At 41.9% G+C, this 144,179-nt stretch overlaps 2 protein-coding genes and 2 pseudogenes across 11 annotated transcripts; 3 read left to right on the top strand and 1 right to left on the bottom strand.

Moving 5' to 3' along the window:
• The first annotated feature begins 16,938 nt into the window (after positions 1–16,938).
• LOC129136034 (small integral membrane protein 10-like protein 2A) lies at positions 16,939–17,211 on the top strand (annotated as a pseudogene).
• LOC129136033 (putative protein FAM220BP) lies at positions 16,960–19,642 on the top strand. The gene is given in 1 exon segment (XM_063788549.1): positions 16,960–19,642. A coding segment is annotated over 1 exon segment (834 nt). The 5' UTR covers positions 16,960–17,271; the 3' UTR covers positions 18,106–19,642.
• Positions 19,643–58,943: 39,301 nt separating this feature from the next.
• Positions 58,944–110,671, bottom strand: ANKRD18A (ankyrin repeat domain 18A). Of its 10 annotated transcripts, none has more exons than XM_054658829.1 (22): positions 110,154–110,671; positions 106,004–106,118; positions 105,668–105,841; positions 101,265–101,371; positions 100,326–100,463; positions 97,483–97,550; positions 94,923–94,976; positions 94,214–94,348; positions 93,211–93,264; positions 91,184–91,257; positions 85,534–86,451; positions 83,805–83,954; positions 78,593–78,705; positions 76,229–76,358; positions 67,935–68,216; positions 67,121–67,332; positions 65,544–65,766; positions 63,149–63,194; positions 62,071–62,124; positions 61,181–61,260; positions 59,460–59,500; positions 59,190–59,306 (listed from the first exon to the last, which is right to left on the bottom strand). In XM_054658829.1, exons 1-21 carry the CDS (start codon positions 110,357–110,359, stop codon positions 59,474–59,476), a joined length of 3,360 nt encoding a protein of 1,119 aa, XP_054514804.1. In that variant the 5' UTR covers positions 110,360–110,671; the 3' UTR covers positions 59,190–59,306; positions 59,460–59,473. The 10 variants fall into 10 exon arrangements, with proteins under 10 accessions (XP_054514813.1, XP_054514804.1, XP_054514805.1 ...); XM_054658830.1 differs by having other exon boundaries at positions 91,184–91,254; XM_054658832.2 differs by lacking the exon at positions 94,923–94,976 and having other exon boundaries at positions 110,154–110,619.
• Positions 110,672–128,601: 17,930 nt separating this feature from the next.
• On the top strand, positions 128,602–136,630 carry LOC104007858 (14-3-3 protein beta/alpha-like; annotated as a pseudogene).
• The last annotated feature ends 7,549 nt before the right edge of the window (positions 136,631–144,179 follow it).

Genomic DNA, 144,179 nt, shown 5'->3' with positions numbered 1-144,179 from the left:
TAAAAATCAGAAAGCTCTTTATGTAGTTATCTGGAATTATGCAAGAGACGGTTAGAAGAAAATATGTGAGAATTACTTGTTAACTAGTGTCAAGGGTAATGTTTCCAGGATAAAAAGTTCATATAAAATAAGAAAGGGGTTGTTAAAAATTGACCTAAAGAACTTTTGCATGATGAAAATAACGTAAGTCAAAATGCATATAATAAATCTGAAAAATATTAGTAACCTGTTCATAGATAATTGGTTAACATCAGGTGTGTGTGTGTGTGTGTGTGTGTGTGTGTGTCTATATGCTTTTAAAAACAGTGAAGAAAATCTTACCAAAAAATAAAAACTAAGCAAAAGACATGAGTGGACATGAATTGCTGGGACATGATCAGATGGAGCAAAGAGAAAATGAATAGTAAGATGATAGATTTAAACTAAACTATATTAGTAATTATACTATATGTAAATAAACTAAATAAATAAAATACAGACATTATAAATATAAATCAAGACCTACATATGTACTAAAACATATACAATTCGAATAGATAGACACAGATATGCACAACACTAAACGTAGTAAAGCTTGTGTGACTATATTCATTTCAAATAAAATACACTTGAAGAAACCAGAAATGCCAGAGAAAGAGACTTCCTAATGATAAAACTGTCAATTCATCAAAAAGTCACAGCAGTTCTAAATGTGCATTTATCTGTAGCAGCTTCAAAATGCGGTGAGCAATATCTGTCAGAACTAAATAAAAAACTGTATCAACACACATCATAGTTGGATGTTTCAATGCCATTATCTCAGTAATTAATGAAATACTAAAAAAACTGTAAGAATGTAAAAGATCTGAGCAAGTCAAATTGACTGAACTGACATTTATAGAGTATTACACCACAAAATGGCAGAGTAAAAATGGCAGAGTTCTGGGAAATAAAAATAAATTTCAATATACTTTAAAATATTAAAGCCATACAAAAACAAATAAGAATAAAGGAGGTGGGAGGAAATTTGGGAGGTGATGGATATATTTATGTCTTTGAGGGTGATGATGGTTTCTGGATGTATATTTATCCAAACTCATCAGGATGTATACATTAAATATGTATTGCTTTTTATATGTCAATGATGCCTCAATAAAGTGGCTTAATTTTTTTAATTACAAAAACCCATATGAAATATCTTATGTGAGCACAATAGTATTATAATAAATTAGAAATCAGGGCCAGGTGCTGTGGCTCACACCTGTAATCACAGTACTTTGGGAGGCCAAGACAGGTGCATCACTGAGGTCAGGTGTTGAGACCAGCCTGGCCATCATGGCGAAATCCCATCTCTACTAAAAATACAAAAATTAGCTGGGTGTGGTGGCAGGCGCCTGTAATCCCAGCTACTCAGGAGGTTAAGGCAGGAGAATTGCTTGAACCCAGGAGGTGGAGGTTGCAGTGAGCCGAGGTCGTGCCACTGCACTCCAGCCTGGATGACAGAGCAAGACTCTGTTTCAAAAATAAATAGACAGATAAATAAATAAATAAATAAATAAGTAAGTTAGAAATCAGGTACTGAGAAAAATCAGCAAACATTACAATTAAATTACACACTTCTAAATAATCCATGGTTACTAGAAGAAATTACAATGGACATCAGGAAACTTATTGAACTAAACAATTATGAAAACAAATGCCAAAAAATAGGAGATCTATCTAAGGAAGTACTGAATGAAAAATGCTTAAACAATAAATTATTAAACTTAATGATTCACTTAAGATGCTAGAAAAAGAAGAAATAAACTAAAAATAAATAGAAGTAATGCACTAGTAAAGAAAGGAAAAGAAGTCAGTAAAACAGGAAAAAACTCAATAGAGAAAATTAAAACCAAAATTTGAACATTTAAAAAGAAATTAAAGTGAATAAATCCCTAAAAATAAAGCACAAATTATTAATACCTGGAATAAAATGGGGCATAAGTGCAATTCCCAGAGATATTAAAAATTATAAGATATTATGAGTAACTTTATGCCAATATATTAAATAACTGATAAAATAAATTTCTTGAAAGCCACAATTCATTAACCTGACATAGAAGAGAAAGCTAAGTAGCTCTATATATGTTAAAGAGAGTTCACAATGAAAAACCTTTCCAAAAAGAAAACTTCAAGACAATAGTGAATTCACTAGTGAATTCTTGAAGCATTTAAGAAAGAAATATCAATTTTGTAAAAGTATTTTTAGAAATAAAGAATGAATACTTTCTAACTTAAGTGACCAGTGTAACTTTGGTACCAATACATTACACAAAGTAAATATAGAGACCAATATTCTTCAAGAACAAGAGATGCAAAAATTTTTAATAAAATATATGGAAATAAATATACCAATATCATATATAATAAAATATATGAAAATATAGAGATCATATATAATAAAATATATGAAAATAAATATAGAGATATATAAAATGTTTAAAATAAATATAGAAGGGCCGGGCGCCAGTGGCTCATGCCTGTAATCCCAGCACTTTGGGAGGCTGAGGCAGGCAGATCAGGTCAAGAGATCGAGACCATCTTGGCCAACATTGTGAAACTCCGTCTCTACTAAAAGTACAAAAATTAGCTGGGCATGGTGGTACGTGCCTGTAGTCCCAGCTACTTGGGAGGCTGAGGCAGGAGAATGGCTTGAACCCGGGAGGCGGAGGTTGCAGTGAGCTGAGATCGCACCACTGCACTCCAGCCTGGACGACAGTGCGAGACTCTGTCTCAAAAAATAATAATAATAATAAAATAAATAGATATGTAAAAGTTATAATCTCAAAATATAGAGATATATAAAAGGTATAAGTATAGAGAAAATAAATATAGAGATATATAAAAGGTATAATATAATGATTTCTAATTTATTATAATACTGTTGTGCTCACATAAGATATTTCATGTGGGCTTTTTTTAATTAAAAAAATTTGGCTGGGCATGGTGGCTCATGCCTGTAATCCCAGCACTTTGGGAGGCCAACGTGGGTAGATCACGAGGTCAAGGAATCAAGACCATCCTGGCCAACATGGTGAAACCCCATCTCTACTAAAAATACAAAAATTAGCTGAGTGTGGTGGTGCGTGCCTGTTGTCCCAGCTACTCGGGAGGCTGAGGCAGGAGAATCGCTCGAACCTGGGAGGCAGAGGTTGCAGTACACTGAGATCGTGCCATTGCACTCCAGCCTGGCAACAGAGCGGTACTCCATCTCAAAAAAAAAGAAAAAATATTTAAGCCACTTTATTGAGGCAAAATTGACATATAAAAAGCAGTATATATTTAACATATACATCCTGATGAGTTTGGGTAAGTATACATCCAGAAACCATCATCACCATCAAAGACATAAACATATGCAAAAGGTAAAAGATATATAAAGGTATATCATGACCAAGGGGGATTTATCCCAGGAATGCAATGTTGCTTTAGTATTTAAAAATAAATCCAAAGAATTAATCACATTTATAGAATAAAGGAGAAAAAGTACATGATCAACTGAACTGTTGTACAAAGAAACATTTGATGAGATTCAATACCCATTAATGATAATAAACTTTCAAGCAAATACATTTCCCCAATATGATTTTTAAAAGTCTGCAAAGAAACCCAGTGCAGCTAATATTATAATTAATAATGAATTATTGTATATGTCCTTCCTAAAATTGGCAACAGGAGGAGGATTTCTATTCCCAATGCTTCTATTCCACATTGTATTGGAGCTCCTAGCCAGTGCAATGAGGAAAAAAGATGAAATAAAATACTAAGATAGTTTAGAAAGTAAGAAGACCATCTGCATTTGCAGATAGCTTGACTGTGTATATGAAAAACAAAGAAATCTACAAAAATCTACATGAACTAGTGAATGAATTAAACAAGTTTGGAGTATAAAAGTTCTGCATATAAAATCAATTGTGTTTTATTAAAGAGCAACACCCAGCCAGGTGTGGTGACTCACGCCTGTAATCCCAGCACTTTGGGAGGCCGACGCGGGCGGATCACAAGGTCAGGAGAGCGAGACCGTCCTGGCTAACACGCTGAAACCCCGTCTCTACTAAAAATACAAAAAATTAGCCGGGTGTGCTGGCGGGCGCCTGTAGTCCCAGCTGCTTGGGAGGCTGAGGCAGGAGAATGGCGGGAACCCGGGAGGCGGAGCTTGCAGTGAGCCGAGATTGCGCCACTGCACTCCAGCCTGGGCGACAGAGCAGGACTCCGTCTCAAAAAAAAAAAAAAAAAAAAAAAGAGCAACACCCATTTGCAAAATGAAATAAATAGCATTGAAAGTATAAAACACTTAGGAATAAATTTAACAAATAACATGCAAAACACATATACTGAAAACTACAAACATTTCTCAGATAAAGACCACAAAATGGTGGGTGCGGTGGCTCACGCCTGTAATCCCAGCAATTTGGGAGGCCGAGGCAGGTGGATCACTTGAGGTCAGGAGTTAGAGACCAGTCTGGCCAACATGGTGAAACCCCGTCTCTACTAAAAATACAAAAATTAGGCGGGCATGGTGGCGGGCGCCTGTAATCTCAGCTACTCAGGAGGCTGAGGCAGGAGAATCACGTGAACCCGGGAGGCAGAGGTTGCAGTGAGCCAACATCACGTCATTGCACTGCAGTCTGGGGGACAAGAGTGAAACTCTGTCTCAAAAAATAACAACAACAACAACAACAAATCAATGGAAGGATACACTATTTACAAAGATCAGGTACTGGATATCGTTAAAATTTCAATTTGCACAAGGTCGATCTATAGATTCAATGTAATTTCTCATCAAAATCCCAACACGCATTTTTGTACAAATTAAAACATCGGTCCTAACATTTATATAAAGATTCAAAAACTTAGGATAGCTTCAGTAATCCCAACAGTGTCATAGTTGTCTGCTCATGCAAAGCCGACAAATGGAAAAATGGGACAGAAGAAAGAATCCACAGACTCACACATACATAGTTGGCTGTTTTTTGTTAAAAGTAGTAAGGCAATTGAATGGGGGAAATAAGATTCTTATCAATAATTTTTCTGGGGAAACTGAATAAACTTACAGAAAGAAATGGACCTGAACTACTGCTTCATACCATACTTAAAATTAGAGATTGATTAGAGACCTAAGCATAAAACATACATCTTTTAAGTTTTGTTGGAAGAAAAACTTCAGACAAATTAATTTGAACAGAATTTAACTGTGCAAAGAACGATTTGCAAATCAGGCAGCCCCTGAACCGACTCCCTTGCTGCTGCATGGTGGGAGAGGATTTATGGACAGAATAAAGAAAGTGATCTACAGAAAACAAAAGAGAGATACAGAAATGGACTGGTTACAGTTTGGCATGTGCCTTATTTGAACGTGGTTTGAACAGCTGGCAGCCTTTGGCACAAGAGTAGGTTACAACCTGTTCCAGTTCACTATGTATGGAGAGACCTTTTGATTCAAATTTAAAATACAAAAAGAGGTAGCTTTAGGCCCAACATAATTTAAGCACTTCTAAAAGGTAGAAGGGAAATAGCTTTATAACATTAAAAGAGCACTAACTGCTCAAAAATTATAAATAGGACTTGATGAAAATTTAAAAATCTTCTGTTCATCTAAAGGCAAAAGCACCATGAAGAAAATAAAAATGGGCCAGGTGTGGTGGCTCACATCTGTAATCTCAGCACTTTGGGAGGCCAAAGTGGGAGGATTACTTGACCCCAGGAGTTCAAGACCAGCTTGGCAACATAGAAAGACCTCATCTCTAAAAGCATAAAATAAAATAAATTTTAAAAGAAGAAAATAAAAATGCAAGTAACAGAGATAAAGAATACACTGTAGCTGCAATACTGATAGATATATATACACACACATATATATATAGTTTTTTGTTTGTTTGTTTGTTTTTTAGACGGAGTTTTGCTCTTGTTGCCCAAGCTGGAGTGCAATGGCATGATCTCGGCTCACCACAACCTCTGCCTCCTGGGTTCAAGCGATTCTCCTGCCTCAGCCTCCCGAGTAGCTGGGATTATGGACTTGTGCCACCATGCCTGGCTAATTTTTTTTGTATTTTTAGTAGAGACGGGGTTTCTCCATATTGGTCAGGCTAGTCTCGAACTCCCATCCTCAGGTGATCCGCCCACCTCGGCCTTCCAAAGTGCTGGGATTACAGGCATGAGCCACTGTGCCCGGCCTGATATTTGTTAAATAATTTGTATCAAGAATCAAAAAATAAATTATCACTTAAAAAAGTCAGGTAACATTTGAGACTAATCATTCAGTGTTTAAAGACAAAAATGGAATATTTTAAATGTATGTACTATGAGCTCTTCAAAAGCGAAAAATTGTTCCAGTTTTTCTAACTTGAAATGAAAGTCACTGAAGTCTCTTACAGGGTAAATTATCATAGTGCTTTGGCTGGAGAAGCTCACACAGAAGCAGAAACAGTAAAAACTCTTCTTAAAATTTATTTTTCACAGCATGATTGAGTTACAATTGATACACAAGGAACTGCACATATTTAATGTGCACAGTTTCTCTTGAGTAGCTGACACTGCTGAATGCCGACTGGGTGAAACATCAGGCAAAATCAGGGCAGTGCCACTTCCGATGTTACTCTGACTCATCAAGTTAAAGACTCAACTGCAAACATATGGTTTGAGCTGGTATCTTGTGTATAGAATTTGACTTTCACCGAACAAATGAGCAAATCTACAGATCTGGCTGGACTTGTATCAGCACCCACTACTCTTCAAAGGATTTTTTTTAATGTGAATGCTCAGCAACAAATGTAAGTGGTGATAAATATTCAGAGTTAAATAACTTTATTGAATCTCATGGTTCTTCTGGAACAACTTTGTTTATATTTGCACTGTGGGTGCAAAAGCCATGACAGAAAATGGCTGGCACTAGGGCACAGATCAAGGCAGGGGAACCAGCACCAAATTAGTAGTGGTAGCATTCTTCCCTGCCACACACTGGGGGTTAAAAGAAAAAAAGGCAATTTCCCTTAAGAATGTCCTGGACGGCCGGGCACGGTGGCTCACGCCTGTAATCTTAGCACTTTGGGAGGCTGAGGCGGGTGGATCACAAGGTCAGGAGTTCAAGACCAGCCTGGACAAGATGGTGAAACCCCATCTCTACTAAAAATACAAAAATTAGCCGCGCGTGGTGGCGGACACCTGTAATCCCAGCTGCTAGGGTGGCTGAGGCAGAGAATTGCTTGAACCCGGGAGGCGGAGGTTGCAGTGAGCCAAGATCGCGCCACTGCACTCCAGCCTGGGTGACAGAGCGAGATTCCATCTCAAAAAAAAAAGAATGTCCTGAAAACAAGGCACTAAATATAGTTAACTTTATTAATCTTCTTCATCCTGCCCCTATAAAAAAATGCCTCTTTAGTATTCTGAGTGATGAAATGCATGGAGTCCACAAAGCATTGCTGCTCCGTGTTGTAGCATGATGGTTGTCTCAAGGCACAGTGCTCGGGAGGCCGCGCAGGACCAGCTGCATGGAACAGCATTTGGCTTGAAAGAATGATGGGTGGACAAACTGATTTTTCAGACTAGAATAGTTAGCAGAAGCTGTCTTGAAAATGAAGGATGCAAGTCCATTACTGTTGCCAGTAACAGAATTCATGTTTTCAGGCAAAAATTAGAACTTTGGAAAACTTTGGAATCATTAAGTATTCAGAAGGTGAGCTTCAAAAGTTCTGATTACTTAATGTTTCTAAGGAGATCGGTGGTGAAATGAATGAATGTGATTTATGGGTAGTGTATGAAATGTCAATATTTGAAAATTCTGCATAGTTCAGTAATAAAATATTTTCAAATTTGTCAAGGAAAATAGAGCCAAAGTGCAAGATAATCAATGGATATTAATGTACAAGTATACAAAAAGTTCACTGACAAGATTTCAGATTCCACATTGCAACTGACTTTCAAAAACTATCACTTGTTGAGTTTGGTCTGGCATCCGAGAGGAAAATCCTCAGGCAAGTCTGTTAAACTCCATTTTCCCACTAAAGGTCTATGTGAAGTGAGATTTTCTTCATATACCTCAATCAAAACCACATGTCAAAACATAATAGGCCAGGCGCAGTGGCTTATGCCTGTAATCCCAGCACTTTGGGAGGCTGAAGTGGGTAGATCACTTTGAGGCCAGGAGTTCGAGACCAGCCTGGCCAACGCAGTGAAACCCCATCTCTACTAAAATATAAAAACTTAGCTGGGCATAGTGGCCCACACCTGTAATCCCAGCTACTCGGGAGGCTGAGGCACGAGAATCACTTGAACCCGGGAGGCAGGTGTTGCAGTGAACCGAGGAGGCACCACTGCACTCCAGCCTGGGTGAAGGGTGATACTCTGTCTCAAATATTAATAATAATAATAATGAATGCAGAAGTAGATATGAGAAGTCAGCTATTTTCCATTGAAACACATTTAGGAGATGTGTAAGAATGTAAAATAACACAACTTGTCAATGCAATTTCTGTTTTGGGAAATATAGTTTTCTTCATTAAAAAAGGTAATTTTTGTAAATGTGATTTATTGTTATTTTGACTGAATTAACAAATATTTTTAAATTTAAAAAAGACAGGAAACCCAAATAAATGGGAAAATGGCTTGAACAGACCCTCACACAGGAATGGAAGTGTATGGAAAAGTGCCCAATGGTACCAATCATCAGGGAAACATATTAAACCACAGTGAGTGCCATGGTCACCCCGAAAAAGCAGGAGGGACCTCCACTCAAAATTTGGCCCAGATGTTGAGACTGACGATGCCACACACACCAGGAGATACAAAAATGTTCACTGCCGACATAACTGAATTCTCTGGGGAGCCCAGGGCAGGCCTCTCCAGCAGATCCAAAATGACTTGAAGGAGCAAGAAAAAGAGACTGCCCCGGGATTTTACTGTGGTTAGGGGTGGTCTGGGTTGAGAAGCCTCACATGAGGGCAAGGACTTGCATGGGCTGAATCTCCTTTCTGTGGGCACCAAAGGAAAGGAGTAGCAGCATTTCTTGTCTGCCCACATGTGGGGCACAGGGGGAAGAGGGAAGGGTGAGGCTGAAAAGCTGTCAGGAGTCAAACAGCAAAAAATGCAGTCAAAGTCCCCAGTGCAATGAGAAAGCACCACACACCCACTAGAAAGGCTGAGATGAAGGCCTGAGAACCCAGCACGCTGGAGATGACGTGGAACAACTGGAACTCTAAAGTCCTGCCTGGAGGAGGGTCACACAGCCACTTAGAAAACTTTTTACAGTTTCTTTAACACACACTTAATTCATAATAGAGCAATTCCACTTAGGTAATTCCTTTAGGTAATTCCTCACAGCAAAGTGAAAAAAAATCATAAAAATTCTTGTACTAGAATATTTATAGTTGCTCTTAGTAATAAGCAAAACTGGAAATAAACCATAAATTCATCAAGGGATAATGAATAAAGTGACTGTGGCATATTCCTACAATGGAATCCTACTCACCAATAAAAGAATACATTTACTTTACATGCAGGTGACCAAAAAAAAAAAAAAAAACACATTGTCATACATGCAATAGCATGACTGACTACCAGAAATACTATGCCGAATAAAATAAGCCAGACATACTCAAGTACATACCGTGTATGACTTCATTTATATATAAAGTTCAAGAACAGTCAAATACACGGTCATAGAAATCACAACAGCAGTATGATTTTTTGCATGGTGACTGACAGGGACACAAAGGAAATTTCTGTAGTAATGGAACTTTTCTATATTTTGAATGGATGTAAATATTTATCAAAACACACTGGAATGTACATTACGAACTTACTTTTCACAGAATGCAGATTTTACTATAATTATCTTTTATAAAAGGAATCCAGAAACAGAGAGAAGATATGCGTAATACATATATTCGATGATACTAATATCCAAAATATATAAAGAACTCCTAGAAATCAATTTAAAAAGACAAGACACCCAAATAAAAATAGACAAAATACTTGAAAATCTATTTCACAAAAGAGGATATCTGCGTGCATACTAATCATATAAAAAAGTCCTCAACATCATTAGTCACCTGATAAATGTAAATAAAACAATAATGCCACTATACACCTACCATAATGTCTCAAATTTAAAAGGCCTAAAATACTGAGTTTGGCAAGAATTTGGATCAACTGGAACTTTCTTACATTGTTGGTAAAAGGATAAATTGTTTGAGTCACTTAGAAAATATTTTGGCAGTTCCTACTAAAGATAAACCCACACAAAAATATACACACATACGTGCACATCTTATGACCTAGCAAATCACTCTTAAGCATACACTGAAAGGAAGTGGGTACTTATGTCCAAGAGTCATGAACAATAATGTTCACAGTGGAGTTATTCACAATAGCCCAAACCCCAGAATTATCAAATGCCTATCAAATCTAGAACAGGTATATGCATATTGGGGTATTCATACAACAGAATACTACACAGCAATAAAAATGAAGTACCGTGACATGCATCAAATGTCACCAAGGGCTTCCAGTTCCAATTAGAATACAAGAGATTCCTTGACCAAAACAAAGCCTGGTCGCGCCACCCTTCTCCTTCCTCTGTTCTGCTCCTGCACTCTAGCGACACTGTGCTTCCTACCCTTTCTTGAACAAAAGAAGGCGTGCTGCTCAGAGACTAGTTTCTGAAAGGTCCTTTCCTGGACTTCTGACATGTCTGATTTTTCTCTCCTGAAACTCATCTTTGACTCAAGTACCCAATAATCCACCTCCCTAGTCACTCTCTGTATCCTTACTCTAATTTCCCACATCAATTGTTATGCACTGGATTATCTTGTTAATCTATTTATTGATTTGTTTACTTATTAACTCCTTCCCTCAACTAGAATGTAAGCTATTTGAAGAAAGGAGTCTTTTCTTTTCTTTCTTTTTTTTTTTTTTTTTTGAGATAGAGTTTCCCTCCATTGCCCAGGCTGGAGTGCAGTGGCTCACTGCAACCTCCTCTTCCTGGGTTCAAGCGATTCTCCTGCCTCAGCCTCCACAGTAGCTGGGATTATAAGTGCTCGCCACCACACCCAGCTAATTTTTTTGTCTTTTTAGTAGAGACGGGGTTTCACCATGTTGGCTAGGCTGGTCTCAAACTCCTGACCTCAAGTGATCCGCCTGCCTCAGCCTCCCAAAGTGCTGGGATTACAGTCATGAGCCACTGCACCCAGCAAAGAAAGGAGTCTTATATGTCTCTTTAATTACCCAAAATAGTCCCAGCTAGATTTAAAGCGTATTAAATATTTGCTGAATAAATCTGTGGTTCAAGGGCTTACTCGTTATATCAGTAAAATATTAGTTATAATAGAATATTATATATCCATCAAGAGTGATTTTAAATATTTAGTTAATATGAATAAATGTTCTTCTGAGAAAAGAAAGTTAAAATGAAAATTTAAAATTGTATACTTAGCATTAGAAAAACTGTGCTGAACAAGGTAATGTGTACAGAGCAGTTACTGTAGTGCAGATATTGTACAAATTTCTTGAAATATATGCATATTTGTCCAGCATTGTGTTAGGTCCTGAATAATTAGTTTAAAAAATCCCTATCTCTACGTAGTTAATATTTTATTGGGGGGGAGTGAAAAGATAGACTAGTAACAAGTAAGGAAACATAGAATAAACTTGTGATAAATACGAAAATATTATATGAAGCAATGGAAAGGACTAGAAGAATCAACTTTAGACAAGGGCCTGGGGAAAACCTCTCTGAGTGGGTGATATTTGAGCTGACTCCTGAAAACCGAGGACAACTCCACGATGTGTGCGTGAATTTCTGGGCAGAAATCTGAGCAGTCTGTGCCTGAAAGGGACCAGAAACAACACAGCAGAATGTGTGAGAATTTAGCACTGGTCTGAACTCACACAGGTGTGAGATGAGGCTCTGGGAAGCAGGCAAGTGGGGAAAGCATGAGCATCACCGCAAAGCATTTAAAGATCAAGGGAGAGCTGAATCACAGCCCAAAAAGTGCACTGAGCTGTATTATGAACCTAAGCACTCTCTGTTGTTGTCTGAGGACTCTCTGTTGAAATAGCAGGTGTGAAGAGTATCCAGTCTCATGATGTGTAATAATACTCAGCACATTCAGGATACAGTCCAAAGCTATTCATTATACCAAGGACTATAAAACAATAAACTTGCACAAGAAAATACAATCTTTAGGCACCAACATTGAGATGAGACAGATGTTGGTATTACGTGATGAGGATTTTAAAGGTAGCTATCACAACAGTGCTCCAACAAGCAATTACAGGCATACTTGGAACAAGGGGAAAATACGAATTCATGGCAAAGAAATGAAAGATACCAGGAAGAACTAAATGAAAATTTTAGAAGTGAAAAAATAATAGAAATAAATTGCACTGGACAGACTCAAGAGAATGGAGATGACAGAGGAAAGATCAGGGGTCTTGAAGACAAGTTTAATAGAAATTGTCCTGTTAGAATAGAGGAGACAAAACGCAATGGAGAAAAGTGAATGTAGCCTCAGAGACCTGTGGGAAAATAACAAAAGGTCTAACTTTCAAATGGTTGGCTCCCAGATGGAGAAAAGAAAGGAGTACCTGCCGGGCGCAGTGGCTCATGCCTGTAATCCCAGTACTTTGGAAGGCCGAGGCAGGTGGATCGCTTGACGTCAGGAGTTTGAGACCAGCCTGGCCAACATGGTGAAACCCCGTCTCTACTAAAATACAAAAATTAGCCGGGCATGGTGGCAGGTGACTGTAATCCCAGCTACTTGGGAGGCTGACGCAGGAGAATCACTTGATACTGGGAGGCAGAGGTTGCAGTGAGCTGAGATCATGCCACTGCACTCCAACCTGGGCGACAGAGGAAAACTCCGTCTCAAAAAAAAAAAAAAAAAAAAGGGACAGGACTGACTGAAAACATTTTTGAACAAATAATGGCAAAAAACATCACAAACACGGTGAAATACATAAATTCAAGGAGATAAGATAACCACTAAGGGGTCGTGTCCAAATGAATCCATGTCCAGATACACCATGACCAGATTTCCGAAAACTCGAAAAAACCAGAGAGAAATGCTCTATTCCCTATATGAGGACAATTCCCGTGACATCAGAAACCATGGATGCCAGAAAGAAACTTCCATAAGGTGTTTATTTAAAACTACTCAAATTCACTAGGATTATAACCAGGCTCTGTTACTTACCCACTGTGGACTTCAAGCAATATTCTGAATCAGAATTTCATTTTCTTTATCTTTAAGAGGGGGACTATAATTACAGCTACTGTAATAGATGTGTGAGAATTGATACAGTACTATATACATAAAATGCCAAAGAGCGTGTCTGGCTAAGACGTGTTAGCTAATATACCATCATGATCCTCAACAACCACAAAATAACAGTAACTTAATACACTGTTATAACTCACTGGAGCACGTCCCTGTTTTGTGCATTCCTCACGCACAGAGACTTGGAAAGGGGAGGCTTTTACCAAAGGGAACTCTGCTGTTCTGCAGCCGCCTCCTCACACACACGGAGCCTTTGAGAGCAGGGGCCTGGAGGGGAATAACAGAGAAGGTCCCCAGATATAGGGAAGGATCCTGGAACAGACCTCCCCACACCAGCTGTCATTATCATCGCAACTGCAGTCTCAGTGACACTGTCTGCAAAGGGGTGTCTGACAAGGTCCCAACAATTAAGGCCCTGTCAATGAAGTGAAGTTTTCCCACTGACCCACCTGGAGTAACCTGAAAGGCACAGTGTCGGCATCTGCTCAGCACAGGATCAGCCTCTGCTCAGCATGCCTCCTGGGACCAGGCCCTTCACCACTGGGCTCTATGGGCTCTAAATGGAACCTAAAAGATGATCTGTTCCCAGCATTAACATTTACGAATGAAAAAACTGAAATTTATGGATAACGAGGAAAGTTTCTGCAGCCATTTGTGGCAAATCTAGCAGTGAAGAGTCTTCCAGTTGCCACCCCTCATGTCCCTCTTGTTTTCAGCGCTCTCCACAGAGAAGAGAAACACACTAGGGGAAAGCCCCTCTGCTTCCCCATCATGCCCACTTTCATCCCAAACCTCCCCAAATTGGGGAGAATGTGTGTTTTCATTCTCCCCAATTCAGAGACCTTCACTGCAATTTAAAATGCTCCTTCAGGCGGGGTGTGGTGGCTCACGTCTGTAATCCTAGCACTTTGGGAGACCGAGGCGGGTGGATCACTTGACGCCAGGAGTTCGAGACCAGCCTGGCCAACATGGTTGAAACTCCGTCTCTACTAAAAATACAAAAATTAGCCAAGTGTGGTGGCGCACACCTGTAATCTCAGCTACTCAGGAGGCTAAGGCAGGAGAATTGCTTGAACCCGGAAGGTGGAGGCTGCAGTGAGCTGAGATTGAGCCACTGAACTCCAGCCTGGGCAATAGAGCAAGACTCCATCTCAAAAAAATAAAAAACAATAAAAAATAACATAAAAATAAATAAAATGCTCCTTCAAAGATCAAAGCACAACAGGCACTCCCGTAACTGAGGAACAAAGAAGTAGGGAAGCAGTGTTCATGCTAATGATTAGGGAATATTCAGAGGAAGGATTCTACCCAAATAGCAATGCAACTATGATGTTTTAGAAACAGAGAGAAATACATATAAATCAGATAAAAGAACCCATGAACTTAGGAAATGACATAAAGAAAACTTTAAAATCCTAGAAAAAATATGAGGGTGATGGGAAAAAAAATTAAGTATTCAAAAGCTGCTAAATGTTACAAATTCAATTTATTGATAGAATTGTAATCAAGGAACAAATATGTTATAAAAAAGATATTCTGAAATTCATTTAGAGTAATAAATAGGAAAGTATAATCAATAAGTTATGTTGGAAAAGTTCGTCATGAAAAGATGAAAAGTTCATTCATGAACTTTCGTATATGCAATGCATTTCATGTAGTAATAAAAAAGATAAATAATTAAGTTACGAGCATAGAAATAACCTGATAAATAAAAGAAATAGAACACAGAGAAAAGAAAATCATTATATTATAAATAAAAATAAAGTACCTGATAATTTGATGCTATAAATTTGGTGGAAAATTTAGAATAATTTACTGAATGGTGTTGTGGAAACTAGGTAATTATTTGGAGGTTATAAAGTTGTTTGACAATTTTTACACACAAACAAAATAAGTTCTAAACAGCTGGACAATTAATTATGTTATAATAGAAATTTCATGTTTTTTGAGAGGTCTTAGGATTTCTTAAGCAAATCAAAAAAGAAAAGAAAGAGGCCGCGCGTGGTGGCTCACGCCTATAATCCCAGCACTTTCGGAGGCTGAGTCAGGCGGATCACTTGAGGCCAGAAGTTCGAGACCAGCCTGATCAACATGGTGAAACCTGGTCTCCACTAAAAATACAAAAATTAACCAGGCGTGGTGGTGCACTTCTGTAATCCCAGCTACTCTTGAGGCTGAGGCAGAAGAATCGCTTGAACCTGGGAGGCAGAGGTTGCAGTGAGCTGAGATCGTGCCACTGCACTCCAGCCTGGGAAACAGAGTAAGACTCTCTCAAATTAAAAAAAAAAAAGAAAAATTAAAAGAATTAAATTAAAATAATTAGAAATTCTTCATGCATAGCACAGCATAATTTAAAAAAATAGACAAACTAGAAAAATATTTAAAAATACATGAGAAATACAAGGTTAAATTATTACATGGACCGTTTATAAATCAATGGCTAAAGACAGGATTCACAGAAATAAAAAATGAGGAATATATGAAATTACTTGCAATGTCATGTTGAAATGAGAACATTTTGTAACACTTTATGCCTATCAAATTGGCGAGGTAACATTTTAATTTACAAATCTGCTGTTGTAAAAATATAGCAATAAAATTATACTTTTTTCTTTTACTATTGGTGATTCACTTGTTGTGGAGTGCAACTTGGCTACAGGCTTCAATATTCTTAAAGTGTTTTATACCCGCTGATCCCCCAAATTCAAGTACTAAAATGTAATTGCCAATGTGATAGAATTAAGAAGTTGGGCCTTCAGGGAGTGATTAAGTCATGAGGGTGGAGCCCTCATGGATGGGTTTTGGGCCTTTATAAAAAGACTTGAAAGGGTGAGTTTGTCCGGTTCCATCCTTTCCACCATGTGAGGACACAGTGTTATGCTCCTCTGGAGGATGGAGCAAAAAGGCACCATCTTGGAAACAGAGAACAGCCCTCACCAGACATCAGTCCTGTTGGTACCTTGTTCTTGGACGTCCCAGCCTTTAGAACCATGAGAAATCAATTTCTATTGTTTATAAATTGCCCGGTCTGTGGTATTTCGTTTTGGCAGCAGAAATGGACTAAGACAATCCCCCAAATTGTTTTTTAATATTCCAAGAAATAATCAGAAGCACAAATAATGACTTAAATAACTTGATAATTCTATTTTGATGAAAATAATAGGCAACACACAAAATAGGGACATGGTGTAATGAGCTATAATAGTATATTATGTTGCTATTATTTTTTGTTATTGTTGATGATGACGATGATATATTAGCTTGCAAATTTTGTTCAGTGCTGGGAATTGTTTTCAGCATTTTATACATAATAGGATGTCAATTCTCATACACCCAATGAAGTAGATATAAACCCCTTTAAGCATCAAGGAAATGAAACTCAGGGTGCTTAAGACTATTCTTTAAAATCACATAGAATGTAAAATGATAGAGGCTGGATACAATCACAATCATTTTGACTGTTGTTTGTTGAATGCTTTTTGTATAAAATTTTTCAAAAACCAGAAATGCAGAAAAAATAAGAAGGTACGAACCAGGCGGCGGCTCGCGGAGGCGCTTCTCTGAGCATGACGCGCGGACTCCGCTCCCGCAGCCCGCCCGCCCGCCGGTCTAGCAGCCGCCTCCCTCGCTTCCTGGGCCCGCCAAGCGAAGGCCAGTGGCCGCAGCGACGCGGCGCGGAGAGGGCGGGCGGTGGGAGCGCGGTCCTCTATATGCCGGCGGATCTGTCGGGCCTGGCTGTCCGGCTCTAGGGCTCGGCCGCCGCCGCCCGCCCCCGTGGGGTCTTCTGCAAGGGGCTGACTCGCAAGCTGCTGTCTTCTTCGATCTGGCCTGGCGGCTGCGCATCAACTTCCCCTACCTCTACATGGTGGCTTCCATGATGCTCAACGTCCGCCTGCAGGTTCATATTGAAATCCCTTGAAGGCCCTCCCGGACTGACGAAGGCGTGACCTCAGGCCCACCGCATCCAAAAACACGAAGCATGAGGGACAGAAGAGGGCCCCTCGGCACCTGCCTGGCTCAAGTACAGTGGGCCGGAGGAGGTGACTCGGACAAACTATCATACAGCCTTAAGAAATGAATGCCGACGGAGGGCCCTTGGCCTGCAGATGCACCCTCCTGGATGAATAAGCCTGCGGTTGATGGAAATTCACAGAGTAAGGCATTATCACTGGAAATGAGAAAGGATCCGAGCGGGGCTGGCCTCTCGCTTCCCAGTGGCGGCCCAGCTCTTCCATATGTGAAAGAATCAGCAAGAAGAAATCCAGCCTCAGCAGCCACTCCGAGCGCAGCCGTGGGTTTGTTCCCTGCTCCAACAGAGTATTTTGCTCGGGTGTCCCGCAGTGGTGTTGAAGCTCTGGGGCGGGACTGGCTGGGAGGAGGGCCCAGGGCCACCCACGGCCACAGAGGACAGTGCCCCAAAGGAGAGCCTCGGGTGTCACGACTGCCACGCCATCAAAAACTGCCGGAAATGGGAAGTTTTCAGGATGACCCACCAAGTGCTTTTCCCAGTGGTCTGGGCTCTGAGTTGGAACCCTCTTGCCTGCACTCCATCCTGTCTGCAACACTGCACGCGTGCCCCGAAGTGCTCCTGAATGATGAGACGAAACGCATTTTCCTTGACCTTTTAAACCCCATGTTTTCAAAGCAAACAATAGAATTCAAGAAAATGTTTAAAAGCACCTCAGATGGTCTGCAGATAACACTGGGGTTACTGGCGCTGCAACATTTTGAATTAGCAAATTCATTATGCCATAGTTTAAAGTACAAGCAGAACAATGCAAGTAGATTAATTTTAAGAGTTGTCTTAGAATGATTTCTTTCGCATTAAGTCTGGATGCAAACTATGCAGCCCTTAGGTTCCTGGTGTGGTTTGTACGACCTGGCAGACTTAGTTGAGTTTGAATTCAAAGCCGGTTGATGCGGAAGGAAATTTTTTAGCATGTGTTAAATTGTGCTTTAAAAGACATATAAAAAATTGGGAAACATTTCAGGAGACGATCATAGCCTGTATAAATATCAGATTAGAACATACGGATTTACCATGAAGTTCTGTCTTCAACACCCAACACTGTCTAAAGGGCTACTGTCCCAAATCCTGTGTGTCCCTTCGGCTTGTCTGATCACCTAATGGAAGTGGATACTTGTGAAGTCTACACTGCTGTACTTGGCGTTAAATCTTGCTGAATTCATGGTAAGCTATTATCATTTCTACATTTTGTAGAATGATTTTGGTCTGCAGCAAAATTTTATTTCACTTCTCACACCTCTTTCCTTCCACTTGAAACGCAATTTAGACAGAGGCATTGTGGTGAAAGTTGCAATATTAAGCTTACCTTTAGAAGATCCCTTCTCAAACTCGGAACCCTAGCAGTGTTACCTTAAAAATGAGCTAGAGAAAAAAATAGCTCAGTTACAGAGAAGCAAATCAAGTTATTTCCCACATAAAAAGTTTCCCAGATTCTAGGAATTGCAGTATCTTGTACCCTAAAGTTTTTCCAGGTGACTCCTTTGGTTGTCTGTTGATAACTTTGATAAAGGTCATTTAAGGGCATAAGGTTTTAAAGACTCCCAAAGTGAGACTTAACCATTTTCGGGATTAGTGATTGCATATACCAGTTTATGTTGTGTGCTGAATTACTATGCCATGTGCTATTTTAGTGTTTGGGGAAAATGAAAAATAAAATTTGTTCTTTAGCGTAATAAATATGTCTTATTAAAAATACAATGAACTGAATGACAATGAAAATGCAACACATCAACATTTGTGGGCATGTATAAAGCAGGGCTGAGAGAGAAATTCATAGAACTAAATGCATAAATTAGATGATGAGATAATTATCAAGCCAATAATTTAAGCTCCCACTTGAAGTACATAGAAAATAAGAGAAAAAAACCCACTCAAAATTAGAAGGAAGGAAATAATGGCTACAATAGCAAAAATCAATAAAATTTAAAACAGAAAAACAATAAAGAAAACCAATGAAACAAAGAGCTGGTTCTTTAAAAAGATCTATAAAATTCACAAACATCTAGCAAGAGTGACAAAGCAAAAAGGAGAGAATTATAGATTATAAATATTAGGCATGAAACAGAAGGTATCACTAAAGACCTTGTAGATGTTGAAAGGATAATAAATGAATACTACAAACAACTCTAAACACATACATTTGTCAACTTAAATGAAATAGACCACTTTCTTGAAAAGCATAAACTGCCACAACTTATCAATATAAAACAAATAATGCAAAGAGCCCCACATAAGATCTCCAGGCTCAGATGGTTTCACTGGAAAATTCTGCCCAAAGCTTAAAGAATAATAAATACCAATTCTATATATCCTCTTCCAGAAAAAAGAAATACAAGGGGATATTTCTCAAGTTATTTTATTTATTTATTTATTTATTTTTACCACTATCAGAATAATCACATTTATTTACTTACTGTCTTATTCCACCATTTATATGTAAATTCTATGGGTAAGGGCCTGCTCTTACATCCCACACCTCTAGGTCTACAGAGCCTAGAGACATGAGGTGTAAGGAAAGCACTCCTTGACCCTCCCTGGCCAGGCCACATGAGTTCTGGATCTGAATTTAGAGCCACAGACTTTAAGCAGTAAAATAAACCTGAGGTTTTCTAGAGGCATTGAACTTTCTCCTTTTATAGACAAGATGTGCCTAAGAATGGAGAGTGGCTTCCTGTGGTAACCTGGCCACTCAATAGAGACTAAGCCCACAATGACCTGAGTCAAAAAGTCTGCAACCTTTTCCCCCCAAATCCCACCTTCTCTTTCTCTCAACTCATTTTTAAAAGCTAGTATTACCTTGATACCAAAAACAAAGACAGTTGAAAAACAAAACAAAACAGGAACTACAGACCAATATCCCTCATAAATATAGACACAGAATTAAGCAATATGTAAAAAGAATTATATACTATGAGCAAGTAGGGTTTATTCCTGGAAAGCAAGGCTTGTTCCATATGTGAAAATCAATGTAACCTACCATATTAACAAGATGAAGAAGAGAATCACATAATCGTATCAATTGATGCAGAAAAATCATTTGACAAAATGCATGATAAAAACTCTGAGAAATGCCAGGTGGGGTGGCTCACACCTGTAATCCGAGCACTTTGGGAGGTGAGGTAGGTGGATCACATGAGGCCAGGAGTTTGAGACCTGCCTGGCCAACATGGCGATACCCTGTCTCTACTAAAAATACGAAAAAATTAGCCAGGTGTGGTGATGCATGCCAGCTACTTGGGAGGCTGAGGCATGAGAATCACTTGCACTTGGGAGGTGGAGGTTGCATTGAGCTGAGATTGAGCCACTGCACTCCAGCCTGGGTGACAGAGTGAGACTGTCCAAAAAAAAAAAAAAAAAACTCTGAGAAAAATAAGAATAGAGAGAAACTTCCTTAATTTGATAAAGAACTTTTACGAAAACTCCAACACTTAACATTATACTTAATGGTCAAAGAAAGAATGTTTTTCTCCTAAGAAAGGGAATAAAGCAAAGATATCTGCTCTCACTACTCTAATTCAATATAGCACTGGAAGTTTTAGCCAGTTTAGTAAAGCATTTTTAAAAAGGCATATTGATTGGAAAGGAAGAAATAAAACTGCTCACTTTTGCCGATAGCATGATGGCTATGTGGAAAATCCAAAGACATCTATTTTAAACCACCAAAATCAACAACTCCTAGAACTAGTAAGTGAATTCAGCAAGGTTGCAGGATACAACATAAACATACAAAAAAATCAAGTGTACTTTGAGTGATGAACACTTGGATATAAAAATTAAAAATACAATAAGTACCATTTATAATTGCTCAAAAAAGGAAATACTCATTTCAAATTCTAACAAAACATTCATAAGACTTGAATGCTAGACATTAGAAATTCTGATGAAAGAAATCAAAGATCTAAACAAATATCGAGACAAATCATGTTCTTCAATTTGGAGACTCAAAATAGCAAAGATGTTAATTCTTCCCAAACTCATATATACAATTCCTATAAAAATTTCAGCAATATTTTTTTGTAGATGAATAGAAGATTATTTTAAAATTGTCATGGAGATGCAAAGGAACTAAAATAGCTAAAACATTTTTGAAAAAGAATTACCAAGTTGGAAGAATCAATCTATCCCATTACAAGACTTGTTGTGTAGCTATTGTAATCAACAGCACGTGGTATTGGTAGAGTGAAAGATACACAGACAAATTAAACAGAACAGAGAACTCATACCCACATAAATATAACTGACAGGTTATTGACAAAAGCATAAAAGTAATTCAGTGTGGGGAAAGGAATTTTTTCAACAAATATTGCTGGAGAATTTGCATATCCATAAGCAAAGTTGAATGGTGACATGAACCTAACACTCCATACATGAATTAATTCAAAATAGACCATGGACTTACATGTAAAACTACAAATCTTTTAGAAAAATACATTAAAACCCTTCAGGACCTAAGGCCAGGCAAAGAATATTTTAAACTTTACAACAAAAGCATCATCAATAAAAGTAAAAATTGATAAACCAGATGCTATCAAAATTAAAGAAAAAAATTTTGTTCTGTGAATGACCTTGCTAAGAGTATGAAAAAACAAATTACCGACTAGGACAAAATGTTTTGAAAGCATACAATAGACAAAGGATTAGTATCTAAATTACATAAAGAACTCTCAAAACTCAATAGTAAAATAAACAAACAGAAAATGGGCAAATGATATGAACACGCATTTCACCAAAAAGCACAGACAGATGTCAAATAAGCACAAGGAAGGACATTTAACATCATTTGCTATTATGAAAATAAAAATTAAAATTATGATGAGCTATTACTATACACATATGACAATGGTTAAATAAAAAATGGTGACAACTCCAAATGCTAGTGAGGATGAAGGGAAATTCTTCCCCTTATTTACTGTTAATGGGAATGTAAAATGGTACAGCCACTCTGGAAAAAAGTTTGGCAATTAAAAAAAATGAGACTGGCAGTGCCATACAACTCAGCAACTGCATCCTTGGGCGTTTGTCCCAGAGAAATGAAGACTTGGGTTTACACAAAAACCTGCACATAAATGTTTAGAGCAAGTTTATTCGTAGTGGCCCCAACTGGAAACAACCTACATGTCCTTCAGTTCGTGAATGATTAAATAGTCTGTGGTACATCCATAGCACAGAATACTATTCAGCAATAAAAAGGAATACACTATTGATATGCACAACATCCTGGATGAATCTTCAGAGAGAAAAAAGCCAATGCTGAAAGGCTACAGAATGCATAATTCTGTTGATATAACATTCTTGACATGACAAAACTATAGAAATGGAGAATAGATTCAGTGGTTGTCAGAGATGAAGGAGGGACTGGGGGCAGGAGGGAGGTGGGTGTAGCTAGAAAAGGAAAACTTGAGGGGGCTTTTACAGTGAAGGCAATGCGTCTTGACTGCATCAATGCTAATATCCTGGTTGTGATATTGCAATATAGCTTTGCAAGATATTATTGTTGGGAGAAACTGAGTAAATGGAATGCAGATCTGTGTAAATAATATCTTAAAATTATTTGTGAATCTACAAGTATCTCAAAATTAAAATTTAACAATACATATGTTCTACCTCTATCCACTGAATATTCCAGGAAACAAAAATCTAGAAGCAACAAGCACTCCTGTTGTCTACATTGTGGACTCTAAATGTCACTTCCATCTAAAAGGAACTAGGGATCCTTAGAGAAATGGCTTGTTCCCTACCTGGTGCAGGAAATGTACCAGATGAGCCTGGAGCATCTTGTTATAACAGATGCCAAGGAGCCATCAGGGACTACTGGGCACATGTGTAAAGGGTCCAGACGCCAACATGAAGAGGCTCTCATTGGCCAAATATGGGATAATTTGAGCTATAAAAATAATAACTGGAATGTTTTGAAACATATCAAATATTTGAAAAACTCAAGACTTTATAATAATATTAAGAATGCTCATTAAGCAGGATGTGGTGGCTCACACCTGTAATCCCAGCACTTTGGGAGGCCAAGGCTGGAGGATTGCTTGAGGCCAAGAGTTTGAGACCAGACTGGGCAACATGGTGAGACTTTGACTCTAGAAAAAATAAAAAAGTCAGCTGGGCATGGTGGCACATGCCTGTAATACCAGCTACTTGGCTGAGGTGGGAGGATAATTTGAGCCCAAAACTTCGAGGCTGCAGTAAGCAGTAATTGTGCCACTGCACTCCAGCCTGGGCGACAGAGCCAGACCCTGTCTGTCTAAAAAAAAAAAAAGCCCCATTTGTTTCCTTTGGTGGATGCTAGGGAACCAACTGATTGCTATGACAATTGGTAAATGAAGGAAAAGAATCAAGCAGTGATCCTACATTTCCCGCACAAACAATACTGAAGACTCCAGTGATGAGGGGAGGCTGCTGCACATAGAGTCACCTCTGCCCTGACCTCCACGCTTTGGCTGTTCAATCTATTCTCAGCGCTTCAGGAGATGTTCCTGTTAGACAAAAGTCAGATCGTGTGACTCCTCCACTCAAATCTGCCAATGGCATCCCAGTTCAGTCATGACATGGACCCAAGCTCTTACATGAGCAAAAGGGTCAACACCATCTGTCCCCACTGCCTCCTAATGCGGGCCCCTCCCTCACTCTCATTAGCCATCCTGGCCTATTGCTCTTTCTCACACTCAGCACATGCGGGCCCCAGGGCCTGTGCACTTGCAGAGCCTTTCCCAGATTCCCCTGTGGCTGTGCCTTCCTCACTTACCCAGCGCTTGGCTCAAGGGTATCCTTATTAGAGAGGATTCCTGTTTTGTGTATCCACTTGTGGTCCCAAACCTCACATGGTTCCATCTGATTCTACAGATCGCATGCTTCTCCACTAAGCTGGACTGTGTCAGGGACTAAGTGGAGGGCAAAAAGAAGAAAAAGACATAGTCCCTGCCCTCCACGATCTTCAATTTATAGCAGAAAGCCAGGAACACACACACACACACACACACACACACACACACACACACACACAGAGCCTGCTCAAAGTGAGTCTGCCCTGGAACATGTGGGAAGCTGGCCTAGCTCTGCACAAGAAGGGAACACTGTATAAACTGACTTAGCGGAGAAGGTCATCTGAGAGGAAATGAACCCTGTGCGCTGAGCTCTGAAGAGCAGGAGGGCTGGGGTGGTGCAGGGGTTGGTGGTGTTTGTGGGACTGAAAGTAAGATTATCTGGAATTATCTGGGTGGGTCCAATCTAATCCCAGAAGCCCTTAAAAGCAAAGAACTTAGCCCGGAAGGAGAAGACAGTTGCATGCATGTACTACAGTTTGGTTATTCACTTCCCAGTAGATGGACATTTGGGTTGCTTCTAGTTTGGGGCTGCTGTAAACACTTTTGTGCAAGGCTTTTTGTGGACATGTGTTTGCATTTCTGTAGATGCTGTGGTGAAAAGGAAGAGGTATGTATAAATGTTTTAAGAAACTTGCAAACAGTTTTCCAAAATGGTTGTATCATTTTACACCATACAGTAATGTATGAGAGGTGCTGTTGCATTAGCAATGATTAGCCTTTTTCATTTTAGCAATTCTGGTAGGTCTGTATTCGTGTCAGGGGGCAATTTTGATCTGCACTTCCTTGATGATTAATGACGCTGGGCATCTTTTAATGTGCTGATCTGCCATATATCTTATTTTGTAAATTGTCAGTTCAAAGCTTTTGTACATTTTAAAATTTGGATGTTAGTCTTTTTATTATTGAATTGTAGCAACTTTTAGAAAATATATTCTTAACATAAGTCCCTTGACAGATACATATGAATATTTTCTGTCAGTCTGAGATTTGCCTGTTTCTTAAGTATGTCTTTTGATGGTCAGAAGATTTAAATTTTAATGAACTCAAATTTTTCAAAACAATGTGGCCAGTGCTTTCTGTCAATTCCTTAACAAATTTATGTCCACCCCCAAAGTCATAAAGATATTCTCCTAGTTTTTCTTCTAAAAGCTTTCTAGTTTTACTTTATTTATGAGTAGGCCTGTGATCCCTTTTGGAATAATTTTTATATAGGGTGTGAAGTAAGGGTTGAGGTTTGTTTCCCCCTCATATGGATATCTACTTGTTTCCACATCATTTTTTGAAAAAAATTGTTTTCTTTTCGTATTGAATTGCTTTTGGGTTTTTGTTGAAAAAATCATTTGACCATATATACATGCGTTTATTCCTGGAATCTTTTTTATTGATTTATTGTGTTGTCTTCACCACTACATTATAATCTTGAAGATTGTGAGTTTATTCTAAATCTTGAAGTCAGGTAGTTTAAGTCCTCTAAATTTCTTCATTTTCAAAATTCTTTGGGCTATTCTAGGTTGCTTTTCCATATATATCTTATATATTCTAGATTGAATTTCCATATATATTTTTAAATCAGCTTGTTAGTTTCTATTTTTAACAACCAACTAGAATTTGGAATGGTATTCCATTGCATCTATAGATATATTTGGAAAGAAGTCATCTGTTAACAGTAGTTTTATTTTTCTCAGCAAAGTTTTAGTTTTCATTAGTTTTCTTACACACTTTTGTTAAATGTATCCCTATGATTTTGGATGCTATTATAAAAGGTATTTAAAATGTTTAATCTTCAAATCCTACATAATTATGCATGAATGTACTATGGGTAACTTTGGGTTTAACCAACATGGATTCACAGAACTTTTTGGATTTGTATATTTACATCTTTCCTCCAATTTGAGAAGTTTTTGGCCACTACGTCTTCAAATAATTTTTCTGCCCTTTTCTCTTTCTTTTGTCTGGGGACTTCTATAATGTATATGTGTTTGGTATATGGTGACCCATAGTCTCTTAGGCTCTGTTTACTTTTCCTCACTCTTTTCTTTTGCTCCTTAACTTGATAGTTTCAATGGACTTATCTTCAAGTTTGCTAATTCCTTCTTCTGCCTTTTCTAGTCTGCTTTTGTATCCTTCTAGTAAATTTTTCTATTAGGTTACTCTATTTTTCAGCTCCAGAGTTTCTATTTGGTTCTCTTTACAATTCCAATCTCTTTGTTGATATTCTTATTTGTTTATATATTGTTTTCCTGATTTCCTTTACTTCCTTGTCTGTGTTTTCCTTTAGCCCTTTAAGCATATTTAAAACAGCTGTTTTGAAATCTTGATCTAGTAAGTCTGAGACCTGTGTTTTTTCAAAGATGAGTCTGGATATTCATTTTCTTCCTTTGAATGGGCTATGCATGTTTTCATATTTCCTTACATGCCTTGTAAGTTTTTGTTGAAAACTGCAATTTGGATTAAATGGCCACCTCTCCCAATCTTTGAAGAATGGCTCTGCACAGAGGAAGACCTTTGTTAATCACTCTAGTGTAAAGACTTAAGGTCTTTTGGACATACACCTTCCATGGGCCTATGTGTGTGCTATTTTTCCAAATACCCCACATAGACAGCTGTTATTAATGTCTTAATTTCCCTAGGAGATTCACTCCTGCCTCTTCTAGAGGCCTCAGCATTCTATTGCATTCTTTAATCAAAAACCTCTTTCCACTGGCATCCCTGATTCTGTAGTTTGGTACATTTTTCACAAGCCATACTCACTGCTTCTTGCAGATTCCACTACCCTGAGATTTGAGCTAGTCACTTTTGCCATCTGAGTTCTGATTTAGGCCACACAAAGACCAACTCCTCAGTCACCTCCAACAGGTGAGAGTGTTACGTATCTGGTCTTCTCTGCATTTTATAAGTTGAGGTTTCATGGCTGCTAGGTATATTTCGTAACTTATTTTATTTTATTTTATTTTATTTATTTATTTACTCCACTATTTACTACTAAAACTTCCTAAGCCTACAGATATTTCCAAGGAAGGTCTTGTAGAAAATTAAGTAGAGGCAGTAAAAAGCTGACATAGAGATCCACATGGAGATTTGCAGGAAGTCATGGCATTATGACAGTAAAATAAAAGTTTCTTTGTCCTCATGCAATTCAATCATTCTTTTAACAGGCATTTACTGTGTGCTTACTCTGTAAAAGTCATTGGAGATAAAGCAGCGACAAAGTGGAAACAAATCCTGCCCTCATGAAAGTTACAATCTAGCAATGAAGGAGAGAAATACACAAATAAGGATGGTATTTGGCATGCCAAATGATAATGAGAGCTGCAAGAGAAATGGGGCAGGAAGTTGGTAGGGGGTGGTGGTTTGGGGGTGGGTGTCAACACTGTTCCTAATGGATGATCACTACAAGTGATCTGGGGAGACATCATTGACAAGGTGACATTTCAGCAGAGATTGGAACAGAAGAGAGACCATCATTTGGGTATCGGGTAGCAATTCAAAGCAGAGGGAAGAGCAAATGCCAAGCCCTGGGGCAGGTGCCTCTTCATGCATTCAAGGAGCAGCAAGGTGACCTTTTAGACTGCAGCAGAGTGAGTGAAGGCCCAGCTCTGGAGTTAGATCAGAGAGATAACCAGTGGCCAGCTCAGCCTGGACTTCATGGGTGATGGGCATGTTTTGGCTTCTACTCTGATGAGTGGAAATATATTGGGGTTTTGAGCTGAGGAGTGACCTGGGAGGCTATTCTGGTGCTGGCTGGAGCACAGACTGGGTGCAAGGGCAGGAGAAGGAATATTGTTAGTAGGCAGCCACAGTCAAGAAGTGATGGTGCCAAGAACAGATGAAGGCAAAGAAGTGGTAAGACACAGGCACATCCTGAAGGTAGGGATAGAGGCTTTGCTGATGGGATGGAGAAGAGACAACCAGGGAATAAGTCAAGAAATACCACAAAGCTGTATTCTGAACACCTGTCAGGATGATGTTGCTTTCACAGCAAAGGGGTACTGAGGGACAGTAAGTTTGGAGGAGAAGTCTAAGGTTTGGTTCTGACATGTCAATTGTCCAGATGAACAGTTAGTTTGAGAGGAGTTAATTTTCAGGGGCCTTTTAAATATCAAAGTAGAAATAACCAGTGCTTAGGAGGATATAAGGGTCTGAGGCTCAAAAGAAAGGTCATAGCTGCAGGTATAAATGTGATGGCTCATCGGGGAGTGAGCTGTCCAAGTTCTGTGCAGATTTCAAGGGGTAAATTCAATGAGCCTGTTTGTGGCCACAGCCTTCCTCAGGCTTCCCAGTATCCACATTACCACAAAAAGCCTCAGTGGTGATCTACTTGAGTCTGTCCCCACATGTTGGGGCTTGAGTTGTGCAGAATCCCCATCTTGCTCCCTTTCTCCAACATGACAAGAAGACCTCAGTTAGCCAAAATGTCCTGAAGAGGGCTGAGGAATTTGGTCTGAATCATCCCACAAATTCATGGTACAGGAAATAAGTGCTGCTCTTGTTGTTGGTTCTAGAAAGATGATATCGGCCGGGCACAGTGGCTGATGCCTGTAATCCCAGCACTTAGGGAGGCCGAGGCAGGCGGATCATGAGGTCAGGAGATCGAGACCATCCTGGCTAATACGGTGAAACCCCATCTCTACTAAAAATACAAAAAATTAGCCGGGCATGGTTGTGGGTGCCTGTAGTCCCAGCTACTCCGGAGGCTGAGGCAGGAGGAGAATGGTGTGAACCCAGGAGGCAGAGCTTGCAGTGAGCTGAGATGGCTCCATTGTACTCCAGCCTGGGTGACAGAGTGAGACTCTGTCTCAAAAAAAAAAAAGAAAAGAAAGAAAGAAAGAAAGATGATATCAACCAATGTTTTGCCATAAGACTTTGCTTTGGATTGGGATTTTAACTCTGGGGTCGGGCTCCAGGTCTCTTGCCTTCCTCTTTACGAGGTTAACTGGGGATGGTTAGCCATCCAACCAAGTCCTCATGTTTCTGAGAGTCATTCCCAGCCATATCATCCTATTAACCATTGAATCCACTGTCTACCACTGCCCAAGGCTGGGATGCAGTTTTTTGTTTTTTGTTTTTTTTGGTGAGCTTCATTGAGATATAATTGACAAAAATTATGTCTTTAAGGTGTACAATATATTTTGATATGTGTATACATTGTGAAATGATTACCACAACCAAGCTAATTAACATTCCCATCAACATACATAGCATTTTTTTTTTTTTTTTGAGACGGAGTCTCACTCTGTCACGTAGGCTGGGAGTGCAGTGGCACAATCTTGGCTGACTGCAACCTCTGCTTCCCAGGTTCATGCGATTCTCCTGCCTCAGCCTCCTGAGTTTTTGTGGTGAGAATATTTAAGATCTACTCTCTCAGCATATTTCAAATATACATTAACTAGAGTCTCTATGTTCTACATTAGGTTTCCAGAAAGTTACTCATTTTACATTTAAAAATTTGTACCCTTGAACCAACATCTGTCCATTTTCCTCACCCTCTGACTGCTGGTAACCACTCTTCTGCTTTTGGTTTCCGTGAGTTCGACTTTTTTGGATTCCATGTATAAATGAGATCATTTAATATTTATCTTTCTGTGTGGCTTATTTATTTCACTTAGCATGTCTTCCACGTTCATCCACATTGTCACAAATAGTAGGATTTCCTACTATTGCTTGAACCCGGAAGGTGGAGGTTGCAGTGAGCCAAGATCGCACCATTGCACTCCAGCCTGGGTGACAAAAGTGAGACTTCATCTCAAAAAAAAAAAAAAAATTTGAAAAGAAGTGAGGATTTGAGGCTTGGCACAGTGGCTCATGCCTGTAATCCCAGCACTTTGGGAGGCTGAGGTGGGTGGATCATTTGAGGTCAGGAGTTCAAGACTAGCCAGGCCAACATGGTAAAAGTCCATCTCTACTAACAGTACAAAAATTAGCTGGGCATACGTCTGTAGTCCCAGCTACTCAGGGGCTGAGGCAGGAGAATAGCTTGAACCCAGGAGGTGGAGGTTGCAGTGAGCTGAGATCACACCACTGCATTCCAGCCTGGGGAACAGAGTAAGACATTATCTCAAAATAAAATAATAAAAAGAAATGCAGATTTGGGACAATGGGGACACTTAGCTGATGCACAGCACAGGTGAGCAGTCCTTCTTTTGTGACCATGAAGACATAATTCCCAGGAGCCCACCTTGGGGTCTCCTAGAAAAAGCATGTGGGCTGCTCACCAGCTGCATGTCCACCTTTCCTTTCCTGCACTCTCAGGAAGACGAGAGTTCTGGATTCAGCTGAACTGAGTTCAAGTTCAGACTCTGTGACTCACTGGCTGTGTAATTCTGGGTAAGTTACTTGCTCTCCTTGAGTCCCGTATCCTCCATGGTAAAATGGAGAAGTGGAGTTATTGTAAGGATTTGAAGGCAAGGCAAGAGTTAAAGAAAGACACACACACACACATACAGACACACACACACACACACACACACACACACACACACAGAGAGAGAGAGATTGGCCGCTTCAACAGCAACACAGGTTTATTACTAGCAAAACCCTGCGGAGGGGGAAACCAGCTTAGTGTCAGCGCCCACTGCCACTTACAGGCTGGGGTAATCATGGGGCTGGGAGGGAGGGCTCTGGACAGTATAGCTTGCTGCTCAGTAGATGATGATAAGGATGTTCCTGAAGTCAGGCTGTTGGGCCTTTGCCCAGCAGGATGTGATAAGGATGTTTCTGCAGTCAGGTGGTTAGGACGTTTCTCACAGCCCGAGTTCCCATGGAATGTTTTACTCCAACCAGGATCTGCAAAACAGCAAGGGGTTTACCAAATAGTGCAGGTTAGACTAACAGCAACATCTCCCAGGTAGACAGTTCTTCAACAGTAAACTTCCCTTGAGCACCTACACTGTACCAGACATGGTGCTAGGACCCAGGCCACAGGAGGAACAGGACAGATGATGCCCCTGCCATCCTGGTGCTCTTGTCTGATGAAGGAAGCTAACAGGTCGTAAGACCAGGTCAGATGGTGGTGGTAATGAAAGACATTACCAGAGTGAGATAAGCTAGAAAGAAACTGAGGGAGCTGTTCCAAACACAGTGACAGGGAGAGACCCCTCCAAGAGGTGACCTTTGAGCAGCAACCTGAGAGATGTGGGGTGGGGGGAGGCATGGAAAAGGAGCTGCCCCTGAAGCCATCCCAGGAGTAAAGACCCAGCACGAGGTGGGCAACAGAATGGCCTGACCTGTGCGTCCTTCATGCTTCCTTCCTCAGTGGTGCCCAAACAGAAACATGGGGCAATTCCACGCAGGGTCCATGGAGGGAGCAGAAAGCAGCGGCAATGAAGAGCCACGGTGGGGATGAAATCTGGCCCAACAGTGAAGCTAGAAGCAGGTGCTGCTTACCACTCACCAAAACACAGGTCATGAAGCATACCCAGCCCCTGAAGGCACGTCCAGGGCCAGACCAGCTGGCTGGGCTGCCAGCATCCTAGTAGAGATCCCAGAAGATCAGATAAGCTGGTTGAAGGTGGGGGAGAAAAGGAAAGCTTCAGAAAATTCCATAGGACCCATGACACTTAGCATGGACTTCCCCTGAGTGGGATCTGTTTGGCATTGCTGGTTCTAAAGAGTTGGTCCCACCACCCCCACCTGCCCGGTGCCCGACCAGGGGAAAACCTGGGATAAGGTCCACAGAAACAATCCCTGTGGAATGGGAAAGGGTGTTCTCATCCAAAACCAAGGGAGGAATCCCACAAAACACCACTTATAAGGAGCAGAGGGGCCTACAGGGAGAAACAGGATTCTGCTGCTCATTGGGGAATCTGCTTTTCAGCAGGAAAAGGAACATGCAGGATGCAGAAGCAAAGTGGACCCTGAGCTGTGGGGTTAGGGGAGCTGGTGCTGACACTGTCAGGGATGAGCCACAATAGGAGGCTTAGAACCCCTTACTTAGAACACACTAACTCAGAGGGCACCTGAGAGTAACCTGAGATGGTCCCTAAAGACTTTTCATCCAAGCAGGATCCCTCCCTTGCCATCTCCAGACCTGCCCCACAAGCTCCCTCCCTGGTCTCCTGGCTGTTGTTCACTCCTTCCAGGAAGCCTTCCACAGTCATCTCTAAAACGTGGCTGACTGTCCCTCCTTTATCCAGAACCTTCCATGGATCCCCAGAGCCCTCCAGATCAAGTTCAAGTTCTTTGATCAGACACTTGATCTCAAGCTGCATTCTACCTCCTGAATTAAGATCCCAGAGATGCCCACCTTGCTCGGCACAAGTGCATCAATGAAGTCCAAAGTCTTGAATGTGGCCTTGGCCTTGAGGACGTCAACACCCTGGCTAGTGAGGGTGCAGTGCCGCTCCAGAATGATGGTGTCTAAAGTTGAGCACCAGGTCGCAGGCCCTGCAGAAGCATCTCCCCTCAGGAGTGAGGTAGTACAGGAAGTCTGTGCACAGGCAGATCTGCTGATGCCATTACACTATGAGGGCATGGAGCTCCAAGATGGTGGCAACATAGTCACTAGAATTCCTACAGGGTAAGGCTGGGGAGAGGAAGTAGCTGCATAACACATATGATACCCTGGAAGAACTTCCCAGCCAGAGTCTCAGAACCACATTACATCCAGATACAGGTGCCCTCTGAGCACACTTCTCTCTCTGCCTCCCACTCTGAGCTGCCCCCTGGCCCCACGTGGGCAGCCTGGCCCAGGGGTTGGAGCCCAGCAAGTGTTCAGTCCATGGTGTTGACTGCTCCCTGGGCCAGGAGAGCCCTTGGTGACTCTCTGACTCCTCCTGTGGAACCTCTGACTCTGCCTTGGGACCTCCCAATTCCCATGGGAAGGCCCCATGGCTCTGGATTGCCCCACCTTGCCTGGGATCCTCCAGCCCCACAGGCCTTACTTGATGCCTTAGCCCTCCCAGAACATGACATGTTCCTCAGAATGTGGCTGATGTCCAGGGCCATCTGTAGATGTTTGCTGGGGGCTTCTTGCTGTTCTCCTTTATGGTCTGTAGGCCAGGGCAAGGCCAAAAGGAGAAACCAATCCAACCTCAGAATGGACAAAATGCTCACTGCCACAAACGGCAACCACTTACAGTCAGCAGTGCTTCTGGAAAGAAAGGTTTCATTCTGCAAAACGCTCCTTGTTGGCTTCTTTCTGAAGCCAGGGAAGGATACCAAGCCCAGCTTACCTGCAGTGCCTGCATTAGCATCTGTGCCTAGGATGTGCAATGGGCCCCTGCTCCCACTGCAGGGTTGACGTTCCCTCCAGCTGGAGACCTGGGCTCCTGACACCACCGGGCCTGTTTGTCCTGCTCTGGATGAGGGTGGAAAGGCTGTATCTGGCATTTTCCTTGGTCTTTAGTTTCCACCTTCTAGACATCCAGCAGGAGTGACCATGCCCAGCCCCATACCTGAAATGGGACTCCCTTGTAGAGCAGCTGAGACATCTACAGACGGAAGAGTGCTCTGGTGAGACAGGCCACAGGGGTCCCCAGGGAGGGTTGGGGGCCAGAAGATTCTGAAGGTTTCCAGTCTTGGGCTCTGTGGTTCCTCAAAGAGGTTAGGTTTACCTAAAACCAGGCCTCCCCTCCCACGATTCAAAGAGTGGGTGAGTGCTCTGCGTCAGGAACTCTGATCTGGACCTATTTTTTCATTTAGGTCACCAAGAGACAACCCCTAACCCCCAAGCTAGGGATGGTGCAAGCTCTGGCATGAGATTTTCTTCTAGCAATGTGATGCTTACAGGGACAGGTAGAAAAGCTGGTGATCAGGCCTGCTGTCCTCTGGGTAAAGACAGTGGGCCACCCACGCTCTGAGAGGCCGGTGGTGCCAGGCCACAACACTGGGTGCCTGTACCCCTGGCTCTGCAGACACCGGTCATGGAGGCCCTCCCCTCTCCACATTACCCTCTTGCTGCTCCTATATTTCTTCTAGTTATTAAACAACTTGGGCCATTTTTCTGTGCATCCGATCTGACATTTTTGCTCTCAGATGAAACATGATAAAGGAAGCCAAGCCGCCAATATTCCTGGAGGGGACCTTGGGTGCTGGGTCTTGGGCTCCAGGGCCCTAATGGGACTGAACCAGAAGGAGCCAGGGAAGGGCAAACACTGGGGCTGAGGCCCTAGGACCCAATGGCCATTGGTGGCCGAGACTTATGGCCCCAACACACCCTGTCCTCAGGCCACAGACACCATGGGCTTCGGTCAGGTCCCAGCCTCCCAGTAGTGTCCTGGTACTAGCAGGTGCTGACCCCTGAGCCACAAGCACAATTCTGGGTTTTGGGTTTTGGTAAAACCACCTCAGGGACAGAGTTCTGGGGTTGGGTTTGGCAGGAACCATGGTGCCTCCCAGGGATGATGTGTCACTCCTACTTGCCACAAAATGTGCACACAGGCTGTCCCACTGTCCAGCCCATCCTGCTGGACAGGATGGAGGAAGTCAGGGAACAGGTAGGGTGGACATCTGGGGTGCAGGGAGGGGCAGGTGCATGCTGGGAGGTCAGACCCTGCGAGGGCTGTGGGGGCATCAGGTGGAGTGGGCTCCAGGTGCACCCTCAATGCACTGGGCAGGTCTCAGGCCAGGCTCCCTGGACCCCGGCTGGGTGATATGGTCACTCCCTGGGGGACTGCTGTCAGGCCCTGGCCACCCACCCTGGGCAGCACCGTCCTATCTCAGGACTGGACCTTCTGCAGCCTGAGACAGGACAGTACTGTCCAGGCCTGACAGACTGGGAGGACCCGTTAAGTCCTCCATCCCTAGACCAGCCTCCCACACAGCAAGGACAGTCTCTTAGCTCTACCTTCAGGGCACTGACTGATCCTGCTCACTCTAAGGCAACCAAGGCAGAGCTGAGGACCTGTGCCAGGCTGGGAGCCAGTCCCCTCCCTAAATGGGCCTGAGGGAAGCACCATCCCTGTCCCAGTCCACTGCAAGCTTCAGCCCAGGAGACACATAGGGAAGGGAGGACGGAGCCCCTCTGCTTCCTGACACTGCAAAAGCGGGACCCAGGAGAAGAGGGAGTACAGGGCTGGCAGGGGACACTCCAGGCCAATGGAGAGCTCCAGCTGCACCATGGGGCTGCCCCTCCTGGGCTGGAGGCTGTGCCCTCTGCAGGATCTGAGAAAGTCCAGTCCTGAGATGGGACGGTGCTGCCCATGGTGGGTGCCCGGTGCCTGACAGCAGTCCCCCAGGGAGTGACCACATCACCCAGCCGGGGTCCAGGGAGCCTGGCCTGAGACCTGCCCAGTGCATTGAGGGTGCACCTGGAGCCCACTCCACCTGATGCCCCCACAGCCCTCACAGGGTCTGACCTCCCAGCATGCACCTGCCTCTCCCTGCACCCTGCTGCCCACCCTGCCTGTTCCCTGGCTTCCTCCATCCTGTGCAGCCCATAGACTGTGACCATCTATCCGGCCACTGTGGCCCTTCCTTTCCCTTTGTCCTGTTGGAATCTCTGAGCAAGATCTCCCAGGTCCATCCAAACACCTGCTTTGTCCAGTTTTGACTGGGTCTTTGGGCACTACTGGGCCATCCCGACTGTCCACAGGGCCCGCAATAACGTGCATTGCACCTGACATCTCCCAGCAGTGCTCAGCAGCCCCCGCTGACCAGGTCCCTGCTGACCATATCCCGCACATCAGGTCCTCCCTGACCACACCCTCACTGATTAGAACCCCATGACCAGGCCCCACTAACGAGGCCCTTGCTGCTAGGCCCACAGTGTCCAGGACCCCACTGACCAGGGCCTCACTGACCAGGTTCTTACTGACCAGGGCCTCACTGACCAGGTTCCACTGATCATGACCCCATTGCCTGGCACCATAGATGAGGCCCCACTGACCAGGCCTCCAGGGAACAGGCTGCCACTGACCAGGCCCCTATTAACCAGGCCATAGGTGACAAGATGCCCCTGACTGTGACCCTAGTGAGTAGGCCCCACTGAATAGGCACCCACTGCTCAGATCCCTGCTGACCAGGTCACCCCACAGACCAGTGCTACAAGAGCCACCACTGAATGCGCTCTCTCTGAACAGGCCCCCACTGATTAGGTTCCACTGACCAGACTGCGCTGACCAGGGCCCCACTGACAAGGGCCTCACTGATGAAGACATGGCCAGCAGGCCCTGCTGACTGGGTCCCATGTGACCAGGCCTCCAATGAATAGCACCCCTTGAGCTGGTCACCAGTGACCCGGCCCGTGCTGACAAGGCCACCACTAAGCCCCAGCTGACCAGGTCTCCATTGACAAAGTCCTGCAGCCTAGTTTTACACTGACCAGACACCAAACAAGTGGCTGCCACTAGGTCCCCACTCACCAAGACCCCACTACTAGATCCCCCTAATGAGACCCTCTCTAAGCAGACCCCTGCTGACCACGCCACCAATAAATAGGCCTCACTGACCAAGTCCCAGCTGACTAGGTCCACTGATGAGGCCCACACTGATCAGGGCCCTCATAACTATACCAGAAGGACAAGCGACAATGAGATATTTCATATGGCAGGAGTAGGAGCAAGACAGAGAGAGAAAGGAGGTGCCACATCCTGTTATACAACCAGATCTCATGAGAACTCACTATCAGGAGATCAGCATCAAGAAGATTAACCACTGGTGAAGGAAACACCACCCACACCACCACCCACTGTTTGCAGGCAGAAGCCTCCTGCAGAGGCAGAGCCTCTTGGGAAACTTCTACCATGGCAGTGCAGAAGGGAAATATGGGCTTGGAGCCCCCACACAGGAGGTCACCATCCTCCAGACCCCAGACTCATAAGCCCACTAACAGTTCACATCCTCAGTATGGAAAAGCTACAGGCACTCCACACCAGCCTAGCCCATGAGAGCAGACATGGGGGCTGAAGCCTGCAAAGCTGCAGGTGCACTGCCCTAGCAGAGGTTTCCCATGAGCCTCTGCCTCTGAAGCAGACTACTCCCCCTTCCTACTACCCACCATCCTCCCACCACCCTACTGCCAACCTACTTCCCACCCTACCCACCCCTTTTCCTTCCAACCCCAAACCCCTCCTGCCATGATTAAATCACCTCCCACCAGGCCCCACCTCCAACATTAAGGAGTACAATTCACAGGAGTTTTGGTAAAGAAACACAGCCAAACCATATTATTCTGACCCTGGTACCCCAGAATCTCATGTCCTTCTCACAGAGCAAAATACATTCATGCCTTTTCAAAAGTTTCCAAAACTCTTAACTCATTCCAGCATTAACTCAAATGTAAAAAGTTCAACATCTCATCTGAGACAAGTCTACAGTCCCTTGCACCTATGAGTCCCTGAATTTAAAAGGATGTTCTTTTCTTTCAGGGTACAATGATGGTACAGGCATTGGGTAAGCTTTCTCAATTCAAAGGGAAGAAATTTCCCAGGAAAAAACCACAAATAGAACCACACGCCCAATGCAAGTCCAAAACCCAGGAGGCCAGTATCCATTCAATCTCACAGCTCCAAAATCACGAAGAGAACTCACTAGCATAAGCACAGCAATAAGGAGATGGTGTTTAATCATTTGTGAAGGATCCACCCCCCCACCACCACTTTTCACCCCTCACCCCCACCATAATCCCCTCATTCTCCCTACCCCCCACCTTCCAACCCACACTCTCCACCATGATTAAATCACCCTCCACCAGGCCCCACCTTTAACTTTATTATTCTGTCCCTGGCTCCCAAATCTCATGTCCTTCTCACATTGCAAAATACAATGATGCCTTCCCTACAGTCCCCCCAAATCTTGTATCATTCCAGCATTTATACAAACGTCCAAAGCTTAAAGTCTCATCTGACACAAGGCTATACAGTCCCTTAGGCACATGAGCCTCTGAACTATAAAGCAAGTTAACTGCTGCCAAGCTACAATGCTTGTGCAGGCAATGGTTAAGCATTCTCAACTGAAAGGAAGAATTTTGCCAGAAAGAACAAAACACATAGAGGACTTACAGGCCCCATGAAACTCCAAACCCAGAAGGCCAGTCATTCAATCCTACAGTTCCAAAATCACCCTTTTTGAAACCTTGTCCCACATCCAGGGCACAGGGACATGAGGGCTGGGCTCTGAAGGCCTTGGGCAGCCCTGCACCTGTGGCTTTGCAGGGTTTATGCCCCACAGCTGCCCCCATGGACTGGGCGGGTGTTGAGTGCCTACAGCTTTTCCTGACTGATGGTACAAGCTGTTGGTGGGTCTATGAATCTGGGGTCTGCATGACGGTGGCCTCCAGTGTGGGGGCTCCAACCCCGTATTTTCCTTCTGCACTGCCCTAGTAGAAGTTTCTTATGAGGCTCTGCATTTTTGGGATGCTTTTGTCTGGTCACCCAGGCATTTCCATACATCTTCCAAAGTCTACAAAAAGGCTCCCAAGCCTCTAGTCTCATGATCCATCCACCTAGTGGCTTAACACTATGAGGAAGTTACCAAGGCTTCTAGCTTGCACCCTCTGAAGCAGTGACCCAAGCTGCATCTGTGCATTTTCAGCCATGGCTGGAGCTGGAGCTGCAGGGAAGCAGGCAGCAGTGCCCTGAGGCTGCACATAGAGCGGGGTCACAGGACTGGCCCAGGAAACCATTCTTCTCTCCTAGGGCCCAGGGCCTGTGACAGCAAGGGCTGCTGCAAAGGTCTCCGAAATGCCTTCAAGGGCTTTTCCCTATTGTCTTGGCTATTAGCACTGGGCTCCTTTTCATGCAAGTTTCTGAAGCCTTCCTGAATTTTCCCCCTGAAAATCAGCTTTTCTTTTTGACCACTTGGCCAGGCTGCAAATTTTCCAAACTTTTGAGTCCTGTTTCTCATTTAACATAAGAGTTGGGACTCATTTAATATAAGTCCCATCCAGAGGTCATTTTCTCAGTCACACATCAGAGCACAGGCTGTTTGATGCAGACAGGACACCTCTTGAGCTTTGCTTCCTAGAAGTTCATTCCACCAGATATGCACTGCATCATCACCCTCAAGTTTAAAGTTTCACAGATCTCCAGGGCAGGGTCACCATGCAGCCATGTTCTTTGTTACAGCAAAATAAAAGTAACCTTGGCTTCTGTTCCCAGTAAGTTCCTCATTTTTATCTGAGACCTTCCAAGTCTGGTTTTCACTGGCCATTTTCCTGTGAGCCTTCTGATCACAAGTAGTTAACAATTCTTTACAAAGATCCAAACTTTTCTTCATTTTCCTGTCTTCGAAGCCCTCCAAACTCTCCTGATCTCTGTCTGCCACCCCCTTCTGAACCTGCTTCTACATTATCAGCTATCTTTGTCACAGCCTGGCAATGTGGTAAAGGAAGACAAGTCCATTTTCAGGGAGAAAATTCAAGAAGCCCTCAGATACTTGAATGAAAAGAAGCTGAGTACTGACTCCCAAGACAATAGGGAAAAGGCCTTGAAGACATCTCATACATCCACTTCCCAGTACTAATTTTCTCTATGATCATAAAGAACCTCATGATTCTGCAGGCTGTAAGGAAACATACTGGCTTCTGAATCTGGGAGGACTCAGGAAGCCTCCCAATCATACCAGAATGTCAAGGGGCAATGAGATGATTCATGTGGCAGGAGTAGGAGAAAGAGAGAGGAAAGAGGTGCCATGCCCTATTATACAAGCAGATCTCATGAGAACTCACAAGGTCAGCATCAAAAAGATGGTGCTTAACCATTGGTGAAGGATTTGCCCCCCACCCCCAACTCCCACTGTTTCCAGGCAGAAGCCTGATGCAGAGGCAGATCCTCTTGGAAAACCTCTACTAGGGAAATGTGGAAGGAAAATATGGGCTTGGAGCCCCCACGCAGATGGCCACCAACCTCCAGACCCCAGATCCATAGACCCACCAACAGCTCACAGCCTCAGTGTGAAAAAGCTATGGGTAGTCAACACCAGCCCACCCCATGAGAGCAGCCACAGGGGCTAAACCCTGTAAAGTCACAGGTGCACTGTCCTAGTGAGGTTTTCCATGAGCCACTGCCTCTGCAGCAGGTTACTCCCCCTTCCTACTACCCACCACCCTCCCACCACCCTACAGCCAACCCATTCCTCCCTACCCTACCCACCCTTTCTCCTTCCACCCCCAACCCCCTCCCATCCATGATTAAATCCCCTCCCCTAGGCCCCACCTTCAGCATTTGGGATTACAATTCCACATGAGTTTCACAGGGACACACAGCCAAACCATATTATTCTGACCCTGATACCCCAGAATCTCATGTTTTTCTCACAGAGCAAAATACAATCATGCCTTTTCAAAATTTTCCAAAAGTCTTAACTCATTCCAAATGTAAAAACTTCAAAGTCTCATCTGAGACAAGGCTACCTTCTCTTCTGCCTATGAGTCCCTGAATTCAAAAGGGATTTCTTTTCTTTCAAGGTGCAATGATAGTACAGGCATTGGGTAAGATTTCTCAATCCAAAGGGAATAAATTTCCCAGAAAAATAACACAAATGCAAGTCCAAACCCAGGAGGACAGTATTCACTCAATCTTAAAGCTCCATAATCATCAAGAGAACTCACTATCATGTGGACAGCGTTAAGGAGATAGTGTTTAACCATTTGGGAAGGATCCACCCCCATCCTCATCTTTTGACCCCACTCCCAAAATAATCTCCACCATTCTCCCCACACCCGTACCTCCAACACCCATGCTTCACCATGATTAAATCACCTTCCACCAGGTCCCAACTTTCACATTCCCCATTACAATTCCACATGAATATCGGTAGGGACACAGAACCAAATCATATTATTCTGACCCTAGTTCCCCCAAATCTCATATCTTTGACACACTGCAAAATACAATGATGCCTTCTCTACAGTCCCCCAAAGTCTTAAGTCATTTCAGCCTTTACTGAAGTATCCAAAGCCCAAAGTCTTATCTGACACAAGGCTGCAGTCCCTTCTGCCTCTGAGCCTCTGAAATACAAAGTAAGTTAATTACTTTCAAGGTACAATGATTGTACAGGCATTGGGTATGAATTCCCAGCCAAAAGAAAAAACTTTGCCAGAAAGAAGCACAAAATACAGATGAGACTTACAGATCCGATGCAAGTCAAAAACCCAGCAGGCCAGTCATTCCATTGTACAGCTCCAATCGTCACTTTTCAATCCAAATCCCACATCCAGAACACAGGGGTGTGATGGCTGGGCTCCCAAGGCCTTGGGTAGCTCTGCACCTGTGGCTTTGCAAGGTCTTTCCCCCACAGCTGCCCTCATGGGCTGGGCTAGTGTTGAGCACTTGTAGCTTTCCACACTGAGGGTGCAAGCTGTTGGTAGGTCTATGTATCTGGGTTTGCAGAATGGTGCCTCCATGTGTGGGGGTTCCAACTCTATATGTTCCTTCTGTAATGCCCTAGAAAAATTTTCCCATGAGGGTCTGCCTCTTGGAAAAGCTTCTGCCTGGAAACCCAGGTTTTTCTGTACATGCTGTGGAGTCTAGACGAAGGCTCCCAAGGCTCTCCTCTTTTGCTCTGCGCACCTGCTGGCTTAACACTATGTAGAAGCCACCAAGGCTTGCATCTTGTACCCCTGAAGCAGTGACCCAAGCTGTGCCTGTGCATCTTTCAGCCCTGGCTGGAGCTGGAGCTGCAGGGATGCAGGCAGCAGTGTGCTGTGGCTGAGCACAGCAGTGGAGACTTGCAGCTGGCCCAGAAGAACATTCTTCTCTCTCAGGCCTTAGGGCCTGTGACAGCAAGGGCTGCTGCAAAGGTCTCTGAAATGCCTTCAAGGCCTTTTTCCCATTGTCTTGGCTATTAGCACTGGACTCCATTTTATACACATTTCTAAAGCTCTCTTAGATTTTCCCACTGAAAATCAGGTTTTCTTTTTGACCACTTGGCCAGGCTGCAAATTTTCCCAACTTTTAAGTTCTGCTTCTCGTTTAAATATAAGTTTCTACTTGAGGTCATTTATTTGGTCACACCGAAGACCACAGGCTTTTGGACACAGACAGGATACCTCTTGAGCTTTGCTGCCAAAAGTTCATGCCTATGATTTAGATACACCCTATGATTTAGATACACCCTAAATCATCACCCTCAAGTTCAAAGTATCATAGGTCTCCAGGTTAGGGGCATCATGCAGCGATGTTCTTTGCTAAGGCAAAACCAAAGTAACCTTGGCTCCTCTTTTCAGTAAATTCCTCATTTTCATCTGAGACCTTGTAAGCCTGGCCTTCACTGTCCATCCTTCTGTCACCCTTTTAATTATAACTATTTAACGAGTCTCTACAATGGTCAAAACTTCCCTTCATCTTCCTGACTTCTTCCAAGGCCTCCAAACTTTCCAACCTCTGGCTCTTACCCTCTTGTGATCCTGCTTTTACATTTTCATCCATCCTTATTGCAGCCTATCAATGCGGTAAAAAGAAGAAATGTCCATTTTCAGGGGAAAAATTCACAAAGGGATCCGATATCTGCATGAAGAGAAGCTGAGTGCTGATTGCCAAGACAATAAGAAAAAGGCTTTGAAGGCATTTCATAGCTCCACTTCCAAGCACTAATTTTCTGTAAGATCATAAAGAAAAGATGTTGAACTGGCTCATGGTTCTGCAGGCTTTAAAGGAATCATAGAGGCCTCTGCTTCTGGGAGGAATCGGGAAGCCTCCCAATCATACCAGAAGACCAAGCGGCACTGGGATGTTTCATATGGTAGAAGTAGGAGCAAGACAGAAGGAGGAAAGAGGTATCACACCCTGTTATACAAACAGATCTCATGACAACTCACTATGACAAAATCAGCATCAAGAAGATGATGCTTAATCATTGTTGAAAGATCTGTCCCCCCCAACACCCCCACCCCACCACTGTTTCCAGGTAGAAGCCTGTTGCAGAGCCAGAGCCTCTTGGAAAACCTCTACTAGGGCAGTGCAGAAGGAAAATATGGGCTTGGAGCCCCCACACAGGAGGTTACCATCCTCCAGACCCCAGATTTATAGACCCACCAACAGCTCGCACCCTCAGTATGGAAAAGCTACAGGCACTCAACACCAGCCCAACCCATGAGAGCCGCCAAGGGACTAAACCCTGCAAAGCCACAGGTGCACCGCCCTAGTTGAGGTTTTCCATGAGGCTCTGCCTCTGCAGGAGGCTACTCCCACATCCTACACCCACCACCCTCTCACCAGTTTACTGCCAACCTACTCCTCCCCACCCTACCCACTTCTTTTTCCTTCTACCCGCAACCCCCTCCCATCCATGATTCAATCACCTCCCACCAGGCCCCACCTCCAACATTCAGGAATACAATTTCCCATGATCTTTTGTAGGAAAACACCACCAAACCATATTACTCTGACCCTGACACCCCTGAATCTCATGTCCTTCTCACAGAGTAAAATACAAACAAGCCTTTTCAGAAGTTTCCAAAAGTCTTAACTCATTCCAGCAGTAACTCAAATGTAAAAAGGTTAAAGTCTCAAACAACACGAGGCTGCAGTCCCTTCTGCTTCTGAGTCCCTGAATGTAAAAGGGAGTGCTTCTCTTTCATGATATAATGATGGTACAGGCATTGGGTAAGCTTTCTCAGTCCAATGGGAAGAAATTTTTCAGAAAAATAACGTAATTGGGACACAGGTCCAATGCAAGCCCAAAAGCCAGGAGAGTATGTACGCATTCATCATGAGAACTCACTTTCACACAGACAGCATTAAGGAGATACTGTTTAACCATTTGTGAAAGATCTGCCCCCCCAGCCCCATCTTTCACCCCCACCCCCAGCATAAACCCCCCAAACTCACCACACCCTCACTTCCAATCCCAACCGTCCGCCATGATTAAATCACCATCTACCAAGCACCACTTTTAACATTCCCCATCACAATTCTACATGAGTTTTGGCTGGGGCACAGAGACAAATCATATTGTTCTGCCCCTGGCCTTCCAAATCTCATGTTACTTTCACTGTGCAAAATACACTGATGTCTTCTCTACAGTCCCCCGAAGTCTTAACTCATTCCAGCATTTACTCAAATGTCCAAAGCCCAAAGTCTCATCTGAGACAAGGCTGCAGTCCCTTCTATCCCTGAGCCTCTGAAATACAAAGCAAGTTAACTACTTTCAAGATACAATGCTTGTCCAGGCATTGGGTAAGCATTCCCAGCCAAAAGGAAGAAATTTGCCAGAAAGAAGCACAAAACACAGATGGGACTTACAGACCCCATGCAAGTCAAAAACCCAGCAGGCCAGTCATTCCATCATAGAGCTCCAAGTCATATTTTTTGAATCTACATCCCACATCCAGAGCAGAGGGTGGTTTGATGGCTGGTCTCCCAAAGCCTTGGGCAGCTCAGCACCTGTGGTATGGCAAGGTCTTTCCCCAAAGCTGCCCTCACGGGCTGGGCTGCTGTTGAGTGCCAGTAGCTTTTCAACACTAAGGGTGCAAGCTGTTGGTGGGTCTATGAATCTGGGGTCTGGAGAATGGGGCCTCCCAGTGTGGGGGCTCCCACCGTATATGTTCCTTCTATACCATCCTTGTAGAGGTTTACCATGAGGCTCTGTCTGTTGGAAAAGCTTCACCTGGAAACCCAGGATTTTCCATACATACTCTGGAGTCTAGAAGATGAAGACTCCGAAGTTTCTCGTCTTGTGCTCTGTGTACCTGCTGACTTAACACTATGTGGAAGCCACCAAGGCTTGGAGCTTGCACCCCTGAAGCAGTGACCCAAGCTGTACCTGTGCATCTTTCAGCCATGGCTGCAGCAGGAGCTACAGGGATGTAGGCAGCATTGTCCTGAGGCTACACACAGCAGGGGACCATGGGGCTGGGCCAGGAAACCATTCTGTCCTAGAAAACCATTCTTCTGTCCTAGGCTTCAGGGCCTGTACAGCAAGGGCTGCTGCAAAGGTCTCTGAAATGCCTTCAAGGCCTTTTCCCTGTTGTCTTGGCTATTAGCACTGGGCTCCATTTTATGCAAGCTTCTGAAGCTGTCTTGAATTTTCCCACTGAAAATCAGGTTTTCTTTTTGACCACTTGACCAGGCTGCAAATTTTTCAAACTTTTAAGCTCTGCTTCTCATTTAAATATGTTTCTAACTGAGGTCATTTATTTGGTCACATAGAAGACCAGGACACAGACAGGACACCTCTTGAGCTTTGCTGCCAAAAGTTCATTCTGCCGGATACACCCAAAACCATCACCCTCAAGTTCAAAGTTTCACAGATCTCCAGGTTAGGGGCATCATGCAGTGACATTCTTTGCTAAAGCAAAACAAATGTAACCTTGGCTCCTGTTCCCAGTAAACTCCTCATTTTCATCTGAGACCTTCTAAGCCTGGCCTTTACTGTTCATCCTTCTGTCACCCTTTTAATTATAACTATTTAACAAGTCTCTACAATGGTCCAGACTTTCCCTCATCTTCCTGTCTTCTTCCAAGTCCTCCAAACTCTCCAACCTCTGGCTGTTACACAATTCTCAACCTGCTTCTACATTTTCAGCTCTCTTTGTTGCAGCCTGTCAGTGTGGTAAAAGAAGAAAAGTCCATTCACAGGGGGAAAATTCATGCAGGCTACAGATATTTGCATGAAAAGAAGCTGAGAGCTGATTACCAAGACAAGAAGGAAAAGACCTTGAAGGCATTTCATACCTCCACTTCAGAGCACTAATTTTCTGTAAGATCATAAAGAAAAGATGTTGAACTGGCTCATGGCTCTGCAGGCTTTAAAGGAATCATAGAGGCTCCTGCTCCTAGGAGGAATCAGGAAGCCTCCCAATCATACCAGAAGACCAAGCAGCAATAGGATATTTTATATGGCAGAAGTAGGAGCAAGACAGAGAGAGGAGAAGGTTCCACACTGTTATACAATGAGATCTCATTGGAACTCAGTATCACAAGGTCAGCATCAAGAAGATGGTGTTTAACCATTGGTGAAAGATCCACCCCCTACCACCACCCCACCACCCACTGTTTCCAGGCAGAAGCCTGTTGCAGAGGCAGAGCCTCTTGCAAAACCTTACGAGGGCAGTGCAGAAGTAAAATACGGGCTTGGAGCCCCCATGCAGGAGGCCACCATCCTCCAGATCCCAGATTCATAGACCCACCAACACCTCACATTCTCAGTGTGGAAAAGCTACAGGCACACAAGAACAGGCCAGCCCATGAGAGCAGCCATGGGGCTAAATCCTGCAAAGCCACAGGTGCACTGTCCTAGTAGAGGTTTTCCATGAGCCTCTGCCTCTGCAGGAGGCTACTCCCCCTTCCTACTACCCACCACCCTCCCACCACCCTACTGCCAGCCTACACCTCCCGACCCTACACACTTGTTTTTCCTTCCACCCCCACCAATCTCCCATTTATGGTTCAATCACCTCCCACCAGGCTGCACTTCCAACATTCGGGAGCACAATTCCCCATGAGTTTTTGTAGGTAAACACAGCCAAACCATATTATTCTGACCCTGAGACCCCCTAATCTCATGTCCTTCTCACAGAGCAAAATACAAACGTGCCTTTTGAAAAGTTTCCAAAAGTCTTAACTCATTCCAGCAGTAACTCAAATGTAATAAGTTCAAGTTTCATCCAGGACAATGCTGCAGTCCCTTCTGCCTATGAGTCTCTGAAGGGAAATGGGAGTTCTTTTCTTTCAAGTTACAGTGATGGGTAAGCTTTCTCAATCCAAAGGGAAGATTTTCCCAGAAAAATAACACAATTGGGACACAGGCCCAATGCAAGCCCAGAAGCCAGCAGGAGAGTATTCATTTATCATGAGAACTCACTATCACACAGACAGGATTAAGGAGATAGTGTTTAACCATTTGTGAAGGATCTGCCCCCATCTCCATGTTTCACGACCACCCCCACCATGAACCCCCATTCTTCTCACACCCACACTTCCAACCCCCACTGTCCACCATGAATAAATCACCTTCCACCAAGCCCCAGCTTTAACATTCCCCATTACAATTACACATGAGTTTTGGTAGAGGCACAGAGCCAAATCATATTATTCTGCCCCTGGCCCCCCAAATCTCATGTCCTTCTCACACTGCAAGATACAATGATGCCTTCTCTACAGCCCCCCAAAGTCTTAACTCATCCCAGCATTTACTCAAATGTCCAAAGCCCAAAGTCTCATCTGAGACAAGGCTACAGTCCCTTCTATCCCTGAGCCTCTGAAATACAAAGCAAGTTAACTACTTCCAAGGTACAATGCTTGTCCAGGCATTGGGTAAGCATTTCCAGACAAAAAGAAGAAATTTGCCAGAAAGAAGTGCAAAACACAGATGGGACTTACAGACTCCATGCAAGTCTAAAACCTAGCAGGCCATTCATTCTATCCTACAGCTCCAAATAATCTTTTTTGAAACTACATCTCACATCCAGAGCACAGGGTGGTGAGATGGCTGGGCTCCCAAGGCTTTGGGCAGCTCAGCACCTGTGGCATGGCAGGGCCTTTCCCCAAAGCTGCCCTCAATGGCTGGGCTGCTGTTGAGTGCCAATAGCTTTTCAACACTAAGAGTGCAAGCTGTTGGTGGGTCTATGAATCTGGGGTCTGGAAAATGGCGCCTCCCTGTATGGGGGCTCCAACCCTATATGCTTGTTCTGCAGTGCCCGAGTAGAGGTTTACCATGAGGCTCTGCCTGTTGGAAAAGCTTCTGCCTGGACACCCAGGCTTTCCCATACATGCTCTGGAGTCTAGACAAAGGCTCCAAAGTCTCTAGTTTTGTGCTGTGTGTACCTGCTGGCTTAACACTATGTGGAAGCCACAGAGGCTTGGAGCTTGCACCCCTGAAGCAGTGACCCAAGCTGTACCTGTGCATCTTTCAGCCATGGCTGGAGCTGGAGATGAAGGTGTAGGGGTGCAGGCAGCAGTGTCCTGAGGCTGCACATAGCAGTGGGGCCATAGGGCTGGCCCAGAAAAAACATTCTTTTTTCCTAAGCCCCAGGGCCAGTGACAACAAGGGCTGCTACAAAGGTCTTTGAAATGCCTTCAAGGCCTTTTTTCCCATTGTCTTGAATTATTAGCACTGGGCTCCTTTTTTATGCAAATATCCAAAGGCTTCTGGAATTTTCTCCCTGAAATTCAGCTTTTCTTTTTGACCACTTTGCCATGTTGCAAATTTTGCAAAGGATTAAGCTCTGCTTCTCATTTAAATATAAGTTTCAACTCAAGGTCATTTCTTTGGTCACACATAATACCACAGGCTGTTCGACGTAGGCAGGACAACTCTTGAGCTTTGCTGCTTAGAAGTTCATTCCACCAGATAGACCCTAAATCTTCACCCTCAAGTTCAAAGTTTCCCAGATCTCCAGAGCAGGGACACTGTGCAGCCAAATTCTTTGCTAAGGCAAAAGAACAAAACCTTGGCCCCTGTTCCCAGTAAGTTTCTCATTTTCATCTGAGAGCTTCTAAGCCTGGCCTTCACTGTCCATCCTTCTGTCAGCCTTTTAATCACAACTAACAAGTCATTACAATGGTCCAAACTTTCCCTCATCTTCCTGTCTTCTTCCAAGCTCTCCAAATGCTCTAACCTCTGGCCATTACCGAATTCTGAACCTGCTTCTACATTTTCAGCTATCTTTGTCGCAGCCTGGCAATGTGGTAAAAGAAGAAAAGTCCATTATCAGGGGAAAATTTCAAGAAGGCTTCAGATATTAGCATCAAAGAAGCCCAGTGCTACCAGCCAAAAATTGGGGAAAAGGCCTTGAAGGCATTTCATAGCTTCACTTCACAGCATTGATTTTCTGCATGTACATAAAGAAAAGAGGTTGAATTGACTCACAGTTCTGGAGGCTGTAAGGAAAGCATAGTGGTTTCTGCTTTTAGGAGGACTCAGGAAGCCTCCCATTTATACCAGAAGGCCAAGCAGCAATGAAATGTTTCATATTCCAGGAGTAGAAGCAAGACAGAGGAAAGATGCCACATCCTGTTATACAACCAGATCTCAAGAGAACTCAGTATCAGGAGATCAGCATCAAGAAGATGGTGCTTAACTATTGGTGAAGGATCCACCCAATACCCCACATCCACCCCCCAGTGTTTCCAAGCAGAAGTCTGAGGCAGAGGCAGAGCCTCTTGGAAAACCTCTACTAGGGCAGTGCAGAAGGAAAATATGGGTTTGGAGCCCCCACGTGGGATACCACCATCCTCCAGACCCTAGAGTCATAGACCCACCAAAAGCTCCCACCCTCAGTATGCAAAAGCTACAGGCACTCAACACCAGCCCAGTCCATGAGAGCAGCCATGGGGGCTAAAGCCTGCAAAGCCACAGGTGCACTGCCCTAGTAGAGGTTTTCCATGAGCCTCTGCCTCTGTAGCAGGCTACTCCCCCTTCCTACTACCCATCACCCTCACACCACCCTACAGCCAACCTACTCCTCCGACCTTACCCACTTCTGTTTACTTCCAACTCCACCCATCTCAAGTACAGGAATAAATCACCTCCCACCAGGCCACACCTGCAACATTTGGAATTACAATTTCCCATGTGTTTTGGTAGAGACACACAGCCAAACCATATTATTCTGACCCTGATCCCCCGAATATCATATCCTTCTCAGCGAGTAAAATACAATCTTGCCTTTTCAAAAGTTGCCAAAAGCCTTAACTCATTCCAGCATTAACACAAATGTAAAAGTTTCAACATCTCATCTGAGAAAAGTCTACAGTCCCTTTTGCCTACGAGTCCCTGAATTTAAAAGGGAGGTCTTTTTTTCAAGGTACGATGATGGTACAGGCATTGGGTAAATTTTCTCAATCCAAAGGGAAGATATTTGTCAGGAAAGTAACACAAATGGGATCACAGGCCCAGTACAAGTCCAAAACCAAGCAGGACAGTATCTATTCAATCTTACAGCTCCAGAATCATCACGAGAACTCACCATCATGAGGAAAGCATTAAGGAGACGGTGTTTAACCATTTGTGAGGGATCCTCCCCAACACCCACCTTTCACCCCTCACCCCCACCATAATCCCCCCATCCTCCCCAATCCCCACCTTCCAACCCCCACTGCCCTCCATGATTAAATCACCTTCCACCTGGCCCCACTTTTAACATTTCCAATTACAATTCCAAATGAGTTTCTGTAGGGACACACAGCCAAATCTTATTCTGTCCCTGCCTCCCCCAATCTCATGTACTTCTCACTTTGCAAAATACAATGATGCCTTACCTACAGTCCCACAAGGTCTTAACTCATTCCAGCATTTACTCAAATGTCCAAAGCCCAAAGTCTCATCTGAGAAAAGGCAGTCTCTTCTGCCCCTGAGCCTCTGAAATACAAACAAGTTAACTACTTCCAAGGTACAATGATTGTCCAGGCATTAAGAGTTCCCAGCCAAAAGGAAGATTTTTGCCTGAGAGAACAAAACATAAATGGGACTTACAGGCTCCATGAAAAGTCCAAAACCCAGCAGGCCAGTTATTCAAACCCACAGCTCAAAAGTCATCCTTTTTTAATCCTTGTCCCACATCCAGGGCACAAGGGCGTGAGGGCTGGGCTCCCAAGGCCTTGGGCAGCTCACCTGTGACTTTGCAGTGTTCAGCCTGTGCAGCTGCCCTCATGGGCTGTGCTGGTGTTGAGTGCCTGGGGTTTCTAACACATGGAGGGTGCAAAGCTCTTGGTGGGTCTATGAATCTGGGGTCTTCATGATGGTGGCCTCCAGTGTGGGGGCTCCAACCCCATATTTTCCTTCCGCACTGCCCTAGTAGAGGTTTCCCATGATGCTCTGCCTTTTTGGCAGCCTTCTGTCTGGACACCCAGGCACTTTCATATATCTTCCAAAATATATATGGAGGATCTCAAGCCTCTGAACTAGTGCTCTGTGCACCCACTGGCTTAACACTGTGTGGAAGCCACCAAGGCTTATAGCTTGCACCTTCTGAAGCAGTGTCCCAAGCTGTACCTGTGTGTCTTTGAGACAAGGCTGGAGCTGGAGCTGCAGGGATGCAGGCAGCAGTATCCTGAGGCTGCACACAGCAGCAGAGCCATGGGGATGGCCCAGGAAACCATTCTTTTCTCCTAGGTCCCAGGGCCTGTGACAGCAAGGGCTACTGCAAACATCTCTGAAATGCCTCCAAGGCTTTCTCCCCCATTGCGTTGGCTATTAGCACTGGCCTTCATTTTATGCAAATTTTTAAAGCCATCATGAATTTTCCCTCTGAAAATCAGCTTTTGTTTTGACCACTTGGCCAGGCTGCAAATGTTCCAAACTTTTGAGCTCTGCTTGTCATTTAAATATAAGTTGCAACTTGAGGTCATTTCCTCGGTCACACATAAAGGCACAGGCTGTTTGACACAGAGAGGGCACGTCTTGAGATTTGCTGCCTAGATGTTCATTCCACCAGATACACCCTGAATCATCAACCTCAAGTTTAAAGTTTCACAGATCTCCAGGGCAAAGTCACCCTGCAGCCATGTTCTTTGTTACAGCAAAACAAAAGTAACCTTGGCTCCTGTTCCCAGTAAGTTCCTCATTTTCATCTGAGATCTCATAAGCCTGGCCTTCACTGTCCCTCCTTCTGTCAGCATTTTAATCACAAGTATTTAACAAGTCTCTACAATGGTCCAAACTTTCCTTCATCTTCCTGTCTTCTTCCAAGTCCTCCAAACTCTCCGACCTCTGGCTGTTAGCCACTTCTGAACCTGCTTTTATATTTTCAGCTATCTTTGTCACAGCCTGGCAATGTAGAAGGAAAAAAAGTCCATTTTCAGGGGCAAACTTCAAGAAGGCTTCAGATATTTGCATTAAAAGGAAGACCAGTATTAATAGCCAATGTGATGGGGAAAAGTCATTGAAGACATTTCATAGCTTCAATTCGCAGTACTAATTTTCTGTAAGATCATAACAAAAAGGGGTTTAATTGGCTTACAGTTCTGCAGTAGGCTGTAAAGAAAGCATAGTAACTTCTGCTTCTGGGAGGACTCAGGAAGCCTCTCAATTATACCAGAAGGACAAGCAGCAATAAAATGTTGCATATGGCCAGAGTAGGAGCAAGACAGAGAGAGGAAAGAGGTGTCACAGCCTGTTATACAACCAGATCTCATGAGAACTCAGTATCACAAGGTCAGCATCAAGAAGATGGTGCTTAACCATTGGTGAAAGTTCCACCCCCCAACACACTTCCACCCCTCACTGTTGCCAGGCAGAAGCCTGCTGCAGAGGCAGAGCCTCTTGGAAAACCTCTACTAGGGCAGTGCAGAAGGAAAATATGGGCTTGGAGCCCCTATGCAGGAGGCCACCATCCTCCAGACCCCAGATTCATAGACCCAACAACAGCTCATACTCTCAGTATGGAAAAGGTACAGGCATTAAACAACAGCCCAGCCCATGAGAGCAGCCACGGGGCTAAAGCCTGCAAAGCCACAGGGGCACTGTCCTAGTAGAGGTTTTCCATGAGCCTCTGCCTCTGCAGCAGGCTACTCACCCTTCCTACTACCCACCACCCTATGGCCAGCCTACTCGTCCCCATCCTCCCCACCCCTTTTTCCTTACACCCCCACCCTCCTCCCATCCAGGATTAAATCACCTCCCACCAGGCTTCACCTCCAAAATTCAGGATTACACTTCCACATGAGTTTTTCTAGGGAAACACAGCCAAACCATAGTATTCCGAACTTGACCCTTCCAAATCTCATGTCCTTCTCACAGGGTAAAATACAATCATGCCTTTTCAAAAGTTTCCAAAATCCTTAACTCATTCCAGCGTTAACTTAAATATAAAAAGTTCAAAGTCTCATCCAAGACAAGGCTACAGTCTCTTATGCCTATGAGTCTCTGAAGTTAAAATGGAGTTCATTTCTTTAAAGGTACAATGATGACACAGGTATTGGGTAAGCTGCCTTAATCCAAGGGGAAGAAATTTCCCAGAAAAATAGCACAAATGGGACCACAGGCCCAATGCACATCCAAAACCCAGCAGAACAGTATTCATTCAATCTCACCGCCACAAAATCATGAAGAGAACTATCACAAGGACAGTATTAAGGAAATAGTGTTTAACCATTTGTGAAGGATCTGCCCCCCACCCGCCTTTCACCCCCAACCCCACCATAATTTTCCCCAATTCGCCCCACCACCCCCACCTTCCAACCTCCACTCTCCACCATGATTAAATCACCTTCCACCTGCCCCCCACCTTTAACATTTCCCATTACAATTCCACATCAGTGGGACACAGAGCCAGATCATATTATTCTGTGCCTGCCCCTGCAAATCTGTCTTTCTCACATTGCAAAATACAATGATGCCTCTCCTACAGTCCCCCAAATCTTAACTCATTCCAGCATTTACTCAAATGTGTAAAGCCCAAAGTTTCATCTGAGACAAGGATACAGTCCCTTCCGCCCATGAGTCTCTGAATTATAAAGCAAGTTAACTACTTCCAAGGTACAATGATTGTACAAGCAATGGGTAAGCATTCCCAGCCAACAAAAGAAAAATTGCCAGAAACAAAAACAAAACACCAATGGGACTCACAGGATACATGAACGTCCAAAACCCAGTAGGCCGGTCATTCAATCCTACAGCTCCAAAGTCATCCTTTTGGAATCCTTGTCCCACATCCACGGCACAGGAGTGTGAGGGCTGGGCTCCAAAGGCTTTGGGCAGATCTCCACCTGTGGGTTTGCAGTGATCAGTCTCCACAGCTGCCCTCATGGACGGGGCTGGTGTTGAGTGTCTGTAGCTTTCCCACATTGAGGGGGCAAGCTGTTGGTGGGTCTATGAATCTGGGGTTTGAAGGATGGTGCCTCCCTGTGTGAGGGCTTCAACCTGATACATCCCTTCTTTCCTGCCCTAGTAAAGGTTTCCCATGAGGCTCTACCTCTTGGAAAGGCTTCTGCCTGGACACCCAGGCTTTTCTGTACATCCTCTGGAGTCTAGACAGAGGCTCCCAAGCCTCTAGTCTCTTGCTCTGTGCACCTCCTGGCTTAACACTATGTGGAAGCCATCAAGGCTTGGAGCCACCTCTGAAGCAGTGACCCAAGCTGTACCTGTGCATCTTTCAGCCATGGCTGGAGCCGGATCTGCAGGGATGCAGGCAGCAGTGTCCTGAGGATGCACACAGCAGCCAGGCCATGGAGCTGGCCCAGGAAACAATTCTCTCCTTGTCCCCAGGGCCTATGACAGCAAGGGCTGCTGCAAAGGTCTCTGAAATGCCTTCAAGGCCTTTTCCCCATAGTCTTGGCTGTTTGCACTGGGCTCTTTTTTTATGCAAATACTTTAAGTGCTCTTGAATTTTCCCCCTGAAAATCAGCTTTCCTTTTTGACCACTTGGCTAGGCTGCAAATTTTTCAAATTTTTGAGCTCTACTTCTCATTTAAATAGAAGTTGCAACTTGAGGTAATTTCTTAGGTCACACATAAGAACACAGGCTGTTGGATGTAGAGAGGACACCTCTTGAGCTATGCTGCCTAGATGCTCATTCCACCAGATACATCCTAAATCGTTACCCCCATGTTCACAGTTTCAGAGATCTCCAGGGCTAAGGCCAATCAAATGTAACCTTGGCTCCTGTTCACAAGATGTTCCTCATTTTCATCTGAGACCTCTTAATTCTGGCCTTCACTGTCCATCTTTCTGTCAGCCTTCTGATCACAAGTATTTAACAATTATTTTCAGTGGTCCAAATTTTTCCTCATCATGCTGTCTTCTAAGCGTTCCCAACTCTCCTGACCTCTCTTTTTTACCCACTTCTGAACCTGCTTCTACATTCTCAGATATCTTTGTCACAGCCTGGTAATGTGGTAAAAGAAGAAAAGTCCATTTTCAGGGGGAAAATTCACAAAGGCTTCAGATATCTTCATGAAGAGCAGCTGAGTACTGGTTACCAACACAATGGGGAAAAGGCCTTGAAGGCATTTCATAGCTCCACTTCACAGCACTAATTTTGTGTACAATCATAAAGAAAGAGGTGTAATTGGCTCACGGTTCTGCAAGCTGTCAAGGAAGCATAGTGGCTTCTGCTTCTGAGAGGACTCAGGAAGCCTCCCAATCATACCAGAAGGCCAAGGGGCAAGGAAATGCTTCATATGGCAGCAGTAGAAGCAAGACTGAGAGAGGAAAGGGGTACCCACCCTGTTATACAACCAGATCTCATGAGAACTCAGTATCACAAGGTCAGCATCAAGAAGATGGTGCTTAACCACTGGTGAAGGATCTGCCCCCGCAACCCCCACCTCCACCTCCCACTGTTTCCAGGCAGAAGCCTGCTGCAGAGGCAGAGCCAGATTCGTAGACCCACCAACAGCTTGCACCCCCACTGTGGAAAAGCTACAGGCACTCAACAGTAGCCCAGTCCATGAGAGCAGCTGTGGGGGCTAAAACTTGCAAAGCCACAGGTGCACTGCCCTAATAGAGGTTGTCCATGAGGCTGTGCCTCTGCAGCAGGCGACTCCCCACTCCCACTACACCCCACCCTTCCACCACCCTACAGCCAGCCTACTCCTCCCCACCCTGCCCACCTCTTTTTCCTTCCACCCCACCCGCCTCCCATCCGTGATTAAATCACTCCCACCAGGCCCTCATCTTTTTGTCATTTTCCAATCCCTGCAAACCCTCCCAATCTTTGTTTGTTACCCACTTCTGAACCTGCTTCTACTTTTTCAGGTATCTCTATAGCAGGTTGGCTATGTAGCAATAACACAAAACCTGATTTAAGGGGGAACATTCAAGAAGACTTCAGAAATTTGCATATAAAGAAGCCCTGTGCTAATAGCCAAGACAAAGGGGAAAAGGCCTTGAAGACATTTCACAGCTCCTCTCTGCAGTTCTAATTTTCTGTATTATCCTAAATAAAAGAGGTTTCATTGACTCAGGGTTCTGCAGGCTGTGAAGGAAGCATAGAGTCTTTTGTTTCTGGGAGGAGTCAGGGAGCCTCCTAATTATACCAGAAGGCCAAGGGACAATGAGCTGTCTCCTATGGCAGGAGTAGGAGGAAGACAGAGTGAGGAAAGAGGTTCCACAGCCTGTTAAACAACCAGATCACATGAAAACTCACTCACTATCAGGAGGACAGCATCAAGGGGATGGTGCTTTATCATTTGTGGAGAATCTACCTGCAACATTTTATGACTAAATCTTTTTCCACCTAGGCCCCACCTCTAACGTTAGGGAGTATAATTCCACATGGGTTTTGATAGGGATATAGAGACAAACCATATTATTCTGTCCCTGACCCCAAGAATCTCTTGTCCTTTTCACATTGCAAAATACAATCATGCCTTGCCAGCATGAGTCTTAACTCATTTCAGCATTAACTCAAAGTTACAAAGTTCAAAGTTTCATCTGAGTCAAGACTGCAGCCTCTTTTGCCTATAAGCCTCTGAAATAAAATGCAAGATCACTGCTTCTAAGGTACAGTGGTGGTACAGGCATTGTGTAAGCTTTCCATATCCAAAAGGAAGACATTTTCCAGAAAGCTTCTTATTTCTATCTGAGACCTCCTCAGCCTAGCCTTCACTGTCCATGTTTCTGTCAGGATTTTGGTCACAACCATTTAACCAGTCTCTAAGATGGTCCAAACCTTCTCATCTGTCTTCTTTTGAGCCCTCCAAACTCTTCCAACCTCTGTCCATTACCTAGTTCCAAAGCTGCTTCCACATTTTCAGGTATCTTTATAGCAATGCTGCAATCGTCATTTGCCATTTTCTGTATGATTCATTTTGAAAAAGAGGTTTAATTGGCTCATGGTTCTGCAGGGTGGACAGGAAGCACAGGGCTTCTGCTTCTGGGAGGCCTCAGAAATCTTTCAATCTTTGTGCAAGGCAAAGAAAGAGTGAGTTGTCTCACACGGCAAGAGGAAAACATGCAGAGTAGGGAGGTGACATAGAGTTTTCAATGACCAGGTCTCATGAGAAGTCACTCATGATTGTGAGGACAGTAGCAAGGGGATGGTGCTAAACCATTCATGAGAAATTTGCCTTCAGGATTCAATCACCTTAGACCAGGATCCACCTTCAACATTAGGAAATATAATTCAACACGAGATTTGGTGAGGACACATATTCAAATTGCATCATCAATCTTTGAATATAAAGACATCCACAGCAGGCTTTATCCAGCCAGCTTCTTTGAGACTCTTCACAGGGTTTGAGGTCTACAGCATATACACGAAAATATTCATACTTCAAAAAGCAATAAAGTAAGTGGTATCATTCTTCCAAAAGTTACAATGGTAGTGTAGGAATTCATAGCATGGTTTAGGTCATGTTTGCTACTGTTTCTATTCTATCGCCATATTAACTGTTTCCTACACAATTCTATGTTCAGCCGAGTTTCAATTGAGAACAAAGCCATCCTTGCACTACCGCCAATACCTGGCACTATCTCTTTGCTAGTGTTATTATTCTGCTGTAGAAAGCATCCTTGAACTGGAAACAGTGCACAATCGAGTATCTAGTCATTCAACACAATCAATTCCTGGGTGACCTTTTGAAAAAATAGTATCTCTTGTTGCAAGAAATGCTGCATCTGTGAGTCCAAGTTTCTCACTGGAATTGGATGGAAGTGGTGAATTTCAGCCACAGTGTCCAAAGAAATCCTGTTCCTGTGATTCTGACATCATCAGCCTCTGCACCTCTGTCTTCCCTTCTGCCACATGTTGCCTGCTCTCCATGACTTTGGTAAGAGCTTCCTTGTATATGTGGATGATGTCCGGGATGATGACCTGGTGTCCCAGAGACAGCACTAACAGGTCCATGACTGGGTCCAGTTCCTGGCTGGGCTGATTGGCAAAGAGCTCACCAATGGTGTTGAAGGCATCTCTGGTGAAGTGATGGCCTGGTCCAGCTCCAAGACCTGGCTGAGGCTGAAGAACTGACCACCTTCTGATGCTCTTTCTTAAAGCCCGTCACCATAATCTGCTTGCATGTCAACTCATTGGCTGAGAAGTTGAGCTGAGTGCCCTGTGGTCCATCTTCTTGGTGAAGTACTCGAAGCCGTCAATTTTGCTCTCCCACTCTTAAAGGTTGAGGGCCACCTTGGGGGTGGGCTCAGGGTCAGGAAGAAGCTGGAATTCACCACCTCATCCTTCTCAGCCTTCCTCTTGCCCTGTCTCCAGGCTGTCTCTTCAGTGCTGGTGTGGCACATCAGGAAGTGATGGAAGATGTGGCACTGTGCCTGCACCCAGAAGCTGGCCATGTTGTTCATCCACCAGATTGGGCCCTTTCTGCACTTGAACATGGAGTCCTTCTCAAGATGCCCTGCGGTCTGCCTCTTGGCACTCAAGAAGCCCACAGTGCTGTAGGAGCCCTCATGCATGGACTGGAGCCCCAAAGGCAGTGCACAGCCTGCTCCTGAGCCTGCTACTCATTTCCTCTATGTGGCTCCATCTGCAGCACAGTGGTTGCATTGAGGCCTGTGCATGCCAGGCAAGGCCAAGCTGGCTCAAAGAGCAACCAGTCACCTCTGCAAGGGTGTGCCAGGAGCAGGTGGACCAGCCACCAACCTCACTTGCTGCCAGTCAGGGTAAATCAGTTATTCTGCCCTGGAGGTAGGGCCCCAGTGCCATCTGCTTTTCCTCAGGCCTCTGCTCCATCAGCCGTCAAGTGGCAGCCCCTCAGGCTGTGGGAACCTGGCCACCCCTGATTCCTTGAGTGGGTGAGGCTGGTGGCTGGTCCACTTGCTCCAGGCACACCCTTGCAGAGGTGGCTGGTGGCTCTTTGAGCCAGCTTGGCCTTGCCTGGCATGCACAGGTCCTGGGTACTGACACCCTGCTCTGAGTGAGCTTGTCCTGTCTTGGGCCAAATTCTAACTCTGGCCAGGGCCACAGAAGGCTGAGTCCCCTGGGTGGTAATGCTGACTGCTGCTGGGGGACCCATAGTGCCCCTCCCCTCCCAGGGCCCAGGATGAGGCCCAACTGGGCCAGGACCCTGCTCGTTCCCCAGCAGGGGGCCTCTGTCCCACAGGTTGGATGACAAGATGCTGCTGGCTGCCAGGGTTGCTCGGATTACACGTTCACCCTTCCCTCCAGGGACATCAAAGTTTCCAGCTTCCCCTTTGAGAATGACTTCCCAAGGCCCAGGTGCCATCTGGGGCTGCAGGGCAGCTGGCTGCATGCTGCCCTGGCTTCTTCCATGTTGGGCTGGTCACTACCCACCAAGGGGGGTCAGATGCAGGAACCAAGTAGGGCGGTTGTCTCTGGACCTGCATCTTGGTTATCACGGAGCCAGACTGGGCCTGGTGACAGGGCCATGATGGGGTTGTCCTGGTGGTCCTGGGGGTGTCCAGAGGAGATGCAGAATGGAATTGCTGCAAGGATGAATGAGATGACTGTCAGCACAGAACAGGCACCCGGTGAGTGCTCAGGGATTACCCTCAGTAGCTGCCCAGAGGCCAAAACCACCCACCCGATAGCGACTGTCCCCAAGCCAGGAGGAAGAGAAGAGAGCAGGTCCCACTCACCTGAGTCCGATCAGTCAGCTGTGTTGAGATGTGCTTTTCACCTAGAAAACAATCCTTCATGCAGAGCCACTCACAGAGACTGCTGTGTGTCTCTAACTGCTCCACAACACAGAGGCGATGGGGACTCAGCAAGAGTGACATGGTGGGGTGACACAACCCACCACAATGGGAGCCTGCTTGGGTCAAGAGGGCCCAGAGTCGGTGTCCTCTATCCCCTGAACTGACATGTGTGCATGCATTGTGTTTGTGTATGCGTGTGTGTGTGTACATATGGGTGTGTTTGTTTGTCTTGCTTCTCTGGCCAGGCCTAGCTGCTCCACTCACAGGTGCACCCAGGTCCTCATCACTGTCACCACCAGGGCCCAGGGCCAGGATTAGAGCCTCCCACAGGTGCTCCCCAATTTCTTCCCTCTCCACCAAGGGTGGTCCTGGGGATGCAGACAGAGGAGGGGCGCCAAGCAGAGCAGAGAGGGCTGGCACCCTCTCTAGGTGGAACCCAGGTAGTGTGTAAAGTTGGAGGTCTGCCAAGCAGTGCTGAATTCAACACATCTTCTCACATTCTCTTTCCAGCCACCCTCCAGGGTGCCCTGACTCACCTTCCCTACAGATGGAGGCAAAGAGGCTCCACAGACAAACCCCCTGCCTGAGGTCACACATCGGCTAACTGGCCAGGTTCCTACTGACCAGGTGGCCCCAACGAGGCCCCTAATGAGCACTCCCCCATTGACCAGGCCCCACTGACCAAGTCCCCATGGACCATGTCTCCCTAACCAGGCCCCCATTAGTAGGCCTCATGGACCAGACCCCACTGACCAATTTCCCACTGACCTGGTCCCCACTGACTGGGTTCCCACTGACAAGACCACAATTTACCAGGTTGCTGCTCACCTCACCCCCATTGAATAATTCTCCATGAATCAGTCCCCAGCTGACTGAGCCGCCTCTGACCAGGCTCTCACTGACCAGGCTCCAAGCCACTAAGGCCCCACACTGACCAGACCCCTAATACACTGAATACACCCCACTGACCAGTTTTTTATTGTTTATGTTCCAACCGATCAGGCCCCACTAATAAGAGCACCATTGACCAGGTCCCCACTGACTAGGCTTCCAATGACTAGGTCACAAGGTACCCACTGGGTGAGGCCTTCACTGAGGCGGCCACCACTAACCAGGTCCCTGCTGATCAGGTCCCAACTGACCAGATCGTGATGGCTAGGTCATCTCTGACCATGGTCCACTGACGAGGCCCTTGAGCAGCTGTGTTCAAAGTCTCATTACAATGTCACCATCAGCTCACAGACCTTCCCCTCCCTGCATGTGTGCCCAGGGGTCAGGCCTTGGGGGTTTTCTTGGGCCGCAAGGCCTCTCCTCCAAGACACAGGGAGGGAGTCAGCCTCAGGCTCCAGGTACCCAGCTTCACACTCACCCCGCAAGGCCCTCTGGGCCCATCTCAAAGGAGAAAATGAGGTGGCCTGGCACTGCCTGGACATGCCATCTTCCCTATTCCTGAGTGTCAGAGTGGGAGGAAGGGAGGGACATTTGGCAGACAAGACATCCTGTGCTGCTGGGTCTCCCAGGGCCCTTCCTGAAGAGCCCCGATCTAGAGACACAGCACAGAGACTGCAGGGAGACTAATCAAGAACCCTTGAGGCTGAGCCAGGGACCACATGAGGACTGTTCCCAGACAGCTAGAAGGCCCTTTGCTAGTTTCTTGGTACCTCAGTGGATGCGACAGCGGTTCTTCTGTTGGGGACTAGTGAGCGCATGATGGGAAGGGCTCGCCTGTGCTTCCTCGGTGCTGCCGCAGAGAAAATACAACATTAGTTTAGAACACCTTGTGCCAGAAAGTAAAAAAGTGCTGACAGAATAATGGGGACAATTCAAAAAGACATAAAGTCAGCTTGAAATGTCTACCACTGGCCTAATCTTGGGGAACTGGAGCACCAGAATCATGAGCTTTCCCTTCTCCTTTATTTATTGGTTTTATTCTCCATGTAGAACAAAGAAGAAAATAAGAAAAACAATCATCTGGCAACCATCACAGTAATACTTGTTCAAACACAAGTCATCCATGAAATGCTAAATCTAGTGGGTTTTGAGGAGTAACCAGATATTTACAGAGCTTCAAAGTATCTCCACACAAAATACTATTGAACTACAAGAAGAAAACCGTAACACTAGTATGGACAAACCTGGCAGATACTCTTTAAGTCTCCTACTATATACGGTAATAAAAACTGTAAAATGCAAAGAAGCCCTCGATGACCTTTACTAAAGTATCAATGATGACTTGGTTGTTTGGCTGTTTAAACAGCTGACATTCAGGCAATTTGAGTAGGCCAAACTCAATAACACTGGTGTTCATTTGCAAGATCCACTTAAAACTTAAAGAGGCTAAAAAACATCATTTAAAATAACATATAAATATACACCATATATGACATGAAAATATTCTACTTTAGTAAAGATTATGATGTTTTATATTTTATGAGAAACAATTAAAATTTCATGTAAATAGCCCAGTAATAAAGTTTTATGATCTTTTAAATCATACAACTTTTCCTTAAGATTTTATGGTTAAATAATCTCTTCATTAGATGTGGCTTACCAGTGGATTCTACAAAAGAAAGTAGACGGGAGCAAGTGCTCAACATAGCAAAACCTGGAAAGAAAAAGAAAGGATTATGTTCTTTACCTAAAACATTTCAGTTAACGAAGTGTAAGTTTAAAATGTGGAGTTGCGAACGTTATCAGAGTTAATAAGAATGAGAAATATGTACGTGCAATTACAATACAAAATTACTATTAAATCATTTACACATGGCGTTAATTCCAATTGTGGTTAAATATCACAGCTTTTTCATTCTTCATTCATGTACTCAACAGCCACGTGCTAAGGTACTAGAGCCAGCACTGGAATTACAAGATGAAGATGGCATGGTCCACCTCCCAATAGTCATATGCTATAACCTAAAAGACCGACAGGTAATGTCCATATAGAGTCATAGATACCATGACAGGTATACAGCAGGGCACTACTGGAACATACAGAAGGGACATCTATCCCATTTTTGTGCCAATATCATGGGCTTTCTGGTGGAGGGGATACATAGGTTGATGACTGAAGGACGAGGAAAATCTTGCCAGATAGAGGGAAGAGGCGAAGGCAAAGATCCTGAGGTAACAAAGAGCCCTGCAGAGTTCTATTCTGTCCACTTTGGTGCTAGAGCAAAGGGCAGAATGCAGTAAGTGGTGAGAGACAAGGCTGAGTAACCTGACAAGAGTTACATTGATGTGGGTGTTTTTATTTCATGGTGAAATTTTTGGAACTGTTCCTGAGAAAAGATGTAAGCCAACTGATGCCTTTGTTTTTGGAGAATCGTTTCAGTGTGCTGGCTGACAGTTCCATGAGGATGGCAAAAGTGAAGAAATTGTAGAGCCAGTAAAAAAGAGATGGATCCACTTCTTGGGAATTTTTTAAGCTACGGCACATGATGAATTAATGGTGCATAAGTATACTCTTCACTGTGAAAGTTTTTGTTTTCACATCTTTCATTAGATGTGTGTAAGAAAAAGCTACTGAACGTAGTATCTACTAACCCAACAATGAAAAGGAATGCCATTTGCTATTTACACTTTATTACTAAAATAAACCTAAATTTAATTAATACATTTTGGCAACATACTTTTCTTTGTTCCTGTAATTATTTGTTCTACACGGTCCAGGTCCATCTAAAATAAGTAAAAAAATAATAATAATAATGTTTAAGTTAAACAAGAAATATTATCATGAGATTAATATATTAGAAAATGTGGCCCTTAGTATTTTTAGTGACTAGACATAACACGAAGTTTGCTTAAATAGAAAATTAATCACATTAAGTAAAGTAAAATTTCTACTTATTCTAAGTTTAGATAATAGAGGATGTATCTGTGTAATGCTGTTTAGAGTAATCTGACAAAAATAGATAATATTGGTCTATTGGATATACATAATTTTAGAAAGGTGGTGTTTTATTTGTACAAAGGTTAAACAATGGCCGGGCACAGCAGCTCATGCCTGTAATCCCAGTACTTTGGGAGGCAAATGTGGGCAGATCATGAAGTCAAGAGATCGAGACCATCCTGGCCAACATGATGAAACCCTATCTCTACTAAAAATACAAAAATTAGCTGGGTGTGGTGGTGCATGCCTCTAGTCCCAGCTACTCAGGAGGCTGAGGCAGGAAAATGGCTTGAACCCAGGAGGTGGAGGTTGCAGTGAGCCGAGATCGTGCCACGGCACTCCAGCCTAGTGACAGAGCGAAACTCCATCTCAAAAAAAAGAAAAAAAAAGGTTAAACAATTAAAGTCACATTTTGCAATGAATGAATGCATTGCTTTGAAATTCTTAGCAAAACTTTGTCCTTTACAAAAGTTTAATCCATTTTTTACTTAAATAAATTTTTTCTTAAAAAGAAATTTATATTCTTTAGTTACTGAAAAAAATATGTAGAGTTTTCTTTTTTTTTTTCTAGTTTGTATTCTAAATTAAAGTGGTACCTGTGTAAGTTTCTTCCAAAAGTATATTGAGGAATGCTGAGGTTTGGAGTACAATTGAACCCATCACACAGGTAGTGAGCATAGGACCCAAGAAGCAGTTTTTCAACCCTGGCCCACTCTGTCCCTCCCCATTCTTATTTCCCAGTGTCTATTGTTCCCATGTTTATGTCAATGGGCACCTGATGTGTAGCTCCCACATACGAGAGCAAACAAGATATTTGGTTTCTGTTTCTGCGTTAGTTTCCTTAGGATAGTGGATTCCAGCTGTATCCATGTTGCTGCAAAGGACATGATTTTGTTCTTTTCATGGCTGCATAGTATTTGGTATATATGGAATTTTCCAATCTACCTTGGATTTTCTTTCAATCTACCTTGGGTGCACCTGGATTGACTCCATGTCTTTGCTATTGTGAATAGTGCTGCAATGAACATACATGTGCATGCATCTTTTTGTTACAATGATTTATATTTTCCTTTAGGTATAACCCTAGTATAGTAATGGGGTTGCTGCATGTGGAATTACAGGTGCCTGCCACCACACCTGGCTAATTTTTGTATTTTTAGTAGAGACGGGGTTTCATCATGTTGGCCAGGCTGGTATCAAACTCCTGTCCTCAGGTGATCCGCCTGCCTCGGCCTCCCAAAATGCTGCGATTACAGGCGTGAGCCACCACACCAGGCCAAGCACAAAGCTTTTAACAGAAAAATGGAAATGAACCTTTCAGTGTTTTGTTTATTTAATTCATAAAATGCACTTATTTGGGGTTCTATTAAATAATAAATATCTATATGTTGTTAAGTGTTTGGTTGCCTGTCATTCACTTGTGATTATGGGTGGAAAGAGTTAAGTTGGTATAAAGAAACTTTAAAAGTGGTATGGGCTGGGCACAGAGGCTCACCCCTGTAATCCCAGCACTTTGGGAGGCTGAGGTGGGTGGATAACAAGGTCAAGAGTTCGAGACCTGCCTGGCCAACATGGTGAAATCCCATCTCTACTAAAAATACAAAAATTAGCCAGGTGTGGTGGCAGACATCTGTAGTCCCAGCTACTTGGGAGGCTGGGGCAGGAGAATCACTTGAACCCAGGAGGCAGAGGTTGCAATGAGCTGAGATCATGCCACTGCACTCTAGCCTAGGCAACAGAGCAAGACACCATCTCAAAAAAAAAAAAAGTGATATGAACCACAGACAAACTACAATCAAGTAGAGTAAGACAAAGCATTTCAAAGTATACCATCAGTTATTAGGCAATAACATGCATTTTCTAAAACCTAACTTAAATGCAGCTTTTAAAGAAATTTTAAATGTGTCAGTTTAACCACATTTATTGAATAAAGTTAGCAAATGGGTGTCTCTTGAAAATGAGAGCTCCAGGGAATTAAAAAATGTAAAGTTTCCATTTCCTTTCTGTGTTAACACAGCTAATTATAATCTTTACTTAACATGCGTAAGTCAACAGAACTCAGTATTTCATCAAATTATAGACAAGAATTATATTAGAGAAATGAAACCCAAAAGAGAAATGGTCATATAACTAACCTCAGTCAAGGAGTTCTTGCAGTTATTTGAAGTCTGTGGGTTTGAAGTAGGAATTCTTATGGCCGTTTTGGGAATATATTTTCTGTTGAGTTCTATACTATTAAGATTTTCAACACAAGGTAACTCTGGTTCTGGCCTTGTAGGAAGAGTGCTGAGAAAATATTTCATTCGCTGTTTCTCCGTAAAGAGCTTGGTGCTGATCACTGCTATTTTCTTATCCGATCTGTAAAGAGAGCAAAGACAAATGCTTAGTATTTCATTTTTCCTTGAATGATTCTTAATGACTTGCATTTTTTAAAAAGTTGCCCTGAGAGTAAACCAAATTACCCATTAAACAGTGTTTTCACACAAAGATGTGTGAGGGCATACCTCTTGTAAGTAACGGTAATTTTAAAATCATCCTAAATAAGTATATGTGTTTCTAAGGTGATTTCTACTGAACAAGCAGTTCAAAGTGGACAGGGAAGAGAAATGGCTATCAGTGATGTACGGCTCAACAGGTAACCTAGCTGCCTTCTAAAATAGCTCTACTTATAAGATTCTAAAGATTCCTTTAGATATACTTGTATTTAAAGGGTAACTATGTGGGAAAATGATTACGTTAATTTGCTTGACTATAAGAACTACTTCAATATAAATAATTATATGAAAACATCATGTTGTACTCCTTAAATAATGTAGATTAAGAAAACTAAAATGAACAAAAATAATCTAGAAATACTTGTGTTTAGTAAACCAGTTTCAGGTTTCACCCTTGTACATTTCACCCACTCTCTAAGAACACTTAAGTATTTGGCACTGAGGAATAACTTAGAGCAACAACTCCTGGGGGAGAACTAGACTGGTTGGCTGGTGATCAAAAAGAACTACAGCATCTCTGAAGGCAATTAGCCCTCAACACCGTGACCAAGGCACTGGAGGTGCGGCTTGTTCTTTCTGCCTTCCACACAGCCCTTCAGGCTGAACAAGGTGTTATTTTTGAACCCTTGTGGATTACCCTTCTTTTCATTCCTGTGATAATTATTCCCTCTTTCACAAGGATGACTTTATGTAACACCTTGGAAATGTTACACAAATAGTCTTTCTTGAGGCACCCTCTAGTGATAATACTAAAGATCACAATCAAAAACAGTCCCTGCCTGAGTGCCAGGATGTGCCCAGAGTAGCAGTATCACTTGACACTTTGGGTTTAGGTTGTGATCTACCAAAAAATAAATTAAACTCACTAATATTCCCATTTAGGGAAATTCTGACAAGTAATTTTGTAACAAGATCACTTTATTGATCATAAAGCTTCAAAAATACTTAGTGAAAAAAACTAACAGGTCAGGTTAACTACATGAGACTTTTCAGGGGAAAAAAGCCACACAAAAACAAAAAAAGAGAAGAGAGACAGAAACTATCCTTGATGAACATTTTAAAGGTAGGATTATTTACTAACATTATTTTCCAAAATTACATTATCAAATTAGCATTCACTTCCCACTGATCTCCTGAAGCCATCTCACTAAAAATTATGCTTTTAAAACAAATTAATGAGCTGAATTCATTTTCTATGAGTGTATGTTTTGACTTACTTCGTTAATTTTTTTGACATGGAATTGTTAGCTTTCAGTGCTGCTGCAAAGGCTTCCTTAAATTCTTCTAATTCAGTTGTAACCTCTTCATAAGCAGTTTTCATTTTGGAGAATTTACATTCCACATCTTTAAGTGTGAGTTCCTTCTTTTTTAGTGAAGCCGTATTATCCTTGTTTAACTGCTCTAATTGTTTTTCATATTCTGCTTGTTTCTAAAACAAATGAAAAGAATACACTTTTAAAACAATTATAAGTTAATTACCATAGGTTTGTTGCCTTTCATTTTGAATCAGTGATTCGAAGAGCAATTTTGAGTATGTTGAAAAGAGGCTGAAGCTTAAAATATTTATCAGCAATATCAACAAAACTAATAACTGAATTCAGAATTGTCTGATTTAAAAAAATTTGAAATCATACTTATGTTAGTATTAATGTAATCTTGTCCTATAAAAAGTAATAGAATCCATTTATAATTTTAAAAAGTGAACAATGAACAACGTAGCTTAAGACCAATTCAAAAGTATCATATAATTTCTAAATCACAGTTTTCTCTTATGCCACCTGGTCTTAATCATCAAATTCCCCCTTTTACTCTATAGTGAGAATCATTACTTTGAAAGATTGATTTTGTTATAATAATAATGGAAATTTAAATATTTAAAAGGAAAAAAGTCACTTTTTTTCTAGAACTCTACAAAGGAAATTGCTGTAAGAGAGGCAGAGGAAACACAATATATACATATCCAAAATATAGTTTGCAGTGAAATAAATGAAAGCCCATTACAGATAAACTTACCTGATTTTAAAAACTAACCTGTAAATGGATTTCTTCTAATTTTTCTATTTCCTGCACTGCCCTTTCATCCAGCTCCGATTTATATTCTTGTAGTTTACCAAGTTCTACCATATCTTTTTCCATATGTGTCTTAAGATTTAATACTTCTTCTTCCAACATCTTTTTATCCTTCTCAAGTTTTTCACATTTCTCTTGTACTTTTCTCATAGATAATAACTCCTGATGAAGAACTTCATTGTCTTTGGCCAAATTGACACATTTTGAAGACACAGCTTCCTTCTCGGCCACAAGATCATTAAACTGCATTAAGAAAATAATAGAGCTTGATAATGAAGTAGGCTGAGAATAATCTAATACAAAACCAATAGCAAATTTTGAAATGCATTGACTTGAAATAAAATGTTATCTATAATGTAGTAGATTCTTCAAATGTGAATCCTTAAATTACTCAGAATTTTAAGAACAAAGTTAAAGCTACCATGAGTCACAAAAATGTGCTTTACTGTCATCATCTTTGCCACAGAACTTTTGCACTTGCTTTTACTTTTATTTTTCTGATAATTCATTTTTGTTCCTCCTTAAATGGCACTAAGTTATCTCTTAGTAAAAAGTGTCTAACCCTCGTCCCTCATCATCATTCCCCAAAATTTGTCAAAAAAAACTTTCAGAGATATCATATTGAGTTATTTAGGCCAAAGTCAATAAATGGCTCTCAGAATAAGACTTTGAAAATAATATAATTCTCTACGCTAGGCATGGTGGCTCATGCTTGTAATCCCAGCACTTTAGATGGCTGTGGCAGAAAGATCACTGGAGGCCAGGAATTTGAGATCAGCCAGAGCAACATAGTGAGACCCCCATCTCTACAAAAAAACAAATTTAAAAAATTAGCCAGGCATGGTGGCTCAGGCCTGTAGACCCAGCTAGTTGGGAGACTGAGGCAAAAGGATGGCTTGTACCCAGAGTTCAGGGCTGCAGTGAATTATGACCACATCACTGCACTTCTTCCTGGACGATAGACAAAGACCATATCTCAAAAAAACACAAAATAATGAATCCCGTAAATAAGGATTCTGATGCCATAAGCCTTTCCCTAAACCGCAAATGTTTCATGCTAATTTGAATTGCATTTTAAGAAGTAATGATTCTTGGGGTAAAGGCCATAGAATACAGCACCCAGAAACAAATGCACATATTTACAGCCAACTTATTTTGGAATAAGGTGCCAAGAACATACACTGGGGAAAGGACACCCTCTTCAAATGAATAGCACTGGGAAACTATCCATATGAAGAATGATACTAGCTTCCTATCTATATAGCACCATATAGCAAAATAAACTCAGAATCGATTGAAGACTGAAATGTAAGGCCCAAAATTATCAAACTATTATAAGTAAACATAGGGAAAATGCTTCAGGACATTAGTCTGCACAAAGATTTGTATAGGTAAGACATCAGAAGCATAGGCAACAAACAAATGATAGACAAATGGTACTACAACTGAGTGAAGAGAAAACCTGTAGAATGGAAGAAAACATTTTCAAGCGATTCATCCAAAATATCCAAATACACAAGACAAATATCCAAAGTACACAAGGAACTCAAACACCCTGACAGTAAACAAAAATAATCTGAGTTCAAAACTAGGCAAAAGATCCTATTAGATATTTCTCCTTTTTTTTAAGAGAAAAAAAAGAAATACAAATGGCGAACAAATACATTTTAAAATGTTCAGTATCACTAATCATCAGGGAAATACAAATCAAACCTACAATGTGATATAATCTTGCTCCATTTCAATAAATGGCTATTATAGAAAACACACAAAAAAGTGCTGGTGAGGTTTCAGAGAACAGTAAACTCTTACATGCTGTTCGTGGGAAGGTAAATTAGTGCAGCTACTATAGAAAACAACATGAGGCTTTCTCAAAAAATGAACAATGCAACTGCCGAGGGATCCAGCAACCCCACTACTGGGTATTCAGGCAACAGAAAAGAAAACAATAGATCACAAGGATACTTGTCCTCATATGTTTATTGTAGCTCTATTCACAACAGCTAATGTATAAAATCAACCTACATGTCCATCAACAAATGAATGGACAAAAAAATTGTGGTACACATAAACAATGGAATACTCACCATATAAAAAAATGAAATCCTCTTACTTGTAGCCACGTGGATCAGTCTGGAGGATATTATGTTAAGTGCAGACACAGAAAGATAAATACTGCACATTCTCACTCATGTGTGGGAGCTAAAGAAAAATTGAGGGCTGGGCAACATGGTTGATGCCCGTAATTTCCTAGCACTTTGAAAGACTGAGGCAGGAGAATCACTTGAAGCCAAAAGTTCCAGAGCAGCCTGAACAACATAGAGAGACATCTCTACAAAGTAAAAAATCAGACAGGTGCAATGGTGCACGCCCATAATCCTAGCTGCTCAGGAGGGTGAGGTCGGAGGATCACATGGGCCCAAGAGGTTGAGGCTGCAGTGAGCTATGATCAAATCACTGTCTCTAGCCTGGATGACTCTACAGTTGCCCAGAGCCAAGACTACACTAGCAAGACCCTGTCTCTTAACAACAAAAAAGCTCACAGAAGTAGGAGAGGGGAGTCTGGTTAATGGATACAGAATTACAGTTAGATAAGAGGAATGAGTTCTGATGTTCTGTGGCATTATAGAGTGAATATGGTTAACTATGGTTTATTGAACATTTTTAAAAAGCTAGAAGATTTTGAAAGTTCACAATTCAAAGAAATGAAAAATGATTGAAGTAGTAAGAAGTAGTAAATATGCTAGTTAGCTTGATCATTATGCACTATATAAATTTCTCAAAATGTCACCCTATAGCCCATAATTATGTATATACATGTCAATTAAAACAAAAGAGAATCTATATTCATCCCATTAAAAGAATAGAATATGGGCCATCCTTACTGATGGCCTTCTCCTAATGAATAGAATGCAGTAAAAGGGATATCATGTAGCTTCCCTATCTCAGACTGCTTTCCCTTCGAACTCAGCCCCCAGATTGTGAGAGAGATCAGTCCACAAAGACAGCCTGGGAGTGCCAGTGTCGGTGTTCATGCTGCCTGCCCCAGCCGAGGTTCCAGCCAATGGCCAGCATCAACCATCAAACACATGGGTGAGCAAAGCTTCAGATGATTCAATTTTTCCAACTTCCTAGGGAAGCTGAGGGGAGCAGAGACAAGCTGTCCTGGCCAATCTTTTTCCAAACCACAGGTTCATGAACAAAATAAATGTTTTTCTTTTAAGCCACAAAACTCTGGGTAATTGTTAGAAAAATAAGTTTTAAAAAGAGACAACAGGAAACAACTTAGGTAGCAGAAAAGAGTCTCCTTTAAAGTAGGATCTAATAAATGTTGAGATTAATTTGTTGATGACAAACATTATTGAGAAGCAGCAGATAACCAGGAGAGAGATGTAAGCTGCTGAGGAGGAACTTTTCCTAAAACCCCCTTCAATTATGAACTCTGATAATAAGGCAAGGGTGTCTCCTTACAATTTCCCCTCAAGTTAGGAAATAAGACTGCAAAGCAAGAAGACATATGATTTGAAAAACAACTGGAAATACTTGGTTACATAACCAAAATCAGACATTTACCTGATTTCAATTAATGAAAATTCTAAAAGAAGAAGCTCTGAGTATTTATTAATCAATCTAGTATTCGATTTTCATTTTCCTTTTTCTCAATGAGGAAATAAGGAGAAAATTATGGAATGACTTTTACTCTTCACAGAAGTAAAATAAACACAGCATACTTTGAGCGTTAAGACATCAAATGCAATTTCTCCTTTACCTTACTTCACGTTTGTTTGCATGGAGAAGTTAAGACCATCCCATCTCTGTATTATACCACAATGCTTCTCTATAGCACACAACTTGGCTCTGAAATTTTGAAATTTAAAATACTAATCTACTATTTGTCTCTGATAAATTGCCTGAATATTACCTGATTTTTAAGTGCTGCACTCCTAAAACTTTTTCTTGGAATGAGTTAAACTTTTTATTCCAAGAATCCTCTACTGAGCTAGAAAGCAGAGCTGTGCATCTCTGTTTCAGTAATAGGAGGTCAATACAGAAACCGTGGTTTCTGAGAATGCAAGATCTGCACCAAGAAAAGGATTAGCCACAGTGTTACACAACAGAACAAGATGCCAGGTGGAAAGAGGATCTGTGAACTGAAAGATGATGACTTCACTTGATTTCCACTGAGGAAAGCTGGCAGCTCAAACTTAAACTCCTCCTTCCTGGATGGTAAACATCTATGGATGATTCTATGAATTATAATGAGTTAGTAAAACATAAGGCACTAAATAGTAGACTATTTCAGCAGATACTGCGACCAAAATTTACTGAAAATGAAACTATAGAGGGAGGCACTGGATAAGAGACTAAAGGTTTAAATGGAGAGAAAAAGAAATAATGTGTCTTGTAAGCCTGACTTGCCATCATGTCTTAGAGTAAGTAAGGTATAAGCTGGCCAGACTCCTTTGAGACACAAAAGGTGAAGTTAAAGATATTCTACTACATTTAATTTTTATTATGACATAAGACAACTGGTAATATGCAACATGATTGAAAAAATTTTCTCAGTAAATTCAATTTGGTCCTCATATAAGAATAGACATAAACTAAGAATTGATAACCTAAAAATAAACCTGCACATTTACAGTCAATTGATTTTATACAAGGTAACAAAAAAACAGAATGGGAAAAAATACTCTTTTCAATAAATGATATTGGAACAACTGGGTATCCATGTGCAAAAAAAATTACAAAGTTGGACTCTCACCTAATACCATATTTAAAAATTAACTCAAAACAGTTAACTGTAACAGCTAAAACTATAAAACTCTCAGAAGAAAACATTGGCATAAATCTTTGTGACTGCATTTGGCAGTGTTTTCTTAGCTATGACTCCAAAGGAAAAATGGATTCAATGGACTTCAAAATTGAAAACTGCTGTGCTTGAGAAGACAGTATCAAGAAGTGAAAAGGCAAGACACTGAGTAGAAGAAAGAATTTGAAAAGTGTATATCTGATAAGGGACTTACATATATAGGATATATAAAGAACCCTTGCCATTCATAAATAACAAGATAACCCAATTTAACAAATGGGCAAAGAATTTGAATAGATATTTCTGCAAAGAAGATATAAAGACGGATAATAAGCACATTAATAGATGCTTAATGTAATTAGTCATTAGGAAAATGTAAATCAAAACCACCTTGTGGTATCACTTCACACCACAGGACCAAATCTTTGTTCAATAAAAAAGAGAAAATAAGTTAAGTGTTAGGAAAAATGTAAAGAAATTAAAGCCCTTATCCAATGCTGCTGGGGATGTAAAGTGGTGCAGCCACTTTGGAAAACAAACTGTCAGCTCCTCAAAGGTTAAGCATGAAGTTACTGTATGACCCAGAAATTCCAGTCATAAGTATATACTCCAGAAAAATAAAAACATATGCAAGCACAAAAACTCATACATAAATGTTTACAGCAGCATTATTACTATATTTTTTTTGAGACGGAGTCTTGTTCCGTAGCCCAGGCTGGAGTGCAGTGGCGTGATCTCAGCTCACTGCAACCTCTGCCTCCTGGGTCCGGGTTCAAGCAATTCTCCTGCCTCAGTCTCCTGAGTAGCTGGGATTACAGGCACACACCACCATGCCCAGCTAATTTTTGTATTTTTAGTAGAGACAGGGTTTCACCATGTTGGCCAGGATGCTCTTGAACTCCTGACCTCGTGATCCACCCACCTTGGCCTCCCAAAGTGCTGGGATTACAGGTGTGAGCCAACACACCTGGCCTACAGCAGCATTATTAATAAGAGTCAAAAAGTGGAAAGAACCCAAAGGTCCATCACCTCATGAATGGTTACATAAAATGTTTAATGTATCCATACAATGGAATATTACTCAGCAATAAGAAGCAGGAGACAGCAAAATGCCTAGACAGATATGGAAGGGTCCCCAGAGAATCTCCAGGCCCACAAGTGTCTACACCAGATAAAACATCCGGTGCAGATAAGGGAACCTGCACAGGGGCTTGCCTGGACATGCCAGCAGCAGACTGGAGGCCCACATGCACTGGGGGGTTGGGGTGGAGCCACCAGGAATTCACGCCTTATGCAGAGGAGGAGCCTGGCCTCTTCAGCTCATGTGTGCCTGTCCTGGTATTCAATTGTGAGGTGGAAATCTGTTTGCAGGACCCCTCTCTTTGCTGAGAGCTTCCCTTTCACTTAATAAATTCTGTCCTTCTCACCCTTCAATGGGTCCACATGGCTAATTTTTCCTGGTCATGAGAGAAGAACCCAGATTTAGCTGAACTAAGGAGCGAAAGCCCTGCATCAATACCTGCTACAGCACAGATGCAGCATGAAAAATTATGCTAAGTGAAATAAGCCAGTCCCAGTAGACCACTTGCTTTTTATTTCAGAGGCTTATATGCAAATCTATACAAAGAAGGTGGGTGGTTCCCTAGGGCTGAGGGAGGAAGGGAAAACTAGTGAAGATAGCTAAATGATGTGGGGTTTGTTTTTAGGGTGATGAAAGTGTTCTAAAATTGATGTAATGATGATTACATAACTCTGAAAATACTAAAATTGAATGACTTGTATATTTTAGATGAGTGAATTGCATGGTGTGTTAATTACTTCTCAATAAACCTGTTACACCCCAAAATTTATTTGGAACTAGTGATCTGGAGACATGGGCTGCTTCGTTTCAGATCACTGGCCAGGGTTCAAGACATAAGAGAATCAACAGCATATCTTTTGTAAGGAAAAATATATACATACATATATTTTAAAGTATCTTTTTATTAGTATCAAGTCTGTAAAATTAAATGAAAAATCTTTCACTGCTTAAAGCACTGAGAGATTTATATTGAGGAGCAAGACCTTGTATTCTTTTGCCCCAGTTTCTATCTAAAGGGTCTGGGAATCACACCCTTCAAACAATCAAATCTCATCAGATGGGTTTTATTAACTCTTATAATGTGGTTTACTTTGTAACCTGATTCTGGTACAGCATCACAGAGAGAAGAAGCTGAAAAAAATCAAAGTTATTTTACCCCCAAATATATATTTTTTGACATATTTTGAAATGGCTGTTGCAGGGCCAAGAGATTGAAATGGCAGTACAAAGCTGCCTTCTGTGGGGGAATTTGCATCTGTAAGAAGTCTTCATTAATGTAGCCCAATCTCTCCCCTTCTAGGTCTTCCCAGATCTAGGGAAGATTAACTAAGATCCTGATGCATTTCAAGTCTGAAAAGATATATTTACCCTCTATTTTCTCTGAGGGCTGCCAGCTAGGAGGCTTCATCTACATAATAAGAACCTTAACCTCCATAATGACCTTATCTTAATTAAGGCCTTCCTTTATACCTATTTCCAGTTTTAGACAACAGATTTTCTTTATCAATTGTCACCTAAAGAATCCTTAAAACCCACCTATGACTTGTTAGCCCCTCCTTTTTGATGTCCCACTTTTAGGCTGAGCCAATGTATGTCTTCCTCATATTGATTTATGATTTTCCCTGCAACTCTGTCTGCTGGAAATGTACAAAATCAAACTGTAATGTGACTGTCTCATGAAGCATTCTCAAGAGCTCTTCAGATTGGGTAATCCAGGGCCACAGTCACCATACTGGCTCAGTATCAACCTCCTTAGATGTATTTTGGCTGAATTTGGGTTTATCCATTATTAATATTTCTCCAAATTACATAATTTTAATCCCCAAACTGATTTAAAATTACCTTATGTTTAAATATAAATTATTGTATTATAAAGATACATGTATTTGTATGTTCACTGCAGCACTATTCACAATAGCAAAGACATGGAATCAACCCAGATGTCCATCGATGATAGACAGGATAAAAAAATGTGGTGTATATACATCATGGAATACTATGGAGCCATACAAATGAAAGAGATCATGCTTTTTGCAGGGACATGGATGAACTCGGAGCTGTTATCCTCAGCAAACTAACGCAGGAACAAAAAACCAAACACTGCATCTTCTCACTTATAAGTGGGAGCTGAATGATGAGAACACGTGGACTCGGGGAAGGGAACAACAAACACTGGGGCTTGTTGGGGTCAGGAGGGAGAGCATCAAGATTAATAGCTAATGCCTACGGGGCTTAATACCTAGGTGATGGATTGATACGTGCAGCAAACCATCATGGCACACATTTACCTATGCAACAAACCTGTACCTCTCACACATGTAATCTAGACCTTAAGATAAAATAATAATTTTTTAAAATTACCTTCTGTTTTAGCTTCTTAAACAGAATATCCATTTTCAGTTGGTCTGTATTTAAGTCTCCATGGCAACTGAAGTCTTCATTTGCAAATGCATTTAACATATTTATTGTCATTTCTAGGCATTTCTTAGATCTACAGAAATGTAAGAACTAGTAAGTCAAGTATTTTTAAGAGTAAATATTTAATAATTGTTTAAACAGATATGTTATGGCATATCAAAGAAACAAATCTATAAACTATGATCCTCTCAGTTTCAACTGAACATAGTTTGAAAGCATTCTATATGAAATTATAATCTTATATAAATAATATGAAGAACAATTTTATGGTATATATAGCAGGTAAAGTGATAATAGCCATACAGTTGTTTTTTTTGTTTTGTTTTTGTTTTTTTTTTTAGATGGAACTTCACTCTTGTTGCTCAGGCTGAAGTGTGATGGCGTGATCACGGCTCACTGCAACTTCTGCTTCCTGGATTCAAGTGATTCTCCCGCCTCAGCCTCCCAAGTAAGCTGGGATTACAGGCATGGGCCACCATGCCTGGCTAATTTTGAATTTTTAGTAGAGATGGGGTTCACCATGTTGGTCAGGCTGGTTTTGAACTCCTGACCTGAAATGATCTACCTGCCTTGGCCTCCCAAATTGCTGGGATTACAGGCATGAGCCACCACACCTGGCCTAACCATACAGTTTTTTATAAATAAACTATTCATATCCATTTTGGTATGCTAAGATGAAATAACGTATTAGTAAATATAAGGCATAACCGAGAGATGAGTAACCAAGATTTTTAAAAAGTAAAACACATATATGTTTGAAAAAGACACAAAAATACATTTTGATATCCGTTGACCACAGTCTATAAGAAGAAAAAAAAGTACACCCAAAAAGCACAAGGACATTATTCAATGTAGAAAAAGAGAAGAAAACATCTTTAATGTCTGAATTGAGGAGAAAAAGAAAACGGGCAGTTTTAGAAAAAAGGAAAGGTGGAGAGAGATATGTGATGATTTAAAGACTTTGAAGAAGAGATCTAGAGATCTTTACTGACATAATGTCAACAAAATGAAAGATACAAAACCATGTAGAGAAAGACAATGGCAGAAAAATGATGATTAGAATCAGAAAACCAACTTAAGTGCTCAGTAAATACATGGAAAAGTAGCTGTGTTCAGGGCTTCAAAGACACATTCCATTTTTTTTTTAAAAGTCCGTGATCAAAACATGAATGCTCATTTTACTCTTTTTCTTTAGGTTATACTTTTTTTATATATAAAATTTATTTCTGTAAAACAGAAGTTTAATAAGATGTATACTTCATGTATACAATGGAGGTACCCATGTAAAATGAGTAAATTTCCATGATATGTTTTATATCTAAAAGAAAAACAAAGAAGCAGAAACAAAATACAAGCTATATATCAAGATAAATTTTGATGTTAAAGAAGGACACAAATAGGTCTTTAAAAAATTTGAATGCAGCAGAGAAGAATATTACAAAAGGAAGAAAAGATGACCAAATACAGCAAAAATATCTTCAGAAATAAAAATTCAAACTAGATAATGAAAAGTGCACTTGACATTCCATGTCCAAAGCATTGTCATTATTGTTTTCAAAATCATTAAAGAATACATTGCTAAGCGCAGTGGCTCATGCCAACTTTGGGAGGCTGAGGCAGGTGGATCATGAGGTCAGGAGTTCGAGACCAGCCTGACCAACACAGTGAAACCCCATCTCTACTAAAAATACAAAAATTAGCCAGGCAGGGTGGTGCACACCTGTAATCATAGCTACTCAGGAGGCTGAGGCAAGAGAATCACTTGAACCAGGTGGCAGAGGTTGCAGTGAGCCGAGATCGCGTCATTGCACTCCAGCCTGGGTGACAGAGCCAGACTCTGTCTCAAAAGATAAATAAATAAATAAATAAATAAAAATAGGCGTAATGTTTTGGCATTCAAAAAAATTTCAGATTGTGTTGTTTCTTTTTTCACATATTTTTAATATAAATTTTTTCATCCCAACCTCGCCCCAACAGCTCAGCTGACTTCCACCCCGTTTCTCCCCTTCCATTGGACTCTATGACACATGGTCTCATCCAGAGATCTATTTTTCATCACTTATTGTGTTTTTATACTGAAATTTGATTTTTTAAATAATTCCAACAAAAAAGTCCAAGGGTCATGGACTCCTGCTCACATGCCTATAAAGTTGTGTTGTGAGTTTCTGAAACACATTTTAAAACAGAATTCATTTAATTATGAAAATGAAGACATAAAATGAATTTGTATCAAAGTTTTAGTCAAGTAAAGTTAGAGTTAAATCAATTACTAAATGGTTAAAATGTTCTACAATATGAAAACCATACCCAGTTGCCTCTTCTTCTAATTCACGATTTTTCTTTCTTATTTGATCCGCAGTATAGTTCAGTAATGATATTAATTCAAAAAGTTTTCTGAATTCTTCATGTTTTTCTTCAGGCTTGAAAAAAAGTGTTTAAAATTATTTTTGTAAAATCTAGAGATCCTCTTCTATCTTAAAAATATTATTTCTCATAAGTTGATGAATAATATGTATTTAGGCGGTTGTATAAAGTGCATTTTACAAACCTGATGCCAATAACGAGATTTCAAAACTAGTCATTTTCTTAAAACAGCTAAAAAAGATTCACACTTTCATCATTACCTTTTCTGAAATTTAAACTGCCAAAAATGTTTGTTAAAAATGAGAGTTTTTACACATAAAGTACTAAGGGTTAGTAAGATACATTAAGAGTAGTTATATTTACATTTTAGTTTTTAAAGATGCTCTAGAAACATTGTCATTAATAGTTTAAGATATTCCAAGTTAAATTACATCTTACTAAGATGATTTTTAGAAAACTCTTATCTAGTTCCCACTACATTTTTGATCCTCATCTATCTTCAGGCTGAGCTAAATACTGTCATTCTCTGTAAGTATTCACCTGTAGGTTTCAGTTTTTCCCTGTCTATTAACCATTTCTCATTAAACAAAGTTTATTTTTTCTATAATACACAAATAATAACTTTTGTCTACTTTTTGTGGCTTTTCTATTATCCTGTTTCTCCCCTTCCATTGGACTCTATGACACAGGGTCTCATCCAGAGATCTATTTTTCATCACTTATTGTGTTTTTATATTGAAACTTGAGATAAACCAGTGCAAGGCTCTTTAGAGCAAAACCTAGGTAACAGACATCTGGGTTGCTTGGCAAAGGTCATGTGTAATCCTAAGTTATGAACCTGTCACAATTTAATTAATTGTTCTGCCTCTGTATCCGTGCTTTCACACCACTGTAACTGTAAGCCTGCTTCAAGCTAGCCCACCCCATTTTTGAAGTGTGTATAAAAGTCAAGTGCTGTCTTTGTTCTGGGCCCAGTTTGTCAGATGTTGAGTCCGCTGGGTCTGAGTACACTCGATAAAGATATCTTCCTGTGTACACCCCAAGGTCTCTCTCTGGTCCTCCTGATTCTGCAACACCACCTCACCCAGCTAATTGTTTGTATTTTTAGCAGAGATGGTGTTTCACAATGTTGGCCACGCTGGTATTGAACTCCTTACCACATGATCTGCCCTCCTCGGCCTCCCAAAGTGCTGGAATTACAGGTGTGAGCCACCATGCCTGGCTGCTACTCCTCTTTTTAAATTCTCTCAGAACTCCTAATATCTCAAAACGTTAACCTGGATTCCCTAATATAAATTTCCAGCTCTGACCTTTTTACTGAGGCCTCTTCCCTCTAGTACACATATTATAGACAATATTCTCAACCACACACTTATACATTTGCTACTTGGTGCAGATTACTTTTGTAGATAGTGAATCTTGTCTATTTTATGTTGATTCTTATGGATGTTACTTTGAGTACAGTGTTATTTTCTAATCTTGAAGGGGGGCTGTCTCACCCTTAGGATATTCACCAGTATACTTTGCTTTGTCCTTTCTTTTTCTTTCTTTCTTTCTTTTTCCTTCTTTCTTTCTTTCTTTCTCTCTCTCTCTCTCCTCTCTCTCTTTCTTCTTTTTTGGACCAGTATATTTTGTCCATTTTTTCTTTTTCTTTTTCTTATTTATTTTTTTTTGAGATGGAGTCACACTCTGTCATCCAGGCTAGAGTGCAGTGGTGCCATGTCGGCTCACTGCAACTTCCACCTCCTGGGTTCAAGTGATTCTCCTGCCTCAGCCTCCCAAGTAGCTGGGGCTACAGTTGCACACCACCAGCTAATTTTTGTATTTTTAGTAGAGACAGGGTTTCACCATGTTGGCCAGGCTCTTCTTGTACTTCTGACCTCAGGTAATCCACCCACCTCAGCCTCCCAAAGTGTTGGGATTACAGATGTGAGCCACGGCACCCAGCCCTTTTTTCTTTTATAATGAAAACTTTCCCATGAGAATCAGATTATCAATTGTTTGCCTTTCTTTTCTTTTAAAGAATTTCCTTTTCCATAGAGATATGGCATGATGAACATCTTGTTCTAAAGTTCCTTTTGGGGGACACTCAACTATGTCATTGGGAAGCTTCAGTAAGTAGAGATCTCCCTTCTTCCTGATCGAGATTCTTCATCTCAGAATGGTGTCCACCAAATGTCTTAATCCAGGTAGTCTCTTGCTTAGGAATCATGAAATAAGAACCTTCTGGAGAAGTTAGAGGTTATTGATTGAGATGGTTTAAAGCTGCCCCTTATTATATGTTTTACTCCCAAGGCAGACATCAAAGCGGCTAATAATTCTATGCCTGATGTCTAACTCAATTCTATGGGAATCTATACAAAATGTTTTATTTATGAGACAGAGCTTGCTCTGTTACCCAGGCTGGAGTGCAGTGGCTTGATCACCGCTCACTGCAGCCTTGATATTCTGAGCTCAAGCAACCCTCCTACCACAGCCTCCAATGTAGCTGGGATTACAGGCATGCACCACCATGCCCCAGCTGTTTAATTTTTTTTTTTTTTTTGGTAGAGTCAGGGTCTCACTTATATTGCTCTGGCTGGTCTCAAATTCCTGGGCTCAAGCACTGTTCTTGCCTCAGCTTCCCCAAGTGCTAGAATTACTGGCATGAGCCACCTCACCAACCAGGTGTTCCATGGAATGGTTTGAGAGGCAGTTCTACACAGAAGCCAGAAGGGCTGGGTCTGAATCCCAGATCTACCAGATACTAGCCGTGTGACCTTGAGCAAATTAATTTTCTGTGTCTCCAGTTCTTTATCTATGAAATGGAGAGAATAATACCATCTACTTCACTGGGATGTTGGGAAGATTAAACCAGGGACTGACATGAAGCACTTAGAAGAGTATGTGGTGCATGGTGAGCTACAGGTAAGATTTGCTTAGAAGCACTTAGAAGAGTACATGTACATAGTGAGCTACAGACAATATTTGCTATTAGCATGATAATTTTCACTGTTTTTTATCTCTTGACCATTGTATGTGTTAGGGAGGTGGCATTCCAATGGAAGTGGCCTCCTATAGATGCACTGAATCATTCTTCACACCACTGAAAGTGGCAGCAAATGGGGAGTGTATAATTTATAGCTTACTTTTCTCTCTGTGTGACTCAGTGGGCAACAGTCACGTATGTACTACAATGGAAACAGCACCTCCTGGATTGAGTAGTACATAACCGACATGACCAGCAGAGACAGGCTGAGCCACGGAGCTGAAAACCCTGGACTCTATTGCTAAATCAAGTCTTCTGAATCAGTTCCCTCCCAGCAGCTGTTGCTGTGGCACTGCCTTCACGAGTACTCTGCTGAGCGCTCGGATTAAGGAGCTGTGTTGTCCTTCATCAGACAAGCTGCAGCCAGAACTATTCAGCTGACAAACTGGCAACCATCCAGAAATACAGTTTTGGCTACATAGTGAAGGAAGGCAAATTTAGATTCTTTTTTCATACTGAGAAAAACATGAGCATTTGATTGAACAATTCTCCTCTATTAGACTAATTGGTTTTAATTTCATATTTAATTGCTAAAAATACACTTAGAATAAAAGATTTACTGTGTTAATGTCTCAAAGAAGTAATTGGTAGGGTACATTTTGTTCTATGCTGAAAGCTGCCAAGCTAAACTATTTTCAATTTATACAAGGATAGGTGACATTCATGTCATATATTATTTTCCCTTTAAGCAAATTTATGTTAAGACAAAATTATCTTCCATTAAAAATGAAAAGCCATGTCAAATTAAGGGCTAAGTTGTTCTGCAGACTGGGCAACAAGTGCTGAGATGTAAGGTCAGTGAGAGAACAGTCAGAGAAAGCTTCAAGAAGAGGAAATTGCCTGCCAGGTCTGAATGAATGAGGCTAGATGAGCAGGAACTGAGAAGGCAGGAAAGACAGCATGGGTAAAACTGGTGCTGATATCTGCCCAATTAACTCTGAGGATAGAGTCCAATGGCAGGGAAATAAAAACATATGTCCATACAATAACCTGTAAATGAATGTTTGCAACAGCTGTTTTCATAATAGCCAAAAAGTGGAAACAACCTAAAGGTCCATCAGCTGATGAATGAATGGAAAACTGGTGTAGCCCTGAAATAGACTATTATTTGACAATAAGAAGGAATAAACTACTGATATGTGCTACAACATGGATAAAATTCTGAAAACATTCTGCTAAGTGAAAGAGCCAGTCAGAAAGGACTTCATATTGTATGACTCTATGTATTTAAATATGCAGACCATACAAATCTGTGGAGACAAAAGTGGATGGTGGTTGCCTACAACTGGGGTAGGTGGAGAGACATGGAGTGGGGTTGCAGTCATGGCTAAGAGATGTAGGGTTGCTTTTCAGAGTGGTGAAAATGTTCTAGCATTGATTATGCTGATGACCACACAGCACTGTGAATATACTAACAGACACTGAGTTGTACATTTTAAATGGTTGAACTGTCTGACATGTGAATTATCTCTCAGTGAAACTGTTTTTAAAATCCCATGGTAGGATCCAGATAATTTTCTGAGCTCTCTATTTTGGATGTACATACTCTATTAGATCTGAGTATTTCTACGCCATTACAGTATATTTTAAATGAAAGGAAGATGAAGGCAATGCCTAACTTTTCAAGTAGTTTGTAAATTAACCTAAAACGTGCATTTCAAAGAACAGTATGATGGCCTTTCTGTACAAGTTAACCCAGAATCCATGAAATGAATATGCACAGCTGCTGTGTCCATTCACAAAAGTGAAGAAATAAGACAACTTGCTGGAATATTCCATTAAACATTCTCTTCTGACTTAATCTGGCTTGCCTCACCAAGGCATTAAGGAAATTATCTAAAAATACTGTTTAACAGGAAAAAAGTCAATTTTCTGTGAGGAATGATGTATTATTCTCAACTTTCCCAAGTGTAGATATTATAAGAGAAAACATATGCAACTATTATTTCAAAATGGCAGAACAAGAGCCAGAGTTGAAGAAGTACGTTATAAAGATAATAAAATGGTAATGATCAATTATAATGAAAATATAAAATCAAGCTGTCCACTGAAATTAGTATCCTAAGACACTTTATATTATTCAACCAGCTACAGATTAACTGTCTACATGTTACATTCCATACATACTTGAATTTCTACTTGAAATAATTTCTTCTTTGAAGTCCATGTCTCATCCAAATTAATATGACAATGTGATGTACCTTCCAGTGGAGACTCTGAATTTGAAAATTTTTTAAGGTGATCGACCAGTTCTTCTTGACATTCTCTCACAATCACCTGACAAAATATTTTTGTTACCAATTTTATAAAGTGCCTTATTATTAAATTATGTTAATATTTAAGTCTAGCATACATACTTTGAAAATTATTACCACACACACAGATTCACTTTCTTTTCCTCATATGTACACTTTCTTCTTTATTACTGAATTCAGTGAGGGACATAGAAGGTGTTATATTCCTGCCAAATTGGTATTCTCTTACATGACAGATTGATCCAGCCTACTATTCATTCACCTTAGACCCTCAACTCAACCTGAGTTCCTCACATATTCAGTCGCCTGTTGAAATCCTTCCAATGGATTCCTACCTCAGAATAAAATTCCAACGGCCTTCAAGGCCCTAGGTAACATGGCCTCTACCTCCCTCCCTGACCTCAGCTCCTACAACTCTGTCCCATACAAACTTCAATCCCACTCTCCGTGAACTCTGCCACCCCTCATTAGTCTGAAAATGGGGATTCAATGTCAAACTCATAAATCACAGACAGCTAAAAGTATCTTTGTACTGGAAAGAATTATATCCAAGTGATAGCCATTGAGACTTAAAATGTAAATTATGAGCTAATTACTCATAAAAATATTCACAGTAAATTATAAATACCTGCCAGTGGAAACATTACATCAAATATTTTTTTGCTAAAATTTACCACATTTATTCCAAATTGTGATTTTATAACAAGTAGAAGTCTTTAAAATACTAAGTGGTCAGAAAAATACATAATGTGAGACTGACATATTTTCAGACTTAAGTCACATTGGTATGAATCAAAACAAAGTTATACCAACTAAAATACATATAAGAGAGAGCCACTGAAGGAAAAGCATCACAAGACACAGCAACACACTTCAGTTCATCTGGAAAATCTAGAATTAAGTGTCAAAGCAGCTCACTTAATTGAATCTGATTTTCAAAATACACATTTCAGGTACAAGCATTTCCACTTACCTGCTTCATTATGCTCTTAAAATGCGGCAACATGAAGACGTTACATTTCTTATTTCAGTAGTCTAAGACTACACACCTTATCAGCATTGCTCTGCATCTACTAACATTTCATAGGTGACATAATGTCTTTACTCAAAGGAAAGCATCTTGTCAGCTCTACCTTTTATCTCCTGGAAACAAAGCATGTTTCCAAGCTGATACAGTAAACACTTTTTTGGTTTACTAAAACAGCTTCGTTGAAATATGATTTTTATTCAAACAGCTTTGTTGAAATATGATTTATAGAATTTATATTTTTTAACAAACAGTTCAAAGATTTTTAGTAAATTTACTGTGTCATGCAACCATCTCTACAATCCAACTTTAGAACATTTTCATCACTCCAGGACAATCCCTAATGCCCATTAGCAGTCACGACCCGCTTCCAGCCCCAGGCCTACACAAACATTAATCATCTTTCTGTCCCTATAGATGATGTATTTCCTGGATGATTCATGTAAATGGAATTATACAGAATGGTAAACACATTTTCATCTATTTATTTTTATATTGAACTAGGTTCAACATATAGCCAGAAAGAAATGTTTAAATTTTCTTTCCAGAAGGTTATAGTTTTCTTCATACTTACTTCTCTTTCTGCTTTTTCTTTTTCATACTGAAGCAGTTTTTCTTTTAAATAATTATATTCTTTCATTAATTCCTTATTTCTTTCTTCTAGAAGATCTTCCTTTCCATTCTCAAGACAGTCTCTGTGGATATTAATGACTATCTCTTTATTATCGCCTTCCTTACGAGCATCCTCTAGTTGTCGTTCAAGCAAGAGATTTTCAAGTTCTCGTTGACGTATTCTCTCCTCTAAAGAGTTCTGCTTTCCAATGGATTGACTTTCTTTAGCTTCCCCATTTGGATGCATCTGCTTCATTTCCTTTATTCGATGCTGTGCTTGCCTTAGGTCCAGCTGTACACTTCCTAAAGCCAATGTCTTTTCCCTGAGAGCATCTCTTGTCTCACGGAGCTTACCTTTTAAGGTATTGAACTTCACCCGAGCTTTATGGACCTGTTCAGTAAGCAACTCATTCTTATCTGTTAGTTTAGAAATATTAGAACCCATTTTTTCATGTCTAGAAACATCATCTGCTCTCCGTAAAACTAGTTCTAGGTCTTTTCTTTCCACAATTTCATTGTACTCATTTATAGCAGTGGCCAGGTTAGAATGGAGGGATTCAACTTCAGCTTCTAGTCTTTCTTTGTTGTGTTTTTCCTTCTCCAATTCTGAATTCAGCCTTGCATTCTCAGCTTTCAGATCATTAAGCTGTTGCGAATACTGGGCCACTTTTTTTGTTATCATTTCTTCATTGAGTCTTACACTCTTTTCAAACTTAGCATTTATTTCTGTAATGCTTTTAATTTCCTGAATATATTTATTTTCCTTTCTGAGACTGTCATTTTTTATTGCATATAATTCCTCTTTGAGCATGGCAATGTCTCTCTTCAACATAAAATTTCCATACATCGCATCCTTCTTTTTTCCGTAACTTTGAGAATCCTAAATAAAACAAAACAAATTTTTAGTTAGCACTCAATAAAATAATCTATGATGGTTATTTCTGAAGTGAAAGAGCAATCTATACTTCATGCAGTTAAAAGTTGCTGTAAGTGGATATCCAACTGGAGAAAAAGTTGAAGCAAAACCTTGAACCTTAGAGAACATACATTTCAAAAAGTTCAAAAATGTATTTGAAGTCAATGAATCCATAAAATACACACACACACACACACACACACACTCTAGAGAATTTTTAAGAATATCAGAATTGGAAAAGCCTTTCTCTGAATTACAACAAACTCAAAGCATAAAGTTGTTAAAAAATCTGACTAAATTAAAATCCTGGAAAAAGGAAATTGCATTTATACTCTGATATCTGACCCAGACACCACCCTATAGTAAGACCTTTACCTCCACATCTATTTGGACAGATAAAATCTCTCAAAGTTGTAAAAGTTCTGTTTCCCTGATCATATTCTATTGTGATTTGACTCAACATTTTTTAGTTGTAAGAATTACATTTACTAAATCATAAATCTAGACATTGTACTAAGCACTTCTACATACATACATTGATGAACTTATTTAGTTATCACAATCCTTAAAAAAGACAGGTTAAAAATATAAGCAAGCTGCAGGATTTTCCTCAGGGCTTCTGACTCTACTTCTAGTTCTCCATCAGATCACAGTTACCTCTGTGGTGTAAATATATCAACACAAAAACAGAGAAACAAAAAGACACAGGCATAAAATGTGTCTTCTGCCTTTGTCACCTGGATTCTCCATGAAATAGCCAGATTGAGAGGATGTGACCTTGTGGGGCTTCAGAAACAGAAAAGAAGCTTGCCCTTTTCTGCACTAAGATATTCTTTTCCCCACTGCCTTTTCTCCTTATTTTTTCATTTGGTTCCTGGGATATCAAAAAAGTGAAGGTGCTCACTGAAATAGAGGAACCAAAGTGTGCCACAACACAAGGAGCCGAGTGAAACTGCTGAGTTTCTAGTGTGGAATCCTGGAAAATGAGATGTTCCTCAAATGTACATTCAATCACCACAGAAGTTTATAGCTGGAAGATACACAGTATAGCTGTCCACTCTAGCCCCATATCTACTTGATACTGGAAGTAAAACCAAGAAATATTAAGTAACTCACCCAAAGCTCCTAAGGTGGCATTGCCTAGCATTTCGTGGCACCAAAAGGGAAGATACAATTACATATTGCTGAATTACATCAATTACCAGATAAATACATCAAATTTGTCAAATAAATTAAAAGTGTGACTTTGGCAAAACAATTTAATGGCTCAGAGGGTGGTGGGAGGCCTCATCTGCTTTTACTTTGAAAGAAGAAAATCTCTAGATTTTTGTCTATCTTTAGAACATAACGTACAGGACTCAGCCTTCTACTATAGAGTCAAATGCTAAATTTTTGGCTGAGGAGTTACGCTACTTATATGATAAAATCATACATGTCAAAACCTACCATATTTTATTAAACAACATCATGTAAAATTCTGATTCAACAGAAACATTGGAGAGTGGTGATTTTCTTAAATATGTGAAAGTATGTGTATTTGTTTCCAAAAACATTTAAAGTGGCCATGATGGAATTATAAGTTTAAACAATTTGAGTCAAACAGATAAACTTGCATGCATGAAAGCACATTAAACAGACTGGTTTGGCTGGGAATATTTGTTGCAACTCTCAAGGTCAGATACATTTTCATGTCTCTTCTCAGTCACTGCTTTCCTCCCACTGTATTACCATTTTATCATTGAAATAAATGTAATTCATCTTTAAATGAATACAGAAAAAAGAATCTAGACATTATTTATTTAGCAATTTCCCTTATGCTTATCTGGTTCAGAAGGTCACATGGTATATGGCTAAATAATTTTCCCAGCCCATATGCCACTTGGAAAACTCACAGTGAGACTTAGGTTGATGAATGAACAAAGATTATGAGAATGTTTTCCAGAACCGTCATTTAGATAGCAGCACTAATCTACTTTGACACATAATTACACATTTAGATAACCCCACTGTAACTATACACATGAGATTTTCTTGAGTAGAAAACCAGAACGGATCAGATAACTTATAATAAGAGAAGCAGCAAGGGAACCTCTTTTATAGTTGAACTTTTTTTCTTCAAAGCCAGGAACTCTACTTGTAACAAGCCTATCTCATTCTTAAGCCTTTGCATATCTTGCTGTAAGTCTTCTTCTAGATATGCTTTTGATGTTCTGTCACTATGTGGTGGAGAATAACTCACATTTTCTAATTCAGGTTTCATGCTTTTATAGATATAGCAGTGGGACTGTCATATGTGGGTCCCTGAAACACACTTGCCAAACACCTTCTAAGCTTTAGAAGAGCTTCTAAGTTCCATACGGCTTGTGGAACAAGCACTGTATTGGTTTTCGGTTTGTAAGTGTCTGCAATAGCAGAAATACTGTAGCTTTCTATTCGTATCACATGCTTCCATTCTTTGGAGTGAGCAAACCACAAATCAAAAAGACTTTTTGGATCTCCAGACTGAGGCCAATGTCTAATGACTAATTTCCAATCTGTGGTATTTTGGGTTATATTTTCTCGTATTTGCATATCAAACTCTTGGTCTTTTTTCATTTCAGCCATAACTACTGGGTTCCTTAATTTTTCAATTTCTGTATCATTACAACAATTGTCTTTCTTCTTCATCTCTGTGAGAAACAGGCTGCATGTCTGGTTTGTTATAATTTTTACAGTCTGATCTATTTTCATTTGAATAAAGCTTAGAAGATGACTGGCAAGTGTGTTGCAGGGACCCAGAGTATAAATGCAACGATAAGACCTGAGTGAGATGGGCTCCTTCTGTTCAGCCAATGCCTGGAATAGCACAGAGTTAGACACTCCAGGTGCATCTGCTTCCTCACCATCAGGGATAGGATTCATCAGATTACGGGGCACTCCCTTTAAGTTTGTCCCTCTTTAGAGTTACAATGTAAGAGCTCTTCCTCAGGACAAACAGTAATTCTGGATTTTTCAAAACTTTCACCAATCTTCAGTTGAACTTTTTTGTAATGAATTTTTTTTTTTTTTGAGATGGACTTTCACTCTTGTTGCCCAGGCTGGAGTGCAATGGCATGATCTTGGCTCAACACAACCTCTGCCTCCCAGGTTCAAGCAATTCTCCTGCCTCAGCCTCCCGAGTAGCTGGGATTACAGGCATGCACCACCACACCCAGCTAATTTTGTATTTTTAGTAGAGACGGGGTTTCTCCATGTTGGTCAGGCTGGTCTCGAACTCCTGACCTCAGATGATCTGCCTGCCTCAGCCTCCCGAAGTGCTGGGATTACAGGTGTGAGCCACCACGCCCAGAATTGTAATGAATTTTAAAGGAAGTCCTGAATATACAGATATATCCTCTTTATTACAATTCTTACTCAGTTCTGGTTCTTGAGACATTTTTTTGCAGGTGCAAAAGTGGAAAATTAATTTGCTTCTTTTGTTTCTCAAATGTCTTTTCTGACAGGGTGCAGGTTTTAAAATTAACTTTATTCTAAATTGTTTCTCAGATGTCTTTTCTGACAGGGTGCATGTTTTAAAATTAACTTTGTTCTAAATTAAGTATGAACAAAGAAAAAATAGAAAATAATTAAAACTGAACTGCGAAACTTAATCTATGTTTTACTACTCCTAAGTTGCTGGATTATAACTAAGAAGTAAAAATAATTTCCCTTGGCTTAATATAGGGGAAAAACGTGAACCAGGAAGCTTAACTCTCACTGTTTGTTTGGAGTAAACTTAATTCATTATCAATTAAATCTGACAGAAATAGGTTCACAGATGATATGTAGTATCTAAAGGCTTTCTCTCTTGAAAAGATTTTTACCTCAGCATACCCTAAATAGTGAACCCCTACAGTGAATTCATATTTCTAGGATTAATTAAAGAGTAGGCAAATGCTAAATTATTAGAAGCCAAAATGAATACCAATCAGAAAGGGAAGAAAACTTTTAGATTCTACTTCAAATGCTATACTGTAATATGATAGTGTTATCTAGATAGGTTATCTGCTTATATCCAGGTCTAATATATTCTAAGCTCCACTAGTGACAGCGCTTTACAAATTTTAATAGCATTTCCTACTTATGTTAAAACAAGAAAGTTATTGTTTGCACCCTGACACCAAAGTCCCATTCTGGAAAGCATAATTCTCTCAATAGGCAGTTGGATTGCTTTTATGACCCCATCTTCTCCCTGAACATAGACACTGAAGGCAACCAGAAACCAAAAAACAGAAGAAGTCTTTAACCTCAGCACTGGTGACCGGCAACATAAAATTGCAGTTTGAACCACCGGGAATGATGACTCCTTTCACATGAGGTGAACTCAGTGGCCATCACCGTTCAATTGCTCATCATTTCTCTTGCTTAGTAATACAACTCCATTTTTGATGTTACCTTCTTTATCAGGAAGAAGATTATAAAAATAAAAGAGCAAAGAGAGTTCTGGAAATTTCTGGCCTCAATTCCAAGGGTACAGATGCTATGAGTTACTATAGACTATAAGAATATTTTACATTTTATAACAGGCTAAAATATTTTAAAATTCAATATGAAATTATGCTCTGTTGGATTCTAAAAGGATAGTCTAAAAGGTCACTTCATTTGGACTATGCTATGTTATTAAAGAAAAACAAACAAACAAACCAGTATTAAACCAGAAATTTAAATTGTTACATACCTGTGGCTGTTTATTTTCACTTCTTTCGAGCCTTTCTTGCTTTTCCTCTGAAGCCACTTTTAGGTTGTGTTCTGCTGACAAATCCATATGTTTAGTTAAAATGAATGATTTAAAGACTATAATCTTTATAAAAATTGATACAGAACAACACACACTTTTATAAATTGAGAGTTTAAATGAAGCTTAATGTTTACTGGAATATTTACATTTTTAAGAAACATTTCTAATTATCTAAAACTTTAACAAACCACTTGGGGAGACGCTAGATATCAGCAGGTTCAAGCCATGCAAAAGTCTCAGGGTTACCCAAAAATTATTCCACCCAATATAAAAAAACAAAACTGCTGGAAACAAAACAAAATTTAAAAATACAGTAAAAACATATAAAGTAACACTTTACTATTCTCTGCTTCATAATAGTATCTTTTTAACAACATGCTAAGCACGTTATTTACTAATAATTTGCAAAATTTTTGTTACTGTTATACCTTTACAGTGTACACCCTGTTTTTTACATCTGAAATATTTTCCTCTACAATTCTGAGGAATTTAGTTTTGTGTTTTAAGACTCAGAATGTAGGCTGGGCACATAGCTCACACCTGTAATCCCAGCACTTTGGAAGGCCCAGGTGGGATAACTGCTTGAAGCCAGGAGTTTAAGATCAGCCCAGAGACCATAGTGAAACCCTGAGTCTATAGAAAATTTGCCAGGCATAGTGGTCTGTGCCTATAGTCCCAGGTACTCAAGAGGTTGAGGCAAGAGGATCCCTTAAGCCCAGGAGTTTCAGTTTGCAGTGAGTCTCGATCATGCCATTGCACTCCACCCTGGGTGTCAGAGTAAAAACTTGTTTCCAAAAACAGAAAAAAAAAAAAAAAAAAAAAAAGGCTCAAAATTCTATGTGAAGTCCTCCCTGAATCTGGCTATCTTTTCTCCACGTACACAGGTGTCTCCTTTCTTGGGGCTCCCTTCGTACTTTTTGAATTTTTCTAGTGTCACTTCACCATCTGAGCTGCACATCAGGTCTTTGCCTGTCTATCCCCTTTGTTGCTAGGCTGTAGCAATCATCTCTGTGTAGACAGTCTTTATTTTACAAAATATTTATTGAGTTCCTGCTAAGTGGTAGGCACAGGGGTTTAAAGAATGAGAATAAAAGCTGTCAGGGATGGCTTTTCTAGAGATCATGCCTGAGCTGAGACTTAGACAGTGAGATTCACCAGATTAAAAAAGGCAGAGGGCAGGAAAGATAGCACATGCCAGGCAGCGGCAAGAGAGGGAGAGAAGCCTCCCAGAGCGTATGTTTTTGTTTACATGAGAAGGATGGTGACAGGGGCATCACCAGCAGCTCAGAAATGCCAGAAAAAGGGGCAGACAGAGAAAGGGTGGCAGATGGAGATTTGGGCAGAAGCCAGTTTCTGAAAGCCTTATATAAACCAACTATTATTGTCATTTCTTAAATTTTTTAAAAAAGCAAAACAAATTAGAAAAGCATAATTCCAAGAAAAAGACCAACATTTTATTTTATTGTATCTTATCTTATTTGACTTGAATTTCCTGAGAGATGGGGTCTCACTCTGCCACCCAGGCTACAGTATAATGTTGCTATCACAGCTAACTGCAGGCTCAAAGTTCTAGGCTGAAGTAATTCTCCTGCTTTGGCCTCCCAGGTAGCTGGAATTACAGGTGCAGAACACCACACCCAGTTACAGTTTTTGAAAAAATAGTCACGGGGTCTGGCGATGTTGCCCAGGCTGCTGGACCTCCAAGCCTCAAGGGATGCTTCTATCTCAGCCTCCAACACTGACTCATTACAGGCAGGAGCCACCGTCCCCAGCAACACCAATATTTTCAAATGAATAAACTGGAGCTCCATCATTTTATTTTATCATGGATGGGTGAAAACCTTGTAATAGACTGATGTACTCCATGGATTTGTGACAAGGAAACTATACCATTAACTACGGCTGAAGCTTCCCTTGTCTCCCAGTCTCTTTACATGGTTAAGAGTAGAGATACTCAAGTGTCTTACCTTTTGCACGTTCTTTTCTTTTTTTCATATTTGCAGGCTTCATAGCTGCTGTTTCTGTCAAACATGCAAACTTGTTAGATATTCCTTCTGGAAAACATCATCCCTCTGCCTGCTTACCTGGCAAAGTTTCACTTACTCTGCATGCTTACCCTAAATCCTACCCATTTTTTTTAGAAGCTTGCACTTATCACCACAAATTTAAAAGTGAATGGCATCTAATGAACATACTAAATACACAGTAAATAATAACTATACGCTCCCAGGTGACATCTATACTCCATCTATCCTCTACAAAATGGGTCAGTACACTGCAGACCACAGGCCAAATCCTGCCTACCATATGTTTTTTCTCAATGAAGTTTTATGAGAGTACAGTCATGCCTATTCACTGACATGCTACCTATGACGGCTTTCACACTACAATGGCAGGGTTGAGTAGCTACGACACATGGCCTTCAGCTGCTTAAATCGTTCTTGAAAAAGAGAGAGAGAGACCACATGGCCTAAAATATCTCCTGTCTAAAATATCTCCTATTTGGCCCTTTACAGAGAAAGCATGCCAATCCCAGCTTTATACCATGAACAGAATGCCCTAAATCTCAAATTGAATCTAATGCCTCCCCTGCTTACAATTTTCCAATGAATTTCTAGAGCAAACACTGTTGGCTCCCTACCCAAGAGCAGTTCCTTGTTGTTTCTTGCTGGAGAATCACAAATCTATGTGGATATTTATTATCCCAATACCCCCCCTCATCTTCAAAACATAAGTGATTATTCTAAGCTAATCATATAACTACATTTGCTTTCCCAGCGCCTGGTTTAGGAATGAGCATGTGGTGTGACCCAGCTAATAAAATATTACAGAAAGGGCTGAGCACGGTGACTCATCTCTGTAATCCCAGCACTTTGGGAGGCCGAGGCAGGCGGATCACGAGGTCAAGAGACTGAGACCATTCTGGCCAACATGGTGAAACCCTGTCTCTACTAAAAATACAAAAATTACCTGGGCATGGTCGCATGTGCCTGTTGTCCCAGCTCCTCGGGAGGCTGAGGCAGGAGAATTGCTTGAACCTGGGAGGTGAAGGCTGCAGTAATCTGAGATCATGCCACTGGACTCCAGACTGGTGATAGAGCGAGACTACATCCCCGAAGGAAAAAAAAATTTACAAAAAGTCCCCTGCATGCTTCTGAATTTTCTCCCAATTTAAAAGACACATGTGAAGAAAAGCAGCCCTTCCAGCCTTTAGATACTGTCTTGTGAGAACATGGTGTTTGGAGCTGTTGCTAAGTAGCCAACCATGAAGGGAGACATGAACAAGACACTGCCAACAGCATAACTGAAAGAGGAACAAGTGGAATCCAATAATATCACTGGACAACCAAAACAAGTCTGGTTCTTATGGTTTTGGCCACTGTTAGGTCTTCCAGTATTTGCAGCCAAAAGCATTCTACCTCGGAAGTTTCCCCTGGCCTACAGGATAAGATCTACTCATTTCTATACTATTAGAAGTCTTTTATTGAACTAGTTTCTAGACACAGGTAAAACAACAACAAAGTCTTTCCTAAGCTTGCTTTCACTGACACGTACTAAGTATAATAAATAATAACTATAAGCTATTTTCACCTCATTACCAAGCACTCCATATATATTTTTTTGCACTAGTAAATTTGAACTGCTCATAAACTCTACAAAGTTCACTCAGGTGTCCTACCTTTTGAACTTGCTCCTTGTGTTTTAAAACTTTCATTCTTCATGGCTGCTGCTTCTGTCAAACATGCAAGCTTGTTAGATACTCTTTCTGCCAAGCATCATCCCTCTGCCTCCTTACCTGGCAAAGTTCCACTCGCTCTGCACGCTTACCCTAAATCCTACCCACATTTTAGAAGACTGCATTCATCGCCACAAACGTAAACGTGCCTGGCACATACTGAACGTGATACATATGTAATAAATAATAACTATAAGCTCCCAGATGACATTGGACACACAGTAAGCACTATTTCAGGTAGTAAATAAAATAAATAACAGTGGCAATAACAATCTCCCAACTGTATTTTTTAAATGTATTTTGTAACATTGGAAAAATGCTTAGTCTGTAACAGATACATGATAGTTATTATTTAAGTGGACAAGTATTTGAATGAATTAAAATATTTTTCTTAAAAACTCTGTTGAAAAAACACAAAAATTAAATAGTTATCTATATTCTATTATGAGCACCCTAAAGACAAAAACTATGTCAATTCCATCTTTGTCTCCTGCAATTTGCCAAACCTAACTTATAGAAGTGGTTTGATAATTATGTACTAAATTAACGGTGTCTTTATACAGTTCAGATTGCACAATGCATTAGGTGTTACATGTTTGTTATTGTGAACCATTTTTATAATTTTATTATAATTTTTGGAGCCTAGAGTTTGGCTATTGGAATATTGATTATGATTATCTCTTGCCTAATGGTAACAGAGTATTTTTTTTTTGAGATGGAATCTTGCTCTGTCACCTAGCTGGAGTGCAGTGGTGCATTCCGGTTCACTGCAATCTCCACCTCCTGGGTTCAAGCAATTCTCCTGCCTCAGCCTCCCGAGTAGTTGGGAATACAGGTGCCCACCCCCATGCCTGGCTAATTTTTGTACTTTTAATAGAGATAGGGTTTCACCATGTTGGTCAGGCTGGTCTCAAACTCCTGACCTCAAGTGATCTGCCTTCCTTGGCCTCCCATGTGCTGGGATTACACATGAGCCACCACGCCCAGCCTGGTAACAGATTATCTTGTTCCAATAAAATTACTATTATCATGATAATTATCCAGCACATAAAAAAACACAGCTTGTTCTAAGAAGTGAATATATCTCATGAGGTTCCACCTTATGGTGAATAAATTAAAAATAGACCTTGTTTGTATAAGAATATGTAACATAACTTCTGCTTCTTGGAAAGGAATTACTTTTCTGTCTTCTGCATTCAGTAGCTATCTTCAAAAATAATCTCCTATTTGTATGGGTGCACATTAGCTCAGTTTTATGGTTCTTATTGCCATTTGTTTATGGTGTCAGAAAGGGATTGTTGAATTCCTAGTTCTAAAGACAGTTACTTTCTTAGTGACACAAATTCCTGTGTAACGCAGTTGACCCTTGAACAACAAGAGTTTGAACTGCAGGGTCCACTTATATGCAGATTTTTCTTCTGCTTCTGCAACCCAGAGACAGCAAAACCAACCATTTTCTTCCTCCTCAGCCTAATCAACCTGAAGATGATAAAGATGAAGACTTTTGGGAGGATTTGCTTATGTTTATGAACAGTAAGTATATTTTTTTCTTTTCTATGATTTTCTTTATAACAGCTTCATTTCTCTAGCTTCCTTTATTCTAAAAGCATAGTATATAATAATGCAACACATACAAATACGTGTTCACTGACTGTTCATGTTATCAGTAAAGTTTCCAGTCAATGGTAGGTTATTAGTAGTTACGTTTGGAAGGAGTCAAAGTTATACTCAGATTTTCAACTCCACAGGGATCACAGTCCCTAACCCCCACAATATTCAAGAATCTACTGGAATTAATATTTATTTACTAAATGTAAACCATTTACTATAAAAATTAAATAGAAGATCCATTTGCATAACAAGTCCAATTCGTAACAATGTAATTATAGAGGAAATTGCAACATATTAACTTAATCTAATTTCTTATTTATATTAATACAAAAATATGTAGAATTTCAAGGATCATAAGTAGGTAAATGAATTTTTTCAGACAATACTGTTTGAGATTGAGAATTAGCTACAAATTCCTAAATAACTCTGAATTCTAAACTAAAGAAATTAAATTTAAAAAATTAATTTATATATAAACATATATATTTTAAACTGCTCTTTTATGATTAAAAATATGTAATCTCACTTTTTGTCTTCTTTGGAGATAGAGTCTTGCTCTTCCATCCAGGTTGGAGTGCAGTGGTGCAATCTCGGCTCACTGCAACCTCCACTTCCCGGGTTCAAGTGATTCTTCTGCCTCAGCCTCCCGAGTAGCTGGGATTACAGGCGCCCACCATGATGCCCAGCTAATTTTTGTATTTTTAGTAGACATGGGGTTTCACCATGTTAGCCAGGCTGGTCTCAAAATCCTGACCTCAGGTGATCCACCCGCCTCGGCCTCCCAAAGTGCTGGGATTACAGGTGTGAGCCACCATGCCTGGCCTGTAATTTTGCTTTTTAAAATCAGTAAGATCACCAAGGGAAATGAGAAATTTACTATCAGAAGTCTTACCTTGATTGTCATTTCGAAGATGATTTTTAAGCATCTTATTTTTATGTTCCAAAATTTGTTGTCGGATGCTATGCATAATAAATGTAATAAAATTAGTATTTTAATAGTGATATGAAAAATATTTGCCAAACAGATTAAATTCTTAAAGCATTTCAGACAATATCAGAGCTAATATCAGAAATCTAATGTCCGATACACTTTAAAATTTTAAGCTCTATAAACTTATTAAGCTTCTAATTGAACAAGAAAAACAGGAAGTGCTCATAAACTGAGAAAAGCATAGCTCAGTAAATTAATTCTAGTTAGCTTAACAGCCTGGAAACTGTCCTGCATTCACAGTAAGTCCTCGCTCTGTAACCAATAGGTATTTTGTTTTCAGACCAGTTGCTTCTCTTAGCCTCCATGGCTTCTTCTAAAAAATAAAGGTTTTACTACTTGACTTCACTAGGTCATTAGGAGGATGCAATGAGAAAACATGTTCAAATGTTCAGAGAAATAGTAAAGCAATGGAAAAATTTATTCTTGAACTGCATTGCTGAAACCATTTTGGAATCTCAAATAAAACCTGATGAGTGTTTTTCCATAGTTTCTAATATTTGAATGTCATAGTTTTCAGAGAATGTTATTAAGTGCTAATTTTGGTTATTAGTTCTATTTATTGTGGTTTGTAGTTCAGAGCATTTTAGCTAGTTCATAACTTGTAACTAAATTTATATACAAATATATTATTATCTCATTAAAACATATACTCTAATTTTCCCCTATTACTGAACTCATCAATCACACCAAGGGCAGAAAACTAATAGGTGTCAAAAGCTGGCTGGGACAACTACCATTCCTTCTCTACTTCCTCAAACTCAGAGCCAGCAGGTCTGTGTTAGAGCCTGCATCTTCTTGGTCCTCTCCAACTGACATACAAGACAAAGCCCTGCTTGTATTGTTTTTCAGTTCCATGAAACAGATGCAAGTTGATGTTTCCTCATTTCCAAGTCATGTACTAACAACATGTTTGCATGTAACATCCCGTGTGCTACTCAGCTCTGTTCTCATTTCACAGATCACCTTACATGAATACTTTTATAATGATTTTCATTATGAGATTATATATCATTATATAATATATATATTATATAATCTATATATAATATATATTATATAATCTATATATAATATATATAGATTATATAATCTATAACTATAACTATATATAATATTTATAATAATATAAATATAAAATATAAATAAAAATTTAAAATAACATAAATATAAAAATAATATAATTATATGCATTATATAATAATTATATAATATATAGATTATATAATCTATATATAATATAATCTCACATAAATATAACAGATTTTCATTATTATGGAAACACATTACTTGAGGGGCCAACTCCAAGTTGGTCCCCATTACTCTATTGAAGGATAATGTACACAGGTCAGAAAAAAGCCTCAAGGTACAGATGTGATAACAAAAGGCAAAGAGACCTCTGTTCTCTTCCTGCAACATTATTTGAGCATCCCTAGCTGTTGAGTACAATCCCAACTAATATTTGCTAGAGAAAAAATGGACACTGGTCTCAAAGGATAACATACCATGAAGGTATAGGCTAAGCCTAGCCAAAAGGTGGGCTACAAATAAGATTTTTAGTGTTGGGGGAAGGTCAATTTACTCACTATGTGTGTGGGTAGAGCCAGGAGGCCTCGCTGCCAGAGCAGGGTGCTGGGAACAATGGCTGAGCCTATGTACATGAACTAAAAAACACTGTAGCTGTGGGCCGGGCGCGGTGGCTCACGCCTGTAATCACAGCACTTTAGGAGGCCGAGGCGGGTGGATCACAAGGTCAGGAGATCGAGACCATCCTGGCTAACATGGTGAAACCCCGTCTCCACTAAAAATACAAAAAAAAATAGCCAGGGATGGTGGCGGGCGCCTGTAGTCCCAGTTACTCGGGAGGCTGAGGCAGGAGAATAGCGTGAACCCAGGAGGGGGAGCTTGCAGTGAGCCAAGATTGCGCCACTGCACTCCAGCCTGGGCGACTGAGCAAGACTCTGTCTCGAAAAAAACAAAACAAAACAAAACACTGTAGCTGTGGACTCTGTGTATGAGTCACCATGAAGACTGAGGGATCTGAATCAGTAAGGGCATCCTGGTGGCAAAAGTCAATCATTCCAGATTGCAGGACCAGTTACAATGGCAGCAATACAGCAAGTGAATCAATGGAAACAACAGAATGACTAGAATGGCCTTTTCCCCTCTTCTTCTGACTTGTAAAGCAAGATTGTCTTCCTTGGGCTTAGGGAACCCCTTAGCTTTTTGAAAAATTCAAAGGAGGAAGGCATAGGAGGTAGCCCTAGGGGATAATACAAGATTTTCTGCTAAAGTGGACATTTCAAGACCCAATAACTAATTAGAAAAGTCAGGCCAGGCATGGTGCCTAGCAGTTTGCGAGGCCGAGGCAGGAGAATCACTTGAGCTCAGGAACATGAGCAACATAGTGAGACCTTGTCTCAAAAAAAAAAAAAAGGAAGAAACAAAAAGTAAAAGATGGACATTATTTCTATCTCACATATGAGTTATACTTGGAATAAAATGAACAACACTGAGATTCCTAGGGATAAAGGTCTTTAAAAGTCCGGAAAGAATCTTGCACTCATTGCTACTTCTAACTAGTCTAGCTTTCTGTGTGATTTCTGGCTAAAAAGTGGACTAACTTGTTGCCATTCCAAGCTACCTCAACCAAACTATGAACTGTCACCTAATGTATAAGATGCAATAGTTACAATTATTTTAAACCTTAATTTAGTATTAACCGGTCTTTTAATATAAGCACATACCTTCTCAAATCACAACAAAAAGCATAATCCTCGGCAGTTTGGCCAAACATGTCTTGAGAAGAGATACGTATATTTTGTTGAAGCAGGAGGGTGACGATACTTGACAAGTTATGCTGTACTGCAAGTATGAGGGCTGTTCTAAAATAATAAAGAAATAACAGCACTCAAGAACTTTGATGAAGATATTTAATTAGCAAATTGGATACACTTTACCAATTTCATATCTTGCCTGTCAGGATAGACATAATAACCATTTACATGTACTAGCTTATGTGTATAAGCATCTTGGGTGCTCAAGTGTTCATCTTGTTAAATTACCACCAAGGCTAAAAGGCAGGGACAACAAGCAAGCTTCGTGACCCATTGGGACATGACGTAATACAAATTGCTAATTTATACTCCTTTGATGGCCAAGAAACTGTGCTGAGGTCACTTATCTAAAGTGGGCAAAGATTTAGGTGAAGATTTTCCCATTGCTTTCCCATTGCTTTGAATTATATTGTAATTCAAAGTCAGCTAGGGATCAAATAAGTAAGAGCTATCTGCAGGCTGAAAACAACAGCATCAACAACAACAGCAACAACTATAATAATAATAATAATAATAGTAATAGTAGTAGTTGTAAACTGAAAGTTAAAGTCTACACTTCATAAAATTAATAAAATACAAAACCCCTTTAGCTAATATAAGATTACAGGACCAAAAACACCAAATTACAAATAACAGTCCATAAGAGAAGATGAATCCTACTATATACTGTTTTTTATGTTGCTTAGTCCAAATAACTTCTTTTCTACCTGATTATTCATGTTATTTTTTACTATGTGCCAATAATTATAAGTTTAATCTTATTAACATTTCTGACTTGAGTGACTGTTACCACTCTAGAACACTCAGGTTTTTAGGAAAAAAGAAAACAAAAAACAAAAACTATTGCACCTTTTGAAATTGTCAACGGCATGTATATTTGCCTGGTTCTTCAATAAAAATTCCACCATATGCTGTCTCCTGGAATTTATAGCAAACAAAAGTGGAGTGTTTCCCTCCTGTAAGAAAGCAAAAACAATTTATAATTCACAAAATTACATATTTCTCCACTGAACTAAAAATCTTCTATAAGATGCTATGAACTTAAACATGCAATATAGAGAGAAAGTAAATGCAAAGCAGTCCCGTCCCTTTCACTCCTCTGTGCTTTCCCACACACTGCCTTGAAACACCCCTCCTCTGCCTCCCCATGTTAACTTCCGTCGTCTCCAAAACTCACTTTATTTACCAGTCCCCAAAATCCTTGCTTCTATCTCAGCATTTAGCACAGTCCATTGTAATTATTTCATTGTTTCCCACTGAAACCAAGAGATTCTCGAGGGCAAGGGCTGTATCTTTTTTCTCTATAACCCTAAAACCTAAGACATAGTAGCGAATGCTTTAAGTTTTTAAAATAAATTAATGATCTAAATTATTACCTCTAGAGAAGTGTTTCTTAAACTATATTTCAAAGAGTAGTTGTTTTACCGAAAGAACTGTACCCCAACAAAAAGATTCCATGATCATCTGCATTTGAGAAGTATTAAAAACTATATTACATGGCCAACAATCTAGAAATCCCTTGAACTTTGCCTAATCTCAGTTTGACAATACTTTTTGTGGCAAACATTAACATTTTAGGAACTAGAGTTTCAGGGATACAGTTGCCAGAGCTTCCCAATACAAGTGGAGGTTTCCTCTGGGTGGCACAAACTTGCTTGATTTACTTCTATCAATGGTTTCAGGATGCCAATGTCAGGCACTCCTGATCCAAAGGGGCCACTAAGGAAATGAGCTCTGAATTAAGAGAGATTGGCTTCAAATGCACTTATTTTCCTTATTATTAAATACTCCATGGGATTTCTCCTAATGCAAGAGGATAGATTTTTATCTTAACTATTAGAAAGCTCAGTATGTTCTGTGTAAGAGAGACCAGTTAAAATTTTTTGAAAATAAATATTAAAAAGCAAAGCTCAGTAAGAAATTCTATTCTCAATTATAATGATAATCCTGGGACGTTAATGCAACTTTACTTTTTAAATCCATTTGTATTGATTTCCATTTAAATTGCTATTTAACATTATTTTTTTACTTTAGGCAAAATATAAATCAGAAATAAAAATACAATGGCTTATCAAAAAAAGTTCTAATACTGATGTATAGGGCTTGTTTCTAGCATAATAAGAGCCAATAAGTCACTTGCATTTTTTTCTTTTTCTTTTTTTTTTTTTTTTTTGGAAATGGGGTCTCACACTGTCGCCCAGGCTGCAGTGCAGTGGCATGATCTCCGCTCACTGCAAGCTCCACCTCCCGAGTTCATGCCATTCTCCTGCCTCAGCCTCCCAAGTAGCTGGAACTACAGGCACCTGCCACCACACCTGGCTAACTTTTTGTATTTTTAGTAGAGTTAGGGTTTCACCGTGTTAGCCAGGATGGTCTCCATCTCCTGACCTCATGATCTGCCCGCCTCAGCCTCCCAAAGTGCTGGGATTACAGGCGTGAGCCATTGCACCCGGCCGTCACTTGCATTTTTAAGGGACATTGCTGAGAAGAAAGATATAATGTCTGCAATATTCATAATCTATCCACTTCTCAGCAGGAATAACCTAAAAGGGCTTCTAGGCATTCTTATGAGCAGATGACTATTTGTGGTATAGATATAAAAAAAGAGTTAAAAAAACTTCTGAATTCTAAAATTCAACTCTATAATTGAGGGATTTATATAAACTATAGACTATATATTATGAACCAATATATGCTGTCTTGAAAACCTTGAAATCTTTATGAAAATATACTATAAAAAAGGAGTTGTAAGCTCAAATACTTATAAGGATGAAGGAGGTTACCTAAGTAAGTGAAGTACTCAGGTGGGCACAGTAGCAAACTGGAGAATATGTGCCTCCTACACAGGGCAACCTCTGCACAGCAGACCAAGCAGTGATGTCGTTCTGGGGACACCAGATTTGTTTCTTAAGCCTGAGGTCCAGACTTCTGCATGAGTCCACTAAAGTTTACATGTTGACTCAATTCAAAGAGGCAAAGAACAAATCTATATGCCACATTTAGACTATAGCTCTTGTGTTTTTATATTTGCTGTGAATGTGTTGCTAAATGATTGTGTATAAACCAAGTATTTGCATGTGGAACTTTTTCTCTGTCTAGTATCATATGTTTAATAAAAAAAACTCAGGCCCTCATATATACATAATAAAAATTGCTGTTAACACTCATAATATCCACCTCAAGAATTTTCCCAACATTTATTCATTTGCAATCTATGTGCATATAATTTTCCCAGATTGTTCACCAAATGGACAATTCGTTCATAGGAATGCTGAAACTAAATTATTAAAAGAATTCCTATTGTATTCTCACTGACTTCAAGGATTTCAGTGTTTGAAACTGACATCCTGATAATGCCAAAGCTCTATAAACTTAATAGGCATACTGAGATAGTCCCTAATACAACTGCAACTGAAAAAAAAAGGTTCAAGATTTGCTACTGATCTAATTGAGAAAATCTCACTTGTAATGAACATTTGCTGACACATAATCACTTGAATGGTGACAAAGGAACATGAAATTGTGAAAGGGTCAGTCTCTACTTATTGAAAGATTACCCACAAGTAAATTGCTAAAGACTTTCTGAATGGCAGTGAGTGATTCATGGTGGGAAGCAAAAAGTGTTATTCTGTAAGCTGAGCGATATTGCCAATGATATTCCCTTTCACTTCCCAGTCACAAACGTAGAGAAAGACAGATAAGTCAGTTTAATGTTATTGGAAAAGAGAACTTTGAAGAAAGTAGCACCTATCGAATGCCAACTCTTTTAGAGATTTCTTATGTCTTTGACATACAGGAATTTATATCCTGCACTTATCTATTCTGTGCTTCTTAATCAGGAGTGTATTCGAACACTGAGGTTTTTGTTGTTATTGTTGTTTTTTTTTGTTTTTTGTTTTTTGTTTTGCTTTTGTTGTGGTAAGAGACAAGAGTCTTACTATGTATTTTTAGTAGAGACGGGGTTTCACCGTGTTAGCCAGGATGGTCTCCATCTCCTGACCTCGTGATCTGCCCGCCTCAGGCTGGACTTAAACTCCTAGGCTCAAGCAATCCTCCCACCTCAGCCTCCTGAGTAGCTGGGACTACAGGAACATGCCACAGTGCATGGCTTCAAGAAAATATTTTTAACCATACATGTTCAGAACTTATTAGATCTATTACATCAAAATCCTCAGGGGAAAGCCTACACTTGTAGACTTTTAACAAAATTTCCCCAGGTCATTGTAATGCACAATTCTAGCTGAGAATTACTGCAGCAGACAATCACTTCAGTTTCATCTCTCACCCACATGGCCAATATCCTTTATCAGCTTGGGATGTGGCCAGAGAGGAGTATGAGATAGAGTTATGTATTAAAATTCCAGTTAATTTTCCTGGGTGTGGGTATATCAGGGACAAGTAAACTCAAAATCCCAGTTGATTTTGCTATTTATAAGCTGCTTATCTCCCACCTTCCCATCAAGATATTCTAGATTTGAAAGGAGAGTTTAGACTCTTATCTAAGTGGCTGTTTTTGCCGGGATGGGTAATAAGTCAGTTACTAATTTGTTCCACCCTTTGCTGAAGTGTTTCTCACTTCATCACCGTATATTCACTGCCAATCTGGTTTCCTCAGAGTCCTCTAAAAATTAATCTTTAGGCAAGTTTCAGTCACTCTTTTTACCAAACCAAAAATGATTACCCCAAAGCTGAAGAGCGCTTTGTCCAATACATAAACTGGAAAAACGACAAATTAAAAAACAAAACCTCTTCTTGGCATTTTCCCTCGTTACCTAATTTCCAAGTGACCTGCGTGTTTTTGATTGCTCTCCTTTTCCCTTCCTATTTTTCCCTCTTAAACCTTGCCCATGAAAGATACATCCATTTTGTTAGAAAACCGTCAGCAGCAAGACTTCTATTTATTGTAAGTTGCTTTAGTTTTGAGTTTTAAGATAAAGCCTATTTCCAGGGCAATTTTTTTCCTGTGATGTTTTTACACTAATTAGAAAAAAAATACACCTGGGGTAGGAAACAAATACTTGAAAAGAAGAAGTTTTACCTTAACAAATTCACAAATACTTCCCATAAGTGCACTAAAATAGCTGTGCCCTCTAATGCTTCTTTAAAAGTATCAATATTTAAAGTAAAATTTTAGACAATTATTTCAAAACATTTTCATTCAGGAATACTTGAGTTCCAAATATGAAAAATTGACTCTTACCTATGTCAATATTAAAACAAACATTTTGAAAAGAAAGTTGATTGATCTGTACCTTGTTTAGTGCTTCAATATTTGCATGGTGGGAAAGCAGTCTTTCTGCCAGTGAAGTCCCCTTATTATACACGGCATAATGGAGAGCAGTGTTGCCGTAGATATCCTTAATGTTTGGATTGGCGCCACATTCCAGGAGAAGGATGGCACAAGCCTCTTCCTGGCCGTGTACAGCCTATTAGTGTTAGATAAAAAACTAGACTATAAATCCTAAGAATTCAAAATACATATTCCACAGGTTTCACCAACTAGCTATATTTAAATGAGACAAATTCATTTTAATTCTATGTATTTAAATCAAATCCATTTCATGCTGAAAGAGTTGGCTACTATATACCTTCATTAAAGGTGTCCTGTTTAGTCTGTCACAGATGTCGATCTGGCATCTTCTGTGCAGCAAGAGAGTGACCACTTCCACACGGCCATGGGCACAGGCCAAATGTAGAACAGTCCTAGGAGAGCGAGAGGGGTTTTCAGGAAATGTAGTGCAATATCTCAAAACCTACAATGGTTCATGTAATTGTAAACATTGAATGGCATGTTATTCCACTGCCTTCAAAACAAATAATTTTCTTTTGAAGAAAGTACAATATTTATTAGCTCTTACTGCTCCCTACCTTAATGAAACAGCAGCCTATTTGGATAGAATGAGCTTGGTATTTGGATTCAGCTCAACTAGGGCTTGAGTTCTACTTTGAACTCAGTCACCTACCAGCTATTGCTTAGCCTTTCTGTGCCTGAATTTCCTCATTAATAAAGATGACCACAGCAGCTAGCTCACAGGACACCACTGTGATGCTTAAATGAAAATCTATGTAAAGCATTTAGAACTGTTTCCAGAACAAGCAACAACTCAATAACTGTTAGACTTTTGTTTGTTGAGACACGGTCTTGCTCTGTTGCCCAGGCTGGAGTGCAATGGTGTATTTATACCTCACTGCAGCCTGGCACTTGTAGGCTCAAGCAAACCTCCTGCCCCAGCCTCCTGAATAGCTGGGACCACAGGAGTGCACCAGCATGATCAGCTAATTTTTAAATTTTTTTTTGTAGAGTAGGAATGTCACCTTGTTGCCCAGGCTGGTCTCAAACTCCTAGCATCATGGGAACTTCCCACCTCAGCCTTCCAAAGTTCTGGAATGACAGGTGTGAGCCATGCACCCAGCCAGATGTTATAATTATATTACTAGTATTTAACAAAAATATTTTAATTAAGTAAGATGATACAATTATTGCTATTTTGCAGGATGATTTAAAGATTAGGTCACATTTTAGCATATCTGATATTGGAGCGGTATTTATAATTCATAATTTTTATATGGTAGCATTTATAATTGGTAGCATTTAAAAATCATCTTATTAATATAGAAAATAGTAGGGTATCACACAATCCATGAGGTCTTACATTAAGTAGAATACTGTATACACAGCAGGTCTAGGGCAATTCTAGGAATCTAATTGACACTTAAATACATTTTAATTCCTCAAAGTACCATGGGGAAAGAGCACTGAAATAACAACATATTTTTTAAACAAATTACTTCTTACTTTGATTTTTAAAAACGGGAAGCTGGCCGGGCCCGGTGGTTCACGCCTGTGATCCCAGCACTTTGGGTGGCTGAGGCAGGTGGATCTCTAGGTCAGGAGTTCAAGACCAGCCTGGCCAACATAGTGAAACTCTGTCTCTACTAAAACTACAAAAATTAGCTGGGTGCGGTGGCAGGCACCTGTGATCCCAGCTACTCGGGAGGCTGAGGCAGGATAATCACTTGAACCTTGGCAGCAGAGGTTGCAGTGAGCTGAGATCACGCCATTGCACTCCAGCATAGGCGACAGAGTGAGACTCTGTCCCAAAACGAAAAAACAAACAAACAAACAAAAAGAAACGTGAAGCTAAAGGAAACTCATGATTGAGATGAACAGGTATGGCTCATTTTAGTCAACACTTAGATTTACAGAATATATGCAAATCAGACTTTCCAATGATTAATATTAGTATTTAAGACTGATAAATTTTCAAAAGGGCAGTTAAAGGTTATCTCTTATTGTTTTCTACCTTCAGAAACGCTTTTGCTTGAAAGGTGGGAGGAAAAGCTTCAGTGAGATTAAGTTCTACTATTCCTATTTTAAATCTCTCATCTTGCTCAGGCAGAACAGGTAAACATAAAGTTTTTAAGTATGGAAGGGTCCTGAGAGATAGTGCAAAATGTCTGCTACATAACATATTCGAGTTATGTTTGATGAATAAATGGATTGATAGAATACAGTTGGGGAGCTCAATATTTTTAAATACAACTTCTATAAACCAATATTTTTGTGATAGTAATAATATTTGCTATTTGTTATTTTGATAAGACTACAACTATAATGAAATGATTAATCTATCATTGTTTGCCTATATGTAATGAATCTATACATAAGAAAAACATATATACATAATAAAGTATATACATAAAATCTGCAAGCACAGATAAAAAGATTCCCTTTTTACTTCTGAAGAAGCTAAAAGTTCAAACCCTCACAATAATAATGATAAAAAATAGTGAGAAATTATTTTTATCTGTTCAAGAGTCATATTTCTCTTCCCAAAATTTATTCCATTAATAATAAATTTTTACTAGAAATTTTATAAATGCTCACTTCAGAAATCAAAGGTAAGAAAAAGGAACAAAAAACTTTAAAATACAAATGCTCAGAAGTTACAAATTTTATCCTATTTTGTGCATAGTTTTGCCTAACACCAGACCATAGTATGTTTGTGTGTATGTGCAAGCAAACTGATTTGTTTTTCCTCACTGGCTGTAACAAAATGCATCTTCACATATCAACATACTTCTCCACCTATTGCCACCTTCAATGGCCACATACCATTCTATGGGTTCTTGTTAACATAAATGCTGGGGGAAAAAAGTGCATGTATCTCTATTTTCTGAAGGTATTTTAATACAATGGAATTGATGGGTAAAGGGCATATACATTTTTAAAATGTGGTAATTATCTCCAAATTATCCGCTTGAAAAGTCATCAGCAACTTAAACTTCAAGCAGCAGTGTAAGTGCCACTGCTCTTCATTCTCACAAACACTGTGGATAGAACACAGGCTCACTCCTCTTTTAACTTATCTTATGAGAAACACTAAGGATTTTTTCCTATATACATAAGTAACTTGTGAATCTGCAAAAAGTGCTTTGCTCACTTCTAGAGTTCTTTTCTTGTGGATTTGATTGGAAAGAATTCCCTGTAAAATAAAGACGTGCTTTTTATCTGTATATATATAACTGATATATATATAACACATTATATTAGTAATATATACAATTTCTTATACATATAATCAGTAATATGTATTATATATAATAAAGAATAAATTCCCTGTAAGATGAAGATACACTTTTCATCTGAATATATATTTTTATATATTAGTAAAAATATATATAGGAAATATTTTTCGAGTGTGTTATCTTTTGTTAATTTTTTTCTGATACACAGGGGATTTTAATTTTTAGTTTGCTAAATCAACTTTCAGAATGCCTGCTTGCGAGGTCATTCTTACGAAGGCCTTTGTTAACATAAAATGTACCTGTATAAATAAGTCTTTGCGTTTTCTTCTGGTACTTTTTCTCATTTTGCATGTGTAAAAATTTCAGTCTGAATTCCATCAGGAACTCATTTTTGCGACATAAAGTTTCATTAGTTTTCTTCACACAGCAGGCATTTTATTAATAACTCATCTTTTCCTACTCATCTGAAACATTACCATTATCCATCCCTATGTATATATCTTACATATATTTCAGTGTTTTTGGATTTCCTGTTCTGTTCCATTTATTTATCTGTGTTTTCAGCTGTTAGTAAATATTTAATTGTGGGAATTAATAGCACATTTTGATATCTAGAGGAGCAAGTCTTTTCACTCCATTATAAACATTTTTAAATGTCATCACAATGGTAAGATAGATAGGAAGTGTCATGCAAAAATGATAAAACCTTGATATCTTCATTCAGTTTATGTAAAAGTGATAAACATGGAAACAGTTCATATTTTGAGAAAACTGAGTCTTCCCATTCAAGGAACCCACCTCGCGCTTCCCAGTGTCCCTCTAAGAAGCCCCAGTAAAGAACCTGTCTACCTAGGTGGATTCGGATGTAAAACCGACACAGGGTTTTATCTGAGAACTCTTCGCCTACTGAAAAAGGCTCATGGTATTTTTGACAGGGGAATGAGTTCTCATTAGGCACCTCCCTATCGTGTATATGGCCCCATGTTTTAAACGTGGATATGCCTAACTTTGTGAGTTAAATCACTCAAATTTTCCACCAAGCGCGACGGACGGGGAATTGCCAGCGACGGAAAGCAGCTGAGGCTCCATTTGGCTCAGCTGCTCCGAGGGTGCCCGGCGCCCTCCAAGGTCCCCGCCCCAGGGGCTGCCGGGCTGCAGGGAAGCCGGGCCTGGGGCCCCCTCCCACCGCGGGCTGAGTCCCTGAGCTACCTGTCTTTTCTGTCGCGGGCGTCCAAGTCCCGAAACCTGCGCGTCAGGCAGCGCTCCACCTCCGCGGCGTCGCCCTTGATGGCAGCCCTGTGGATCTTCCGCAGTTCCCAGTCCCGAATGTCGTAACCCGGACCCGCATACTCTTGGTCCATGGAGCTCAGGAGCGCCTGGCCCAGGCGTCTCCCGAAGCTGAAGAGCTTCCTCATGGTGGCGACTTCTCAGACGCCCACCACCCGCTCCTGAGCCGCGGCGGCTCCTCGTGGCCTTTCCACCCCCACTCAGCCCCAAATCCGCGATCCCCCCCCCAACCCGCGATCCACCCCCAAATCCAAGATCCACCCCCAAACCCGCAATGTAGCTCAGAATCCGCGATCCAGCCCGGTCCACCACAGCCTTCAGCAGCGGCACTCGCAGACTCCGACCTCTCAGACCGAGTGAGCCCAGCTAAGCCGTTAGGCGCGCGCCTGAACCTCAGCGCTCCGAACTCTCAGACCGAGTGAGTCCCCGCGATGCCAGTTAGGCGCGCGCCTACATCTCAGCGCCAGCCGGGACTCCGGAAGCCGCTCCCAAGCCCTCGTGGCCGGCAGGGGGCACCTGCAGCTCGGGCGCACGCGTCGCTGGCTTGCGGGTTCTCCTGGGCTCCCGCGGGACGTCCCGGAATCCCAGGAGTGCATCCCTTCCCGCCTGAGGGCCTGCCTGGCCCTGACTCCCGACCCGCTCCTCCTCCGAAGAGAGATCCGGGCCGCTGACAGGGGCCCTCCGCAGCCACCGGGGATGGGACTGGGGGGTCGGTTCCCGTCCCGGTGCAGCCGCCGCCGGGCAGACCGCCTGGCTTGGCCGCAGCCAGGGCGACATGTAGCCCTGGTTCTGCCAGGCTGGGAGCGCCAGCCATCTTGGGAGTTGCCAGGCAGCTGTCGCCAGCAGGTAGAGGGCGCCTGCAGCTTGGGCGCCCAGGTGGTGGAGCACGGCCTAGGCGGCCTCTGGATCGCGAGTGCACCTGGCCTGAGAGCCCGCCAGGCCCTGCCCCTGCTCAGCTCCTCGTCTGCTGAAGCTCGGGACCTCTAGCCAGTGGCCCTCTGCAGCCACGGGGAATGGGGCTGAGAGCCGGTTCCCGCTGCAGGGCAGAGCACCTAGCTCAGCCGCAGCCACAGGGACATCTGGCCCCGGTTCTGAGATGTGGGGAGTGCTGGCGGGCTCGGGGGTTGCCTGGAGGCTGCTGCCTGCACACAGAAGGCGGATGCAGCTTGGGTGCCCAGGCGGGCTGGAGGTGCATGGCCTGGTAGGCCTCGGGATCGCCAGCGCGCCCAGCCTGAGGGGCCCCAGGCCGTGCCTCCCGCCCATTCCTCCACCGGAGGGGGATCGGGGTCGCTGGCATGGGCACTTGGCAGTCACCCCGGATGGGGTTGAGCAGGGGTTCTCAGTTTTCGCCCCTGTGCAGCCGCCGCCGGGCAGAATGCCTGGCTTGGCCGCAGTCACTGCTACACCTAGCGGGTCGGGCGGGCCGGGGGGTGAAAGCGCTGGGAGGCGGGTGCCTTCTCGCCCTTTGGCGCCTCTGGGCCCCACGGCTTGTCGGCCTCCGGCGCGCAGGGCTCCCCAGCATCCTGGGCGCCGGCCCGCTGCCTGCACAAAGTCAACTCAGACAGGATGAACTTCGGTTGCCTTGTCTGGCTGGGCTGCCAGGCGGGGCAGCTGACCTGCTGATGGGGTGACTTTCTTCATCTTCTTGCCCACAGGACAGCGGGCTGGGAAGCCAGGGGCCGCCGGGACCTGGGGCTGGAAACCACATCTGCCCACAGCCGCAGCCTCCTGCACCTGTCATCCTGGCGGCGCCCTGACGTCGGAGAAGCAGCAGGCGCGGAGCTCCTGCAGCGGGCACCGCTGCAGCAACCCGACCCGGCGTAGGCGGCAGTGGAAGGCGGCCTGCTAGCACAGCTCCCGCGGCCCCAGGACCAGGGGTGCGGCCAGCACCGCCCTCACTCCCCGCGTCTCGTGGATATTGCCCTCCCTGGAGGCGGCTGGACCTAAGCGAGGCTCGCAGCGATCGGCCCCGCGAAGACTCGCATGCAGGGCTCAGGATCCCGCATTCTGGCGCCGCGGCACCGCACCTTTCAGCAGCCCTGCTCCTCTTCTTGTTGGTAAACTTTTGTCACTCTGCCATGAAAAGCATCCAGGCGTGCTTGATTTCGACATTGCATGCACGCTCAGCCGAGCTCATCAGACGGGCGGTTGTCCCCAGAGCCCGCGGGTAGCTTGTTCCTGGGCGGCGGCTCCTTCTGGATGCAGCTCCTTGTGGGCCTACCAGGCTTGGTGGAGCCAAGGCCCGCCGTGGCCGGCAGACCTGTGGAGAGGAAGAGTAAGGCGGGCTCTGCAGGGCAGTGGGTCGGGACCATGAGAGAGGCGGGTCAGTCTGGGCTCCAAGCTCAGCCTCTCGGATTCCCCGGGACCCACGGCTTACAATGCGCTTAAATCCCACGCCTCGCCCGAGAGACAGCACGTCACCGTCACTGCCTAGCGCCCCTGACCCGCTCCCACTCCGCTGCAGCGGAGGGTGTGTGAGGGAGAGGGACGCAGGGAGGGAAAAGCGTTGGGAGGGCAAACATCTTTTCATAAGCTTTTCCCCTTCTATATGCCATCTCTGATGGGAGCCTCTTTAGATCTTTCATCCATTTACTAATTGGGTTGTTCGATTTCTTATTGTTGAGTTGTAAGTGGTTTTTAATGGTCTGGATGCCAGACAGGTGTTTTGCAAATATTTTCTCCGTCTGTGGCTTGTTTCTCCATTCTCTTATTTCCTTTCCCAGAGCAAAAGTTTTTAATTGTAACGACTTCATACCAATATCTTCTTTCATGGTAGAAATTTGTCTTTTATGTACTTTAGTGTTGTATCTACAAAGTAATTGCCAAACCCAAAGTTACCTAAATATCCCTTTTGTTATTTTACAGAAGTTTTACAGCTTTTGGATTTAAATTTAGGTCTAAAAATTGAATTCATAAAAGTAGAGAGTATAATGATGCTTACCAGAGGCTGTGTTGCTGGGGAGAAAAATGGGAAGTTGTTCACAGATGCAAAGATTCAGTTAAACCAGAGAAATGCGTTTTGAAATCTATTGCACAGCAGGATGACTATAGTCAATAATAATGTACTGTATATTTAAATAACAAAAAGTAAATTTCAAATATCTAACCACAAAAAATAAAATTGAGGTGATGGGTATTTTTTATTTTATTTATTTATTTGTTTATTTATTTATTTTTTTTGAGACAGAGTCTCGCTCTTTCGCCCAGGCCGGACTGCAGTGGCAGGGTCTCGGCCCACTGCAAGCTCCGCCTCCCGGGTTCACGCCATGAGGTGATGGATATTTTATCCTCGATGTAGTCATTCCTCATTTTATACACATATCCAAGCATCACATTGTACCCCATAAATGTATACAATTGTGGTTTGACAATTTAAAATATTATTAACTTAAAAATGTGTCGTTCGAGTTAATTTTTGAGGAGCAAGGTCTGTGTCTCAATTCTTTTTTTTGCATATATGTATATATACATACACGCAATGGATTCATCACTGTTTTTGAAAAAGCTACCCTTTCTCCCTTGAATTGCCTTTACCTTTTTGTAAAAGATCAATTGACTGTGTTTGTGCACTCCTATTTCTGAGTTCTCTATTCTGTTCCATTGATCACTTTGCAAGTCCTTGAACTTTGTTCCTCCCCCACAATATTGTTGGCTATTCTTGTTAGTTTGTCTTTCTATATAAACTTTAGAATTAGTTTGTCAATTTCCACACAATAATTTATTCATGTTTTCACGAGAGTTGTAATGAATTTGTAAATCACATTGAAGAGAACTGACATCTTAACAACACTGGGTCTTATTTTGTGAATACAGATGTCCCTTCATTTATTTAGATCTTTAATCCCTTTCAACAGATTTTATAGTTTTTCTCACATAGACCCTGCCCATATTTTGCTAGATTGTGTCTATTTCATTTTCTTGATGCTAATGAAAATGGTATTGGGCTTTTAATTTCAAATTCTCGTTGTTCATTGCTGGATGTAGGACAGCAATTGATTTTGTATATTAACCTTATACCGTGCAACCTTGCTATAATCCAGAAGGGTTTTTGGCTGACGCTTTAAGATTCTCTACATAAAAAATCAAGTTATCAGCAAGCAAAGGGCATTTTAATGCTCCCTTTCCAATCTGTATACCTTTTATTTTATTTTCTTGTCTTATTGCATTAGCTAGGATTTTAGTATGATGTTGAATAGGAGCAGTGAGAGGGGATAACATTTCCTTGCTTCTTTTGTGTAAAACATCCCATTTTTCACATTATGTATGATATTGTCTGTAGGGTGTTCTTTTGGTATATGTTCTTTATCAGTTGAGGAATTTCCCTTCTATTTCTAATTTGCTGAGAGTTTTAACCATGAATGGGCTTTGGATTCCGTAAAATGCTTTCTTGATCTATTAATATAATCAAATAACTTTTCTTCTTTAGCTAGTTATCTGAGGGATTGCCTTAACTATTTTGTGTTAAGCCAGGCTTGCATACCTGGAATAAATCTCACTTGGTCTTGATGTGTAATTCAACAATGTATTGCTAGATTCAGCATGCTAATATTTTGTTGAGAATTTTTGATGAGAGACATTTGTCTGAACATTTTTCTTTAAATGTCTTTTTCTGCTTTTGGTATTAGAACTTCATAAAATGAGTTGGGATATGTTCCTTTTGCTTCTGTTTTCTGGTAGCAATTGCAAATAATTGGTATCTTTTCCTCCTTAAATGTTTCATACAATTCGCTAGTGAAACAATCTAGGCCTGTTGCTTTCTTTCTTGGAAGGTTGTTAATTATTCATATATTTCTATACTAGATAAAGAGTTATTTGAATTATCTATTTCTCCTTTTGTAAGTTCTATGGACTACATTTTTGTGTCTCCCCAAAATTCATGTGCCAAAACCAATCCTCAATGTGATGGTATTTGAGGTCCTTTGAGAAGTGATTAGGTCATGAGGATGGAGCCCTCATAGGTGGGATTAGTGGTTTTTTCTAGAAAGGTTCCTCACCCCTTCTGTTATGTGAGAACATATTGAAAAGATGGCTTCCATGAGCCAGAAATTGAGTCCTCAGCAGACATGAAATCTGCTGGTGCCTAGAATTGATGTTGGATTCCCTAGCTTCCAGAACTATGAGAAATAAGTTTCTGTGTTTATAAGCCACCCAGTTTATGGCATTTTGGTATAGCATCCTGAACAAACTAAAGGAGTTTTGGTAGTTTGTGTCTTTCAAGATATGGATCCATTTTGTCCAAGTAATCAAATTTGAGAGCACATAGTGTTTATACTATTCATTTATTATCCTTTTAATGCCCATGGCATCAATACTGATAACCTTTCATTTCTGATACTAGTAATTTTTGTCTTCTGTCTCTGTTTCTCATTTGTCTCCTCTCCTCCATTTCCCATCCTCTTTCTGCCTCTTCTTCATCCCCTTCTCCTCCTCCTCCTCCTTTTCCTCCTTCTCCTCCTCCTCCTTCTTCATTGTCTTCTTCTTATCCATTAGATTATATAAAAGTAAGCAAAATAGAGATTTTATTTTACCTTCATGTATTCCTTCTGTAAGCTCTCCTTTCTTTATGTAGATCCAAATTTCTTATAATTTTTCTTCTTCCTGAAACTCTTCTTTGAAATTTTTTACGAAGTAGGTCTGCTCGTGACACATTTCTTCAGTTTCTGTTTGTATGAGAAAGTATTTTTTTCCTTCACTTTTGAAGGATAGTTTTACTAGATACAAAAATATCAGTTGATTATATTGTTCTTTCAACATTCTAAATATTTCAACTTACTCTCTTTTGATTGGATGGTTTCTGACAAGAAGTCCTATGTAAATCCTATTCTTGCTTCTTTATAAATCAAGTATTTTATTCCATTCACTTTCAACAATTTGTCTGTCTTTGATTTTCTGAAGTTGAAATATAATTTGCATATGGGTATATATTTTTGGTATTTTTCTGGACTTCCTGTATTTGTGGTTTCAACACGTAATGTTGTAAAATTCTCAGTCAGTATTACTTCAAATATTTATCTGCATTTTTTCCTCTTTCTTCTCTTTCTAGCAATCCCATTGTGCATGTGCTACATGCTACAACAATTATTGAATATTCTGTTCTTTTTTCCCATTGTTTTCTCTTTGCATGTCAGTTTGGGAAGTCTCTATTGACATATCTTCAAGATGACTGATGTTGTTCTTGACCATGTTCAGTTCACTGATAAACCTATTGAGGACATTCTTCATTTCTGTTGCAGTATTTTGTTTTCTAGCATTTTCTTTCTTTTTTTTTTTTTAAGAAAAAGGGCTTAATTTATGTCACTGAGGCTGGAGTGCAGTGGTATGAACATAGCTCACTGTAGCTTCAACATCCTAGGATTTAGGAATTCTCCCACCTCAACCTCTGGGACCACGGGCATGTGCCACTGTGCCTGGCTGGTTATTTGTTTTTTGTTTTGTTTTTGTTTTTTTTTTTTAAGAGAAGGGTCTTACTTTGTTGCCTATGCTGGTCTTAAACTCCTGGACTCAAGCGATCTTCCTGCCTCAGCCTGAGATTATAGATGCGAGCTGGGATTATAGATGTGAGCCACTGCATCCAGCCAAAATTGATACATTTAAAATATACTGTTTTTAATATAAATGGAAAATGGAGAATCACTATGAGTATTTCATTAATATTTTGTGGGAAGCCTAATAAAAATGAAATTTTCTGTGAGTGTACCTCACCCTTCCAAATGTTGAGCCACTTCTCCAAGGAACAGTTCTTCGGCTGATTTTTGGTGTTTCATCTTCTGCCAGTAGTAAAATGAATGACATGACTTATGGCCCAAGGCTTTACTCAGAAGCTTGGTGCCTGTTACCAGCGCTGCTGGGAGCTCCTGAGGTAGACACAAAGGCCAGGTGTCAGGGAGACTACCCAAGAGCAAAGAGCCGGAGAGGGGAGGCATGTGCTGTTGGACAAAATTGCCATCACTAGGCGGGTACTGTGAATCCAACATAGATCTGAGTCAGGTTCCATATGCAGGGTTCGGGGTGAGTGCCTGGGATCACTGTGTGGCTGGAATTCTCCAGAAACCTGGTTTATACAGTGTAATTGAAACTTGAAGCAGCATCTGATGCACCTTAGATGATTAGAACTGATTAGAGGTTCTAGGCTGATTAGAACTAGGTGATTGGAACACGGTCTGGCTAGGAAGGAAGGGACCATGCGCATCAGGGCGGAGACTGCAGGTGGGCAGATGGCCATCACAGCCCAGCGGGCTGCCCTTTACTCTCCTCCAGGCCCAGGAGACTAAACACACTTGAGTCGCAACTGCCTCTGGGCGTGGGAACTGTGGTCTTGTTTCCAGTCACCTGTCCCAGCAAGAAGGAGCTTCCGTTGTGCTTGCAGACTTGACCTTACTAGTCTGGGCTGGGGAGTTCTGTGTCTGCCCATGGCTAGTCATTATTGTCTACAAAACCTGCTGTGTGATCTGTAAGAATTTTTGTGACTAGCTAGCTCAAGGGCATGATGACATGCCTACGCTATTGCTGAGGGAATATCTCTATTTTCAGGTGAAGATTGTTTCTAATTTTATGTTCAGAATTACATACAAGAGGCACAGTGGAGGTATATAAATGAAGATCCGCCAGCATTCTTTCAAAATACTGAACAACATTTTCTGATAGACATTGGGGTGGGGTGGCTGCAAGCAGAATGTCTGGGTTGGAATTCTCATTCCACAGCTTCATGCAGTGTGATAGTGAGTAATTTACTTTCCCTCTCTGTGTCACAGTTTCCTATTCTCTAAAAACAGCTAATAATAATGACCTACCTTATAGACTGTTATGAAGATTAAATTAATTTATATATGTAAATAAGACTTGGAACATAAATTTTCTGCAAATTTTTTTTTTTGTTTTTTTGAGACGGAGTCTCACTCTGTCGCCCAGGCTGGAGTGCAGTGGCCAGTCTCGGCTCACTGCAATCTCTGCCTCTTGGGTTCACGCCATTCTCCTCCGTCAGCCTCCCGAGTAGCTGGGACTACAGGCACCCGCCACCATGCCCGGCTAATTTTTTGTATTTTTTTAGTAGAGGTGGGGTTTCGCCGTGTTAGCCAGGATGGTCTCAATCTCCTGACCTCGTGATCCGCCCGCCTCGGCCTCCCAAAGTGCTGGGATTACAGGCGTGAGCCAGCGGGCCCGGCCGATTTTCTGTAAAGGTTAGCCATTGTTATTGCTCCTATTGACCTGAAATATAAAAACAGAAATGTGACCCTGGTCCTTGACCTTGGGTGGAATCACAAGATAAGCAATAGTTTAGGGAAAATGTTTGTACTGGGTATTTTCATTATTCAAAATATTATTAATAATAATGTGCTATTAAGATAATGTTACAAAATTAAAGTATTGAAAAGAAGCCTCTGGTACAGAATCAGAAAGTTTTACTGTGCATGTGTGTATTTTGACTTTCTATAATTCCTCTGTCAATCATAAGCTTTGCAGATTTCAGTTATCTGGGTCAACTTGCCAGTAGTAACTGCTTTGGTCTCCCCATCTCTAACGCACCTCATGATCTATTTGCTGTCCTGCTGCTACAGTAACCCTGCTACAGTTCTCTTACCTGAAGATCTTCCTTTCCCAGGAGAACATTTCACACTTTCCCTCACAACACATCACACACACACACACACACACACCATAAACACCCCCCCATACACTCACACACCACACACCAAAAACTCACACATTCTACACACATCACACACATGAACACCCCAGCACACACATATTCATACCACAAATACCACACACACCACACACACATCACACCCACCACCTACACTAACATACATACCACACACACACACACCAAACACACATTCCACACAAATACTCTGAACACCCCAATACACGCACACTCATACCACATGCACACCACACACATCAAACTCATACACACTGCACTCACTTCCTACATCCACACACACCACATACACACACCGCATGCATCACACACACACACACAAACACTCCCGCATACACTCACACTTACGGTATTACACAATACCACACACTGATGCATTCCACACACACACCATAGACACCCCAATACACACATACTCATACCACACATACCACACATACCACCCACACACACACCACATGCACATCACGCACACTCTCACAAATACAACACTCACTACCTCCACTCACACACATGCCACATACACACACACCATACACATGCATAAAACACACACCAAAAACACTCCCTATACACTCACACTCACGTACCACACATAGAACACACACACATTCCACACACACACACCGTGAACATACACTCATCACACACACCACACACATCACACAAACTCTCACACACCACTCCTACACACACACCACATACACAGACACCACACACACCACCGCCATCCCTGATACACTCACACTCACATACCACAAACACACCACACACACCTTCCACACACACACCACAGGTCCTCATACCACAGTCATCACATATACCACTCACATACACCACACACACATCGCACACTTACACACACCACACATTGCACTTACCATCTACTCACACACATTTCACACACACACACCACAAACATCCCCCATACACCCACATACCACACACACACCACACACTCCACACACACACCATGGACACCCCATACATACACTCAGATCACACCCACACACCAAGCCCACTACACTCCATATATACTCACATATGCCACATAAATACAAACCACCCACACCCACAGACACACACATCACACTCACTCCTTGAAACGCTTCTCTTCACTCACTGATCCCTTCCTGACCCTAATCCACACCCACCGGGCTCCCCGGGCTTTCTTCCACCAGGACCTCCATAGCCCCTCCCTCCAGGGACTTCTCTCCACTCTGGGCTCCCTATGGAGCCTCTGTTCCTTCTGCAGCTCTCGCTCCCCACCTCCCCATGCATTTGCCTCACTGATTGCACTGGACGATCTTGGTGGTTTTTCCAGTGTGTCCCCCATGGTAGGTCTCCTCACATACACTGCAGGCCCCTTTTGACAAGCCCAGATCCTGGCACTGGCAGTTCCTTGGGCATTGTACATCCCTGCATGTAGGACCGCATCTGGCACACAGTGTGCACTCAGCTATAATTTCAGAGTGTGAATGCTCACAGGTATTAGGATCAACGTTCAGAAGGTGCTTTCCTTTTTACTGGACCTGTGGCCTACTTGATTTACCTGATAGCTTGTAATTCAGTTCATTAAATTTCTGTTAAAATATTAATACACCAGGTGAATCTCAATATTATTGCTGCAAATTATGTTTTCATTAAGATGGACAAAGACTATTAATAAGCCACATTTGCAGGGCACTGAGTTAGAGAATTAGCCTAGAAGACTGAAGTCTTCAGTGATTTCTGTTTATATCAACATACAGAAGAAAAAGGATAGAAAAGACAAGCGTATAGAAATGAGATTAGAAACTGAAAAAAATTAATAGTTTTGTAAAATTAGCTAGGTGCTGTACAAATTCCATATAAAATCTCTATTTTTCATTTGGGGTGCAGTGTCTCAGGATTTTTGCTTCCTAACTGACTAATTGGAGTGTTGTACCATGATTACATTGCCACAACTAATAGCATCTGCACTAAATATTTTTTTGAGATTTTGTTGAGGTTTACTTGACATATACAGAAAAGCGCACATTGAAAATGTGCAGGCTGGGGGCGGTGGCTCACAGCTGTAATCCCAGCACTTTGAGACGTCAACACAGGATGATTGATTGAGTCCAGCAGTTTGAGACCACCCCGGGTAACACAGAAAAAAACCCTCTCTCTACAAAAAATACAAAAATGAGCAGGACATGGTGGCCCGCGCCTGTGGTCCCAGTTACTTGGGAGGTGGAGGTGGGAGGATAGCTTGAGCCCGAGAGGTCGAGGCTGCTGTGAGCCATGATTGCACCACTGCACTCCATGCATCCTGCCTGGGAGACAGAGTGAGATCCTGTGTTTTACTGAATAAATAATAAAAGGTTCAATTTGGTAAGTTTTAACGTAGGTATAGAACTCTGAAACCATTACAACCATCAAGATTACCAACATATTTGTTGTTTTCTTTTTTTGGGGGGGGGATGGGGGGAGAGTGTTTGGCTCTGTCACCCAGGCTGGACTACAGTGACACAATCTTGGCTTACTGCAATGTCTGCTTCCCAGGCTCAAGCGATCCTGCCTCCTTAGCCTCCCCAGTAGCTGGGACCACAGGAGTGTGCCACCACACCCTGCTCATTTTTGTGTCTTTTGTTTGTTTGTTTGTTTGTTTGGTGTGTGTGTAGGCACTGGGTCTCCCTGTGTTACCTAGGCTGGTCTCGAACTCCTGGGCTCAAGCGCTGCATCCACCTCGGCCTCCCAAATCACGCTGGGATTACAGGCGTGAGCCCCCGTGCCCAGCTATACATATCATTTCTAAGCACTTCCTTGCTTCTCTTTCCCTCCCACTTCTCCCAGCCTTCCGCATTCGCCTGCAACAACTGGAAATAATTTTGATTTAGAATATAAACACACTTTATATGTCTAAAGAGATAACAGGGAAAATGGAAATAGTAAGAGACTTATTTTTTATATCAAAATTATCAAGTAAAATTGAAAAAGAACAGTATTTAGAATGAAAATTGAATTACAGAAATGAAGAATTTAGTGGATTCTGAAACAGCAGATCAAACGTACATGAAGAGAGACTCAGCAAATTAGAAGAAAGCTCTGAAATGGCTGGGAGCAGTGGCTCACGCCTGTAATCCCAGCACTTTGGGAGGCCGAGACGGGCAGATCACGAGGTCAGGAGATCGAGACCATCCTGGCTAACACGGTGAAACCCCGTCTCTACTAAAAATACAAAAAAATTAGCCGGGCATGGTGGTGGGCACCTGTAGTCCCAGCTATTGGGGAGGCTGAGGCAGGAGAATGGTGTGAACCCAGGAGGCAGAGCTTGCAGTGAGCCGAGATCGCGCCACTGCACTCCAGCCTGGGTGACAAAGCAAGACTCAGTCTCAGAAAGAAAAAAGAAGAAGAAGAAGAAAGCTCTGAAATAATTAACCAGCATGCACAATAAAGAGACAAGAATTGGGAAATGTGGAAGAGATGTTAAGGGATGGGGGGAAGAGGAAACACTGGAGAGATAATCTGCAGGAATGTCCATCTATGTGACTAGAGATGGGCACTGTTGCTGTAGCATTGTACAGCATCGCACTGTCGAAGGGAAAGCATCTCTACAATGAGAAATTGTATGGGTTCATTCACAAAATGTTTTGTCTAGTCTAGAAATATTATGTATCTTTATCACAAATTCTCCTTTTAAAAATATAGGTAATTATACATTAAGAGAATTTTGTAAAGAACAGTATGCATAGCTGAAATATATTTGGCATCATTTATTGAACACTCCCTCTGCATATTAAAGTCTGGGTCACACAAACAAAATAGTCACATAGGGGCTGCTGTCAGCCAGTGAAATGAAATACTAAATCTATTGACTGAACTCAACACGCTGACAGAAAGGCATGCTGAAATAGACAATGTGTAAGAAAAAGTCAATTCAACCAAAACAAATGTCCCTAATCAAATAGGAAGCTTGGCTTTCAGCAAAGTAATTTTGGGAAAATGAACACATGATTTAACCCCTCAGTCATATCATTTGTCTATCAACCCAACGTTCTCACCTTAGGCAGCACAGAGTACCAGATTCTTCAAGGAAGATGAACAACCGTCATTACATGGGAATAACTAATGCAATGTTACACACCGATTGAAAAAGGAAAAGTATTTCTGTGAATGATGTGCAGTAACTAAATCAATTTTATTTATTTATTTATTTATTTTTTTGAGATGGAGTCTTGCTCTTTCGCCCAGGCTGGAGTGCAGTAGCGCTATCTCGGCTCACTGAAAGCTCCGCCTCCCTGGTTCACGTCATCCTTCTGCCTCAGCCTCCTGAGTAGCTGGGACTACAGGCGCTCGCCACCACACCTGGATAATTTTTGTATTTTTAGTAGAGACGGGGTTTCACCATGTTGGCCAGGCTGGTCTAGAACTCCTGACTTTGTGACCCGCCTGCCTCGGCCTCCCAAATTACAGGCATGAGCCACTGTGCCTGGCATATGTATTTCTTTCTGAAGATTTGTTTTTGTTGGCAAGATTGTTCTTTTTTGTTTGCTTGTTTTGTTTGCTTATTTGTTTGATGATATATTTTTCTTTCTTCCCTATATGCACATTTATTGAAGTGTAGCAAACTAAAAAGTGCACAGATCATGAATGTCTAGCTCCATGTATTTTTCCAAGGCGAACCACCACGCAGATTAACTCTTAAGAGAATTATCAGCACCCTTCAAAGCCTTCTTGTATCTTCTCCCAGTCACAATTCTTTCCTCCCATCTTGCCAAACTATAAGTTAGTTTTATATCTTTTTTAAACCTTTTTATAAGTGAAATCGTCCTATGTATACTATTTTGTTCAACATTATGTTAGTGAAATATATTCATGTTATTGTTTGTAGTAGTGTTTCGTTTACTTCAATATCTACATAGAATTCCCACTGTGTGTAAATACAAGTAGGGGATGGTTAATATTTTTAAATTATTGAAATTTTTATTGAAATAATTGTAGATACACATGCAGTAGGTAGTGCAAAATAATACAACGAGATCACATGTATTCTTTACCTGGTTTCCCCCAATGGTAACATTTTGCAAAACTATAACAACCAGGACATTGACATTGACACAATCTACCAGCCTTGTTAAAACTTTCTGTGTTTTATTTGTATTTTGTGTGTACATGTGTGCACATAGCTCTCTATAACTATGCCACACGTCTTAGTTCCTGAATCCACCACCACAGTCAACCCAGGGCAGCCTATCCCCTCAGAATTCTCTGGTGCTGTGCCTTGAAAATCACACCGACCCCCTTGCAATGCCCCCTCCACTGTCCCTAATCCCTGGCAACCCCCAATCTGTCTCCATCTCTAAATTTTTCATTAAAAAATGTCATACAAATGAAATCATAGTGTTTAACATTTTGGGATTCGACTTTTTTTACTTGGCTTAATTCCCTGGAGATTTGCCCCAGTTCTTGTTTATACCAATAGTTTGTTCCTTTTTATTGCTGGGTAAGTATGTCATGTTGTGGATATACCACAGCTTGCTGAAGCATTCACCTGATTAAGAATATTTGGGCTGATACTATTTTTGACAGATGACACCTAAAGCTGCTATGGACACGTCTGTGCAGGTTTTTGTGTGAACGTAAATCTTCATTTATCTGAGATAAAAGCCAAAGAGTGCAATGGCTGCATTGTATAAATCACATGCTTAGTTTTTAAGGAATCTACCAAATTATTCCCCAGACTGGTTGTACCATTTTACATTCCCACCAGCAATGTGTGAGCACCCCACATTCTCTGTATTCTCAACAGGCATTTGGTGGTGTCAGCATTTTTTTTAAGTTTCTCTAATAGCTATGTGCATTTAACTGATCGCTAATGATTTAAAACACTGTCTCACATGTTTATTTTCCATCTATACCTCCTCTTTAATGAGAGGATCCTCTTTTCTTCTTTCTAAATATCAAGAGCTCTTTTTATATATTGTAGCGTAGATCCTAGTCCTTTGTCAGAAAATAGCATTTTTTATTTAAATATGGTCAGTTTTGGTAAGGGTCCCACATGCACTTACAACAAATTATATTCTGTAAGTATTGGTTGCAGGGCTTTCTGTATGTCAAGTTTGTAATCAGGTTGTTCAAATTGACATTTCTATTGATTGTTTTGTCTGATTGGAGCATCAGTTTTAGAGAGGTAAGTTAAAATCTTTATAATGTTGAATGTTCTTATTTTGGTTTGCAGTTTGGTCAATTTCTGTGTTACGTATTTTGAGAATATATTATTATTTAAAGCTTACAAATTTAGGATTGTCATATCACTCTCTTTGATGGCTGTTATTCTTTTTTTTTTCTTTTTAGCAATATATCTTGCATTAATGTCAACTTTGACTTATGATTATAAAACTATACATTTTTTTTCTTCTCTTGTTTGGTCTTTACAAAGAATATCTTTTTCTAACCTTTGACTTTCAACTATTCTATGTATGCCTACTTAATGTTTGTTTCTTGTAAGTATAAAAGAGTTGTTTTATTTTCACCCAATCAGTTTTACTATTTATTTAGAATGTAATTACTGATAAATTAGAGGTTTTTATTGCTTTTTCTTTTTGATTAATAAACTTTTTTAATTATCTTTTTTGTCTGTTAGCTTGTTTCACTTTCCCAACATTTCAAGGACGCCATTCTGTTTACCTCCTTTGTGTATATTGAGACACTGTCTGTCAGCCTTATATTAATATTTTCTCTTTTGAAAATAACATTTCTTTGTTTGTGCTGCTTTTAAAATCTTTTCCTTGCCCTGTTTTTCTGCATACTTATTATAATGTACTAGGTGAAGTTTTTCTTAAATTAATTTGCCTGCTTTGTAGAATTTCTTAAATCTCTCTTTTACTGTCTATTGTCAGTTTGGGGAAATTTTTGGTGATATTGTCTTAAAATATTGCTTATGTCCCAATTCCTCTCTCCCTTTCTTCTGGAACTTCAATTACACAAATATTTTCTGTACATACTATCAATTTTTTTCTGTTTCACTTAAAATGTTTTCTACTAATCTATCTTCCAACTCAACCCATATGTATGCATTTTGTATTTCAGATATTTATTTTCAATTCTGAATTTCTATTTGATTCATTATGGTTTCCAGTTTTCTGCCAAAAATCTGGATCATTTGTTTCTTTTCTAAAACACATGAATCATAGTTAACTATTAAAGTTCCTGTTATTATTGATAACAGTGGTATCCAGAAACCCTGCTCCCTTTTTTTTTTTTTTTTTTGAGACGGCGTCTCGCTACGTCGCCCAGGCTGGAGTGCAGTGGAGCAATCTTGGCTCACTGCAAGCTCCGCCTCCCGGGTTCACGCCATTCTCCTGCCTCAGCCTCCTGAGTAGCTGGGACTACAGGCGCCCGCCACCACGCCCGGCTAATTTTTTGTATGTTTAGTAGAGACGGGGTTTCACCATGTTAACCAAGATGGTCTCGATCTCCTGACCTCGTGATCCGCCTGCCTCGGCCTCCCAAAGTGTTGGGATTACAGGCGTGAGCCACCGCGCCCGGCCCCTGCTCCTTTCTTATTGTGTCTCTCTTGGTGTTGGGTCATGGGATGCTGTTTCTGGATGTTTCAGGTGAGTTTGCGTTGATTCCCAAGCTTGGCTGTGCATTCTTGTCTTCTCCAGAGAGGACTTGGTTTTCTTCTGGCAGTCAAAGGACCGCCTTGATCCAGTCAGTCAAGGGAGTGAATCAAGACTACATTTCAGCCTAGTGACTTTCCCAGTGCTTATCTCTTTTTAAGTCACGACTCCAGAGACTGTGATTTTTCCAAGCAGATCTCCTTTGAAAGATAGGCCATGAACTCCCACCTCTGTCTCCCAGGACCCACAATTCCAAATGCTCTGTTAAGCTTTCTAGACCACTGAAAGCACCTCTTTTATTTGGTTCCTTTGCTTCTAATCTTAGAAAAAAAAATAGGACTGGGTAAATCTATCAAGAACCGAAAGCCAGGCAGATGTCAGGCTCACTCTCTTGTAATTCTTCCTAGATAATAGGTCCTTCAAACTCTCACTGCTTGATAGCCCAGTTCAGGGGCTCTCATATCCTGTGTCTCCCAAAACCACTTTATCTGAGCTGCAGATTCCTGTTTGACTGCAATGCCCTAAACTGAAACTCAGCAGCAAATCCCCTGAAAGGAAAATGATTTGCAAAATGTGAAAATAATCTTAATAGATATGCAGATATGCCTGTGTCTTGATTTTATTTTAATTTTTAATTTTTTTTTATTTTTTATTTTTTTTGAGGCGGAGTCTCTCTCTGTCGCCCAGGCTGGAGTGCAGTGCCGCAATCTTGGCTCACTGCAAGCTCCCCCTCCCAGGTTCATGCCATTCTCCTGTCTCAGCCTCAGAGTAGCTCCTGCCTCCGCTCCCAGACTAGCTGGGACTACAGACGCCCGTCACCATGCCCAGCTAATTTTTTGTATTTTTAATAGAGACGGGGTTTCACCGTGTTAGCCAGGATGGTCTCAATCTCCTGACCTCGCGATCTGCCCCCCTCGGCCTCCCAAAGTGCTGGGATTACAGCGTGAGCCACCGCGCCCGGCCGCCTGTGTCTTGATTTTTTTACTTTAAAAATCCTGTCTGCCTTTTATCATTCTCCTAGACTTTAAGAGATTTGCTTTTCTGTTATCATTATATTCAGATTTCAAAACTATTCTCAGTGGGAGTTAGGTCTGAGATATTTGGGGCGGGGGGGGTTCCAGTTACAATTTTTTGTTTTGTTTTGTTTTGAGACTGAGTCTCTCACTGTCGCCCTGGCTGGAGTGCAGTGGCGCGATCTCGGCTCACTGCATCCTCCGCCTCCCGGTTCAAGCTATTCTCCTGCCTCAGCCTCCCGAGTAGCTGGGATTACAGGCGCCCACCACCATGGCCGGGTAATTTTTTGTATTTTTAGTAAGACGGGGTTTCAACATGTTGGTTAGGCTGGTCTCCGACTCCTGATCTTGTGATCTGTCCGCCTCGGCCTCCCAAAGTGCTGGGATTACAGGCGTGAGCCACCATGCCCGGCACCATTTTATTTTGTTTTGAGGCCTCATTCTGTGACCCAGGCTGGAGTGCGATGGCATGATCACAGCTCACTGCGGCCTCGACCTGTTGTGCTCAAGCAATCATCCCTCCTCAGCCCCCCAAGTAGCTGGGACTACAGTCATGTGACACCACACCCAGCTAATTTTTTTTTCTTTTTTTTTTTTTTTTTTTGTAGAAATTGGTTTTTGCCACGTTGCCTAGGGCTCAACTGTTCCTCCTTCCTCAGCTACCCAAAGTGCTGGGATTACAGGTGTGAGCCACTGAGCCTGACCCCAGTTGCTCATTTTTCTATCTGGCTTAGTTTCTGTTTCTTTCTTTCCTTCTTTGGTTTACTATTCCTTAAGTTATGTGAACATATAAAGGAAAGAAAATGTATCTTAAGTCAAATTCGTGGCTTTGGGTGGAAGAAGAGGGAAGAAAGAAAATGTATTTTTGGCCGGACGTGGTGGCTCATGCCTGTAATCCCAGCACTTTGGGAGGCCAAGGTGGGCAGATCATGAGGTCAGGACTTTCAGACCAGCCTGGCCAATATGGTGAAACCCCATCTCGACTAAAAATACAAAAATTAGCCTGGCATGGTGGCATGCGCCTGTAGTCCCAGCTACTCGGGAAGCTGAGGCAGAAGACTTGCTTGAACCTGGAAAGCAGATGTTGCAGTGAGCTGAGATTGTGCCACTGCACTCCAGCCTGGGCGACAGAGTGAGATTCTGTTTCAAAAAAAAAAAAAAGTATTGTTTTATTATACATTTAAAGAAGAAAGTGTTCATAGCCATTGATTTTTCCCTACATGGTAATATATTCGTGGCACCTGGGTCACATGTGGAATTATGGGAAGAGAGTCCTTTTCCCTTCTCCTAGGCTGGAGTGCAGTGGCACCATCTTGGCTCACTGAAAGCTCCGCTTCCCAGATTCACACCATTCTCCTGCCTCAGCTGAGTAGCTGGGACTACAGGTGCCCGTTACTATGCCCGGCTGATTTTTTGTATTTTTAGTAGAGGCGGGATTTCACCATGTTAGCCAGGATGGTCTCGATCTCCTGACCTCGTGATCTGCCCACCTCGGCCTCCCAAAGTGCTGAGATTACAGGTGTGAGCCACCACACCCAGCCAGTCAGATCTGCGTTCCCCACTTCCACTCGCTTCTCCCTTGTTACACGCCTTTGACTTTTGAGACTCATGCCACCATGCAACGTGACTCCACTGATGTCCATCATAGTCCTCTCCCTTCCTGTAGCCCTGGGCTTCTTGTCACTGCTCCCCATGGGCAGTCTGATAATTCTTGTAAAGTGACTCATGGTTCCTCGACTCTTTTGACCCAATAACTTTTCTCTCCACTCCACTGCAAGGTGTGACATCAAGATGCAAGATATGAAATGACTGGTCATACCTTGCAACTTGCTACACTTTATCATAAAAATCTTAAGCACCTGTCCACACTGCCATATATTTTAACTGTCATATGCTTGCACTTCCTGAAACACTTTCTCAATACTTGGGGACCTCTATTAATGGTTTTGTCAAATTTTTACCCAGCCTAAAGAAAATAATTAAAATACATTCAGTGTAGTCTGAGTGTACTGTGTTTATAAAGTCAGCAGTAGTGTACATTAATGTCCTAGGCCTTCATATTTACTCACCACTCACACACTGACTCACCCAGAGCAACTTCCAGTCCTGCAAGCTCCGTTCATGGTAAGTGTCCTATATAGGTGTACCATTTTTTGTCTTTTCTACCATATTTTTACTACACCTTTTCTCTGTTTAGATATGTTTGGATATACAAACACTTACCATTGTAATACAATTGCCAGCAGTATTCCGTATAGTAACATGTTATGCAGGCATATGGCCTAGGAGCTACAGGATATACCATATAGCGTAGGTGTGTAGTAGGCTTTATCATCTATGTTTGTGGAAGTGCACTCTGTGGTTCACACAGTGATGAAATTGCCTAATGACTCATGTCTCGGAATGTGTTACTGTCATTAAGAGATGCATGGCTTCATATATTTTTTACTCTGTTCTTATGCTTCTCTCTGTAGAACTCCAATGGCACAAATGTGTCATTGTATTGTTACACAGATCCTTAAGGCTATGCTCATTTTTCTTCAAACGTTTTTCCTCTCTGTTGCTTATATTGAATACTTTTTATTGATCTATCTTTAAGTTCATGGACTTTTTCCTTTGTCATTTCTATTCTGCTGTTGAGATCATCTTGTGAATTTTTAATTTCAGTGTTTTTATTTTTAGTTCTGAAATGTAACTGTCTTTTCACTTGCAGGTTGAGATTTTCCTTGTTCTTTCCATGCTGAACCATTTTGGATTATATCCTGAATATTTTGGATATTATCTTATGAGACTCTGGGTTTTGTTTAAAACGTCAGGACAATGTCTTTTGCTGTTGTTTTCAATGGCAATCGGCTAGGTCAGATTCAATATGCAAATTCCTCCAGTGGGCTGTAGTTCTATTGTGGTTCAGAGCCATGTGGTACAAGCACACAGAGAAAAAGAGCAGTGAAGATTCACTCTGAACTCCTGGAACCATAGATTCTCAGGTAAGAGAGAAGAGTTTCTTCCTTCAGAGTTGTAGGTGCTTCTTGTTGGTAGCTGTTGCTCTTTGCCCAGCTGCAACCACTGAATCACCAGCACAGTATTGCTTAGGTTATAAAGAAAGGAAAGCAGAAATATAGGAGGGAATTCATCTTCCTCTTTCTCACCTGTAGGGGCTCATTTTCCTTCCCCTCAGATCAGAAAGTGAGAGATCTTCGGGAATTCTTTTTGTCTGTAACCAGGATGTATTTCGTTTCTTTAAGCCTCCTCTGATTGGCCAGTTTTGCATGTTGCTTGTTTTCAGTTTTCAAAGTAAGAAAAATCCTATGATTCTCCTGATGCTTTATAAGTCTATGCTTTCAGATTAATGCGAAAGATTATTTAAAAATAAGCTTTCGGTAAAAATGAAGGGCATCCAAAGAAGCCTGCTTTCCACTTGGCTTCTGGCCATCTTTCCTTTCTGCAGGGGTTCAAGAGCTTGGAGGCATTGGATCTGGTATCAGAGTGGTCACCTTCCTCTATGTTGGGGAAGCCCAGAGGCCTTAGGAATAAACGAAGCCGGTACTGAGGAAAGGGAAGCTGAGAGGACCGAGGAAACACCGACTTTACACGCCTGTGGACTGCAGGAACCATTTATGGCACGAGCGGGTCTTTATTTATTTTTTTTTATTTTTAGATTTTACTTTAAGTTCTGGGATACATGTGCTGAACATGCAGGTTTGTTATATACACAGGTATACATGTGCCATGGTGGTTTGCTGCACCTATCAACCCGTCATCTAGGTTTTAAGCCCCACATGCATTAGGTATTTGTGCTAATGCTCTCCCTCCCCTTTTCCCCACCCCCTGGCAGGCCCTGGTGTGTGATGTTCCCAGGAGTGGGAGTCTCTAAGGGGTGAAAGGAGAGAGAAAACACGCTGGGCTAGCACTCTGCTGAGTTCTGCACTGAGTTCGTGCCTAACTTTGTGCTGTCTGCCACTGTCTCCCCTACTCCTGCCCCAGGGTTCACTTCCTAGAACAGAGCCCTGGGGAACCCGGGAGCTGTGGAAAGCCAGGTCTCCCTTGTGGTTCAGGAAACACAGAAATTCAGCTGACCAAGAGACGAAGAGAAGTAAAGCCAGCACAGGGAGATAAGAAAGTGAACATAACTTCAGAGCACTATCATAGGGCCTGGTGAGGCATGCTTGGATCTTGACACAAAAATCCCTCTTCGACTTGATCTGGCTCTAGTATGGATCTTTCACCTTAGCCCAAAGTGCCTCCTTGAACTCTCAAATGCATTCTGAGCTGAGCACGATGGTGATTTGGGGTCAATCATGATATTCCCCATGGGGGATTTTCTCTCTCAGAGCGCAGACCTTGTGATGACTCCTGTGACCCACCTCCTAGAGCTGGGGGCTCCGGGGAATCCCTGATGTGCCTCAGGACAGAACAGGTGTGGTCCACCACCACTCGTGCTAACCATGGAAACAAAGGGTACATGGGGTATAGCTCAAGGGTTATGTGCAATTTTATCAGAAAATAAATGCTATTTATTCTAACACTGAAAAATGAATTAGGTCCTCATGCTTCTTTTCTTCTTCTTTTTTTTTTTCCAGACTAGGTCTCACTCTGTCGTCCAGGCTGGAGTGTAGTGGCATAATCATGGCTCACTGCAGCCTCAACCTCCCTGGCTCAAGCCATCCTCCCGTCTCTCCTCATGTTTCTTATGTCTGATTGACAGGGCAATAAAAGCACATATCTGGCACCTCTCCTTGTCTGGGAGGACTGGCCACAGAGTCATTTTGCAGAAGTTGGAGAGGAGTACACTAGATGGGGCTGTTGGCTTGCATTATACAATTCACACTGCATGGGGTAGAGAATTGAATTTCACATTTGAGAAATGGGAAAGGAGGAAATAAAAACATGGAATGCCCTAATCTTTCTGAAAATCCAAAAAAGGCCCAAGGAAAGCTAGTTCAATTATTCCTACCATGACAAACTATGATATGGTCAGACATGCGCACTCTGGCGGGGTGTTCCTAGCCTGGGCTGCCCAAGAGGTGGCAGCTATTCTAGGACAGATGGAGTGTGGACCCCTTCCCTGTAGTGAGCTGGGATCACTTAGGAATGACCATCAGCCCAGAGCCGTGGGGCTTATTAGATGCAGGGGTGAGTGGGGCTTGCAGGAAATGACCCGCCATCAGTGCTCTGATGTCCGAATGCCACTCTTGTCACCTCAAGATTAACATTTAGAGGGAGACCATCCTGTGTGGCCTATTGGTGAGAAAGGGACTCAGAGGAGCACAGGAACCACCCACACCCTCGCCCTGCCGTGGCTACCAGCTGCCCTGGCACACCTGGCTCCCTTTGAGTTCGCCATTCTCGTTGCCACATCCCATCCTTTTCCAGACATTTCTATTTTTCTCACACCTGGAAATGACACCTGCTGGCAGTCTTCGGAATTTTCCAGAGAGTTGGCAACTTGGGGCTCATTTGTTTCTGCTCATTTTTATTTAGTTTTTCAGATGTGCTGTGCTCCAGGCAAGACATGATAGTAGCTCATCAAAGAGAGGCTGTTTTTGGGAAGTGGAGCAGCCACCGCTGATTTTGGAGCTGGGGTAGCTGCCGCTGCCACAGCCACTGCAGCGGCCTAAGGAGTCAGCTTGGGAAGGTAGTGGTCACCAAGCTCAGAGCTGTGCTTGGAAGTGACAATGGATAAAAGTGTGCTGGTACAGAAAGCCAGGCCCGCTGAGCAGGCTGAGCGCGGTGATGATGTGGCTGCAGCCGGGAAGGCAGCCATGCCACAGGGGCATGCGCCCCCAGCTGAAGACAGCAATCTGCCCTCTGCCGCCTACAAGAATATGGTGGGGCCCACTGTTCTTCCTGGATTCTCATCTCCAGCACTGAGCAGAGAACAGGAGGAATGAGAAGCAGCAGATGGGCAAAGAGTACCATGGAAGACAGAGGCAGAGCTGCTGGACATCTGCAATGAAGTTCCGGAGCTGTTGGACAAGTCTCTTATTCCCCATGCTACGCAACCTGAAAGCAAGGCGTTCTCCTTGAAAATGAAAGGAGATTGTTTCAGGTATCTTTCTGGGGTGGCGTCTGGAGACAATAAACAAACCACACTGTTGAACTCCCAGCAGGCTTACCAGGAAACATCTGAAATTAGTAAGAAAGATATGCAGCCTACACACCCAATTCGACTGGGCCTGGCACTTAATTTCTCAGTCTTTTGCTACGGGATTCTAAACTCTCCTGAAAAGGCCTGCAGCCTGGCAAACATGGCATTTGATGAAGCAATTGCTGAGTTGGATACACTGAATGAAGAGTCTTATAAAGACAGCACTCCCACCATGCAGTGACTTCGGGACAATCTCACTCTGTGGACATTGGGAAACCAGGGAGATGCAGGAGATGCTGGGGAGGGAGAGAACTGTGTCTGCCATGCCTCACAATCTGTTCAGTGTCACCCTGTACCATCCACATAAATCCCTTTGTGTGATTTAAAAAAAAAAAGAATTGTACATTGTCTTGCGATTTTTCACAGCCTCAGCCTAGCAAGAATGGTTCATGGGATAAACAGCTGGCATTTGTATCTAAAACCTAGATTGGCTGCGTAAACACCATGGCATTCTGAAGTTTTGGTTTTGATTGACATTGGCAAGATTACTGTGTGTTTAATTTTCTTAAAGCTGAGCACTGTGGTGATGGGTTTTGTAATTCAGCATAATTCTTACTGATAAGAAAAAGAGACCTGAATGTTATGTAACTCTTTGGAAAGTTTAATCCAATATTAAAATAGTCACTGAAATACAATTTCATTGTAAAGTTGTACAGAAAGTTATAGAGGTTATGTCGTGATGCTGGGATGTGGAGTGAGACACCATCATTTGGCATTCAAGTTTAATGGTAATTCACAGTGATGCTGCCTGTTCAGAGCTTATAGACACTGGACCTGTTTGGGCTATTGCCACTCAAAAGTTCATGACCACAAATGTCCACAGCGTCTTCCTCTGAGGAAATGCAAATCCTGAAGCTGAAATTCCTTGTGACAGATAATTGGCTGTGACACCTTGAAAAGTTCTGGTGCTCATACGACACACCTGACTAAACCCCCCTTCCTACAGCAATAGGAATATGTTACTGATTTGAAACTTGTGCCTCAATAATGGAATAGTTTTTCATTGTTAACACTGAGCTAGTGCTGTAAATGCTGTCTGTTTTATGAATGCTCTTTTCTGTTTCCTGGCTAATATCTCCTTCTTTTTTTTTTTTTTTTGGTGTGAGGAATTTAATAAGATAATGCATACAAAGTGCTCAGAACCCCAGCAGATACACGGCATTAGTGAGTGTTAGCCAGTCTCATTATAGCACAGATGTCCCTTCCCCCACATGCCTTTGCCCCACATTCCTGGATAATACCTTTAAGAATAATGTTCTGAGTCAGGCATGGTGGTGTGTGCCTGTGGTTCCAAATACTTGGGAGGCTGAGGCAGGAGGATCACCTGAGCCCAGGAGTTTAAGGCCATAGTGTCCTGTGGCTGCCCCTGTGAATAGCCACTGCACTCCCACATGGGCAACATAGCAAGACCTTGACTCCAACAAAACAGAAGAATGTTCTGTAGAGATTGCCTTTCACTTCAGGAGTGCTCAGTTTTCATGTTCTTCCTAGATTGGGGCTTTTATTTATTATTATATTATGTTTTATTTTATTTACTTATTAATTAATTAATTAGTTAATTTTGAGACAGGGTCTCCCTCTGCGGCCCAGGCTGGAGTGCGGTGGCACAATCTTGGCTCACTGCAACCTCTGCCTCCTGGGTTCAAGCAATTCTCCCGCCTCAACCTCCTGAGTAGCTGGAATTACAGGCACGTGACACCATAGGCCACCTAATTTTTGTATTTTTAGTAGAGATGGGGATTTATCTTTTTTTTTTTTTTTTTTTTTTTTTTGAGATGGAGTCTTGCTCTGTCGCCCAGGCTGGAGTGCAGTGGCGCGATCTCGGCTCACTGCAAGCTCCGCCTCCCGGGTTCAGGCCATTCTCCTGCCTCAGCCTCCTGAGTAGCTGGGATTACAGGTGCGTGCCACCATGCCCAGCTAATATTTCGTATTTATAATAGAGATGGGGTTTCACTATGTTGGTCAGGCTAGTCTTGAACTCCTGACCTCGTGATCTGCCCGTCTTGGCCTCCCAAAGTGCTGGGATTACAGGCATGAGTCACTGTGCCTGGCCTTTTGTTCACTTTTTTTTTTTTTTTTTGAGACAGAGTCTCTGTCACCCAGGCTGGAGTGCAGTGGTGCAATCTCGGCTCACTGCAAGCTCCACCTCCCAGGTTTACGCCATTCTCCTGCCTCAGCCTCCCGAGTAGCTGGGACTACAGGCGCCCACCACCAAGCCTGGATAATTTTTTTTTTTTTTTGTATTTTTAGTAGAGATGGTGTTTCACTGTGTTAACCAGGATGGTCTCGATCTCCTGACCTCGTGATCTGCCCGCCTCGGCCTCCCAAAGTGCTGGGATTACAGGCGTAAGCCACCACACCTGGCCTGTTCACTTTGTAATGCTATATATGGGCAGGGGTGAGAGACATGAATCAGCACCTTGGTGAGCAAACCTTGCTTTAAAGAGTTGAGAAGAGCTGCCGGCACCACAGCTCTGCCTTCCTCCAGTTCTCAACACAGTGTTGCTCTGCAATCACACCATGATCTGAATCAAAAAGGTATTTTTAAACACCCAGGATTTCTGCCTGTATTGAGGCTGACCCTGATCATGCTTGCAAGTACCTGTCACCAAGTGTCCCAAGTGCACTCATCCAGCTCAGCTCTCAGAAGTGCCTAAACAAGACGCTACCACTCAGGGCAGTTGTGTGGACACTGCAGGGGAGAGGCTGGAGAGGATCCAGGCCCATCAGTGTCCCAGGGTTTCCCCTCCACCTCTGACATTCCACCTGGCTGCAGGGTCCATCTGTTTGTCCATCTGCGGAAACAAGAAAAGAAAAATTCATGCACTGACTTAAAAAAAACCAAAAAAGACAAAACAGTCTCTATTAAAAATGCAAAAAGAAAAAAAAAAATTAGCCGAGTGTGGTGGCGGGCGCCTGTAGTCCCAGCTACTCGGGAGGCTGAGGCAGGAGAATGGCGTGAACCCGGGAGGCGGAGCTTGCAGTGAGCCGAGATCGCGCCACTGCACTCCAGCCTGGGCTACAGAGCGAGACTCCACCTCAAAAAAAAAAAAAAGAAAAAAAAAAAAAAAAGAAAGAAAGAAAAATAAAAAGAAAAAACAACAATAAAAATCCCTCTTTTTTTTTTTGAGACGGAGTCTCACTCTGTCGCCCAGGCTGGAGTGCAGTGGCGCGATCTCGGATCACTGTAAGCTCCGCCTCCTGGGTTCACGCCATTCTCCTGCCTCAGCCTCCCGAGTAGCTGGGACTACAGGCGCCCGCCACCACACTCGGCTAATTTTTTTTTCCTTTTTGTATTTTTAGTAGAGACGGGGTTTCACCGTGTTAGCCAGGATGGTCTCGTTCTCCTGACCTCGTGATCTGCCCTCCTCAGCCTCCCAAAGTGCTAGGATTACAGGCAGGAGCCACCGCGCCCGGCTCTCCTTTCTAGCTGAACAAAAGAATGTGCTTTCGGTTAATACCTGCTGCTTGAAAATGAGTAGTGAATGTGCAACCAAGCTTGTCTTGTGTATCTGGTAGCTTTGTTTTTCCTTACCAGTTTTCTGCCTAATGTTTGCTTCTGTGATGGTTCTATTGCCTAGCAAGCATACCTGTTTTTGGGAAAATAGAATAGCAAAAAAAAAAAAAAAAAGAAAGAAAAGAAAAGAAAAAATGCCTGGTTATTGATTTACTAGGTGTGTGTATGTCTTTTAAACAGTTATTGTTTTACCTTACATGGAATAATCAAGAAAAGTGTAAAAATTCAAAAGTGAAATAAAAATTTTATCAGTTAAGAGAGACTTTTAATTTTCCTTTTTAGGTGGCACTTAGAACGCTTCAATTATATATTCTATTATTACATGTGGATGTTAGCCAATTAACCTGTTGAGTAAAAGGCTTGACTTCCTTACATCCATTTAAAAAATTTAGTTTCCATTTTTGTGCGTACATAGTAGGTGTATATATTTATGGGGTAATGAGATATTTTGACACAGGCATGCAATCAATGCATTGCAGCAAGGCAAATGGGGTATCCTCTTCACTTTTATTTATTATTTTTATTTTATTTTATTTTTTGAAATGGAGTCTTCCTCTGTTGCCCAGGCTAGAGTGCAGTGGCACGATCTAGGCTCACTGCAGCCTCTGCCTCCTGGGTTCAAGCAATTCTCCTGCCTCTGCCTCCCAAGGATCTGGGATTACAAGCATGCACCACCACACCTGGCTAATTTTTGTATTTTTAGTAGAGATGGGGTTTCACCATGTTGGTGAACAGGCTGGTCTCGAACTCCTGACCTCAAGTGATCCTCCCACTTTGGCCTCCCAAAGTGCTGGGATTAGAGGCATGAGCCACCACGCCTGGCTTTCCCCTTTACTTTTAAATGAGAAATATTTTTCTACTTTTTCCATCATGGAGTTTATGATTTAAAACAGAAGATGGAAAGCCATCTTACTCTCCTGCACTTACTGTACTATTAGGTTCATTTAAAAGAAAACATATTTCTTGACGATATTGGCTGCCCAAGTTTTAAAATCTGAGTGGAAAGGTATCCCATTAAGAGGTTTTGGATTATGAATTTTAGGGAAGTTATTCACTGGACACAGCTAGGTGCCCTGTTGTGTATTGTTGCAAAGTATGAAGACTTTGTTTGGATCTTGCCCCATTATACATATTTTTCTCTCTTTGGAGTCTTTAAAATCTACCGGGTGAATATATGGTGAGGACAAGGCAAATGTGCCCTGCCTGTAACATGCCAATTTAACTGCTCATGGCATTTGTGAATGATGTGGAATGAAAAGTGAGGGGAGAGTGAAGTGTGGGGATGGAAATCTCAAGAGCTGGTCTTGACGAGGTGTGCCTTGCAACAGTCAGGCCAGGCATGGTGGCTCATGCCTGCAAGCCTAACACTTTGGGAGGCTGAGCGGGGAGGATCACTTGGGGCCAGGAGCTCAGACCAGCCTGGGCAACATAGCAAGTCTGTCTCTACAAAATAAGAATGAAAATAAAAATTACCAGGGTATGGTGGTGCCTGTGGTCCCAGCTACTTGGTTGGCTGAGGTGGGAGGATCCCTTGAGCCTAGAAGTTCAAGAGTACAGTGAGCCCTGATGGTGCCACTGCATTCTAGCCTCGGTGACAGAGCAAGACCTTGTCTCTAAAAAATAAAAAATAAAGAGCAAACCTATGTGAATGGTGGAGTTCATTGGCTTTGTTCAAAGATGGGGATCACTTACAAAAGGGGAGCCCTTGCTGCTAGATTAGCGTGGCTCCATTGTGACGTGTTTTCAGAACTCCTGCATGTTGCCATTATGGAGGGTTGCTGTGGCTATTAGTGTGAGAATTTGGTTATCATTTTTCTCCCCAACCAGACTAGAACCCTGTGAGTCCCAGGGCTGAGCCCATTTTGCTCATCATGGTATTCCCACCACCCAGCCCAGTGTCCAGCACAGGGAAGGTGCTCAGTGCACTTAGAATCAAAGGCATATCCTTTGCTGTGGCTCACACAGCTGTGTGACTGGCCTCAGCCCCTTCAGCCTCCCCATAGTTCTTGGAAATGACTCCAGAGAAGTGTGGATGTCTGGACTGGGAAAGGGGAGATGGGAAACTTTCCTGTATGGCAGAATAGCAAACGCCAGACCTACTCATTGTTTAGTCAGATATTGTTTAAGAGCTTTTGATATGCCTGGTACTGGGGAGACAGTGGTGACCCAAACAGACATGAGCCTTGCCACGTGTTTTTTGTTCTTCTGGAATTTACAGCCTAGTGAGGGAGATAGACTGTAGTAAAACAGCCACAGACATGAGTGTACAATTACAAACTGAGGGCAGCAGGTCAACCCTGTAAAGTCAAGGAACAGGCACCCATAAGGGTATTCATCAATGGAGCCCAGCATAGACCTGAGGAGTCAGGGGAGGCTTCCCATAGGCAGTGACACTTCTGCTGAGTCAAAGGGATGTGAAGCAAAGGGGCCTGTGCAAAGGCCCTGTGTCCAGAGGAAGCTAAACTTCTTCAAGGACCTGCCAGAAGATGAGATGTCTGGAACCCTGAAAGTAGGGGAGCCTAGTGGCCAGGTGAGGTGCAGAGGTCAGCAGAGTCCAGGTCACAAAGGCCCTTAGGTGTCAAGGGTTTTAGTCTTTAAAGAATGGGTGATCTTGAAGTAAAGAAGAGTGTGGTATAATAGGTGTATCAGTTATCTATTGCTGGGTAACAAATTACCCCAAAGGGTAGTGGTATAGAACAACTTATATTATTATCTCACAGTTCTTTGGGCTAGGAACTTGGTCATGGCTTAGCTGGGTCCTCTGTCTCTGGGTCTCCCGCGAGGTTACCATCCAGTGTCAGCGGGAGCTGCAGCTATCTCAAGGATTGCCTAGGGAGAGGATTCACATTCAAGGTCACCAAGTGGCTGTTGGCAGACCTCAGGCCTTTGCTCACTGCCGGCTGGAGGCATTTCTTCATTGTCTCATGGGCCTCTCCCTAAGGCTTCTCACAACATGGCAATTTGATTCCCCCAGAATGGGAAGGCAGGAGAGAGAGAAAACATTCTTTCTGTAACCTAATCTGAAATGTGACATTCTGTCACTTTTACAATATTCTATTCATAGAAACAAGTCACCTGATAACGGCCCACACTCAGGAGGAGATTGTACCAGGGAGTGAATGCCAGGGGGTGGGAACGTCTGGGTGCCAGTGGAGATGCTGCCTACTGCAGTGTGGAGAATGGATTGGAGGGGTCAGAATGAATGTAGAGAGAATTCAAAGGCTCCTGCAGGAGTCCAAGCAAGAGGATTGCAGATTGTAGCCTGGAAGAGGCCAGTAGCTGTGGTGACAATGGACACCAGGTGGATATGTTGGAGAGACACTTAGAAGGTAAAACTGACAGGTAGTAGCTTAGAGATGGGTTGAATATGAGAGAAAAGGAAGAGAATGTTACAGAGCATTCTTAGGTGTCTGTCTTCTACACTGCATAGACTGGTGCCATTTGTGGAGTCAAGGACTGTGAGACGAGGACCAGGTTAATGGGGAAAGATCAGGGATTCTGTCTTGAAGGGACTGGCATTGAAACAATGCACAAGCAACCTAAGACTACGAGTCACTTTACTGGAAATCCTGTGCATGCAGGAAGATGTCTAAGTCTTGAGCTCGGAGGTGTAGGTTTGAGATTTAAGAGTGGGAACATCAGCAGGTTGCCTTGTGAAGAAAGTTCAGGGTGATGAGGCGTAGATTCAAGCCTGAGTCTTGGTGAGCTCTCCATGTCGTGTAGGGTAGAGAAGGAGCAGCCTAAAAGAAGGTAGATGATAGGCCGGGTGCGGTGGCTCACGCCTGTAATCCTAGCACTTTGGGAGACTAAGGTGGGCAGATCACCTGAGGTCAGGAGTTCAAGACCAGCCTGACCAACATGGAGAAATCTCGTCTCTACTAAAAATACAAAATTAGGCTGGGCATGGTGGCTCACACCTGTAATCCCAGCACTTTGGGAGGCTGAGGCGGATGGATCATGAGGTCAGGAGATCAAGACCACGGTGAAACCCCATCTCCACTAAAAATACAAAAAATTAGCCGGGCGTGGTGGTGGGCGCCTGTAGTCCCAGCTACTCGGAGAGGCTGAGGCAGGAGAATGGCATGAACCCGGGAGGCGGAGCTTGCAGTGAGCCGAGATCGCGCCACTGTGCTCCAGCCTGGGCGACAGAGCGAGACTCCACCTCAAAAAAAAAAAAAAAAAAAATACAAAATTAGCTGACATGGTGGTGCATGCCTGTAATCCCAGCTACTCAGGAGGCTGAGGCAGGAGAATCGCTTGAACCCAGGAGGCAGAGGTTGCAGTGAGCCGAGATCATGCCATTGCACTCCAGCCTGGACAACAAGAGCAAAACTCTGTCTCAAAAAAAGACAGTAGATGAGGTGGGGCTATATCAGAGAGACAAAGTTCAGGGAGGGGCGATTTCAGAGGCACAGGGAGGAGAACATTCAGGAAAAGGGAGTGGCTGACAGCACTGGGGCTGCTGAGAGGCCAGGTCAGGTGGGGGCCACTGACGACCATCACTCATCAGCAGACACTTACAGAGCACCTGCTAAGCATCAGGCCCTGTGAGCACAAAGATGAAATGTCTCTATCTGTTGTCACCTTCCTGCACATCTCAGAGTAGGGGTTGTGTGGGAACCGAACACAATGACGTATACTTTTAAATCCCCCAGCCACAGTGTTAGTTGCCAAATCAATGTTAGCAGCTGCTTGACATCTCATTTTTTCCAAGGGCTTCAGTGGGTGACTGGATGGGGTGACTATTTTGCATGCAGGCCCCTAGCCTGGCCACATAAGGCTGGGAACTTTATAACAAAACAGACACCAGGACCATGGTCCCAGGAGATTCTAAGTCAGTGGGTCAAAGGGAACGAAGCAACTGATTTTTAAATAATCACGGTTTTTTTCTGGTGCACAGGCAGGATGGAGAGCCCCTCAGAGGCCTGGATTGAATTCTAATTCCTCCAAAAGTTAGTGCTTTCCACCCCATACGGGTCACTTGCTGAGCCTCCTTTTCCTGCCATGTGACATGAGGAGGATAGCAGCTGCTGCTAGGTTGCTGTATTGAATGGGATCCTGTTTGTGGAAGCACTAGAGTAATGCCTCAAAAGAGTCCCAAACTCCAGGGTGGCTGAGGATGGTGCCACTCAGGCACTAATGTGCACAAAGCACCTGCAGATCCTGTAAAATGCACATTCTGCTTCAGTCGCCCTGGGTGGGGCCTGTGAATCTGCCTTTAGAGCACACTCCCATATAAGTCAATGTTCTGTTGTGTGAACCGTGGGTCCTTTGAGTGGTAAAGTTTGAGGAAATTTGCATGTGGTGTCATGCATGACCTCCTAGTTGAGGTCTTCATGATGTTGGCATTTGAGAAGATCACAAGATTGCTTCATATTTGATAAATGGTATCTTCTGTAATACTAATAACCAAAAGAAAAGCCATTCTAACCCCCAAGCCAGCAATCATAGAAACAGTGAACCCTCCAGCTCTGAGCACTGTGATAATAAAAAGCAAGCAGCCCACTAGAACACCGGCTAGAGAAAAATAGAACAGTCAAACTTGCGATTGTCGTAAAGCACTGCATAAGCAGCATACGTTGCATAGGCAGAAGAATAAATCAACCCCACCCACTGCAAATGCAGCCTATTTCAATATGCTTCATACCAAAGTACTTTTGATTAGACAGTTTATCCAGGAGGTAAATGCAAATTACTCTGGGTGTGTTCCCTTCAGCCAGCTGTTGAGGAATCTTAAGTGCAAGGGTTTAGCACCCATAGATTTTATTTCATGCAAGCCCAATGATGCACTGTTTTCTTAGGCAGGGATTTTGAGTATGTCTTTCAGAGCTGCAATTTTCAGCAGCACAGCCAGAGCATTTAAAAGGACGATCATGAGAATGAGATTCAGGTGATTGGAGGTGTGCACAGTTTCATGAAGAGGGTTATTCGTGTGGGATACAGCCCAGGATGGCACTTGCCAGACCTCTTTTAAGTTGATGACATTTGCAACAGGCTCTAACAAGCAGAGAATGTAGAAAAATGAAATATATTCTGAAATTATGCAGGTAAAAGAAATCAAGCTCTTCATTGCAGAGAGGGCTTGAGAGCAGACAGAGGAGAAAGCAGAAAGGGTTTGCAGAGGCCCCAGTATTCCAGAACAGCCTTGACTTCAAGGAGACTGCTCTAATGTCCCCATAATCACCCCAGTATTTGTCACACCAAAAATATCATTACCATAAGGGGCAGGCACTAACATTTATTTGTGCTTATGTTTTTTCCAGGCACATTACGTTCTTTTTCTTTTTCTTTTCTTTTCTTTTTTTCTTTTTCTTTTTTTGAGACACAGTCTGGGTCTGTTGCCCAGGCTGGAGTGCAGTGGCACGATCTCGGCTCACTGCCAGCTCTGCCTCCCAGGTTCAAGCAATTTTCCTGTCTCAGCCTCTCGAGTAGCTGGGATTACAGGCACACGCCACCACACCTAGCTAATTTTTGTATTTTTGTATTTTTTTTTTTTTTTGGAGATAGAGTCTCACTCTGTTGCCCAGGCTGGAGTGCAGTGGTGCAATCTCGGCTCACTGCAAACTCCACCTCCTGGGTTCAAGCAATTTTCCTGCCTCAGCCTCCCAAGTAGCTGGTACTACAGGCTTCTGCCACCATGCCTGGCTAACTTTTTTTTTGTATTTTTAGTAGAGACGGGGTTTCACCGTGTTAGCCAGGATGGTCTCGATCTCCTGACCTCGTGATCCACCCTCCTCGGCCTCCCAAAGTGCTGAGATTACAGGCGTGAGCCACCATACCCAACCTAATTTTTGTATTTTTAATAGAGACGGAGTCAGGCTGGTCTTGAACTCCTGACCTCAAATGATCCACCCGCCTCGCCTCCCAAAGTGCTGGGATTATAGGCGTGACTTTTTCTTATTTAATACTCAAAACAACCTTAGGAGGTAGGACTATTATTATTCCCACCTTGGGATGTGAAAACAGGTTCAAAGTCATGTAGTTAGAAGCAATGGGGACAGGATCCAAGTACGACTGAGCAG

This window comes from Pan troglodytes, chromosome 11 (assembly GCF_028858775.2).
Source record: "Pan troglodytes isolate AG18354 chromosome 11, NHGRI_mPanTro3-v2.0_pri, whole genome shotgun sequence".
Lineage (NCBI taxonomy): Eukaryota > Metazoa > Chordata > Mammalia > Primates > Hominidae > Pan > Pan troglodytes.
This window is presented reverse-complemented; position numbering and strand designations above follow the sequence as displayed.

Bases quoted from the DNA above. Each gene is read 5' to 3' on its own strand.
- ANKRD18A (XM_054658838.2), bottom strand. From the start codon at position 110,359: ATGAGGAAGCTCTTCAGCTTCGGGAGACGCCTGGGCCAGGCGCTCCTG. The intron at 91,258-93,210 runs GTAAGACACTTG...TGGATTTGTCAG, and splicing joins AAGAAAAGAACGTGCAAAAG to CAGAACACAACCTAAAAGTG. The intron at 83,955-85,533 runs GTAAGTATGAAG...ATATTTTGTCAG, and splicing joins AAGAAAAAGCAGAAAGAGAA to GTGATTGTGAGAGAATGTCA.